At 47.8% G+C, this 107,990-nt stretch overlaps 4 protein-coding genes across 11 annotated transcripts in view; 3 read left to right on the top strand and 1 right to left on the bottom strand.

Moving 5' to 3' along the window:
* The first annotated feature begins 728 nt into the window (after positions 1–728).
* Positions 729–24,585, top strand: TMPRSS9 (transmembrane serine protease 9). The gene is given in 17 exon segments (XM_066636436.1): positions 729–876; positions 3,547–3,674; positions 4,517–4,584; positions 4,754–4,920; positions 7,896–8,009; positions 9,271–9,442; positions 11,275–11,549; positions 13,091–13,227; positions 13,946–14,261; positions 14,335–14,506; positions 15,031–15,302; positions 17,180–17,316; positions 18,017–18,346; positions 21,426–21,688; positions 22,252–22,517; positions 23,188–23,324; positions 24,424–24,585. Coding segments are annotated over 17 exon segments (3,264 nt in total).
* A 2,683-nt stretch (positions 24,586–27,268) lies between these two features.
* Positions 27,269–75,395, bottom strand: TIMM13 (translocase of inner mitochondrial membrane 13). 8 transcript variants are annotated; one of them, XR_010794785.1, is made up of 13 exons: positions 74,899–75,395; positions 61,488–61,548; positions 50,685–50,839; positions 49,521–49,581; positions 48,796–48,904; positions 47,230–47,357; positions 46,054–46,177; positions 44,287–44,370; positions 41,933–42,096; positions 41,254–41,509; positions 37,599–37,670; positions 35,306–36,979; positions 27,894–27,962 (listed from the first exon to the last, which is right to left on the bottom strand). XR_010794785.1 is itself a non-coding variant. In XM_066634879.1 (13 exons), exons 2-13 carry the CDS (start codon positions 61,544–61,546, stop codon positions 36,675–36,677), a joined length of 1,575 nt encoding a protein of 524 aa, XP_066490976.1. In that variant the 5' UTR covers positions 61,547–61,548; positions 74,899–74,982; the 3' UTR covers positions 35,156–36,674. The 8 variants fall into 8 exon arrangements, 7 of the variants coding, with proteins under 7 accessions (XP_066490983.1, XP_066490976.1, XP_066490977.1 ...); XM_066634879.1 differs by lacking the exon at positions 27,894–27,962 and adding an exon at positions 53,272–53,329 and having other exon boundaries at positions 35,156–36,979; positions 74,899–74,982; XM_066634880.1 differs by lacking the exon at positions 27,894–27,962 and having other exon boundaries at positions 35,156–36,979; positions 50,685–50,842; positions 74,899–74,920.
* A 14,937-nt stretch (positions 75,396–90,332) lies between these two features.
* Positions 90,333–95,657, top strand: LSM7 (LSM7 homolog, U6 small nuclear RNA and mRNA degradation associated). Its single transcript, XM_066636147.1, has 4 exons — positions 90,333–90,426; positions 91,685–91,775; positions 93,149–93,220; positions 94,873–95,657. The coding sequence occupies exons 1-4, from the start codon at positions 90,403–90,405 to the stop codon at positions 95,013–95,015; spliced, it is 330 nt and encodes a 109-aa protein (XP_066492244.1). The 5' UTR covers positions 90,333–90,402; the 3' UTR covers positions 95,016–95,657.
* An 11,605-nt stretch (positions 95,658–107,262) lies between these two features.
* GADD45B (growth arrest and DNA damage inducible beta) overlaps positions 107,263–107,990 on the top strand; it is a 2,669-nt gene continuing 1,941 nt past the window's right edge. Inside the window, exons 1-2 of the mRNA XM_066635506.1 lie at positions 107,263–107,502; positions 107,628–107,729. Coding sequence (XP_066491603.1) covers positions 107,459–107,502; positions 107,628–107,729 — 146 coding nt within the window. The 5' untranslated portion in view covers positions 107,263–107,458. The remainder of the gene's footprint in view (positions 107,503–107,627; positions 107,730–107,990) is intronic.

Below are 107,990 nucleotides of genomic sequence, written 5' to 3'. Positions count from 1 at the left end.
GAAAGGATCCATTGGCCTCTCCCCCCCAAAAACAGGGACTCCCAACAAGTTCCTCTGTTACCATCTCCACCAACACATTTGCTGATGGGCTTTCTATTGCTCCACTGCTGTCCCACCTCAGTGTGCATATTGGGGGACTTCAGGGTTTCGCCAGGTGCACCCTCAGGGGCTTGTGGGTCCTCAGCTCAGGGCACAATCCTAACCAGGTCTACTCAGAAGTAAGTCCTATTTTGTTCAATGGGGCTTGCTTTCAGGAAAGTGTGGTTAGGATTGCAGCCTCAGTGTCTGAAGTTCAAAGGCGAGCTCAGCCCCCGTCCTGGCTAATTTTTAAGTGGTGGCTGAGAGGTAGCATAATATGATACTTTTGAGGCAAGGCAACTCAAAGCTTGCCATGAAATCCTGGTGACTGATCAGTTGCTTGCTTGTGCCAGTGCCTGGGGCTAGAGTTACATAGTGGGGCAGACCTGGGCTGGAGGAGGGGACAGGTTTAACCCTACCTAGAACTGATTTCCACAACTGGATTGTGTTTATGCATGTGCATGCATGGGCGGTGGCATAGCTGGAGGGGGGGTGGAGCAGCCAGTGTGGCAGGGAGGCTCAGCACTGCGGGCAAGCAGCCCCTCCCTTTGGAGCCATTCCCAGCAGGGGGAGCAAAACGGAGCCCTACGTAGAATTTCAGTTCTAACCCTTTCCCTTCCTTTAGATCCATCACAAACTGCAGGGCAAGCATGGAACCAGCAGCCCTAGTGGTGAAGCCAGAACTGGATGAAGAGAAAGTGCACTCTGTGGCTGGTGGAGGTAGCATATCTTGCAGAGTGATCGTGGCCACCCTCCTCATGAGTGCTGTCACAGCTGTCTGTGGAGGGATCGTAATGGGTGAGTCTGCTCCGGAGGTGGTAGCATTGCGTTTTATTTTTCACCTGTTTATATCACCCTTCCTCCAAAGCAGTGATTTTTCTCATGGCACATTGATCTGTATGGTCTTATCTATTGCCTTTGCCTCTTGTGATGTCACTTCTGGCTTCCTGGAGACTCTTCCAGGTTCTATGACTCTCTTTCTAGGACAACTGTCTGTTGTAACAAATTGCCTGACCCTCTTCTTCCACTGGCTGTGTTCAACCACTGTGCTCCAAACTCACATGGCAGGCATGTGGACCTTTCATGGCACACCGATGTGCTGCAGCACACCAGTTGAAAAACTCTTCTCCAAAGTTTTCAGGACAGCGTACATGTATGTATCTGTTAGTGGAGACCCAGCAGGAGCCAGATCAAGGTCTTTTCCCTGCTGTGTAAAGGAGGGCAGAGAGACGTTCGCTTCTCGTGATCTACATAGGACACTTCCTGGATTTAGACATGGATGGATTTTGTCACCTGCTTTAGGTTACATTCCCAAGCAGCTGATTCCAAGAAGACCTGGTCCCGGCCCCCAGGGGCCTCACATCAGTCATGGATGGGGAGAGGGAAGGGAACTGCTCACCAGAGCTGGCTGACTCTTTCCTCCAGATTGATGAAACCAGGTACCAAGCAAGGAAAGTGTTGCATAGAGGAAAGTGATCTTAGAGAGTACTTGCCAAGAGGGATCTTCACTTATGTTAGGACAGTTAGAACAAACCACAGTTTCTTGAATACAGATGGAATGGACACTGTGGTTTATTCACAACCCAAAATGGAGACTTTCAATCTCTTCCTTTTGTGAATGAAGGAAGAGAGGGAAGCTGAAGCCTGTCATGGCTTGCTCCCTAGAATCTAAATCCTGGTCAGGCCATAGATACAACAATCAGAGTAAACGGTTATCTGAGGTTTTTTTTTATTACTGTGAACATTTACTCCAAACAAGACTAAGGAAGCAATCCAAACCTGCACTGGAGCATTTACCCTGGGGCATTTGGTGGGCCACTGTGAGATACATGAAACTGGACTAGATGGGCCTATGGCCTGATCCAGCAGGGCTGTTCTTATGTTCTTATGTTCTTGGCAGGCAAGCCAGGAGGCTTACGCTGCATCCAATGCAGGTTCGTTGGCTGCAGTGGCTCAGCCAGGGGCAAGGGGAAGCTCTTCCCCTGACCCCTGTGTAAGGGCTGCTCGCCCCAATGGGTCTCCTCGGACCTGCGCCACCTCCAGAGGTGGCGCAAGTCCGAGGAGAGCAGAGAGTCTGGAAGCTGCTCCATTCTCTCCAGGGACGGGGATTGGGATCCGGCATAACCACCAGGTCCCAGCCCCACCCCCAGCTCCCGTGCACGCGCCCCTGGGGCCACCTATCGCCTGCCCTCCCCCCACCCAGAAACGCCCCCTCCTGCCCCCTCCCCGCCCCCCCACGCCTACCTTCGCCACTTGTGCCAGTGTGAGTGCACCAACACAAGTGGCGGTGCAGGAGCTGCCGCGGAGGCTTCTGCCTGCCTCCACGCGTCCTGCCCACGGAGGCGTTAATTTGCCTTATAGCACATTTGTGATACTCCAGGGCTTCCTATGCCGGCATAACTGCCAGTTAGGATTGTGTCCTAAATCTATTCACAGAAAATGTTGGTCCTTTTGTGAGTCTATGATTATATATTTATCAGCCGATTAAGCAATTTAGTGAAATATTTGCTCTAAAATTGAAATCCCATCTGTTAATGTTTAGGACAGTGGTTTCCACCAGAAGGTCCCAACCCAATTTTTGGTGGGTTGTGAAACTGACAAGCTGATAGTTGACAATGAGAATGTATTGAGCCCTATGGCTCAGCGAAACGGAGCCATATATGTGTGTTTACTCATGAGTGGATGACTGTGCCTTGGCCACGAGAATGGTCCCAATCTGATTAACGTGGAGCTCAATAGACACTCCAGAAGGCGGTTCCCCCCATCGTAGCAAAAAGGATGAAAACAGGGCCTTGAGTGGCTGGTAAAGTTAAACTTTTTTTTAGTCTTGTAAAGTTAAGTGGGTCCCGATATAGTGTCATTTGAAAAAGTGGGTCCCAGTGCTAAAAGTTTGGGAACGACTGGTTTAGGATATGTAAAGTCAGGGCTTGGCCAAGACCTCCTGGAACTTGAGGAAATGTGCCAGAGGCTACCCTTACCCTTAGTGGGTGATATGCCAGCTTTAGAGGACTTCCAAACCGACATTATTTATTGGTTTTAATGTTATTTTAATATTTTTAGATAGTGCATTCATTATGTGTGCATGGATTTTATTCTCATCCATTTGGGAGGGGGGAAGGCTCTGATCTCTTGGTCTAAAAGTAAATTTTAATTTACTTAAAATTTAAAAAAAAAAAAAAGTAAAATTGAATGATGTAATTGCATGTCAGTTTGATGTTGTATACGGAGTGTAGAAAAGTCCCCAGTATGTCATAAGCTATGAGGTCCTGCCCTGGGTCATGCAGCATTGCTGAGGGCGCCAGGCTCTGCTTGTATGTTGCTTCCCTGAAATCCATAAGCCCTGCTGCTGCCTCCCAAATACAACTGTGTAGGTTGCTTGTGTGGTTTGGCAAATCCTCCTCTTTGGCTGCAGTTCTCAGGCTCTGCTCTGCTCCCGCCATGCAGGGACTGACTTGTCTTTCCCTGCAGCTTTCCTTTCCAAACAAGAATCGCTTTTTGAGCACCTGGTGGAGCTGCGAGGGATCCGATATGACAACAACCTGCAGTGTCCCAGCTCTGAGTATTACCACACATTGACCCCCATTTTGGAGAGGCTGGTGAGTCAGACCCTTGAGAGACAAACCCTTTTAGAGCACCTTCCAGAGGTGACTAGAAGTCACTGATGCAAACTGGAAGTGCTTTCCAGTCACAACTAGGAGGCCTTCTGAAGAGGCTGGGAAGCCATGTGTGACCATGAAGGGCCAGGTGCAGCCCCCAGGTCAGTCCCTGTGGTGCCACAACACTGCCCCCTGGCCTGCCACAGATTCAGTTATCCACAGAATTCAATATCCACGGGGAGGTCCTGGAACAGATCCACCTCAGATACCAAGCGCCCACTGTATGGCAAAATTGGAGATTGTCACTTCTCCTCCACGCTTCCTTTTCTGCTCCATTCTCCTCTTTCTATTCAAATCCAGTGGGGGGGGGGAATGAGGAGGAGTAGCAGAAGTGGCAGCTGATGTGCTGCCAGGTAAGGTTGGAAAGGCATTTGGTATACTGACATAGGTGCCAGGAGGTCTTGTGTCTGCCCTGCCTTCCTGAAATATTTGGGTATTGAAGCAGTTTCTGATTGTCTTCAAAGCTCCTCTTGGCAGAGGGGCAGTAGCGTACCAAGGGCAGTTCAGGGGGGTGGATTGCCCCGGTTGTCAAGTACACTGGAATGTCAGATGTGCAACTGAGTGGCTGCTCAAACGGTAGACCTGGTCTCCGCCTTGAGATCCCCTGGGAGAGGCTAGGTCTATCAGCCTCTCAAAACAAAGGGTGGACCTGGCCTCCACCGGGGATCTCAAGACAGAGTCCAGGTCTTTCCTTCACTTCAAGCGGCTCACCCCGGATGTCCAGTACCCTAGCTACTCCACTGACTAGGTTTTCACTCTGCATCCTCTTCTTGGTCTTGCAGTTCAAAAGCAGTTTTCAGAATTCACCCCTGGAAGGAAGCTGCATGCGATGCTCCGTCTTGCATTACAGGTAAAACCAGACCATGGTTCTTCCCACCCCCTGACATACATGCACACATACACTGCTGCAATCCAAGACTGGTGCTGCAGCGGAGGGATGTGGCACGAGAATGTAGACAGGTGTGTGACCCCACTCTCCTTCTGGGTGACCATAAGGACCTCTCCTTTCCTACTGGCAGGAGGGGCAATTCCAGTGTCATTGTCCATTTTCGCCTCTGGTTCTCCAAGCAGCTGTGCGACCCAGGCATAGAAGAGGAGGTACTCCAACAGGGATTGGCGGCCGTCCTAGACAAGCAGGGCATTCCACTGCCTGCTTATGGCATCATTGCTTCAGCCACCCTCATAGGTATCCTTTTTAGAACTCTCTTCCATCAAGGAGCTCAAGGAAGTGTCCAAACAGATCACCCCATTTCATCCTCACAACTAACCTGTGACTGATCGCAGATCATGCCACAGCAGGGTATTTGGATCCAGGCCTCGCCAGTGCTCCAGCCACTCTGCCACACTGTTTCTTAATGTAAATCAATTTGAGAGACAGCAGGGTTACATGGGAGGATTGCTGCTGAGTTGTTGAACACCTGATTTATGCACAGTACAGTACCTCTCAAATTCAATCCCTGGGAGCATCTCCAGTTAAATGGTTGCAAAATCCCCTTCTGTGTCTGAAACTCTGGATAGCCACTAAGGGACTGTGTCACCATCAAAACTGATCTCAATGGATGATGAAGCGTCCAAATCAGTAGAAAGCCGCTTTCTATGTTTGGATGGGGTGGCTTTGAATGGCTGCCTTTATAAATCAATGAGGGGAGGGGAATGAAATGTCCTTCTATACAGGAGTGCTGCCAGGGATCCCGAAGCACAGGTTATCTGCAGCAGGAAAATACTTTGATCCAGCTGTAGCTACTCTCTCCTCACTCCACCTCCCCCCCCTTCTCCTGCAGGGCCAAGAAGTGTCTCCCTCCCTGGAATGATCTTGAAATCAGGTAGGTGTCATTTTATTCCTTGGGGCTTGGGGCAAGTAGAACTGTGCGAAAACATAAAATACAGTCCAGATTCTTCCTTCAGACAATCTGAATTTGGCCATCTGAACATCTGCTGCATGCTGTGGTCCCTTTAAATACTGATAGTTTTACTGTGGCCAAAGGTTTCATGCACCTAGCATCAGTAGTCGCTCTTTAAGGTGCCTCAAGAATCTTTTGCTGCTGCCGTGGAAAAGAGGGACACGAGGGGGAGGGTGCAGACAAAGGGCAAAACAGGGGCAACAGCTAGCCATTGGCCAAAGCCCTCCTATCCCTTGTTCTTCCCCCTTCCCTTTCCTATCCCACAGACCGGTCTAGGGAAGTGTTTGCCAAACTATGCGCCGTAGCACCCCAGAGTACCACAGTGAATTCATAGGGGCACCAGCTCTCCTGGGCACTGCCATATTAGCCAAACCAAGATTGCATGAAATCACATGAGATCTCATGCGAAATCTCATGAGATTTCACACGTTCTTATGACCTTAGGCGAGTGGTGACAGCTGCCTGGTCCTCCCGCAGTGTGACGCCTCTGTGACAGGGCACCATGACAGAATTCCTGTGACAGCAAGGTTGCTGTGACCAGAGTAAGTTTGAGAAGTGTTGGTCTAGGGGCATTTGATAGGTCTCTCCTGCCACTACCAACATAGAGAAAGCCAGGCAGAGATTTCTAAAGGAGTTCTCAAAATCTGGGGAATTCCCACTTACACAAAAGCCAAAGCAAACAGTATTGACAATTGGGCAGTCTGGGAAATTGTGGCTAAGCCACGCTCTCCCTGATAAGTTGAAGCCAGACAGGTGATTACCAAAAATGAAAAGGAGCTTCTCAAAAGGACCAGCTAAGGCCAACAAAGAGAGGGGAGAGAAGATGCAAAGAATTAACAAAGCACAAGACACAGAGCAGTAGCAGAGCTGGCAGGGAAAGCAGGACTGTTCTAAAAGAGAAATTGGCAAGACGTTGGTACAGACCTCAAAAGAGTCAAGAACAACAAAATAAAATGAAAGCTAGATATTTTCCTATCTTTAACTAAACTACTCACTGTCCAAGAGAAGGGCAAGTTCCTGCTCAACTTTGAGGAGTGGATGAGCCTTACATTAAGGCATGGACCTGTGCATCAGGCTAGAACTGGACTAGAGACAACAACCGGAAGCATCTCTGTGCTTGACCTTAAAAACCTAAGTTTGATTATGTCATAGGGTCATCCAATTGGATGTTAGGACCACCTGACGTTTCCAGCCCACCCCTTTACTTAACCAGGTGAGCTTGGCTGCCCAGCTGGTGGGCACATGCTAATCTCAGCAGGAGGGTTGAGCAGAATCCTTTGGTTCTGGGGAATTCCAGACATGAAGAAAGCAAATCCACATTCTGACATGTGCTCTTTGGCAATAGTGCTAACTTCAAAAAGAGCAGACTTTTTGCTGGAAAATGCCCCTTTTGCTTTTAGGATTTTGAGCCATTGCTGAAACCATGGGGAGGGGGGATCAGAAATGTCCAAAAATTGGGGACATGAACAGAAAACGGGAAATCAGAGATTTTTTTAATCACAACAGCAGACTCTGGAACTCTGTTCTTTATGATTTGAAGACATAATGAAAATGAACGGAATTTGCATACATATTTGCACAAATATTGGCTCCCTCCTTTCATTCTGTCATGCACTGACTGAAGGCTCAGGGCTCTTCTCCGTTCCTTCTCCTTCTCCATTCATCTTCTCCTTCTCCATTCATCCCTGGCTCCTGAGATATCACTGGTTGTCAGCTGAAACTTGTCACGGTGACTGGTTGTCAACATGCGTTTATGTACACTGTCATCGTGGCTGAAAGTCTGACATTTAAAAAAGTGTTGAGATTGGCTGGATACTATCAGGGTTTTGCATCTGGCACCAGACCGTGTACTTTGATGGTGTGTGGGTGCCATCCCAACGCCAGTGTTTCCTGGATGAAACTGGTCATCCCTTTCAGTCCATCTTCATTCAGGATTTGAAACTGAAATGGCTTTGGTTAGCTTGGTGAGTAATCTACATTGGAAATTGGATGGGGTAGTGCACTCCTGTTGATCCTCATCAGCTGTTGACATCATTGGCCCTGGTGTCTTTCTGGATCACCTTGTCGCCTTTGCAGTCCCTCTGGTCTTTCCTGGCAGGTAGGTTGTAGAAGGTGGTATTGGAGGGCACTGCTGGCCTAAGATCATCTGTGCTGTGTTCTGTTGGCTGGATTGGGCTGCCCGTTTCCCTAGAGAAAGGGGAGGGATGTCAGAGGGAAGAGGGGCACTTTGGGATCAGTTCTGTTGTTGCTGTTTTTGTAGGCACTTGCCCTGTGAATGCCTTTACGTGCCGCACTGGCCAATGTGTCCCAATGGAGAATGTGGAGTGCGACGACCAGTTGGACTGTACCGATGGCTCTGATGAAGCTGACTGTGGTGTGTTCCCTTTTGCTGCCCTAATTAGCGGGTTTTGGGAGGGTACAGAATGGGGGGCAATTGTGGATCTAGGGGGCAACATCTCTGTTGTTTTGTGTCACATCTGAGTCCAGGATCTCACTGAGTGTTGGGACTGAACTGCTTGAGAGACACCATGTGTGGCTTGCAGGCCTTTCTGAGTGGTTTTGAAATAGATGTGTATCTTTCAGTTTTCAGCTGATTAATCACTTGAATGTGTTTTGATTGATTAAAATGGTGCCTCAATTAATTGGACAAAATATTTAAATTTATATATAATTGTTATACTTTTTTTAAAAAGCTGCAAATAGTGAGTACCATCTAAGAAGAGGCACTCCAGTACAGTGGGCCCTCAGTAGGTTTCCATGGGGAATGAGTTCCACGACCCCTAATGGATACCAAAATCTGTGGATGCGGAAATCTGGGAGGGGAAGCAGGTTCATGGTGCCACAGGTTGTGCCAACCTCCCAGCCTCTTCATATGGCCTCCTGGACACAATCGGAAGTTGCTGACACAAACCAGGCTTCTGGATCCTCAAATCCATGGATACCAAGCCTGTGGATAAAGGGGCCCACTGTATAAAAGAGAGACAGGGGAACACCTCTTCTAAGAAGGCACCAACCAACCACTGCTGCCATATTATGACACATGCATGTATGTCACATCATGTGCTGTTTTAGACGAGGCTTTCTTACTCACAGACCGGAAAGAATGCTTCTCAACGCTCTACTAAATGTAGGAGGGCTTTAAAAAGTGCCTCTTTGCCCAGTTAGCAAGGGTAAATCTGCCAATACGTGCAGATTTAATAAATTAATCTATTGAAATGTGTTCAATTAACCAAATAAAGTAAGATTTCTTCAGTCTGATGATAGCCCTAGTATTTAGGGAGCTGGGGAAGGAAGCAACATAAAAGTGTTCAGGTTGTTGCACATTTCAAAATGGATTGCAGAAATCCCCCCCTTCCCCCAATCTACGTTTGGAATAAAGTTTGTATGGTTTGGTGATGGCAACATTATTTTCTTTCTTTATTCATTTTTGCATGTGACAATTCTCCTAATGTGGCAAGAAGTTAATTCTCCTAATTCCTCTAATGTGGTGAGAAGCCACAAGACACTGAAAACTGCACATCAAAATTTGGTGGATTTTGACAAAATGTATAATCCTGGACCATTCCAAGGTCCATTCTTCCTTCCCTGCCCAGGCCATGTGATGCTTAGGGTTGGCCCTTCTGTCTTTTTTCCAGACTGTGGAAAGCGGCCGGCAATGCAAGTGGCCAACCGGATTGTGGGGGGGTCAGAGGCCTCCCGGGGCGAGTTCCCCTGGCAGGCCAGTCTGAGGGAGAACGACGAGCACTTCTGCGGAGCGACCATCCTGACAGCGAAGTGGCTGGTCTCTGCAGCTCATTGCTTCAATGAGTAAGCCCCAGGCAGCCCCCATTTCATGTTGTGCTCCAGCCTGCTGCAAGTGCATTAGATGGAATGAGGCTCTCCTTCATGCATGGGCCCACAACTTGCACCCACTACTACTATGACTGCTGTCCTTATAAACACCATCAATATGCATGGTGCTGTACAGAGCAACCATAAGAAGATGGGTTCCTGCCCCAAGGAACTTACAATCTTGTATTTGTCATAGGGGAGGGAGACAGAGGAAGCAAGGGCAAGAATTGACATTCTGATCCATTACACATAGGTTGTGGCGTGGTCTACTCTGCAGCAGAACAAGGTGGTAAAAATCCTGTGGTGTTATGATTGTACTGTTTCAGACTACAGGGTAGGGACAATTTTGAATGCTTCCCCATGTAAAAGCAGCTCCCAGCAAATAAAAATTGCACATAATGGAGAAGGGTTTTCACCTTTCTAATTCCCTGTTGTGCTTTTGTTCCACTTTTTGGGTGTCTTTCACTTCAAGGAGCACTGGAAAATCATAGTTCCTCCCACCTGCACTCTGAAGTGGTACAGTCCACTCTGCCACCTCATTCTGTTGCATGTGTAGACTCAGCCTCATCCCCAGAACAAGCAAGAAGCTATGATGGGAGAATTTGCTCACTTGGGATGTGTTCTGTGGTCGTTTTCCACATGCAAGTGCAATCACATGCTCTGAGAATGGAATTGTTCAGCTCCAGGGGAATCTCAGTCAAGTCCTGCTCCTGTCTGTGTCAATGATCTTGGGGTGGCATTCAGGTTTACTTCCAGACACGTACAAGGAACACATTACCATGTGCGTGATAATTGAATCAAGTGGAAAAGACTGAAATTGTGGGTTGGAGCCAGAGTGTGGCAGAAAAAGAAAAACATGGAAAAACATACCATGGGTGAAGATATCCACGTAAATTTACAATCTGAGAACCATAAAAACTATGCTTAAATAATGTTTGTTCTGGCTCTTAGGTACAGCAGAGTGTGGGGATTACTTGGGAATTTTACCCAGGATTGGCCCACCCATGAAACCAACTGATGCAGTCATCTCAGGCAGCAAGTTGGGGGGGGGCACCCATCTTTGTCCACCTGCTTGCCTCTACTGCTTCTCCTTCCACTCCCTGGATTTTAAAAGGAAGAGGGGGGCAGAGAGGTTGAGCAAATGTGGAGGGGAGGAGAGTGCTGAGCTTGAACACTGAAGTGTGGGAGGAGCAGAAGCTGGCTCATAATTGGGTAAAAGAGGCAGCATTGGACACTCCATCTCAGTTGGTTTTGGGCCAGCCCTGGTTGTACCAAAGGTTTCATAGAGAAAAGATGGGTTTTGAAGCTGGGAAGGAAGTGAGAGAGGGGTGGCAAGAGAGAGGGCCTAGCTCAGTGGCTTTGCATGCAGAAGTTCACAGGTTCAGGCCTTAGTATCTCCAGGAAGGTGGGGGAAAAAATCCCACCTGAAACTCCAGAGAGCTGTGGGCAGACTGTGCTGAACTGACTCAGCCTGAGAGAGCTTTGCATATCATGTGGTAGGGGGTTCCAGGAACAGAAGAATACCTATAGGGAAATTGTCCATAGCATTTGTCCACTTGTCCAGAGCCTGTGTATTGTATACCCCTCTCTCACCCACCTGATCTAATAAGGGTGGGTGAGATACTAGTCTGGATCAAAGTCTCACCTTTTCAACTTTGCAAAACACATGGTGATATTTTCATAGGGTGATGTTGAATGGCAGCTGGATGTTTTCTGAGACTCTCAGCTGGATTCCATGGCCCAGTAGCAGCACCAGGTGTGTTGGTAAACAGACACCACCACAGCGCACTGAAGCTTTCCTGTCACAGGTTTCAGGATCCCAGTACCTGGACGGCCCACGCAGGCAGCACCTGGCTAAGCGGCTCTGACAGTGGCACCACGAAGGCCAGCATAGGGCACATCCTCAAGCATCCGTCGTACAACACCGACACGGCAGACTATGACGTGGCCCTGCTGGAGCTCACCGAACCTCTCGTCTTCACGAAATACGTCCAACCTGTGTGTCTGCCGGCCACCAGCCATGTCTTTCCTCCTGGCAAGAAGTGCCTCATCTCAGGCTGGGGGTACCTGAAGGAGGACTTCTGTAAGCAAAATCCCGAGCAAGCCACTTTTTCCAAGTATTGGGAAAAGTGCTGGATTTGGATGTGGATGCTCTCAAGACTCAATCACTCAGCCTAGCATACTTCGCAGGGCTGCTGAGCTGAGCATTTGATGGATAATAAGAGAAGGGGCCTCGCTCCAAAACAGAGGCTGTGAAATGTAATTAGCTGCCTTGGCATATTTTTTAAAAAATTATTTAGGGCCTAGTCCCTATTTGCACCCCCACCACAGGATGGAATGCATGCCCCATTTGCACAAAAGCTTCAGCTGAATAGTTGAATAGGATTTGTATTTGGCCCTTAGGGCACAATTCAAACCGTGCCCTGGGCCGACACAAGTCCCTTGAGCCAGCCTGGGAGTCTCCCCAAAGTGCCGTCAAGCACTTTTGCACCACTGCGGGGGAAGAAAGGCCAGCACACAGATGCGCGCTGGCCTCCCTGTGCTGACATGATCTCTGGGTACAATGTGTTTGTGTCGGCTGAGTTCGGCCAGTGCAGGTGTCTGGGGGGGGGCATAGGGAGGGCAGGGAGAAGGCAAGAGGGAGGTGTTTCAGGGTGCAGGGAGGGTGGGTGGTGGGCGTTCCTGGGGGAAGACGGGCAGGGAGCAGGGCCAGCATCTGGCAGTTATGCCATATCCTAACCCCATTTCCAGGCAGTGCAGTGCAGTCCCAGGCTACTCGGGTTTGCTGCACCTCCTGATCCGATGCAGTGCAGATCCGAGTATCCCCATTGGGACTTCAGTGGCTCTCCCCGGGGTAAGGGGAAGAGTTTCCCCTTACCCCAGGTGAACTTTTGGCTGCCTGAGACTTGTGCTGGATACAGCACAGGCCTGCCAGCCTGCTTGTTCTGGCACAAGTTTGGACTGTTAGTCTCCCAAGCAAGCGCTATAAAGGCTGTATTCTCCTTCTTCTTATAAGGAGAAAAGGATAATCCTTATTTTCTAGATGGGAAAAAAATCTGAGATTGGCCCAGAGTTGTACAGCATGTTCATGAAGGAGGTGGAGCTTGAACTCAAACTTCAGCTCATCCTTCAAGGCGCTGGTCTATACTTCGTACAGTGTTAAAACACTTTGTACAGTACAGTGAAAAAAATGTTGTAGAAATATGAAAACAGTGTAGTGTCCCTCTCAGTACTAGGGTATTTGGGTTCTGGACGATTGTGTCCTGGTGAAATGCATTCTGGTCATTGGTGTACCTGTGTGTTTGGTTTTTCTTCTGTGCCCCGGTCATTTGCATTCCAGTATAACTGGGCAACCAACCCCATGTTATATATCCTAAACTTTTTATCCCAGCCCTAACCCTACCATTGTGTTTTAAAAATAAAATCGTACAAATAATATAAATATACATATATTGGGACACAAATGTCCGGTTCACAAAATAATAAACTTAAATGTCCAATACTGGGACACAGTTAACCAGGACACAATGGTCCTGACACTGCCCCTCTCTCCCTCCGGTGCTTGTGGTCACTCCATCACCTGTTCTGGTGGTCCTTTTTCACCAGTTTTTCCCTTCCCTTCAGTGGTGAAACCAGAACTCCTGCAGAAGGCGACGGTTGAATTGCTGGACCAGACATTATGCGCCAGTTTGTACAGCAATGCACTCACTGACAGGATGGTGTGTGCTGGTTACTTGGAAGGCAAAGTTGACTCTTGCCAGGTATGGACAAGAAAGCTCCGTGGAGAAGCTGTGTAGACCAGAGGTGTCAAACATAAGGCCGTAAGCTCTTTATTCCCCCCCCCCCAGTGATAATTGGGCTTTCCTAGACCTGTTCTTTCAGCAGTGCCACATCTGCTGAGGCTCTGGGAGGGAGATAAAAAGAGACCTCTGAAAGCAAGGAATGCAATGGGGGAAGGGTCAGACCAAGAGAAGTGAAAGGGGAGACACTGCCAAGCCACTGGGAGAGGCCAATTACCATGCAGACTGCCATTTCAGCAGTGCCATTTCTGCTGTGGTGTCACTTTGCAGATCACCTCTCACCTGCTAAGATGTGGAGACACTGCGACAGAAGTGGCGCTGCTGAAAGGGCGGCCCACGTAATAATTGGGCTTGAGAAAAAATTATCAAGATTTGCACGTTTTCTTTTATGTCATTTGCAGCTGAGTTGTATCTTATAACAAAGTGCTTATTTCTGACCATCTGTTGCTTAATGACATCACTTCCTACTTAATAAAGTCACTTCTGGCCCTCAGCAGGCACTGTGGAAGCTATTTGGCCCACTATATGAAATGAGTTTGACATCCTTGGGGTAGACTGTTCCTGCTGTCTGTCTGTCTGTCTGTCTGTCTGTCTGTCTGTCTGAGAGAGCTTTGGGATCTTCTCGGACATCTTTGCTGTGCTACAGAGGATTTCTTCTTGCCTGTTTTATTCCATGTAGGGGGATTCTGGTGGCCCATTGGTCTGTGAAGAGCCATCTGGCCGCTTCTTCCTAGCAGGCATCGTGAGCTGGGGAATAGGCTGTGCAGAAGCTAAGCGCCCAGGGGTTTATGCCCGAGTCACCAAGCTCCGGGACTGGATTATTGACACCATCTCCTCATTCACGCCTCCGTTGGTCCTCACCCTTCCAACAACTCCACGCAGCATCACCACGCTCAACAACGTGGCCTCAACTGACAGTATCAGCACACATGGCTCCAGCATTGCCCTGGCCTCCACAGCCACTAGTAGGCCAGCAACATTGTCCGGGCCTCAAGGTAGGGCATCTTGTTAGGGGGGCACTAGCCTTGCCTCCTCCCAGACTGACGGACAGTGTTTGACATTGTGCAGAATGCGGCCGGAGACCAGCCTTTTCCAAACCCATCAAGATTGTGGGTGGGCTGGATGCAGCCCGAGGAGAGGTGCCTTGGCAGGTCAGCCTGAAGGAGGGGCTCCGGCACTTCTGTGGTGCCACCATCATCGGGGACCACTGGCTGCTTTCAGCTGCACATTGCTTCAATCAGTAAGTAGGAAGTTGTCATTGGTTTCTAGTCCAGAATTGTCTCCTCTGGCTGGCAGCTCTCCAAGGGCTCAGACAGACAGACAGACAAAGGGCACAATCCTAACCAGGTTTACTCAGAAGTAAGTCCTATTTTGTTCAATGGGGCTTACTCTCAGGAAAGTGTGGTTAGGATTGCAGTCAAAGTTAGATACTTTCCCCAGCCCTGCTGAGTTTTTTAAAACAGAGACAGAGACTGGAACTTTCTGCAAGTAAAGTACATATATCTACCTATATCCACAAAAGCTTGTGTCACAACACACACGTTTGACTTCCAGGTGCCACAAGAGCTGTTTGTGTTCACTTTTGGAAGCTGTCACCCTGTTCTCAGAACTTTTGGATTAACAAGCCAAAATGAAAACGAGGAAAAGTCATCCAGACATAAGCCAGGAGCTACAGCGATTACAAATGGTGGGCGAGTTCTGTCCCCCGGGCCTTGTTTGCATTAATGGTGTCTGTGTGTGTCTTTTGTGTTCACATGCCGGTAGCACCAAGGTGGAGTATATCACGGCCTTTGCAGGCACCACTTCCCTGTCTGCTGCAGAGAGCACCTCCGTGAAGGTCAGCGTCAAACGGGTGGTGCCACACCCGTCCTACAACCCTCTCCTGCTGGACTTCGACGTGGCGGTGCTGGAACTGGCCCGGCCACTCCCCTTCGGCAGGTACATCCAGCCCGTCTGCCTCCCACTCGCCATCCACAAGTTCCCCGTGGGCAAGAAGTGTGTAATCTCCGGCTGGGGCAGCATCCGCGAAGGCAACAGTAGGTGGCGCCCGGTTGCAATCAGGGCCCCAAATGGAACCCATGATAGTGGTGGTGGTGTGTGACAAGAGTGTTGGCAATCCTTTGCTCACAGTCTCCAAGCCATTCCCTTGGGCCTTTTTCTGTTTCCCTTGCCTTTATTGTACTGCACTGATGTCTGTACTGAGTTATTCTTTCTACCACCTTTCCATCTGCCACCTTTGCCCTTCTAAATCCTCCCTTCCTGTCTGTCTTCCAGTTCTTGGTCTGCCCCCACTCAATTTTTTTGCTGTAGGACCTGTGCAAGTTTTAATCCCAGTTTAACTGACAACTGTCCTTTCCCATAAAAAAAACGGGACTTTGAACATTTTGCTCCTCTAGCTGTGTTCCCTGATGAGCTAGAATTCCCCAGGAATTGTTGTGGCCTTGCACCAACTTAGCCCATCATGCCTGAGGGAGGTTTCACTACCATAAGTGTAATACAATATTCTTTTCATTGCCCAGCTTTAAATCTTGCCTGGATGTAACTCTAACCACTTAGACACCAAGAATATTTTAATATGAATACATTTCCTTGAGGACCAAATTTAAATCTTGTTAAAGCACAACTTTTCAAGTGTCTAATTCCCAGAGAGATTACTGTATTACAGCCCAATCCTAACGTTGGCTCGAGCCGGTGCAGTAGCTACAGTGCTGGTAGTAGCCATCACAAACTTGCTGTAAAGCATGTTTGTGACAACTTGCAAGTAGGTAGCATTAGAACATAAGAACAGGCCCATTGGATCAGGCCATAGGCCCATCTAGTAAAGCTTCCTGTATCTCACAGCGGCCCACCAAATGCCCCAGGGAGCACACCAGATAACAAGAGACCTGCAGCCTGGTACCCTCCCTTGCATCTGGCATTCTGTCACGGCCCATTTCTAAAATCAGGAGGTTGCACATACGCATCATGGCTTGTAACCCGTAATGGATTTTTCCTCCAGAAACTTGTCCAATCCCCTTTCAAAGGCATCCAGGCCAGATGCCATCACCACATCCTGTGGCAAGGAGTTCCACAGACCAACTGAGTAATGAAAATTTGGTCCTCAAGGAGACCACACTTTTGAGTAAAGAAAATTTGGTCCTTAAGGAAATGTATTCATATTAAAATATTCTTGTTGTCCAAGTGGTTAGCGTCACATCCAGCCAAGATTTAAAGGTGGGCAATTGGCCAGAAGGCCTGTGCCATTCTGCTGGTGCTGTGTCCAGCCCGACACAGGGGCAGGTAAGTTCTATGCCAGATGGTGGAGAGGCAGGGGGAGGGTAGAACAGAGGTGGGCAGAAGGTGTTTCGAGATGGGGAGGGCAGGGAGGGGGAATCAGACCCAGGAGTGGGGTGGGAATGGCAGAGGAGGCTTCTGCCAGATCCTAACCCCCCTCCCAGGCCTGAAAGCCCTACATGGGGCCATGTGGATTTGCCCCAGCAATTTAGTTGTTGCAGATGCAAGTACCCAATTGGGCGGGCTGGGCCTTGGGATAATGTTCTCCTATTCCAAGGAGACCTCCAGTCTGCTCAGTTTCAGTGCAGGATATGGCATGGGCCCAGCACTGGATACAGCATGGGAGTCTTGTCGCTCCTGATTCCTAGAGAAACCTTGGTCAAAAATACCAAGCATTACACTCGCATCTCTTTGACAAAGATGGTCTGTTATGATCTGTGATGAGGGCTGAAGGATAGATTGGGCTTTCCAGAACTTGCAGAATTACATCATCGCCTCGCATCCACCTCAAAAGCTGGACTGAGGGGCTGTGTCTCTTGCTCCCTCTAAAGTCCATGCTCCTTCTAAAGTCCATGCACCTCATTTCTCTCTCTCTCTCTCTCTCTCTCTCTCTCTCTCTCTCTCTCTCTCTGGTTTACAGTCACCAAGCCTGAGAACCTCCAACGAGCTTCTGTTGACATCATTGACCAGAAAACCTGCAATGCCCTTTACAATTTCTCCCTCACAGACCAGATGATTTGTGCTGGGTTTCTGGAGGGGAAGGTGGACTCCTGTCAGGTAAGCAGACCCCCTTCTAGTCACCTTTTCTCCTGGGCTAAGAAGTCCCAAATCTTGTACCTATTCTTTGTATAGATGGGCTGCAGTCGCCCATCATCATTTTTGTGGCAACTATTAGGTAGGTTCTCCTGAAAAGTATAGCTGGCCAGCCCATGACTGATTGCCAGTGGTGTAGTTTAAGGCACCTGGCACCTAAGATCACAAAAATTTTTAACACCCCCTGAAACAAAAAACAAATTTTTGATGCCGCCAACCCTGGTTGCATCGGGGAGGTGTTCACTGAGGCACTGGAGCAACTGTTACCTTGCTCATGCCTGATCTCATCTGATCTCGGAAGCTAAGCAGGGTCAGGCCTGGTGAGGACTTGGATGGGAGACCGCCTGGGAGTACTGGGTGCTGTGGGCTTATACCATAGTCTTTCGAGACTGAAGGTTGCCAACCATTTGAGGCACAGGGAGGCTATGTACTGCCTCCCTGCACCTCAGAAGGCCTCCTGGAAGCCCTAGGAAAGCACGTCTGGTTTTTGCAAAAACTGGATGTGCCTTTAAGACCTTCAGAAGACCTTCTGAGGCTCCACCTTTGGATCTGCTATTGGGGATGCAGGTTGGCGCCCCCTCAAGGCAAGATACCAATGTGCCCCCCTTTCCTTCTTAGCTATGCCACTGCTCCTGGTGCTGATTCTTTGCTTCCTTTTCTCCAGGGAGATTCTGGGGGACCCCTGGCCTGTGAGGAGACGCCAGGTGTGTTCTACTTGGCAGGGCTGGTGAGCTGGGGGGTCGGCTGCGCACAGGTCAAGAAGCCAGGTGTGTATGCTCGCATCACCAAGTTCAAGGACTGGATCCTGGACACCATCTCACCCCACCTCAGCACCACACCTCTTTCTACCTCCACAACTAAGGCTATTATTATCAGCAACACCACCTCCAGCCTGCCCGTCACTAGCCAAAGGACCACCCAGCCAGAGCCAAGCACCAGCATTGGGGCCAGCACCAAGCCCAAGCTGACAACCAGCGCCTCAAAGGTTACCCAGGTCCCAGGTATCGGGGGATGATGGGCAAAAGCAAGGACTCTCAGCACTGTGTCTGTCATACTCAAGGGAGCACATGTGCATTTGGGGTGTGCACTTGCAACTGGAATCTCCATTTTCAGAGAAGGGTGGCGCTGTCCTCACCTCCTATTCTCAAGTAGATCCATATGGCCTATAATGCTTGCCACTCCCTGCCAGGTTAATTGACTCAGGCAAGCCAAACGCATCATGGCTTGTAACCCGTAATGGATTTTTCCTCCAGAAACTTGTCCAATCCCCTTTCAAAGGCATCCAGGCCAGATGCCATCACCACATCCTGTGGACCTCTGCAGACAGATTTCTTGTGCCAGAAGCTTGTAGACTCAAGTCCTCCTTCAGCAGACATATAAAGAGCTGAATGCACAAAGCTGTCTTCCATCAAGTCAGACCTTTGGTCCATGCAGTCCATTATTGGCTGACTGGCATTGGCTCATCAGGGCTTTTTCCAGCCCTGGTACCCCAGAATCTTTTTTACTGGCTCAAACTAGGGCTCTGCTGTACACAGCAAGTGCTCTCTCACTGTACTGGTACAAAAGGAGAATGGCAAAGATCTGGCCTTTTGCCAGTGAACTGAGAGAATGTCCTTATCCTGAACCAGAGCCTTGATCCATCTAGCTCAGTATTATCTCCTCTGACTGGCCACAACTCTCTGAGGTCTTGGCCAGAGGGAGGTTCTTTCCCGGTTCTGTTCCTTGAGATCCTATTTTAACTGGAGGCTTGAAATTGGGGCTTTCCATATGTAGAGCATTTGCTTTCCACTGCACCAAGGCCCTTCCCTAGTCCTCACCTGGCAGACCCCTTTCAAACATTGGGTATTCTTTAAGCTTCTGCCACAATAAATCTGCAAGTCTTTCATAAAGGTGTCACAGAACTCTTTTTTGCTTTTGCTTCTCCCCTCAAGTTATCAGCAGTGAAGATAGCTCTATTAAGCTGAGCTTTACCCCTGAAAAGGCAGCTATGGGAAAACCACTTGTTTCCCAGGTCTTCCCAAAAAAACACCTTGCTGGGTTCTACCCTACATCCTACCATATGGCTGATCCTGAGACCTCTAGTGATTTTTTCTTCTTATGGCACATACCTCTGTGGTCTTCTTTAGGATCTTTTCATCTTATAATGTTACTTCCAATTTCCAGGAGACTTTTTTGGGTTCTTCTGCTCTGTTTCTAGGGCAACTATCTGCATGTTTGGCAGAGCCAGCAGGGGCAGACAATTCATTACTACAGACAGTTGCCCTCTAAACAGAGCTGCAGAACCCAGAAGAGTTTCCCAGAGATTTTCAGCCACTGTGCTCCAAACCCCCATGGCACATCTGTTAAAAATGTCTAGGGGGGGGAACATCACCCCCTCAGTCATCAGAACCTTTTATGATCTGAAGAGGCTCATAAGCACCAGCTGTGCCAGGCATGTGAGGATCTCATTACTCACACACAGAGAAAGGAGGGGTGCCAGCCCCCACCCCCATATTTACTGTCTTGTGGTTGTTCTCCCAGTGGTGCCCTGCACACCGTCCACCTTCAAATGCTCCAGCAAAGTCTGCATTGGCAAGTCAAACCCAGAATGCGACGACATCGTGGACTGCAGCAATGGGCGGGATGAATGGAACTGCAGTAAGTAACACACTCACACCCCCCCAAATGTCCAGCCAAACCCACAGCCACATCTGCTCTGTATCCTTGACCCCAGAGCTAACCCTATAGCGATCAGCCTGACCAATGATCTGTGCCCAGCTTCAGTATTATTATTATTATTATTATTATTATTATTAACAGTATTTATATACCGCTTTTCAACTAAAGTTCACAAAGCGGTTTACAGAGAAAAATCAAATAACTAAATGGCTCCCTGTCCCAAAAGGGCTCACAATCTAAAAAGATGCAAATGAATACCAGCAGACAGCCACTACAACAGACAGTGCTGGGGTGAGGTGGGCCAGTTACTCTCCCCCTGCTAAAAAAAAAAGGAGCACCCACTTGAAAAAGTGCCTCGTATCCAATTAGCAGGGGTACCCTTCAGTATTCTTTCTTTTGCTAAGCCAACTGATACGCACAATACCCCCCCCCCCAAATATCTGTATTCCAGTGACAGGACCACTGCATCCTGGACAACTGTGACCTGTCCCAGTCATTGGCATCTCTGGACATTTGCATGCTCTTTTTTTGTGTCTTAGAATTGTGTGTCCCTATATATTTCAGACATTTTTATTCCAGCAAGCCTTTGATGCCTGATGGCTGCTTTTAAGTGTTTTTTACTGCTGATTTTATTGCTGCTGGTTGCTTTTTATCTATTTTATGGCCGTTTTAATGTATTTTAATGTATTTTATTATTTTTAAATGTTGTTAGCCGCCTTGGGTGCCCTTCGGGGAGAAAGGTGGATTACAAATCAAATAAATAAATAAATGTATATTTAGATTAGATTTTTTTTTTAATTTTTAAAATGCAAACGTAGGAATAGGGCAGGGATAAGAGGCATGTATAATACAGGGTTTGTTGCCCAGTTGTAGTAGGACAGAAATAACCAGGATGCAAAAAACCAGATGCGAATGTCCAGGGATGGCAATCCTCAGGATGCATTTGACTGCGACTCAATCATGCAGGACACAAATAGCCTAGTACTCTCTATCCTGGCTTAACTGGCTACTTGGACAACTTGATGGGAGAAAAGAGGTTTATCAATGGCTACAAGCAACCAGAAGCAGGGAGACTCAGTGCACAGAGAACTGTTGCCTTTGTGCCCTGCTTGGTGACTCCCTGGAAGCAAAATGCTGGATTATCTAATCTAATCTAATCTAATCTAATCTAATCTAATCTAATCTAATCTATCTATCTATCTATCTACATATTTCTACTCTGCTTTCTCTCCCTGTCGGGCCTTCAAAATGGTTTTAATAATTTTAAAAGTGTTGACTGAAATATAATCAAGATATCAGCACAAAATAAACTGCCCTTTTCCATGTCCTCAGTTCGTTTTTGATAGGCAGGAATGGATTTTGAGAACAGGGTGGCGTTGCCAAGCATGCCCAGCTGCATCTTATCAGAACTTAAGTGCATGGGATGTACCCCACCCCACTCAGCACCTGAGCATGGACAGAAGGCTTGACACTCAACCTCTTTCCCCATTTCTCTCTCCCTCATAGATTGTGGCTTGAGCCTGGCTATGGCATTCGGCAAGATTGTGGGGGGCAGTGGAGCGGTCCGTGGGGAGTGGCCGTGGCAGGCAAGCCTGTGGCTGAGGCGGAAAGAGCACAAGTGCGGTGCTGTCATGATAGCTGACCGATGGCTGCTCTCAGCTGCCCACTGCTTCGATATGTGAGTTGGCTCAGTTTCAGAACCCAACTTGGGCAAGGCAAACAAAAAATGACTTGCATATGGAGGGTTTGCAAGTATCTGCAGTAGGTCTTGGAACATACCCCCCGCGAATAAGCAGGGGGGCTACTGTGGCTTACAAGTAGTTTACACAGCAAAAGCCTCCCTCCCTTTCTTCCCCAAAGCATCTTTGGGGCTTGCCAACCTTTGCCCTCCTTCCCATTCAGCCTCTCCCAGACCCACCCTTTCCTCTTTACTTCCTGCTTAAGCCCCATTGACACCACCACCCCTTTCTCACTGCTTTCAACCTCTGCTACTCCATTGCCTTCGAAGCCACAAGTGTCACAAGCACATCCATGAGCCATCACCAGGCCTTACTTCAGGAGCTGAGACTGCTAATTCTTGCGATGGCCAGTGGGTTACTTGCTCTAAGGACCACCCTGACAAAATGACTGGAGAGGGTGAGGATGAGAACACCATTGGGAAAATGAGAGCAGCTATCCAAGCATGTTGCGTATTTATATTAGTCCAGTTCTTCCCCAGCTAAACCTATCACCCTTCTCCAGCTACAGTGATCCCAAGCTCTGGGTGGCCATTCTGGGGACACCCTTCCTGAGTGGCCTGGATGGACGAGTGGAGAAGATCTTCCAGATCCACAAGCACCCTTTCTACAACATCTACACCTTGGACTATGATGTGGCCCTTCTAGAGCTGGCCTCCCCTCTGCGCTACACCAGTGCCATCAAGCCCATCTGCCTCCCAGACAACTCCCATCTCTTCAGTGAGGGGGCGCGGTGCTTCATCACTGGCTGGGGCTCCACCAAGGAGGGAGGTACTGGCTCCCCCAACCTCCAGGTGGCAATTTGGAACTTGCCCTAACAGCTGCTCCAGGTTCCAAGTCCAGGTGCAAATCTACAAGCAGCTGGATGCAGCTGGGGCCTGGGGAGGTTGCACAACCCTACTCTATTCCACTCCCCATTCCCACGCTCAGGTAATACTGAAAGTGATTGCTCATATGCCGCTTTTACACAGTCCTTTCCCAAACGGATTCATTTGGACCTAGGCAAAACAGCCTTGGGACCACTGAAAGTCAGGCTTTTCCGGGAAAATCTGGAAACTGGAATGCTGAAGTTGTGTATTGCTTTACAGCATGTAAAAAGAGCTGGAAACGGTTTCTTCGGACGTTTGCAGCACTTTACGTATTGATGCTAGGCATCTGCAGATTTGCTTACCTATGGATGCTGAGCCCATGCCTGGATGGCCTCAGAGGACCTCCTGGACACAACCGGAAGTGCCTTCTGGTCATGCCAGGTGTTCTGAGGCATAGGAAGGGAAGTCCCTGTGGAGTTGTAATCCTGGCCCCCACTGATTCCATTATCTGCAGAATTCTGTATCAGCAAGGGGTCCTGGAACAGATCCCCGTGGAGAACGAGGGCACACTGTACTTGCCAGCAAACAGCTTCTATTCTGCTTACACACATCCACCCCTCTCCCCCACCCAGGCATGATGGCCAAGCAGCTCCAGAAAGCCACAGTGAACCTCATTGGAGAGCAGGACTGCAAGAAGTTTTACCCCATCCAGATCAGCGGCAGGATGGTCTGTGCTGGCTTCCCACAGGGCACTGTAGACAGCTGTTCTGTAAGTCACCAAACACCTTCTTTGCCCACTGCATGGCCTGGTCTGAAAAGCCAGCTGCTGTCCCCCCAAAAGAGCTCCCCTCTCAATCCCAGCTGAAAAAGCACCAAGCTTTTTGAGTGTTGGGAGAGTTAGTGGGAGAGTTATTTGGGAGAGTTAGTGTTGGGAGAGTGTTGGGAGAGTTAGAACAGACAAAAGAAAATATTTCTTTACTCAGCGTGTGATCAGTAAAGCGTGTGGTCGGTAAGGCGTGTGGTCGGTCTGTGGAAATCCTTGCCACAGGATGTGGTGATGGCTTCTAGCCTGGACGCCTTTAAAAGGGGATTGGACAAGTTTCTGGAGGAAAAATCCATTACGGGGTACAAGCCATGATGTGTATGCGCAACCTCCTGATTTTAGAAATGGGTTCTGTCAGAATGCCAGATGCAAGGGAGGGCACCAGGATGAGGTCTCTTGTTATCTGGTGTGCTCCCTGGGGCATTTGGTGGGCTGCTGTGAGATACAGGAAGCTGGACTAGATGGGCCTATGGCCTGATCCAGTGGGGCTGTTCTTATGTTCTTAAGCTGGAGTGGTACTCCACCGGTAGGGAAGGGCTGCAAGCGTGACCTTCACAGTGGTCTAGAGCTGGTTGATTTTAATGGTGCTTCTTTAGAGCCAGTTTGGGAATGGGGGGGATGACACATTGCTGAACTAAAGCAAATGTCTCGGATGCTTTAGAGCTGTATTGTGGGATATAAAACTTAACGTTTGTCCACTGATTTACCACTTTTCTTGGTCTAATTATCTTAAGTACCACCAGACGTAACTGGAGATGACATCACTGAGTTACTTCTGGGTTGGGAGGCCTTCTGTAGTTGTGATACTACAAACAGCAAAAAGAGGCTGAGGTGAACAGGTGGGCTTTATCCAGTGCATGAAAACCGCACGCTGGAGCTCTGCTCACTGATCTGAGCCTTCCACTGCTGTTTGTAGTGCACTTTGCAGTCTTGCTGCCAGGTGGCAGGTGTCCCCTAAGGAGCAGTGCCTATCACTGGTTGGAAAACGCTGATCTAAAATATTTCAAGTAACCCTATTCTCCATCTTCTTCTCTCCTCCTTATAGGGTGATGCAGGAGGCCCTCTAGCCTGCAAAGAGCCTTCAGGGAGGTGGTTCCTAGCAGGTATCACCAGCTGGGGCTATGGCTGTGCACGGCCTTACTTCCCCGGTGTCTATGCCAGAATCACAGCTGTGCGGGGCTGGATTGGGCAGAACCTCAAGGTGTGAACCCGCCACCCATTCAGGGAGAAGAGGCTTGGCAGAGACGAGGGGCTGGTGCAATGGGCTTGATGGGGCAAACTGCCCAGGCAGCGAGGCCTACACCCCTTCCTTCACACTGCCAGCCTGTGACTAACTGGGAGACGCAGCTGGAGCTCCCCCTGCATTTAATAAGGGAGCAAATAGAGAAAATGTGTTCGGCAAATCAAGAGGATCTCGTGTCACACTCCAGCCATCATGCAAGGCTGCAGGAATTGGAGGGTCAGAAAAGTTCTTCACTTCAGCTCCTATGATTTTTGCTTGTTTCTGCCTTCTATAAGGATAAAAGGACAGTAGACCTGCACCCCAATCAAATCAATCGTGGAAAGATTTGAAAAAGATTTTCTCTAAGTCAGAGTAGCTGGAGACCTGGGGCTTTATTTTGCTTTGTTGTATAGCTTGCCTCTTAGGTATGGGGGGTAGGTAAAGACTGGATTACATATGACCCTTCCACCCAGTAGCAAAATAAGGCGGCAAAGCTAAGGTGCAGAAAAATGAAAATGAAATCTATTTCAAACATCTTTCTAGGCCCAACGCATTTAATTGATTACTTCTTTACTGCGTCAGACCTTAACAACTCAGGGTGCAATCCTAACCCCATGTCAGTACTTTCCAGCACTGGCATAGCGGTGCCAATGGGACATGTGCTGCATCCTGCAGCTGGGTGTCACTCACAGAGGCCTCCTCAAAGTAAGGGAATGTTTGTTCCCTTACCTCAGAGCTGCATTGCCCTTACGTCAGTGCTGGAAAGCACTGACATAAGGGGTTAGGATTGCACCCTCAGGATAATTAACCACCAAACTCATTAAAAAAGTCAAATAAAATTGATCAAATGAGTAAAAATATATGACCTATTATTATTAGGTCTTATTTTTCTTCATCTGATCAATCTTTATTCGTTATATTTGTTTTGATTATTATTATTTATACTGAGTTGTTTAGATCTACTGCAGTGCTCCAGAAGAAAGTACTCCATGGTGGGTTAGAAACAAATAAAATAAAAATAAAATAAAGTTGCTGAAGTGAATTGGGCATAAGAGTCATTAATTTTTTTTTTCCTGTACCTTCTTAGAGCTTACCTCCTCCTTTTACTGCTGTATTGGATGCTTCCCTGCCCCCCACTTTCCTGTCTAGCTGTCCCCCAAACAACAAGAGAGCTGTGCAAACCTCAGAGGGGGAGAAAGGAAGCTGTTTCGTGCCCCTCCATGTCCTGCAATCTGAGAAACAGAAGCATTAAACCCTTTATGAAACAGGAAAGTGTGCAAGATTCTGTGCTAGTCTCTATGTGCATGAGTTATGGAACAAGCCAGTTAAACCTTGTGCTCATGTTGGTGGGACAGCTGTTGCTTAAGGTACACCACTTCTGCGAGCAGGTAGAAGCTTGGGGGGTGTGGGGGTTGAACACTGCTCCATCTTTAAAAGCCCCCTGCCCAGAGGGGACTGCCAGGAGTCCTGGCCAAGCCTTCATGCCAGTTTTCTGCACACTGGAAACTTTTTTTGTACAAAAGGCAGCCAGTCATGTGATGCTCACCCACCACCTGTACCACCTCCAAAGTGGTACATCCCAGAGCCAGACTGACCCCCTCAGCAAGCCATAGACCTCACCTGTTATGCAAAGCTAAGAAGCCAATTTAATTATACCAAACTGGCATCATTTTATCCCACTGGAGGCCCTGGGTCTGCAAAGCATCTGCTGTTGCTTATCACACAGCCTTCCTGTTACTGGAGCTTCCGGCAACACAGGTGTCTAGGCAGAGGAGAGAAGGCAGCTTCTGTTGGGAGTGCTCTGTAGCCAACCCCAAGATGGACAAGAACAAAGTCACCCCCCCACCCCGCAGGAGAAATGGAATATGGATCACACAAGGCAAGACAGAGGCACCTGTGGAAGTCCAAACTCTCTTGCCCCAAAGAGATTATCTGGTGCTTGTGCAATTCCACTCTTACCAGAGCAAAAGTCAAGCAGCACCCTACCATCCTAAGGAGGAACACTTTGACTTATTTGAAGAGTTAAGGATAATGTCTAGATTAGTGGTTCTCAAACTGGTGGGTCGCGACCCACCAGTTCATGTAACACTTCCCCCGTCCCTTTAAGGGACTTAAACTTCCGTTTTGCAGGAGGTGCTTTGCGCCCACTTCTTTTGCAGGTTCCAAGCATTAGGGAGCGCTGTGAAGGGCTGCCTGCACTTCCTGCAGCCCAGCATCATGCAAAATAAGGCACAAGCACCCCCTCCCCCCCTTCGCGACGCGATCCTGGGAATCGCGTTGCTGCCCTAGCCCCTCCCACACAAGAACATACTGAGGGAGTAAAGCTCCCTCAAAATTTGAGAAACCCTGGTCTAGATTATTTTGGAGTTGTCTATCATGGCTCAGAAGTTCTCCCAGGAAGGCTTAGGCCCAACAAAGGTGCATTTTGTTCTCTGGATCTCCGTCTCCTGTAAGCAGTGATCCTCCATTCACTGAAAACAAAACAAAAGAGTCCCACAGCAAGCGAACAAAGCCCTGCTGACAGCAGCCAGTGCTCCTCACAGTGAGTCTGGGATCTTCTGCAGGCAAAGCAGATGCTCTGCGACTGAACTACTGCCCCCCCTTGACCTCTTTCTGAATTGTGGGCTGCTCACTGCAGCACAAACAGAGAGAAAAGGAAGAGACGGCATCACAGTTGTCCTTTTAATTGCTACTGTGTAAGCAGCCCCCATAGCAAACCTGCCCAGTCCTGTGCACCTGCCAGCATTGGTCACCAGTTCATTTGGTTGCTTGAACGGATCCCCCTTCCCTGAGCCTAGAAACCCATGCCGTGATCAGTCCATGCTGGGGATCTGCAGCCCTCCCTGTGACCCCATCACATGTTAGCTCTCTCTCTCTGCAATCGGGAGTTGTAGGCCCGTGAGACGGTGTTCCAAGCATCCATGTACCGGTCCATGCACATTGCAATGCATTTCTGGGGGAAAAAAAGAAGAAAAAACTAAATCAGGAAACATAGAATCCTGGTCATTCAAGGTCATTTAGTCCAACCCAAAGTCTGTAGCAGGAAATCTTCCTAGAGCACCTCCAGCTCCTGCTGAGCCCCTGTTTGAAGATCTTCAGTGGCAGAACACCTGCTTTGCATACAGAAGATCCCAGATCCAATCTCTGGCAGCCTCTCTAGCTAAACAACTGGCTGAACACCTGGAGAGTCCCGCTGACGATCAGGGTAGACAATAGTAAGAGAAAATCTGAGATGCTGGCTTGACACATGGCAGCATCATAGATTCACACAGGTTCACCAAGGGGGAGCTCACCTGCTCAGAGTTATCAAGAGAACTTCCAGGTTTCCCAATGCACTTCCGGAAACACTTATCTGTCATTCTCTGCGAGGAGAAAAAAGGAAAGTTGGAGATGAGGGAGGGCCAGAATGGGAATGCAGAAAAATTCAGATGAAAACAGAAGTCAGAGCCACCCACTGACACCCCTCTGGGGCACAGGATGGCTGATTCTCAGAGCGACAACTCCTAACCCATTTCACCTACAAGGGCCCAGGGACAGAGGATAACTAGATGACAACAAAACGTCCCTTGGAACACCATCAATTTACCCATATTAAATTTTTGCCCGGCCCACAGGTGTACACATTTGGTCCCTGTTGCACATATGCAATGTTGGGCAATGGCTTAAAAAAAGGCTCTTTGTTTGTGCCCAGTCCAAATCAGTCCATTGGCCTGATCAAGGCAGCGCATTGTATGGATCAGTGGGAGAGCCCACCAGACTCTCATGACATGGCTCCCCAGTGACTTTCATTGGCTAGGACGTGCACAGTAGCTGGAACACAGCCCTACTGGAAAGGACATCATTGCAGTTCACATTCATTCATTTTGACTACTTATATAGCTCTATCAATGCACAGTTTGCACCTCTGCTCATGATCAAGTTGAGTTTCCCAGGTATCTTTAGGCCCACCCATTGGGAACAGGGGGGAGCTGTTCATTTCCTTTCTAGGTCACTGAGTTGAACAAAGTCAGAAATGGGTCCTCCTTCATGTGGGGTTCTTATTATTGCTCATGGATGCATAGCTCCAAAAGCCAGAAGCTGTTCATCATTCACCCTTCCTTGAAGGAAAAGGTTGGGGGATGAACCTTGACCCTTTCAGCAACCTGCACTAGAGAGGGGGCAAGAAAAGAGCTCCTCCTGCAGAATGGTCATATTCTGTCCATAATGGAGATACTTACCTGGGTTGCATCCCCTCTCCCTTTTAAATCTCTTTAGAGCACTGGCTTCCAGCCTGTGGTCTGTGGACCACAGGTGGTCCATAAGTCCCTGAGATGTGGTCCACCAGGTCTCAAGAAAAAAAATCACATCTGATCACTTCTAGTGTCTTGCTGAGCAAACAATCTCCCACGGACCACCTAAGAGGGTAGAGACCGCCCAAAGTTAAGTATCAGCTGCGGCTATGGGAGGTCCTTTCTCTGTCCTCTTTGAAAGTCTGTAGGAGAGCGCCTGGGAGACAGAACACCTGAGAGGGCAGAAGCCAGACCACCCACAGCCTCATGTGGTCCATGACGATTCCAATTTTTGCCTCAGTGGTTTGTGGGTTCTTAAAGGTTGAGAACCATTGCTTTGGAACTAAAGAAATTTCCATTAAGGGTTATAGCAATGGTTCCCAAACTGTGGGTTGGGAAGGACCCACTGGGGGGTGTCGACTTGATTTTTGTAGTGTCACCAAAGGGTGATGGAAAGATTGGATAATTGCCTCCAGACCTGAGGGTATTGAAAATCAGATACTGTAGCTGTCAATTACCCTGTAAAGAGCTGAGCTCCTGCAGTTTGCAAGATGGCTGCTAACTGCTCTGGAAGGAGCTGAGCTCCTAGCTACTAAGTGCCCTGCAGTTTGCAAGATAGCTGCTAATTGTCAAGGGATGTGCACAATCCCATTGAAGGGAGTTACTGGAGGAGTACTCCGGTGTTTAATACAGGAGACTTTTTCAAGATCCAGCCCCAGCAGAGGCAGTTAAAGCCTGTTGTGAAAAAACAAAGAAGGTGCTGAGTCACTCAGCAGCTGAGAAGTGATTGCATGCTGAGAGACTCTAGACCTCCCCTCACACACACACTCATTGGCCAACAGCATTACAAAAACAAAGTAGCCACTGCAGGTCAAACTGGGTTGTTGAATGGTTAGATGCAGAGCACTCCATCGCTGTGCTCCACATACTGTGGGAGTGGGTGGCTCTGGTTCCCTTCTTTGGAACCCACGCTTACTGCCTGTTCTGGAATACAATGTACCTGTACCTGTAAATACAAGTTTTGGTGAAGGAACCTGCTGTCTGTCCTATGTGTGTTTCCTTATCAAGGAAACTCCTTATCCTTGCAAGTTTTCAGCCACAGCTGCTACACACATACTCCCCAGGAACTGTGCCAGCCTGAGCAACCTTGGGCAGTGGGAGTATGCTCTTTCATTCATCTGATGCCAACACTAATTACTCTGAACATAAGAATAGCCCCACTGGATCAGGCCATAGGCCCATCTAGTCCAGCTTCCTGTAACTCAGTGGCCCACCAAATGCCCCAGAGAGCACAACAGATAACAAGAGACCTGCATCCCGGTGCCCTCCCTTGCATCAGGCATTCTGACATAGCCCATTTCTAAAATCAGGAGGTTGCACATACACATCTTGTCTTGTAACCCATAATGGATTTTTCCTCCAGAAATTTGTCCAATCCCCTTCTAAAGGCATCTAAGCCAGATGCCGTCACCACATCCTGTGGCAAGGGGTTCCATAGACCAACCACAAAGAGCTGCAAAGAGCTCAGTTACTGCAACTTGCAAGGTAGCTGCTGATTACCCTGCAAAGAGCTCAGTTCCTGCAAAGAGCTCAGTTCGGCTCCTGCAGTTTGCAAGATAGCAGCTAACTGCCCCGCAAGGAGCTGAGCTCTTGCAGTTTGCAAGATAGCTGCTAAATACCCCGCAAAGAGCTCAGCTCCGGCAATTTGCAAGGTAGCTGCTAACTGCCCTGTAAGGAGCCGAGCTCCTGCGGTTTGCAAGCATGCGTGAATATAGGAAGATAAATGTTTCTCTTTTCTGGTTATGATTACTTATAAATAGTTTTCAAAAATGTTATTTCTTTCTAGAACTCCTTTTCAAAAGTCTGGTAAACCTAGGTGGGTCCTGATAAGAGTGTTGTTTTAAAAAGTGGGTCTCGGTGCTAAAAAGTTTGGGAACCACTGGGTGCACGTAGAATATAAAAGTCTCCGCTGCAACTGTTCATCACCATAAGGATGAATGGAAGGCCAGGGCAGCCTTCCTCCAAGGGGAGAGGGGTCTTGGCAGGAAAAAGGACTATTGGGGCATGCCTGAGAGCCCCCCCCCCCCGGTTAACACTGGTGGTAAGACTGCTCCTGCCCAAGGAGGCTCCGCCACTAGGTCTCCCCTGCACCACGTGGCTCCTCCAGCCCCCCTCCCCACCTCACCTGGAGCAGCTCCTGGGCATTGGCCACAGCGATCTGCACTTTGACCTGCTCCATCAGCGCTCCCGGGTCCAGCCGCGACCCGGACCCGAAGTCCCCGACGCCTGCAGACATCCTGAGCCGGAGGACGGACAGAAGGACAACGGCGGTGGCGAGAGCTGCGCTGGCCCAAGGAGCGTGGGCGAGGAGGGACCACGGAAGGACTACAACTCCCAGGATTCTCAGCGCCGCCCGGAAGTCAGCCCATAGACTGACACACGCCACTTCCTTTCTAGTGAACTTCTGGTTGACGCTTCAGCGGCCATTTATCTTTTGGGGCGGAAGTGGGCAGAGCTGTTGCCCATAGAAGCTAATGGAGAATACGAGCTAATGGAAACTAATGGGAAAAGGTCTTCCCGGACTTGAGGGGGCGTTTCCTGGTTTGGGTCCTCCTGAGCTAGAGTGGAAATGTGCTGATTCACCCACCCACCTGTTGCTTGGAGGGAGCCTGCCCTCCTTTTCTTCTTTTCCACTTTGATCCTCACAACAGCCCTGTGAGGTGGGCCAGGTTGAGAGGGACTGGCTAGCTCAGGGTCAGCTTCATGGGCCAGTGGAGGTTTGAATGTGGAACTCTGCACCTGGGACCTGCGGTGGGTGGGGAGGCAGGTGAGGCAGAGCCTCCCCACTGGAGTCCTTCAAAAAGCACCACTGCTGTGTGAGGTGCAGGGTGGGAAGGCAAGTGAGGCAGAGCCTCCCCACTGGAGTCCTTCAAAAAAAAGCACCACCACTGTGTGAGGCGTAGGGTGGGGAGGCAAGTGAGTCTCCCCTCCAGGGTCCTTGGAAAAGCACTGCTTCATCTGCCTCCCCACCCACCTCACATCCCTGCTCTGCATATATTCCTTTCTTTATTTTTATGCTGAACTCCAAACAGAGCTCAGCAGAGCCAAGCCATGGTGCTCATTCCCAGTGACTTGCTGCATGTTAAGGGAAGGCTGAGGGTTGGGCACAGAGGGTGTGGGGAGGTTGCCAACTTTTTATTGGCCCTGTTACTATGCATTTAAGAGGAGCCTCACATGTAGCAATTTTGGTAGGGGAAGAAGTGGAGAACACTTAATTAGTGAGTCATAACTGTAGAGGAAAAGGCCCATGAAAGAAGTGACAACCCTATCTGCAAGAGGCCGAATTACCAGGTGCCACAACATGATCTCTGTTTCCTACACAAAACCAGCAAGGCACACACATTCCTGTTACTTCACAAGCACACAGCAGAGGGAGCCACAGGCTTCCAGTAGTTTTGAGGAGGAGACTGAGCATGTGTGCATGCCTAGGGATATGCATACAACCGTTTTTCTTTACAAAATACAGACAGTGCAGTGATGTTATTGGCACCTGGTTTTGTCAATTCAGTGCAAAAAGAACAATAGCCCCGAAAACATTCAGAATCAATGCTATTGATGCATATGAGGCTGTTTTGCACCAAGCCAGATCATTAGTCTGTCTCTTCCCATATTATCTTCTGTGGCACTGAAAGACCAAGGGAGAGTATGTGTGCAAGAATGCTGAGTTATAAACTAAAGGACATTGTAGGGCATGTTTACACCATAGGTTGTCCGTTGGAGCAGAAGTTAAGGCAGACACCTTAACATACCAGATTTCCATGCATTTTGGTGTAGGGGGGATTAAATAAAGATGTTGGGGATTGAATTAGGGATGTTATGCATGCAAAGCATATCATCCACTGAGCAGTGGACCCTCCCCATGAGGCAGTACAGGTGGGGCCTCGGTATTTGCAGGGGATCAGTTCTTGGACCCCTCTCAGATACCAAAAACCATGGAGAAGGAAATCCATGGTTTTCTGCCCTTTAAGGCCCCCAGGGGTTCCCGGGCCAGCCTAATGCCAAGTACATAAAGGTATATTTTACATACATAAAGACTTTTTAAAGGCATAAAAAGTCTCTTCTAGTTTTTGCTCAAAAACCAGAAGTAGCATTTTTTTGTGCTACAGAGCTATTCTGAAGCCCGCAGAGACCGTGGGCAGACGTGCGCGTCCTCTGTGGGCTTCTGAAAGCCCTCCAGTGGGGACTGGAGCATAGTTCTGGTCCCCTTTGGCAGGTTCAGGTAGAGCCAAGTCTGGCTCAATGCGAATCAGGGGGACCCACGTTGAACCAGATCTGAGGATGTAAAGTCCGTGGATAAACAGGCTCTACCTGTACATCTCTGTACACCTCTGTATAGTGCCACACATCAGAGAATGGTTTGGGGATTCCTATGTTATGACACTTGCAACTGTCAGCTTCTCTCCTCCCTCTCCCTGGATATTAAATGCACATTTTTTAAAGAAACAGATCCAAAATCGCAAGGCTGCAGCATCCAGCGTTTTCCCCTTCCTGTCCCCCACACTGATTTACTTTTGCTGTTGAAGAGGCTTCTGAGGCACTCAGCTTTTCGACAGCCTCATCAGAATAACAGCCAGAGAGGCCTTTAACAATTTAATCCCCTCTTCCAGGGGCATTTGTACTCTGCCAAAACAACAAACTTTTGGGACTCAGGTAGGGAATAGGGCCAACCTGGAGGACCTCTGCTTTCAAGACACACCTTGGCACAGGCTCACTCTCCCAGTTATAAAATGGGGATATGTCCTGGAGGTGTTGTGAAAGCAAATGCCACAATAATCACAATGCACCTTGAACACATGTAGCTGCCATGTAGCAAGTCAGTTCCCCATGAGTATGTTAAGATGCCATCTGTCACGTCACGGCATTGGTCCTGTGCTCCCAACATTGCCCACTCTGTCTAGTGGCAGCTCTTCAAACATCTCACATACAGAGAGGTCTTCTGTCGCCATTCTTTGATCTGGGATCTCTTGAAGTAGAGATGCTGGGACCGAGCCCCACATCTGCTGCATACAAAGCATGTGCTCTGCTCAGCTACATCCCTTCCTAATTGCCCTTAAAAGTGCTGCAAAATGGCCTCTGCTTGGCAGCTCCCCTCTGTTTTATTTGGAGTCAACTCACACTCGCACATGCCAGGTTGTGAAACCAGAGTGCGTTTGATGCATTTCAATGTTCACCTCTGATCAGAGGATGACATGATGCACCAGCTCCCTTTTTAAATGGAGCCAGATTTGGGGAGGTGGGTGAGTTGTCCAAACAGGGTATAAATTTTCACTTTAATTTGGATCTCCAGTTACACAATCCTCCTCATTTCCATTACGCTATACACAAGCATGCGTTTGTAAGCCACAATGATGATTATAGTTTTGGGAAGGTGACAGGAGGGCTGTTTAGCTCTTTCCTCACCTGCCACTTCTTAGCTTCATAATGACTCCCATTTCCCCCATGTGTTTTTACTTTCCCAAAAGATACATTTGGAATGCTTTGGGAGAGGAAAAATTGATTTTAGATGGCTTCGAAAGGGGATTAGGGCAATTCATGGAGGTTAAGTAGGTTCATTAGTATTATTTGCAATAGCCTTATGCAGTGGCTCCCAAACTTTTTCAATTGGCTGCTCCCTTAACCACTAGGTCACTGACTGCACACCCTCTGGCTACGCCACTGCCACCACCCCTTTTAACAGCCAGTCCTTCAGCCCAGGGGAAGCTGAAGTCCTAGGGGCTAACTCCCCAGGTCTTGCAAGCTTCAAGTTCCCCAAACTCAAGGATTCAAGCCTCAAGACTCTGGTTCAGTGGTTCTCACACATTTAGCACTGGGACCCACTTTTTAAAATGAGAATCTGTCAGGACCCACCAGAAGTGACATCAGGACCAGAAATTACATCATCAAGTAGGAAAATTTTAAACAGTCTTCAGCTGCAATCCTACTCACACTATCCAGGAGTAAGTCCCATTTGCTATCAATTGTTAAAAGAATATACATAGTAGCTAGTTAATAGTAGAGCTCTGTAACAGTTCTCCAAATGTAGTCACATACCATGGTAGCATCAAGTCTGATATATTAAAAAAAAAATATTGACATGAATGGGGACCTGCCTGAAATTGGCTCGCGACCCACCTAGTGGGTCCTGACCCACAGTTTAAGAAACACTGCTCTGGTTCATTCCAGTAGCAGACCAAGTGGCCTAGGCTGTACTTAGATGGATGCCAGTTACTTACACAGACACAAGCCTCTATGAATATAGTGTTTTATTTACAGAATAGAATTCAACTTACATGTTACTTTGAAAGGCATTTGGGTATTTCAGAGAATAAATACATGGCACACGTAATGCTAAAACAATAAAGCTAAGCTTCCAAAGGTTGCTTATTCCTAATGCTTACCGGGATCTTTCCAACTTCTGAGCATAAGCACAGGTAGCTCTTCTACCTGCTGTACCACAGCTATCCATGATGGAAAGGCAAAGAGGAGCTCTTCCATGCTCTACTGCAGGGTTTTTTATACTTTAAACTTAGCTCTTAGCCAACCAGAGATTTGGACCTGCAGACGTTTCTGAAAAATGATCTAATCACCTGAGGCTATTGACAGTCAAGGCCCAAAAACAGGACTCCAAGTGGCTCAGGGATTCACTCAACAGACTCTTCTGAAGCTGTTCCACAAGCAAATCTGTTGTCAGGATTTTGGATCACACACTTGTGTATGATATCTCACTTGCCCCTTGAAATAGTTGCCAAGGACAGAGGGTGGTTTGTGTTTTTTGTAAACCTTGATAAAATAGAGGTTTTCAGTTCATGGTGTGGAGAACATGGATAGCAATCGCTTTTTCCTTCCATCCCTGTTACGATCAGTCACCCAATGAGGTGGACTGGCAGGAGATTAAAGATAGGAGAGGAAGGACTTCGTCACACAGCTCATGTGTGTAAGTGCTGCCACAGGTCTGGACTGCTTTAAAAGAGGATTTAAAAATTCGGGAAGCAGGAGGAGGTCTGTCCGTTTGTCGTGATGGCTAAATAGAGCCTTCAAGAGGCAGTCTTTTTTTGGGGGGGGGTCTCTTTGAGGGAGAAGAGCAAACAGTAGGGGGCTGTTGCCTTCATTCTGCTGGAGAACTTCCCAGAGGCCTCTGTTGGAAAAAAAAATACCAGAAAAGAACAGAAGAGCCTTTATTGTGTGCCTATTAAAGGGGGAATTTGATGTATTCCTGAAGAAGGGAACAGTCTAATAGCCATTAGATACTCTAGAACCTCCATGATCAGAGGCAGTCTACCTCTGAATACCATTAGCAGGGAGCAAGAAGCAAATGGGGAAGGGCTGCTGCCTTCTTTCCTTGCTGATGAACTTTCCCTGGCTGGCCATGGTGGAAATCAGAGGTAGACCTAGATTAGCCCATCTGGGCCTGATCTAACAGGGTGCTTCTGACATCCTTCAGTCCTTTTATTTGGCCCTGAGCATTTTTCCCCACCTGAAGGACTTGACAATGGTGTATGTGTATGTGTGTGTGTGTGTGTGTGTGAGATGCAGGAGGCACACTCCAAAGTAGCAACAAAGTCTGGCCCCAAGACCAGCAGCTATGCCACTGTAGGCTTAGAGGCTGGTGAGGACCAAGCTTCAAATCTCCAGCCATTTGCACAGCACAGCCCTGAAAGGCACTGCCAGAATCCAGCTCCTTTTCATGCCCTCTCATTATCTCCACACTCTCCAAAAGTGGTGGACGTCCTGGTAGGTTCCCCCCACCCCAAAAGGGGGGAGAAGAATTCATCTCTGCAGGCAGTGCTTGGACACGTCCCGCAGCTGCAGGTCCTCCCGGGGCGACCAGGGCCGGGCGTAGCTCCCATGCTGCAGCAGGATGCGGTTGAAGGTGTGTTCATAATTGACATGTCGGCGGGCCATCAGGACGTACTCACGCCGCTCCATCAGCAGGGGGCAATCGCAGGTGTTGGAGACCCAGACAAACTCCCGGTGCACTATGGGAAAATGGTTCCGGTAGGTGTGTTTGACCTGAACATCATAGCGAGTCTCTTGACCAATATAGCGCTTTTCAAGGATTCTGGCGCGAAAAACTATGGAGAAGGCAAAACCAGGGTTAAAAGAGGAAACCGAGGGACGGGGGCTCTCAGAGGTCACCCCTGCTGTTTCTTCCACTATAGTTTCACACCCACTGCTATTTTTCAGTTACAGAATATTGATCATTCAAGGTGGGCACTGCACTGCATCTATCCTTGCAATGACTTTTCCTTGTTTCACAGAGCTGGAACTGAAACTAGAAGACATTGACTTCACTTGGGCCTCACTGCAAGTTCATGGTAGAGGCAGACGTTGAACCCATATCCAAGTCCAACCGTCTGTCAATAGACCAAACCAGCCGTGTTGGGAAGAACATATATGACTATACTCCACTGCCCTTTGACTGGTAGAAGAGTTAGAACAGACAAAAGGAAATATTTTAGCGTGTGATTAACCTGTGGAACTCCTTGCCACAGAATACTGTAGTGGCACCTAGCCTAGGTGTCTTTAAAAGGGGATTGGACAGATATATGGAGGAAACGTCCATCACAGGTTACAAGCCATGATGACTGCAGTACATGCAACCTCCAGGTTTTAGAAGCAGCCCAAAGGAAGACCCCTTTATTCACCCAGCACTCTCACCCCAAACAACCCCAGAGGAAGAGTGATACATACCAAAATCACTTTGACAGTAATGATGTATGCGCTGGGATTTGCCCTTTGGTGTGTTACACTTCCGACATCGACCTACATGCAAGTCAAAAAGGTGTTCAGTGAAGCACCAGGGGGAAGGTGACAGAAACCAGTCTCTCATTGGTTGCACATTGGTTAACCCCTGCTAACTGGTTTACCCCTGCTAACTGGTTAAGAGGCACTTTTTCAAGTGGGTGCTCCTCTTTTATTTAGCAGGGGGAGAGTAACTGGCCCACCTCACCCCAGCAGTGTCTTTTCTAGTGGCTGTCTGCTGGTGTTGCATCTTTTTAGATTGTGAGCCCTTTTGGGACAGGGAGCCATTAAGTATTTGATTTTCTCTGTAAACCGCTTTGTGAACTTTTTGCTGAAAAGCGGTATATAAATACTGTTGTTGTTGTTGTTGCACAGGTCCCCCATTGCACGCACTCACACAACCCAAACACACAATACGGCAAGCCTCATCATCTCTTTACCTCCATTCTTGCAGTTCACTTTGCCAGGTCTCTTCATTCTGCCTCTACCTCCCAGTCTCCCAGGATGAAACGGTCTCCCCGTTGGCTCCATCTAAACACTCCACCTTGATCTCCCTGCCAACTATTTGTTGCCTCTGCTACATCAAAGTATCACCCTTTCCCAGACAACTCAGGCTTCACTTATGGAACTTGTCACTACAAGATGTAGTGATGGCTGCAGGCTTAGGCTCAAAGCAGACAGTTGCAAGGAATGTACGATCTGCCCGAGTGGGATTTTTTGTTGTTTTCCAAATAGCACACTGGAGGTGACACACCACAAAATGGAGAGAAACCTGATGTGAGGGTACGGGGGAATTTAGCAGTTTTTCCCTAATGCAGTTTCAATCCCGATTGTGCCTTCCTTCCTATTTTAATGAGAGAAAAAAGCATCAATGGAAAGATCTGCTCCCTTGTTTATCACTTGAAAACTGGCATACAGAGACCTTTTCTGTGTTCCATGTAGCTATAATGGCTACAATAGAAGTCAATAGAAAGCAATGGAAGCTTGAAAACAAAACCAAAAAATGCACACGGTGTGCTACTTTGATAAAGGAAAAACCTGGACATGGTGTGCATTTTGCGTAATGCCTAGTTTGAACCCTGGGTGACTTTGACAGTGTTTAAGACAACTCCATGGGAGGGGCTTGCTCAACAGCCAGTAGCCCTGATAGCTGAGTTGTGCCTCTGTGTTCAGAGAAAGTCCATCTCTGGAGACCTTTTGCCGGGGGGCAGATGATGGAGAACTTTTGCCTTCACGCCTCTGCTGGTGAGCATCTGGTTAGCCACAGGTGATAACATGAACCTGGACTAGATGAGTCCAACTTGGACTGAGCCAGCAGGCTCTTCTGTGATGTTCATCAGCAGTGTCAACCTGTGACCCTCCTCACCCTCCTTCAATCACCACCCGCAGGGAGTGAAACTGAAACTGAACCAAAAATAATGGTTCCGAAGAAAAGTTGTTTTTTTTTTCCCCAGTGACTAAGAACTGAGCCTGATAGTGGTGTAGCTAGAGGGGGTGCACAGCACTAAGTTTTGCAGGGGGCCTCACAGCAGCATGCAAGGCATACGCCTGCCCAAGTTGCTAAGTGTTTTTCTTGACTTTTCTCCACATTTTTTCTGTGTATATGTGTGTGTTTGCGTGTGCTTGTGTGTGCTGTCTGCAGATCTGCTGTTTTCAGCATTTATTTATTTGCAAATTTATATACTGCTTTTCCCTAGATAGCAAAACCTGCTGCCCAATATCTTCCATTGATTTTTTTGTTGTTATTGGTTGTGTTTTGTTGTGATACGATTTGTATTTTGCTTTCAAATCTTTGTAAGCCAGCTTGGGACTAACTAAAGGCCTTTGGCCAATGGCCCCCTTCGCATTGGCCCCAGGTGATGCACAGTGCCAAAACCTGGAGGATGCTGTGACACCAAAGGCCGCCAAACAAAGCCGCTTCATGCTTTATGGGGCTCCACAGTGACTAAATGTACCAATTGCACTAATCAAGGCAGGAGTCGGTGAACTTCCTGTACTTGCCAGTGTCAGAAATCTTGTCTCGAATGATGGGCTGAAATTCTTCAGCCTGGAGGAGGCAGGATCTTCTAAAGCAGGGGTCTCCAAACGTTTTGGCCAGAGGGCCGCATCAAATATCTGGTACGGTTTTGAGGGCCGGAAAAAAAATTTAAATATAAAATTTAAATAAATAAATTAGAGATGGAACTTAGATGAGTGAATAAATGAATGAACAGGCTCATTCATTCAACCTCTCTGGCTCTCAAAACACTCTCCAGACACAATCAGAGCACAATTCTGGTCATGTTCGGTTGAGTGCGCCAGAGGCTTTCAGGGGACAAGAGGTTGGCCGCGGGCCAGATAGAGGCTTGCTGCAGGCTGTATCTGGCCCCCGGGCCTGGGTTTGGAGACCCCTGTTCTAAAGGATGTCTTGACAAGACCAGACAAAATAATATGTCTGCAGAATATGCTGGGTGGAACAGAATGCTAAAACTGATGTGAAAGCTCTGTGCATTTCTGCTCTATATTTATGTCAGCATGATTTGAGGGTGGCCACATCAACAGCAAGAGGCAGAATTTCTGATTTTGACGGGCATGATCATGATAGATGCCTTGAATTCCAGTCAATGCTGGCACCAGGTTGCTGAGGGCTCTGGGGCAAGCCCTGAACACTGATAGCATGCTGGCCACTACCACTTCCACTAGTAGGAGGATTCAGGGCAAGCCCATTAAGGCTAGCCCTATGATGGGAGTGAACCCTCAGGCACTGCCCAGCTCCATTGACCCTTGGCACCACCCCTGACTCCAGTTTCTCTTTCTGGACCAGTTCAAATGCTGATGAAACAGTCTGGAAGCTGACCTTGCAAGCCTGGAGATTTAAAACTTCAGTGCCTCAGAACCCAAAGGTACTTCCTAGTTGGAACATCTGCCCTACAGCCTCCTACCATTTAAGGCTTCTGGTTGGCAACCTTCAGTCTCGAAAGACTATGGTATAAACCTACAGCCCCTGGTATTCCCAGGCGGTCTCCCATCCAAGTACTAACCAGGCCTGACCCTGCTTAGCTTCTGAGATCAGACAAGATCAGGCATCTGCAGGGTAACCATTTTATTAATTTTAATGTAGACGGTACTCAATAAAATTCATTTCTAGCAAAAAAGAACTTTCATGCTAGATCAGACTAAGGTTCATCCTTCAGTTTCTAGTCCTGGGAAGTGCGCAAAGAGATGAGGGCATGAAGGAGAGGGCCTTTCCCTTTTGCTTATCCCTTAGCAACCGGTATTGAGAGGTAGACTACCTTTGAACCTGCAGGTTCCATTCACAGTCAAGACAAACAGCAACCCAGGGACTTGTCCTCTGTGTGCCTGTCTAATAATCACCTTTTAAGAAGGTCATAAAAAGTACCTCACTGGATCTGACCAAGGTGGTTCACCTTGTCCAGCCCCCTTTCCTACAGTGGTCAGGCAGATGCTCTAGGAAGCCAACAAACAGTGTATGAAAGAGATTGTCTTCTATGGTTGTCACCCCAACAACAGGTAGATTGCCTCTGTATATGGAGGCCCCATTTAGGTATCTTTGCCATCAAAGCCCACATATTTAAACCAGAACAACTATATTCCTAGAAGCTACCAGATTGTGCTGGTGTCCTTCCTGGAGCAGGTGTGAGCTCCGCCTGCAACCTATTTCTGGATGCATCCCTGGGGTTCTGGACATGGGGTGTTGCTGTGGCTTGTTGGAAATGTTGGAGTTCCCACAGTGGGTCTTCCACAACCTCCCTGGTTTGTGGCTGGCGCAGAGGACTGGCATCGTTCTGGATATGCTGGAACTGCTCTCTTGGAACCCAGAACTGATACTGAATGCCCGAGTTGTGCTCCTGGAAGAGAACCTGACACAAGAGGTAGGGATGAGCTATTGTAATATACAGTAATGCCCCCAAGTATGTAGGGGGTTATGTTCCTGGAACCCCACAAAGTCTCATACAGACCCTGGTGGGTGGAGAAGGAGATGGGTGAGAGCAACTCCCACCCTGGTTCTGAGGTCCCCTAGCAGGAGGATGAAGGACCAGGGATCCACAGGGGGGATCCCTGCGACAACAGCCTTGCCACCTGCCCTCCACACCTCTCCCACAATAATATTAACATGAATAAAATAATACATTTTGTATTAATAATAGAGAATGCTTTCTTCTTATGGAAGAGGAGACAAAATATTGTCAGGACACGTCACCCACTGGCTGCTCTCACAGAGACCGGACATTCAGGAGAGTTTGCAGTCCCTTTCCCTGCAGCAAGCCCACCTCCTTTCTCACCATGACTAACAAGTCCTCCAGGGTGGGTCCAGTAGTCTCCAAGGTCTCGTGCACGTCGGCCGTACGAGTGTAGCGCACTTTGGTCCCAGCCACTTCATAGACGCCTGGCCAGTCAATGGCCCAGTCCCCATTGATGACGTAGCGCTGGTTTGCATTCATAAGAGCTGTGGCAAGAAGGGGAAGAAGGGGCATAAAGAGTGACTGTGGCCTGGCAGAGATACCTTGGTGCAGAATACAGCAGCAAGGTCATTGTTTCATTTTTATCTTGTTTATTTTTCCATTTCTATTCCACCTTTCATCCAAAGGGTGTAGAGGCAGCTTACAAAATAAGATTAAATGCAACAGCATCAGTATAAAAATGCAATCACCTTCCCAAAATGGCTGTAAGAGATGGCAACCCCGACATTTAAAAAGGAGCAACCATTTCCAGCAACCCCAAATTCCAGATCAAATATTGTAAGTCTGGTGAAATGAGCATGGCCCTTTTGAACACTGGAAGGGAGGAACCCATGCAAACCGCCTTGGGAGGGAATTTTAGAGCCTGGGGGCCAGTGCAGAAAAGGCCCTGTTTTGTGCACACATCACCTGAGCCTCACGGTGCAATTCTAATCTTACTGTATGCTGACACAGCAGCCACTGTGCCAGCCTAGGGTGTTGCAAACATGCCATAAAGCATGGCAGCTCAGGCTTGAGAAGGGGGGGCATTAGTGGTGCTGGCCTATGCCGTATCCTACTCCCCCTCCTGGGTGGAAAGCCTGACACAGGGCTCCTCGGTCTTGTACATATCTGGGTAGCCTCATTGCACAGGCTGGGGCTCAACACAGGGTAAGGGAACTCTGTGGAGACCTCCAGCCCGCTCCTTCCCAGCGCTAGATACAGCATGAATCATGCGGTCCCGTTGCGCCGGCACTGGTTAGGACTGGGCTGCCCATCAGCAAGAGCAGAAGGAGCAGAACCTCTCCCCCACCCCCCAGACCCAGATCTCAACTGATGCGGGAATCATGCGGGAGAAGGCTGCCCTTGAGATATTTCTGTTCGCTGGACTAATACCCCCTCCAGCATTTCACAGATGAAGATAGTGACATGCTGAGCAAATCCTTATGATCATAACCAGCATTGCTATTTTGAGCCGCACTTCCATTATCACACATGGCTGAAGGCTCTACTCTGCCGCATTCACTCTGCAATTGCCTTTGTCCTCCACTGATTTAAAAGCCAATTTGGGGTGATGAAGGACTTTCTCTCGTCTATCCTGAATGACCTGCCAGTTAATGTCAGTGAGTGATTTCCCCCCCCACTCCCCACATTCTGGTATAATGAGACAGAAGCTTTTTTCTAGCCATTTTTTAATGCCGTTCATCATTTTATAAACCTCTGCCATGCCCCACCCCCAGCTTTTATTTTCGGACCTAAACAAAAAAAAACACCCCAAACACTCCAGCCTGTTTTTGTTTGGTATAGAAGCTGCTCCAGCCCCGTCATCATTTGGGTTGCTCTTTTCTACAGCTTTTCCAGATCTAAGATGGAACATCAAGAATTGCATACAGAGTTCCTCGTGCAGCTATCCTATTGACACTGTCCAGGTGTGTTTATGTCCTGGTCAAATATGTCCCAGTCACAGGTGTCCCTGGACAGGTGCATCAATTGGAGGGGGGGGGTCCTGGTTTTTGCATCCCACTAGGCAACAAACCCCATGTTATATATGCTAAGCCTCTAATCCCAGCCCTAACCCTACCTTTGCATTTTAAAAATTTAAAAAGTACATTTATTCTAAATATATTAGGACTAACTTCATTGTCAGGGACTGTGGTGCCCAGAGCAGCAATGACATGACATCACGTGATATCGTGATGTCACTTCCAGGTTCTCTCGGAGGAAGCTGCCTCCTCCTCTTTGTATTCGGCAAACATGAAGAGGAGGAGCCTGTCGAAAATTGCTGCTGCCATAAGTGTCGACGCGCTACAGTCACTTCCTGAGCATGTTAACTCACACTTCACAGTACCCCCTTACAGCCTGGCACCTGAGGAAGGCTGCCCCGCGCCCCCACTTGCTACACCACTCATTGGGACACAAATATCCAGGATGTAAAAAAAAAAAATGGGTACAAATGTCCAGGGACGCCAATGAACGGGACACATTTGCCCAAGATGCAATGGTCCTGTGACTCATTAACGCATAGACAGATGTCTATCCAGGTTGTGTGTTCGTACGTTCACAGTTTGGGAATGTAGGAAGGACACAACTTAGGGCCCAACCTCTTTAAGTAAAAAAGAAACTCAAGATCACTGTGCCACTGGGGTCTATGTACAATGAGGGGCAAGGGGGAGGACGGGCTGAGCAGAGCTACTGCCTACCTAGATAGTTGCGGCTGTGATCGGTCACCTTGATGTGTCTTGCTCCTGCTGGGATCCGGGTCACGTTTTTGTATCCAAAGAAACCTATCAAGGGATCAAAGGGAAGTGCATCAAGTGTAGAGGAAGATGGGCTGCTGGAGGGAGGAGACAGAGGTGGATCGGCTCCTTGTATCAGTGGCACAGGCTGAATTGAGGCAAGGAAGGGGGTGAAAGGGAACCAAGGAGGGGTGGCAGCATTGCAGGGAGGGGAGAGCTACCATGTTATACACAGGATTGAACAAAAGGCCTCCTCAGACATCGCACTTGCTGGTTCGAGCCTCAAGAACATTTCCCAAAATGCAACCTGCCCATCATAACACTTGACATTTGTATTCAGCTTTCCGAGTTTGCAAAGCGCTTCACACATATCATTTTCAGGGAATCCTTACAAGAACCCTGTAAGAAAAGTAAACATTATTTTCCTCAGCATGCAGATGGAAAGATTGAGGCTGGGAGGGAGTGGTTTGCCTAAGGCTACCTAATGAATTCCTGGCAGAGGTGAGATTCGAACAGGTAATTCCTTAATTTGTAGCTCAGGGTGCAATCTTATCCCTGCACAGCACCAGAGCAGGGGCTGGTGTGCTGGCACTAGCCATTGCATAAGTGCATGTTTGTGATGACTTGTGAGCAGGGAGCGCTGGCAAGAAGGCCAGTGTAATATTGCCAGCGCTAAATCCAGCCCAACAGTCACTGGTGCTGGTTAGTACAGCGCTAAGCAGTGTAGCGGTAAGCGGGATGGCAGAATGGAGGCAGGGGTGTTTTGGGGTGGAGGAGAGGATGTTTTAGGCCTGAGAGAGGTGGGATGGTGAAGGACACCTCTGCCATATCCTAGCCCTTCTCTGGCTTGGAAGCTCTACATTGGGCTTTCCAGAACTGCACTGCAATTTCACTGGTGCAGATCCAAGTAGCCCCATTGAGCAGACTGGGGCTTGCCGCCCCAGAACAGTGGTTTTCAACCAGTGGGCCATGACACATTGCTGTGCCATGAATGGTCTGCAAATGTGTGGCAGGAGTTTGGAACACAGCTGTTGAAAATAGCTGAAAAACTCTTCCAGGTTCTGTGGCTCTGTTTCTAGGGCAATTGTCTGTAGTAACAAATTGTCTATCCATCTTCCTCTGCTGTTACTACAGACAGTTGCCCTAGAAGCAGAGCTCCAAAATCCAAAAGAGTCACCTGGAAGCAAGAAGTGACATCACAAGAGGTGCAGACCATAGAGGTCAGTGTGCCACATGATGAAAAATGTGGAAAAATAGCTGCCCCAGGCTACCATCCTCAACCATCCTTTCGCAAACTGCAAGGGTGGTTAAAGAAGAGTGAGATTTCCAGAGTGAAGGATGGAGCAGGGATTCCAGTCTAGACTAGTAATTTTGACAGCCCAGTCCTAAGTATATTTACTTGGAAGTAAGAACCATTGCGATCAATGAGATTTTCCCCCATCCAAGTGTGTACAAGATAACAACTGAAGCATGGAGCAAGAGCGCAACTGCTCTTTTGGATCAATATGTCTGTAGTAAAAACAAACATGGGATTGCACATGTGTGTGCGTGTGCGTGTAGCATGCATATGCGTGCCTCCCAGACAAGGTCAGCTCTAAGCAGAGAAGGTTGGGAGGGGGCAGAGAGAAGAGGCAATTGGGAAGGCAACAACAGAGAGAGCAACAACAAGGGAAGCATCAAAGCCAAAAGCCAAAGCATTCACCCACGGAGAACGTCAGGGCATTCAATCACCAGAGGAGGGGAACGCCGCTCGGAACACTTGCTGGACGAAGATACATGACTCGTTCTTGCCATTGCAGATGCCACAAGCGTCGGCTTGAGCATCAGAACCCAGGATCCCATCACAACCCACTCTCTGGCAAGGAAGACAAAGAAGAGGAGGTCAGACCTGTGACATGATGGTGAAATTCCCTGATTTTCCCCTTTCCCCCCTATATCTAGACCTTTCTCACCCCCCAGAGGCTACTGTCCTGGGAAGCATCCTTGAAACCCATTTGAAATTGGTGCCATTATAGAAAGACCCATGACAGAAGGACCGCATGGCAGCACTGATAGGTCATTTTGTGGATTGCTTATCTTCATTATCTAGAGCAGGGGTGTCAAACATAAGGCCTGCAGAAGTTCTTTATCTGGCCTGTGTGATAGTTGGACTCTCACCCAGCAACACCATCAGCTGCTGGGTGCTGGGAGAACCCAATTATCACACAAGCTGCCCTTTTATCATGTGGCCTCTCTGAGGCTCAGAATGGCTCAGCCTTTCTCAGGTCAAGTCCAACAACAACAACAGTATTTATATACTGCTTTTCAACTAAAAGTTCACAAAGTGGTTTACAGAGAAAATCAAATATCTAATGGCTCCCTGTCCCAAAAGGGCTCACAATATAAAAAGATGCAAAAGAATACCAGCAGACAGCCACTAGAAAAGACACTGCTGGGGTGAGGTGGGCCAATTACTCTCCCCCTGCTAAATAAAAGAGGAGCACCCACTTGAAAAAGTGCCTCTTAACCAGTTAGCAGGGGTCCAGAGCTCTGGTGGGCTCTGAAAACTGCAGGTTTAGTTATATGTGGTTTTTGGGATCCATGGGTGATCCAGGAATGGAACACTCATCAATAATCAGGTTCCATCTGTATGATAACAAGATTTGATCTTTCCTCTTCTGTCATTTGCAGTGAGTGAGTTCCTAAGTGAGAAAAAAGTGCTTATTTCTAGTCATCACCTGCTTCATGATGTCACTTCCTGCTTAATGACATCACTTCCAGTCCTCAACAGGTACCATGAATTACTTTGGGCCCGATGAATGAAACAAGTTTGACACCCCTGGTCTAGAGGCCATTAGGCTCTTCTTCATTACAAAGGAGAGAGACAGGGTGTATTTTGTCCTCTCCATGACATTTCAGATGACTCACCAGACACTGACCACTGATGCAGAGATCCCGGGACTCTGGGCTGCAGCGGGTCCCATCTAACACCCTTCCAAAGGTGTAATAGAAATTATGTCCCACTGCCAGGCAATTAAGGTCACAGAGGTTAGGAGCTGGCAAGAGGGGAAGAAAAAAATTAGAGAAATTAGATGTAGAGTCAGGTGGGTGACACTTTAGGAGAGACTCATTAAGCTCACACATACAAAGGAATCTTGCTCAGTACCAAGAGATTTAATGGGATTTGACCCTTCATACACTAGAGCTCACTCCACAAGATGCATGGAGGGTTAGCATTAGATGGTGAATATTCAGCTATCTACACACACACCGGGGGGGGGGGGGGAGGGAGGAGATACAAGGAGTCCAGCTTCTGATGACTCTGTAGAAAGCTTAAAGCCATACAAGATCAGCACTGAGGCTGTTCACGGTTATTGGTGATAAGTAGAGGTGTTTGTTTCTGGTGAGTGAAATAGGATTACAGCCTAAGTCTTATTTAGCACAATGGGCTTCTGAGTAAAATAAATAACACCATTTTCAAAAACTATGTCAGAATGCCAGATGCAAGGGAGGGCACCAGGATGAGGTCTCTTGTTATCTGGTGTGCTCCCTGGGGCATTTGGTGGGCCGCTGTGAGATACTGGAAGCTGGACTAGATGGACCTGTGGCCTGATCCAGTGGGGCTCTTCTTATGTTCTTATGTTGTGGACTACTGAGGTCCATGGACTACAGGTTTTGACCCAGTGGTATAGTCACTATACTGTAGTGGTTCTCACACATTTAGCACCAGGACCCACTTTTAAGAATAAGACTCTGTCAGGACTCACTGGAAGTGATGTCATGACTGGAAGTAACATCATTTAGCAGGAACAGTCTTAACAATCCTAGGCTACAATTCTACCCACACTTAACCAGGAGTAAGTCCCATTTACTAACATTGTTAAAAGAATATACATTGTAGCTTGTTAAAAGTTCAGGTCTGTAACACTTCCCCAAATGCAGTCACGTACGGTGGTAGCACCAATTGGATTTTGGTGTTTTTTTTTCCTTGTTAGAAAGCATTTAAAAGTGGATCCCTGTATCAGTGGTGAGTCAAATCAGTGAATACTGAGAGCCCACCTGTACAGTAGTTTACACACACACACACACACACACACACAGAGAGAGAGAGAGAGAGAGAGAGAGAGAGAGAGAGAGAGAGAGAATGAATATGACCCTGGACAAGTTATATTATATTATATTATTATATGGATGGTGAACTGGGTCTGAAAGAAAGAAAGTTGTTGTGAACCCATCCGTGCTGGAGTTGGGAATGGAGGAGCCACACAGGAAAGCACATCATGCTCCTTGCTGCTCTTCCCAAGCCCCCCCCCCCCCCCCCCGTTGTTCAGCTCATGGGGTTGTGGGATTTCTTGTGGGATTTCTTATTCTTGCAAGCCTAGAAGCCAAGTCATGACTGCCTCCACAATCCCAAAACTTGGGACTCATCAAACAGGAAACAGAAAATAGAAGCAATGATGGGGCAAGAGAGGACCAGTGTTCTATCAGACTCACCTCCGTGGAATGGAACCCACTGGTACTGTGTCTGGCTCTCCATGATGGGCTTCCCATTGTAGAGGGAGCACTGAATGGTGCGGAAGGGGATGGAGCCAGCTGGGCAATCCTGTTGGGGGCCAAAAGAAGGGAGACCACTGAGTGACACTGAATGCAGCATGCCAGGAGAAAAACAGGTGCAGAACATTCAGCCTTGATTCTCTGACTTGATATACCTGATTGCTAATTAGATCCAGACCCTTAAATCTCCATGACATTGGGCTGAAAGAAAGAGGGCACTATCTTTTGACTAGGGACAGATTCTCTTTTCTGACTCCTCTCCCATGGGAATAACTGTCCCTATAATGTCCCAAATGTTGCTTTTCCTGACAGGCAGTAATCTCTGGAATGACAATGCATGGTAAGTGTGTCCTTAGTTTGAACTGTGAACTGTTGGAGGGTTTAGGATTCTACTCTGTTTCCACAATCCACCTTGGAGCCACAAATGCCCTGTGTATATCATGGGGGCTATGATCTTCATGTTCCTTTTCATTGGTGGTTGCTAGGCAACATGGGTCTACTCCCCTTGAAGCATCTCTGGGTGATGGTCCAAACTGAGAAACCTCAAAGCTTTCTGCAGTACACAATAAGCCTCCAATACCTGAAAGTCTTCCAGCACCTCAGCTAATAACCACAACCCTTCCACAAGCATCTGCACTCCACTTTTGGGGTGCCAGGGTACTCACGTCCAGTTCACACACTCGATACTGCCTGGGTTTTCCCTTGCATGGCTCTTCTTCAGGGAACCTGCATCCGAAGAGGAAATCTGGTTAGTGGGTAAACAAAGCATTTTTTCCATTCCTCGCTGGTGAGACTAATCAACACAAGCAGTGATTGTGTTGGAGCTTGGAGCTTTCACCTCCCGTTAACTGGAGTTTCCAAGAAGAAGGAAAGCCTGAGGGTGCTCAAGGGTGCCACACCTGAGCTAAGGGCTGAGACTGACTGTGGTAGGGAGGTGTAGTATATTCACAGGTGGACAGCCAGAAGCACAGCAGCAGTTGAGGATGGGCCAGGAGCAGGCACTGGGTTGCAGTCAAGAACTCAAGCTAGAAGGCACAGGCAGAACCAGGGTGGGGTTCAGTACCAAAGCAGTCAATCAAAACTCTGGGTGCCACTGCAGTGCGCAGTCCAGTAGGGACCAGTGATAGCCTTAAAGCGCATAGGATTTAAAGTTCTGGTTCTTTCCTTGCATACAGTAACCAACAGACTGATTTACTTCTCAAACGTCCCTGCCCTTCTAGTCCAAATTAAGTCCTGTGATGAACTTCTCTGTGATTATTTCATTCATTCATTCATTTCTTTATTACAGTATTTATATGCCACCTTTCTTGCAGACTTGAGTCTCACAGACTTAAGGCGGTTTGCATAGACTGACCACAACACCACCACCACCCCCTTTTTCAAGAGGGATTTTTGCAAGTGTCATTCTATAAGAGCAAGTCTTAGAACCCTCCATTTCTCTGGATGTTTCTCCCATAGTGTGATCATCATCCTGGCTGCATAGCTCTTGCACTTTCTAAGCTTCCACAGGCAGCTACAAAACACGCCTCAGGCTGATTCTCAGAATGTCACCCATTTTCTGCCAACCTCCTCCACACTACTCCACATTCCTTCATCTCTTGCCATCAGCACCCTTCCAAGGTGAGACTCGGGTTGATCTTGCTCAGTTTTTTCAAGCAAGGCAATAGCTCAGCCTAGACCACACACCTCCTGCCCATTAACTCAGGGCATTCTGAAATACTGGCCTGTATCAAGGAACAGGTTTGTCAAAACACCACAGATGACACTGAGGTCCCAGTGACATTGCATCGTGCTTTCCAGCTTGGCCACAGTTGTGCTCCCACACTCACCGAATGCACCTCCTGGTCCGGAAGGAGGCACCATCCCCACAGGAACTAGAGCAGGCACTCCAGCTGCCCCAGTGTGTCCATGCCCCATGCCCTAGCTGGCGCCTGTGGCGGGGCTGTGGAGCCAGGCCGAGTCCCAGCATCTTGCTGTCTGTCCCCTACTTAAAGGAAGATGACAAAGTCACCACTCTCAGAATGGCTGAGTCCCTTTCTGGCCTCATGGCACAGCCTCCATCTAGGGAAAGTATTTAGCACCCCAACTGTCATACCAAGGAACCCCTAGATAAGCCAAATTCCCCTCTGCTATTAGATACTGTTGAAGGCCCCATCCCTCCCCCACCCACACACTGCTGGACAGGATGCTGTCTTCATTTACTCTGCAACTGCTTGTCTTCCACCCACTGAAATGTCAGGACAGTGTTTGTTCCCTGCATTAAAGGTATAGTAAACAAGCAATACTTGTGATGAATGTCATATTTCCCCCTTTATTTTTGGCCTATTTTTCTGTAATTTTGGAAACTTTTAACTCATCAGGAGCTCCTGCTCAGGTTCAGCAATTCAGTTGCTGGAAGATCCTCCTACAGCAGGGGTTCCCAATCTCCTTCCATTGTTGACCCGCTGTGTTGTTCGCAGTAGATCTGGGAGCCACCAAGGCCAGGATGCTGCAGGGTAAAATGGCAGACAACCTGGAAGTCACTTCCAGGTCACACACACGGGCTACCCATATTGTTGGCCGTGTTGTGCCATCATTTCCAAAGTGTGTGGCGTGTCATGCTGGTATGACACACTTTAGGAAACACAGTGAAGCATGACACACACTTTGGGAATGCAATGCAACACAGCCAAGGACTCAAGGAGCATGTGCGTGTGACCCAGAAGCAACTTCCATGTTGTCCACCATTTTACCCTGCAGCATCCTGGCCTCAGCGGGCCTACAACCCACCAAAAATTGGATCGCGACCCGCAGTTAGGGAAATGTTATTTGGTAGCACTCTTGCTCCTTGTTTAGAATTCCATTTTTACACAGCCATGTGCTGGATGTGGATTCAGGCAGCTGTTCTGCTTGGCAACAGAGCTACCTTGGCCACTGGGTTGCGAACCTGTCTGTCTAAGCCCAAGGGATGGGATGGAGAAGCCAGATGGGCTCCACTCCTCCCATCCTGGTAACTGAAGACATCATCCAGGCAAGGTTATATGTTCCCCAACTTTGAGAAAGTTGTGTTGTTTCTCTGCTAGTTGCTGAGTGACACAAACATTGGGAGTTCAGTGATTGGCACCCACTTGCCCCCTCCAAGTGCAAGGATGGGGGTCCTTGAACTATGCAGTTAGCATAAGCCAGGGACCATCTAGCGAGGATTGCATTATGGGATTACCTTGTTTTCCTGGATTGCTAAATTACTCCAGCCAATTTGCAACTTTCCTGGTTTAATGTAGCCATGTGTTAGGGAGGCTGTGGGGGCTGAGATTTTTGAAGGCATCCCAACTCCATTTGTAAACCGCTTTGTGAACTTTTTGTTGAAAAGCGGTATATAAATACTGTTGTTGTTGTTGTTGTTGTTGTTGGGGCATTACTGGAATCTGCATCCTTTTGATTCAACTTTTTCATTGTGTTTTCCAGCCAAGTTCAGGCAGTGCCCATCAACCTGCTGGTACAGTTGTAAAACTGACCTCTCCCCATTAATTCCTTTTTTATTTAGACTTTTAATAAAAGTGGTCGTCTCAGGTGGCCAATTGGCCAAGGGTCGCCCACCTCTGTTCGCTCACTCATGTCTCTGCTCTAGCCCATCACACTCCTCTCCTCCACACTTCCTTTTCTGCTCTGCTCCCCTCCACCTTTTCCAATCCGGGGCATGGGAGGCACATAGGCTGGCGTATCACAGGAGGAAGAGAGGCTGGCACAGGTCTTGGGCCGACCCTGGTCCAGGGACTCAGGCAGAGAGAGAGAGAGAGAGAGAGAGAGAGAGAGAGAGAGAGAGAGAGAGAGAGACTCTTTCCCAGCCCTGCTACTCCTGAGATCCTTTGAATGGGATGCGGTTGACCCTGAGACCTTCTGTATGCCACACAAGTGCTCTGCCCACACTCTGAGTTACGAACCCTCCCCTAAAGCAGGATCTATCATTCATGAGTACTGTTTGGTTCACATCAGTTTTTGTATTTCCAAGCCAGACCATCTGAAGTGAAACCCACTTTCAATCCATGCGTGACACTCTATGCGTGATAATGTGTGTACCTTAGGCTGTACACTTTGCTAACTTGGGAATATCTCTAGCACACCAGAGAAAAAGGGGGGGATAGTCAAGGGATGCAACATCCAAGTCACAATGGATCAGGCTCAACTATCACACCCACCCCGTCCTCCTCTATGAAGTCATCACTGTCCAATTAAAAAAGAAACTCAAGGTTCTTACATCCCCCACTTCCTCCTGATCCCTCGCTTGTCTTAGTAATTATCTCTTTCTCTGGTTTCTGTCCCCCTGTGCTTCTCTTATTAAATTCTGGAGACTCCTTCCAGGGTCTGCTTAATCTCTTCCCAGACATTTGGAGTGGAATTTTATGTAATGGGGTTTCCCTGTCAAGTTCCTACACCAACCTGGAGCCAAAGACACGCATCTCCCTGCATCTTCAAAACACCTTCCAAGAGTCTCAAACTACAAATGAAGAAGAAATAGGAGGCAGTTGATAAAGAAGACCCTCTGAGCCAAAATGCCCAGATGCAAATTTGGGAGCGGGTGGAGGCAGGGAAAGGTTCATCCCCAGAAGCTGAGACCAAGAAGGATCCGTCTTTGTTTATGAAGGAAAAGGTCAAAAAAATTAAATATTTATCGCTGGACTAAGCAACAACTAACAAGAAGTGGGAAGAAAAACCTAGTGCTTGGATGTAGCAGCAGCAAAGCATGAGAAGAGGCCATCTCAGAAGCATGCGTGATGCGAGGGATGGGGGAAGCAGGCAGCAAGGCCAAGGAGATTATATTAAGGAGGGGTGGGTTGACCTCATCTTGCAAAGACAACCCTTTTTAAAACAAAAACAAGACCATCTCTGCGGTCTGCAGATGTGGAAAACAGTGCTCTCCCAGGAACTCTGAACATGGCTGGTCCAAGTTCCAGGATTCCTGAGCCAGCATTGCTCCCAAAGATCACTGCAGGCTGAATCAGATTCTCAGGGTGTATGGCAGGGATGGTCGCTGAGAGCAGATCCCCCCCCCCCGCAAAAAAATGTGGGGTCCCCAGCAAGAATGGCTAAAAATCTCTATACGCGACAAAAACATATGCAACATAGTCAGACCACGGGCCCCCTTCTGGAACTGCAGGGCTCCAGTAATTTGTACTCTCATTGAGCCTGATCATGGAAGACAGCCTTTTGCTAGTGAGGTTGTATCCAGTGGCGTAGCCAGAGGGGCTGCAAAGCACTAAGTTTTGCAGGGAGCCTCACTGCAGCGTGCAAGCGGCCCCTCCCCTTTGGAGCCATTTCGGGTGGGGGGAGCAAAACGGAGACTACGCCACTGGGTATATCATCTAGTGTGGGTCCGTGTTTATTTTGGGATGCAGCCCCCAGTTTCTCGATGGTGATTGTGGCCTGGGGGCATCATGTGCTAAAGAGCATTGGGCAGAAACAACACAGTCACAGTTGCACCTGGAAGTCTCCTGGTCATACAGGTACGGGTAAACAGCGGGCCCTCCTTATCCACAGGCGTGGCATCTGTGGATGCCAAGTGCACCACAGAGGGCCAGAGTCTTCCAGTCACATCTGGAGGTGTTCTGTACTTCCTCCAGGACTAGGAAGAAAATATTTCTACAGTAGGTATGATCTGACCGGGACAACCTGTTTTAACAATCAATTCCCAAATGGAATGATAAGGCCTGATCCGAAATTGACAGGACTTGGAATGGCTGTTCAGCACTGGAGGAGGAGGGGCCAGGAGGAGGAGGGGCCAGGCTTAGAGGCTGCAGAACTCCTGTTGGATTCTAGCCTCGTTGTTCATGCCGAGGTAGAAATGCACGTTTCAATCCCCTTCTGGTCTCTGGAGTATGTCTCCACAACTCTGCTGCAGCCGCTTAAATTCTTTCCGAGATGACATGCTGCTTTTGCTAACCTCTCCTTATCTCCGAAGCCATCATGCAGTTTCCAGGGAAAAGCAAGACCGTTCCAGAAGACTGGAAGTGGCGGATGCTGCGAGACGTATAGAACATTAGGGCCTGAAGGAGCCTGCCTCACGCTCTGCACTGGGGCTAGATCAAGCACTCTTGCCCTTTACAAAGTCCCAGGCCAGTGCCAGGGGGCTCAGATCTTCACTCCTGCTCTCATTCCATGAAATGACATCCCATATCCTGTTTATCAAACTAGGTTTATCACATGCCTTGTGAATTGCTTAACATAAGAACAGCCCCACTGGATCAGGCCATAGACCCATCTAGTCCAGCTTCCTGTATCTCACAGCAGACCACCAAATGCCCCAGGGAGCACACCAGATAACAAGAGACCTGCATCCTGGTGCCCTCCCTTGCATCTGGCATTCTGACATAACCCATTTCTAAAATCAGGAGGCTGCACATACACATCATGGCCTGTAACGCGTAATGGATTTTTCCTCCAGAAATTTGTCCAATCCCCTTTTAAAGGTGTCTAGGCCAGATGCCGTCACCACATCCTGTGGCAAGGAGTTCCACAGACCAACCAAGTAAATAAATATTTTCTTTTGTCTGTCCTAACTCTCCCAACACTCAATTTTAGTGGATGTCCCCTTGTTCTGGTGGTATGTGAGAGTGTAAAGAGCATCTCTCTATCCACTCTATCCTTCCCATGCATAATTTTGTATGTCTCAATCATGTCCCCCCTCAGGCGCCCTCAGGTTACGCTACACAAAACCCTTTAGCATTGCTGAGGAACTACTTTTGTGCAATCACCTTGAATTTATAGTGCTATTTTATCCAGCAAATGTCAATTTCCCCAACCAAAATGCTTCTATAATATTTCTTTGGAAGTAAGTAATAGTCAGTAACAGCTCCCTGCAAAATTAACATAAAAACATAAGAACAGCCCCACTGGATCAGGCCATAGGCCCATCTAGTCCAGCTTCCTGTATCTCACAGTGGCCCACCAAATGCCCCAGGGAGCACACCAGATAACAAGAGACCTCATCCTGGTGCCCTTCCTTGCATCTGGCCTTCTGACATAGCCCATTTCTAAAATCAGGAGGTTGCACATACACATCATGGCTTGTACCCCATAATGGATTTTTCCTCCAGAAACTTGTCCAATCCCCTTTTAAAGGCATCTAGGCCAGATACAGTCACCACATCCTGTGGCAAGGAGTTCCACAGACCGACCACACGCTGAGTAAAGAAATATTTTCTTTTGTCTGTCCTAACCCGCCCAACACTCAATTTTAGTGGATGTCCCCTGGTTCTGATATTATGTGCGAGTGTAAAGAGCATCTCCCTATCCACTCTGTCCATCCCCTGCATAATTTTGTATGTCTCAATCATGTCCCCCCTCAGGCATCTCTTTTCTAGGCTGAAGAGGCCCAAACGCTGTAGCCTTTCCTCATAAGGAAGGTGCCCCAGCCCCGTAATCATCTTAGTTGCTCTCTTTTGCACCTTTTCCATTTCCACTATGTCTTTTTTGAGATGCGGCGACCAGAACTGGACACAATACTCCAGGTGTGGCCTTACCATCGATTTGTACAACGGCATTATAATATTAGCCATTTTGTTCTCAATACCCTTCCTAATGATCCCAAGCATAGAATTGGCCTTCTTCACTGCCGCCGCACATTGGGTCGACACTTTCATCGACCTGTCCACCACTACCCCAAGATCTCTCTCCTGATCTGTCACAGACAGCTCAGAACCCATCAGCCTATATCTAAAGTTTTGATTTTTTGCCCCAATGTGCATGACTTTACACTTGCTGACATTGAAGCGCATCTGCCATTTTACTGCCCATTCTGCCAGTCTGGAGAGATCCTTCTGGAGCTCCTCACAATCACTTCTGGTCTTCACCACTTAGAAAAGTTTGGTGTTGTCTGCAAACTTAGCCACCTCACTGCTCACCCCTGTCTCCAGGTCATTTATGAAGAGGTTGAAAAGCACCGGTCCCAGGACAGATCTTTGGGGCACACCGCTTTTCACCTCTCTCCATTGTGAAAATTGCCCATTGACACCCACTCTCTGCTTCCTGGCCTCCAACCAGTTCTCAATCCATGAGAGGACCTGTCCTCTAATTCCCTGACTGTGGAGTTTTTTCAGTAACTTTTGGTGAGGGACCGTGTCAAACGCCTTCTGAAATTAATTAGAAGCTTCCTTCTGGCGGATTCTGATAGTTTTATTGCTTTCTGCTCAGTGTGGTTGGGGGATTTGTGATGATATAGTTGACAGTTTTCACCTACTATAGCTATGTATCTCACAGCCCAATCCTATACTTTGCACCACCATAGCAGGGAGTTGTACCAAAACAGTCTGCATTGCATGCTATGGTAGAGGGCCCCCCCCCAATTGGGAGGGTTAGCATAGGTAGGGGAAAGAGTTAATGCAGATTCAAGGAGACCCACTGGCAATCACAGGATTTATGAGACCCTCTGGCAATAGCGGGGCTTAAGTAAGCCACATACCTTTCAATGTCTGGAATGGCTCTGACAGTTAGGAGAAGGGGCAGCTTACAGGGTGCATTGAGTCACCCTGCAAAACGTAGTGCTCCCCCCCCCCAGGAATGCTACTGGCATTTAGTTCCCCTAAGGCAGGGGTCTCTAAACTTTTCCACCAAAGGGCCATGTTAAATATCTGGCACAGTGTTGAGGGCCGGAAAAAAAATCAAAGATACAATTTAAATAAATACATTAGAGATGGACCTTAGATGAATGACTGAAATGAATGATTGAATGGGCTCAAATGTCCAGGATTTCTCCAAGCACTAACACAGCCCAAGAAATAAAGCACACACTTAAATGGACCCCCATTCCCCCCACCCCACAAGTACAACTCTAGTTCTGTTTGGTCAACTGGGCCAGAGGCTCTCAGGGGATCAGAGGCTGAACGTGGGCCAGATAAAGGGTGTCCGTGGGCTGCATCTGGCCCCCAAGCCAGAGTTTGGAGACCCCTGCCCTAAGGGAACTAAATTGCTGGGAAAAGTCTGAGGAGTCCCGTATAGGGCTCTCAGGTCTGGGACAGGGGTTAGGAAATGGTAGAGACCTCCTCCACCATCCCTGCCCCCTCCAGGGCCTGAACCAAACCCTCCTCTTCCCCCCCCCCTAAAACACCCCCTTCCCTGTGCCACATGGAGCTGTTCTTACTTGCTCCAGTGGCCAAAGATTTGGATTCCATGCTGGCCGGACACTGCAGGCTTTCCAGCTAGTGCAGCTTTCTTTCAAGTCATCCTGAAGAGCATTACAGTGCTGTAGATGCTGCTACAGCACTAGGAAAGGGTAGGATTGGGTCATAAGTCGAAGCAGGACTAGACCTTGACAGTACCTGGAGGGGAGGTAATCCAAAGGAGCTGCTCTGACCTCCTTGGCAGGGAAACAAATACAGCTGATCGAGAAATAAAATTGAGGCTAAACCAAAGCAGATCACCTCACCGTAGCCAGGCTCCTCAACAGTTTAGTTAAAACTATACAGGAAGGAAAACAGAGGCTGATGTTAACATCAGTGATAACTGCTGCAGCTCACTGAATTGTGGGGCTGAAGTTGCAGTACAGTGCCCAGTGGGAATGGCTTCAGAATCAACAAACAAGTGTTGCAACCCTAAACGCAATTCTTAGGGAGTAAGTCCCATTCGACTTGGTGGGTGGGATTGACTTGGGATTAACTATGCTGAGGGGGTGTGTTGTAGAAGCTGAGCTGCTAATTCCCAGCCAGGAACTCAGTTCCTTAGAGGGTGGTTGATATAACAATTCAATTGGTTAATTCACCGTCAGTGAGATCATTTCTGCCAACATCCTTTTCTGCTTCTTGGTTTATGGGAAAGAAGCATCTGATGGGAAAAGGAAACTAAACTTCTCTTTGAGTTCAAAGCCAAAAACACAAAGCATGTCATGGTTCTTTTACAGAGGAAGAGCACAGGGTTCATCTGATGACTTTGGCTGCCAGGGACCGAGGTTGGTGAGGTGCTTGGGTCACTCTCTTTCAGATTTGCTAACCTTCTTGGAGATGGATCCAATCCTGTCTCCACGGAGGCAGGTTGGACTTGTAAGTTAAGAACATAATGAAAGCCCTGTCTTATGAGAATCCAAAGGTTTGCTTAGCCGCTGCATCCTGCTTCCTGTTGGGGCCAGCCAGATGCCCCAGTGGGAAGCTGACAAGCAGGGCATGAAGGCAACAACCTCACCTATTTTTTGGTCGCTTCCCCAGCAACTGGTGCTCAGAGGTAGACTGCCACTGAATGTGGAGGCTCAATTTTTTTTTTGGCTGCAGTACTATAAGAATTGCCATAATTGGCCATACCCAAAGCTGCATTTAACTTAGCATTGTGTTTCCAGCAGTGGCCAGCCAGATGCTTCCAGGCAGCCCACAAGCAAGGCATGAGGATCATAGTGATCGCTCTCTCTAACTGCCTCCAGCATCTGGCACTAACCACCTCTGAAAATCAAGACTCAACCCCCTCCCAAAAAACCCTGCTTTTGATACCAAAGCTAAGTTCTAGAACATGTGATGTAACAACCTTTAGGAATGTGCAGAGTGTTACAGATCTGGAATTAAGGATCTGGTCGGAAGAGTGAGGGCCCAATCCTAACCAGTTTTCCTGTGCCAGTGCAGCCATGCCAATGGGGCGCGTGCTGCACCTGTGTGGGGGAGGCAGTCATAGAGGCCTCCTCCAGCTGAGTAAGGGAACATTTGTCCCCTTAACTTCAGGCTGCATTGCAGCTCCACTGGTGCTGGAAGTTTGGCTAGGATTGGGCCCCATTTCCAGCCAGACTGGAGCTCCAGCATCCCTCTGCTTAGAAATGAAACAATGCCTAATTTGCTTCATGTGTGTGAAAAAACCACATTCCCAAACCCTCCCAGAAATTCACTGGAAAAGTCAGTGGAGGGCCAGAGTATCCCAAGGGGGGTGTGTGGTAGTGATGGCTGCTAACTGCTCCCAACACTTGCGGGGGTTTAATGAACTCAGGCTGAAGCAGAGAATAAACACTGGGATAAACAGGTCAGTGGCTGCAGGGTTGGGAGATGAGACACCAGAGTGTGATTCCCCATGCAGAGGGAAGACCGGCCAAGTCTTTTGAGCTGCAGGCTGGGTCCTCAGCTGGGGGTCTCCACTCCCTCTCTCCCATGGAGAGCCCAGCCACCCACAGAAGGGAGGGGGGACTAATCCACCAGATCAGAGGCAGAACAACATGCAGAAGTTGGGAAAGCAACTCTGAAGGAGACCGAAGGCCACAAAAGGCAGGTTTCCACATGGGGCAGGCGGTTCTCCCCTCCTCTGTGCACCCCTTCTGACATCCCACAGGTGAGCAGGGGCAGGCTTCTCAGACCCCTCTTCTCAGACGACAATATGCAGGCTGTTGGTGTGTGTGTGGCATCCACAGACTTGATAATCTGAGTGCTTCAGATGCAAGCTGGACTCTTGTTTGCAGCATTCAACTGGCTTTTGTACTCTCCTGTATATCACTCCCCCCCCCCCAAAAAAAAAACACCCCAGCCCTGCAATAGCTTAGTAAGTCTTCAAAACACACACAAGCAGTAGTGTATGAAACAGGCAGGCAACTGAACCCAGAGGCTTTCTGCATGCAATCCAGGGACTCCACCATAGTGCTACGTCCTCTGACACGGTTGGTCCAAGACCCATGCTAAATGCTACCCCCCTTACTGCTTCTGCTCCTTCCACTCCCCAGTGTTCTAGCCCAGCACTCTTCTCCACAGTTCCTCTTCCTGTATGGCCCCTCTTACTTTTCCAGTCCAGGGAGTGGAAGGAGAAAGAGGAGCAGTGGAGGCAAGTTGGCTGGTGGAGATGGGTGCTCTCCACCAATCAGGTGCCTGAGGCGACTGCTTCAGTTGGCCTCATGGATGGGCCAGCCCTGGAGATTAGGCTTGGAGAGGCACCATATCTTACTGGGGAATGTGGGGCTACTGAAAATCCTCATCGGTGGTGATTGGGAGGAGACAAAGGAATAGTTCAGTACCTGCCCAGAGCATACTTTTCTTCAACCTCCCCACTGGTAGTGAAAGGTGAGAGTGGAAAGTAATTAGCACCTGGGCACCATTATTTGGGTGAGGCAGGATGGATCCATGCTAGGAAGCTTCTATGGCTAATCTACAAGCCCAAACCCACAACACAGGTCAACACTGAATTTTATTGCCAATGATATCAGAATGATTTTCGGGTAACTTTGCATCACTGGTTCTGAACATGGCACCAGTTTTGCTTGATTGGCTCAAGTTTGGGGCATATGGTATAGAACATCTTATATACCGATTCAAGCAGCTTTCTTGTGAAAATGCCATGGTGTCGGCTTCCTCACGAGGAAGTTGCTTGAATCAGCATATAAAGTGGTTATGCCATACCCCCAAATCTAGAGCCAGTCTGCCAAAACCGATGCCGTTTTTGGATTCAGCACTCCAAATACCCTAAGCTTGTTCAAACATCCTTGGTAACGTAAAAAAAAGAAAGTTGATTTTTTTGGAGGCCTGTGAATCAATTTGAGAGCAAGCTATGAAGAAAGTAGGCCAGCAAAGTGTGTGTGTGTGTGTGTGTGTGTGTGTGTGTGTGTGTGTGTGTGTGTGTGTTAGAGACACATTCAAAACATGTTAACCACAACTGAGATTTCCGGGGAGGGGGGGTTGATAAATTCCCATGACCTCTTCTCTCAGACATACCTGAACAGCCCATGTGAAGGTGAGCCAAGCAAGGAGTAGGACCCTCCTGGGTGAGACATGCCTGTGAAAAACGAAATGCGAACACGCTGAAATGAAGGTTTCCAAAATCCTTTTGTGGGGTCTGCCAGCCCCAAAGGAAGCAGAGTCTTCATGCCACATGCTGACCGTTCCCATGACAAGGGAAAACACCATGGGGAGAGGACAGTACAATGGCAAAAGCGCAGGTTCTTGTGCAGAAAAACACTTCCGGCATTTCGGATACCTTACATAGCAGTCAGGAATCTGCAACAGTTAATCACTGTTTTAACTGTCACCGACACCCCCTCCAGCTAGGGTGGGAGAAGGTTTGAGCACAGGCAGCTGTCTTCTTCTGAGTCAGTCTATTGAGGCCTGAACTTACTGGCAGCAGCTCTGGGGGCTTTCACGCCGAAGGAGGATCTTCACAGTCCTTTACATGCAAAGGCTGCTAGGAACTGAACAGGAGACCTTTCGCATGCAAAGTGGAGACACTGTGCTCTCCTGTATCACTCTAGCATGGGGTGGGGGGAGCATGTTCAGTGGGCCCTCCTTATCCACAGGCTCAGCATCTGCAGATTTGAGAATCTGGGCACGGCCCCCAGGTTAGTTGTTGCAGCACCTCACCAGGTCCCTCCATGGATTCAATTATCTGTAGAATTCGGTAACCGTGGGGTTTCTGTAACGGATCCCCCACGAACACCAAAAACCCACTGTACAGAATATCCTTCCCACACACGGCTGGTCCACAACATCCTGACACTTGAGAAATGTTGCCCCCTCATCTGATGATGTGCCAACCTCTGCTCTTCCCACCCTCCAACTCCCACCCTCCACCCTTCTAGCTTAGCACTCTCTTCCCCTCCACATTTCCACTATCTTTCTGCCCTCTTTCCCCCTTCAGGTGTAGAAGGAGGTGCAATTGAGGGAAATAGGTGGACAGAGATGGGTGCCCCTCACCCATCAGCTGCCCAAGGTGACTGCTTCAGTTGGCTTCATGAATTGGTTGGCCTTGCTCCCATGCCACCAAATCACCACCGGCAAGGGGATTCCACCAACAGTCACTGTTTTCAATCCTCAACTGGATGGAGCAATGACTCACTAGAAGTCAGCTTCCTCTATGCTGTGCTGTGCCCATTGAGTGGTCTTTTTTTTGCAATCCCACAGCTATCCATGGAGAACCTCCTTCATTCACGGCAACCACTCCACACTGAAATACAGGCAGGCAGGAGAAAGGATTGTCAGTTTCCAGGTGAACTGCATTGACACAAGTGACAAGCCTTTCCACCAATACCTCTGCGCACAAGAGGGGTTGAAATTTTTAAAAGAAGTGCCATTCCCATTGCAGATCAGACAAGTTAGAAGCTACTAAATGCATGTTTATGACAATCTGAAATAGACTGAGATGGAATTAAAAGCACAAAGACCAAATGCAATCAGTTGTCTGGAAAGCTGTAAACAACAAGGAGATTATTTTTTTTCCTGGCTGTTCTGTTTGGTTTTAAATAAAACTTTTAAAAAGAAAAAAAGTACAACTAAAGTTCACCTGGCAGAACTCAGGACAGGGCATGACGCTGAAGTTGGTTTCTAATTCTTAGTTTATCACAGAGACAAAAAGTGGCACAAGCAGCCTAAATAAGGAAGTATGATTTCATTGCTTTGCACTGCACAGTCAGTCACTGAAATGAGTGGCTGTCAATGTGCCCTCCTAGCTGCGGGCATTTACCCTCCATGGATGGCAGGGCCAGCCTTAGGAACTGCGAGACCCCATTGGAAATACTTTTTGCAGGACCCCAGGTCCACAGCCAACGTCTGTAAAATCTTAGATATATAAACAAAATTTATTTACAATTTGGAGGGGAGTTGTAAACACCCCCCAATGGCAGACACTTTCGGGCGCCTGCTCCTCACCGCCCAGTTGAGTGGTGGCAATCAAAGTGCCGCAGGCAGTCTGGAACCAATGGCTGTAGCATGATCACCTGGGCAAAGTGGGCACTTTCTGCCTTGCCCAGGAGATTATGCCCACTCTAGATCACCCAGGAGGTGTTGAAGCACTGTACGGAAGCACCGGTAAAGTAAGTGAACAAGGACACACACAGCAACTTGGATACAAAAATGGTTTCGAGTCCTGAGTCGAGTCCCAAGTCATTGCTTCTCAGTCCCAAGCTGAGTCCAAGTTGGTGATTGACAGGACTTCAGTCTGACTTGGGAATGAGTCATGGAACTCCGATCTACATCACTGCAAGTGAGTGTATTTGAAAAAACTAGAATAGATTACCCCTAGTGTGGGGACCCCCTTAGAAGCAATTGGTTCAATGGGCTCAAAGCCATCCCTGATGGATGGTATAGTACCTACCGACAAGATGCCCTCAGCTGATCTCAACAATTCTTGGCAGTACAAAGGAGAGGAGGCAGGCTTCCTGAGGGCACCACAGACAGGCCCAAACTTCTTACAAACACATGCCATGTCTTTTCTTTTTCTTGTGCAACTGGACAGCTTGTGCCTTTACAGAACAAATAGCTTTATTGTCATCTGGAGGGCTGAAGAGGCGTGGGGGAGAGGCAGCTCTCTGAAACTCACCCAGGGTGCTGAAAAATGCCTTTCAACACCAGCTGGGCAGTTTAAAAACCAGGCCAAAGGCAGCCTCTATGTTTTGTGTTGGATTCGTATTTTTAAAGCGCTGACATTTCAAAGAATTAATGGACGCTAAGCAACCACTATTGGTTCCCCCATCCACAGCTCAGGAGACAGCTAGGAACTGGAGTTTTCCGGAGAGCTACCACTGATCCCCCCCCCTAAGAAAAGGATCCTTTTTATCAAGGGGGTTGTTCAGGGTCTTCTGAGTTTGCCAGCGTTGTGACAGCCCCTCAAACAAATGTGGGGAGGCTGAAGGTGCAGCCGGAGAAGGGTGTACGGAGAAGTCTGGAAGGGGCTTGTGCAGTTTGGGGCTCCTGATTCTTTCCAGCTCACCCCACTGCACCTCTGAACCCATCATCTCCCCGCAGGCCTCAAATGTTCCCTTTTCAGCACAAGATCCTGCAGCCAATATGCCCAAGGGGGACTCATCATACAACGATCAGCCAAGCAAAGAGTAAGACCCTCCTAGGGAAGAGAGATCGGTGAAAAACTGACCATGCAGACACTGAGATTAAGTTTTAACTTCTTAATTTAAAATTATTTCTTAATTATTTTAAAGTTAAATAAGGCAGCTTGCTGAGTCACAGAAGGCCATCATTGTTTTACACGCACTCTCTATTACTCTTTGATAATGGATGAGCTCCCTGATGGATTTTTAGCTGTCCCCCTCTTTGATTTTTAGCTGCCTCTATGCCTTATACTCCTCTCTGGTTCATTAAGCGGACCCTCTCCTGGTGTCTCCCTGCTTACCTGCCTCCTAGCACTTTCCTTAAACTTTCTATAGCAGCGATTTTTTAATCTCACAATGCACTGAGAAGGTGCTAAACTTGTCACGGCACACCATCAGTTTTTTGACAACCGGCAAGGCACACTGCACTGCCGGCAGAGAGCTCACATGCTGCAATGGCCCAACTAATAAATGGCCCTCCCCCAAACTCATGCAGCACACCTAGAGAACATTTGCAGCACATCAATGTGCTGTGGCACAGTGGCTGAAAATAGCTGTTCTACAGTATTTATTTTGAAGATGTTCACATCTTTCCATCAAATTATCCTCCAGACAGCTTACACAAGATTGCAATAATACAACGCGCCCCCCCACACACACACATAGCCCCTATCCCCCCCCCAGTAACCTTTGTCCCTCTGGCCAATAGCACTGAGTATCCTTCTTTCCCTTCCATTCTGCAGTCCTCTCTAGCACAACCTGCAACTGGAGCAATGTCTGAGAGCACCAAGCCTTCTCCCAAAAGACAGTCCTGAGGCCCTTTTAAAGATTAAGGGCACAATCCTAACCCGCGCTGGAACAGTCCAGGTCAACTAAGGGTGATATATCTCCCCTTATCCCATGTAGAACCCCAGTCACTCTATGGGGCTGCTCAGATCTGCGCCAGCGATTTTGTTGGCGCAAATCCAAGCAGCCCATGTAGGGCTTGGAGGCCCAAGCACAAGGTTAGGATTCAGCATACTTCCACAGCCAATCCCACCCCCCTCCCAGACCCGATTACCCTCCAGTTCCACCCTCCCCGTCCTAAAACGACCCCTCCCCGCCTCTGTTCTGCCCTCCTGCCATCCTCTCCCACCGGGTGGGGCCACTATCCCACCCTCTTCCACCAAGCTGGCACAATCATACCCTTTCTGGGGCTGGATCCAGCCTTCGCAAGCTGGTGCGGACCTCCACGCTGGCCCAGTAGACTCCCAAGTAGCATGAACGTGCTTTATGCACATTTGCGACTCTCGGAAGCTGGAGCAGGGGGCTCAAATCCCCATTTGGATTGCTATGCCCAAGGTGGCAGAAGCTTTGGCGGGCCAGAGTCTCCTCTGTCTGATGCAGGAAGAGTTTACACAGAGATACACACACAGGGCAAAAAAATTGTGCACAGTAGAACCCAAAGGCCCTGAAATCTGAGAGGTCCAGGCTCTGAGATTTTCCATGCAAAGCTCAAATGTCTGCAAAATAATTAAGCACCTGACAATTCACAACAGCGGTACATTGCAGGGAAGGGATGTCTCTCAGGGATAGAGCATGTGTTTTGTGTCTGTAAGTTCCTGGAGTTGTTCCTTGGCAGGATCTTTAGGTAGGACTGGAAGAGATCCCTGCCCTGAAACCTTGGAGAGCTGCTGCCTGTCATTGTGCAGCAGAAACTGAAATAGATGAACCAGGGGCCCGGCTCAGTAAAAGGCTGCTTCATATGTTTCTAAAATGTTTTGCTGAGCTAATCCAGTGCTGGTTGTGTATTTGTTTAGGGCTCAAGCAGGACCAGTTCCCAGATAGCGACAGCAATTGTGCTAGAGGAAATAGGATCATTAACTCCCCCCCCAACCCACCCCCACCCTGCAAAAAGTATCATCCCAAGAGCCACCTCATAGCAAAGGCCAGCCCTGGTTAAAAATGGCAGTTTAACTGAAAGGGTGTGTGTCTGTGCGTCAGAAGGTTGTTGTTGTGCTCTCTGCCCTGGGACAGAATGCAGACTGCAAGAGTCAGGACAAACAGACAAGACAGAGCTGTCTCAGGCGCTGTGGGGAGCAGGAACAAGTCAACAAAGCAGGGCCAAGGAGAACAAACTGCATCTCCAGAACCAGTGCATGGCGCCTCAGCTCACAAGGTTTAAACGGGCAGCCTTCTGGATCGTTTCAAAGTTTCCGTAACACATCAACATCCTCCTGATCTGAAGCTCAGTTCCCAGATTCATGTTTCAGAGGCTCCATCTGGGCATACAAACCACCAAAATTGAGGCCAGGGCACCTCTGGGCATGTGCAAAGGACTTTGCTCACTTAATTCCCAGAACTGCCCCTCTCCAAACAGGGAAGAAGGATTTGGAAACTGTGTTTCTGGCTAGGATTAAACTCTGGCTGCACCTCTGATCCTGCTCCTTGGCAAATCCTGTGCCAAATTTATTTCTGACATGTTGATCCGAGGGTGGGCAGAGGCTAAGAACAGCCGAGATAAGATTCCACATACTGGAAAAATAAGATAAAAGCCAGAGGTTATGCTCACGAGGGCCTGCATGTTGCCTCGCCCTTGTTTCAGCAGCATTAAGTGCAATTAAAAACAGAGCCCACTGGGCAGAGCAGACTCCAGAGAGGAAGAATCATGGACACGTGCTAAAGTGCCCAGTGATTTTTTTCGCGCAGTGACTCACCCAGAACTGCACTGTGTAAAGCTGATGGAATCTCGTCTCTCATCACTCAAAGTAGCACGGCTGTTTAAAACAGTGCTTGAAGGATGAATCACCACCAGACAGGGCAATGTACCCATTGGAACACAATAGGTTCCAGAGCCTGCCCACAAACTCCCATGCCGGTCTCTAAGAACATAAGAAGATCCCTACTGGATCAGGCCAAAGGACCATCTAGGGCTTCTGCATTATGGCAATACTCCCTCAGACTATTTCTGAAGCAAGAGCAAGCTCCAGTTGGAATCATTTGGAAAGTCCCAGGATTCCCACAAATGAACTTTTGGATTCCTATGGAGAATGAAATAGACTCTAGAACTGTGGGGTGGAGGTCCATGGATGGATTAAAAAAACAGAAGTAGAACCTTGCTGGATCAGACCAAGGATCAATCCTGTTTCCAACATAACAGATGCCCTGCTGAGAGGCCCCCCCAAGGCAGAGCATGAAGGCAACAGCTTTCTCCACTGTTTGTCCCCTAGCATCTGGTATTCAGACTGCCTTTGAATATGTAGATTTTATTGAGATGGCCCAGCTAATTCTGGATAGACCCAGCTTCCATGAATTTATGTAACCCTTTATAAGAATGTAAGAGCCTCGAACAACCTAGTAGCCCATTTATGGCCCAGCCCTATGGGCCATTTATCTCACAATCCAGTGGATTGTGGATCTCACAATCCAGTATGTCAATGACCCAATGATTCTGCAAGTGTCACCCTGTCATTGAGTGCAATGGAGCTGCCAACAGAAATGGCCAGAGGCTCCACATGTGCACCAGAACTGCCTGATGCTCTGCTGGACCAGCGAAGATGGTAGAGGGGGCAGATCATGGGTGGTTCCGGGCAGGGAGTGAGCCGAAGAGGGGGGCAGTTTGAGGGAGGGAGGGAGGGTGAAAATCTTGTGTGCAGTAACGCACACTGGATCCTATCCCCTTTCCTGACCCAGACCTGCCACCTTCCTCTCCTCAGAGTTACCCAAACCAAATAACTAGTATGGGTCTGGGAGACCCACTGGTGATCAGGCAACCTACCAGGAAGTAAGTAAAAGATACATTTATTTACCTCTCACTGGCTGTCTGATCACTGCTGCCTCCACCATAGCATGCGCTCTGTTGGTGTGGCTGCATGCTATGGACTAGAGGACGATAGGATTGGGCCATTAGTCCAGCATCTTATTTCCCATAGTGGCCAATAAGATGTCTCCCTGGAGCCCACAAGTAGGGCATGCAGGGAACAGTTCTCTTTATTTGTCCACCGGTACCTAGTGTTCAGAGGTATACTGCCTCTGTACTTGGAGGCTTAATTGAAATAGCATGGCTAATATAATAGCCATTGCTAGACTCTCCTCCAAGTGTACAGTATATGCAAGTACTTATAAGAACATAAGCGGAGCCTGCTGGATCAGACCAATGGTTCATCCAGTCTAGCATCCTTGTCCTACAGGTATCTCTGGTAAGATCACAAGCAGGACTTCAAGGTAACAGCCCTTCCTTGTTTCTTATCCCCCAGTGGCTGTCCAGAAGTGGCTTATCCATAAGCAGGCTGTCACTCCTTGGGGAGGCTCCACTTAGCAATCATGAATCATTACCTACTCTCCCTTTGTTTTTCTAATCTTAAAACTGTTTTCTTCCATCAGACAAATAGCACTGGGGATAGGGTTCATACCTAGAAAAATGGCATGGGTGAAAAAGTGTTAACTCCCCCCTTCAAGCTCTGTGGCACCAAACTGAATTGGCCTGCTGTGGCCTGCTGCATTTACAATGTATGTGGTTGACTCTGAAGTTTTACACTTGATTATTGCAAGCTGTCAAGGGGTGGCGGAGGGGGGGAAGAGTCCCTTCTTTGACCAACATGTTTTAATAATTACATAAAATAAAATTCTAAAAGGCTCTGGATGCTCCGATCACGGGTAGCCAGTTGCCACGTGTAGAATTTGATTCAGATCCTAAGCAACTGGCCATTTCTGCATCTTGTGGCAGTGAGTTCCGTAATTAAACCATATACTGTTTGAAGAAGTAGAACTTTCTTCTGTCTGTCCTGAAGGGTCTAGAACTGCCAGCCAACTGGCATCTGGAGAAGGGATTTGGAGAGTGGGGAAAAACACAATCTTTCCTCATTAAATGGAGTTTGGAACATGAATGCCACTCATAACCTCTGGGGTGACATAATTCAATGTTCAAGCCCATTGTTCACATATCCAAGAAGAATTCACCATATTCTTTCTCATCATGCAACAAAGGATGCGGGAATCCACCACCTATCTTTTTTAATTGCCCAGGACAATTAATGGGGAATGGAAGGGGTGACCAATTCCCATTAGTTGAACTGAGAAAGGCACCTCTCTGAAGTGCGGTGAAGCTTAGTTGGTTACAAAGAGAGACATGACCTTCCCAGCTAGCTTTTGTAGCATGTCTGGCTTGGCCTTTGAGATAAAGGTTCTTCCAACCTCCTAGAACTGTTTTCTTATATAATACCCATTATACAGATGGGGAAAATTGAGGCCCCTGCATGGGACTGAACTGGAACCAGGGAATATGGCTGAGTCTTGTTCCTGATGGAATACTATATCTTGTAGCCATTGCTTGGAGTGCAGGGTGGTTTAAGAGAGGGATTTTTTTCCCTTTCTCCATACCAAGCACAGAGAATACAGTAATCAGTCAGTGTGTGGCATAGCAACTTGGCCTTCTGCAAGCCTGCACGTCAACTGGAGACCAGCTGAGAGATCAAAAAGGAATGTGAGGAACGGAAACAGCCAATTCCTAGAATTGCAATGCTACCGAGCAATGTGCGTGTTGAGCCACGTTGGCATTCTATGTGGTTCAACTGGCAGGGCGTCTGGAGTGCTACAATTCCACCAGTTGGCTAGCTCAGATCATTATAGACCTTTGATCCCACTGCTGGTCTCCAGTTGGCATGGAGGCACTTACTGCTGAGTGGCAGGCTGGAGGCAAAGGCAGCGGGCATTGCCACCTGCTGCCCTCCTCCTGATGCTTCCTACGTGCTGCAGGCTTTGTACCTTGTGATATACTGAAGGTGCCACTGACTCAGTGGCATCACTAGGGGGTGCGGTCCGCACCAGGTGACGCGCACGGGGGTGACACACTAAAATTGAGGTGGTTAGGGGTAACCCCATCATATTATATACCATTGGATGCAGAATTTTGAGTGGAATGCAATGCAAAAGCCCAGAGTGAAATATCTCCTTTCTATCAAAAGTTATGGCCAAAAAACCGGAGAACAAAAATGCATGGATCTCTATGGAAAGTGAGCCGAATAGCGCGTTTACTCGTGAGTAGGTGAACTTGCCTTAGTCCATCGGAAAGGGCAGGCTGAGAGGAATTCAACAACACCAGAATGGTCCTGATCCAATGAATGCAGCCCCCCTAAAACACCTGAGAAGGAAGTCCCTCCCTCCAAGCAGATGAATGTACTGAACCCTATGGAAAGCAAAACTAAGTCTCATGGTTGCGTTTACTGGCGAGTAAGCAAACCCTGTGCCTTGGCTGGTGGTCAGGCCAGGCAAAGGGGAATGTGAGGCCACCAGAATGGTCCTGATCAGATGGGACTGGAGCTCAACAAATGCTCCAGAAGCCTCCGCCCCACTAAAAAGGATCAAAACAGAGGCTTCAGCTGATAAGGTGAACTTTTTTGAGACTTGCAAAGCCAGGTGGATCCTGACAGTGATCCGATTTAAACAGAAATTCTTAAATTGAACTGGGCACTGGGTAGGGCTGAAAACCTTACTAATTTTGGAGGGGGTGTGTGTACAGGCTACAGAAGAAATTCACTTGGTGGACCAGGTCTGGCTTCTACTTATTTATTTGTTTTACTTTATTTATACTTATTTATTTTAATTTGCCTGATGATGTTACTTCCACCATGACTTCACTTCTGGTGGCTCTTGGCTCTTTCTAAAAAGTGAATCCTAGTGCTAAAAGTTTGAGAACTGCTGCAATAAGGTGTTAGTAAGTTGACACCCGGGTGTGTGCGTGTGTGTGTGACACCACTAGTGACCAAAATCACTAAAATCATAGTTTGGAGGAATAATACCATCATGTTATATATCAATCAATGCGTCATTTCATGCAGAATGTGTTCTATCTTTGTTCTATCAAAAGGTACAGCCAAAAAACCAGTGGGGGCAGACTGATGTTACATCATCACGCCCACCACCTGGGGCATTGTCCCACCCACTGCATGGGGGGTGACGCGCTGGCATCCCGCACCGGGTGACGCAAACCCTCGTGACGCCACTGCCACTGAGTTGTGTTACTTCTCTGAATGTGATCATGGAGCCGATTTGGGGATGCTACTCTCTCTCTTCCAAGATTCCCCTAGAGCACCCCAGGGTGTGGGGTGGAGGGTGCAGCAGCCGAGGGTTGCAGGCGTTCCCTTCCCACACACCTGGCGACGCCAGAACACACGGAACTCTGCATGCCATTTGCATGTCTCAAACATGCCAGGGGCACGAAATGGGGAGTCATGGGGGTGGGGGTGGAAGAGGCTTGAAAAACATCATAAAGATTCTTCAGATAAATCTGAAAAGAGACCTGAGGTTATGGAACATAGAAAAAAACCCACCAAGATTCACTCCTCGTTCTGCCTCTAGAGTCTTGGAGCTTTGTTGGAACCAGAAGGGCTAAGTGTGGGAGAAAAGGTGGCCTCTGAGCATGAACAGACTGTTTTCTTCAGCAGTGAAGAACTACCACCCCACCATTCTGGAATCAGGGTTCCCCAGGTCACTGGGGCAAGTGACACCCCGATAGGTCCTTTTAAATGTATTTAAACATTTATTCTGTCCCAATACCAGCAACATTATGGGGTGGGGAGCCAAAATACATGGATGGAGGGGAGACAAGGTTCAACATGTCAGTGTGAAAGTGCAACCACTTACATAGGTCTTATATGTTAAAAGTTATTTTAATCTATTGTAGTAATCTAAATTCAGAAAATCAACCTTGGCACCAGCACCTTTTGCTATAGAAATTATGGCCTGAAAGTTCTTTGGAGTCTGCACAGTCTCATCTAGGATAAGGCATTTGTTTCCCCAATCCACTCCTTTCCAAGGGCAAGAAGGAAGTAGCATTTAGTAGTTAGAGCTAGTTTGGGATGATTTATGAATCTGAAACTCCTGAATGATCTTATGTACCAAGGATGCTCAGTCTGCTCATGTGCCTTTTTGGATCCACTGTTTCTCAAGCAGACTATAGCGTTTGCGGACCGAAAGGGGGATATTCCGGAATTCATAATCCACAAGGGTGGCTATGCTTCTCTTTGACCCTGGTGATTTAAGTTTGGCTTTGCCCACCAACTCCCAATTGGAACACCTGACAGTACATTCAGGAGGGGTGCTCAGGTGCAGATTTTAATGGATTCCCTGTGGGAAAGGAAGGAGGAATGGAAGGTGGGTACTGGAATGGGACCACAGTTCCTGGCTTCTTATACCCCAAGCTCAGATAGAGGAGCACAGGAGGGTGTCCACCCGTCCTTTAGCACAGGTGTGCCTAAGCCCCGGCCCTGGGACCACTTGCGGCCCTCAAGGCCTCTCAATGAGGCCCTCAGGGAGCCCCCAGTCTCCAATGAGCTCTCTGGAGATTTGTTGGAGCCCACACTGGCCCAATACAACTGCTCTCAGCATGAGGGCAACTGACCTCTCATGTGAGCTGAGGGATGAGGGCTTCCTCCACTACTTGCTGTTTCATATCTGTTGATGCAGTAGTAGCAGCAAAGGAATGACAAGCCTTGCTTTGTGCAAGGCCTTTTATAGGCCTTGAGCTATTGCAAGAACTTCATTCATTCATATAAGCTCATCTTTAATATATTCATTTATGTAAACTTATGTAAATTTATTCAAATTTTAAATGTAAATTTAATTATTTTCCCCAGCCCCCCCCCAACACAGTGTCAGAGAGATGATGTGGCCCTCCTGCCAAAAACTTTGAACACCCCTGCTTTAGCACATGCCCCAAGTGTCAGGGCTGCTGAGAGCTCACATTGGGCCTGTTTGCCTCCCCCCCAACGCATTGGGGCAAGATTTTGGCAAGAGGGCCACATCATCTCTCTGACACTGTGTCGGGGCCTGGGGGAAAAAAAGAATTAATTTACATTTAAAATTTGAATAAATTTACATAAATTTATTAGAGATGGAACTTATATGAATGAATGAAGGTCTTGCAGTAGCTCAAGGCCTATAAAAGGCCTTGCACAAAGCAAGGCCAGCCTTTCCTTCGTTGGCACTGCTGCATCACAGATGTGAAACAGCAAGTAGCGGAGGGAGCCCTCATCCAACAGCTCAGGTGAAAGCTTGAACAGTCGTCCTCATGCTGAAAGCAGTTGTATCAGGCCAGCAAGTTCTCCAGCAAGTCTCTGGAGGGCCAGAGGCTCATTGAAGACTGGGGGCTCCCCACAGGCCTGATTGGGAGCCTCTGAGGGCTGCAAGTGGCCCCCAGGCCAGGGTTTGGGCACCCCTGCATAGGGGTAACGGCAAGTGAATTAAAGTGGAAACAACCCTAGAAAGTCTGCAATTTTATAATAAATTTGTTTTGTACTGTACAGTTTGTTTTGCCATGTCCTAGGCCCCCTGGAAGCCTGCACCCTGGGGATTTTACCCCCTACTTCGCCCCCCTCTCCTCAGGCCTGCCAAGAACCTGGAAATCCCTAGTTCACTTCCCTCCCTCTCAGCCTTTTTCCATTTCGCATATCAAGGGAACAGCTGTTCATCTCTAGGAGTTGCTTAAACAGATGAGCCATTCTGCTAAATAGAGCCTCCATGTTGGAGACAGTCTACCTCTGAATGCCAGTTTCTAAGGAATAGAAACACTCCCACCCATAGGAGTGGGCTGTTACTAGGATTCTCATTGGGTTATCTGGCTGGCCACTGTTGAGAACAGATTGCTAGCTGGACTGACCCAAGCAGAGTTCTCCATCCGCTCTCAGGAGCAGGTTCTCTGTTTCAATCCATTCTTCCAGATTGTTTCACAGAGAAGTTTATAGTAGGTGTTAGAGCCACACTGGCTAGGATGCCTGGGTCCTGGTTTCAGGGTGTGTGTGTGTGTGTGTGTGTGTGTGTGTGTGTGTGTAACAGAGAGAGAGAGAGAGAGAGAGAGAGAGAGAGATGTTTTTGCAACTGCCCATTGAAGGGTGGGGGCAGTAACTTAGCTAGAGGGGTTTCAAAGCACTAAGTTTTACAGGGAGCCTCGCTGCGTTGCACAAGCAACCCCTGGAGCCATTCCAGGTCACCAGAGCCAAATGAAGGTGAACGCTTGCATGGCGCGGTGAGGCTCCTTGCAAAATTTAGTGCTTTGCCCCCCTCTAGCTATGCTACCAGGTGGCAGCCAGAGGTTAATGGAAGGGAAACATGTGAGAACAGATGTGTCCCTTGCAGTTCTGAGACAAGAGCAGAGCGCAATTGGAACTGGGGGGGGGGGGCAACACAGACCCTGCCTTTTGCTAAGCCACTCCAGTGGCTGAGCCTCAGTTTCCCCATCTGTTCCCCTTTGCAAACCTGTGGAAGAGGCAGAAGGTGGAAGAAGAAGAAGAGGAAGAGGAGAAGGAGGAAGAAGAAGAAGGGGGAAAGTGACTCACCAGATGCTCCGGGTGTCAGAGCAGAGGGGGTCCCACTCCAGACCTCGCCTGCCCCATGGACCTCTCCTCCAGCGCCCTGCACCTGAGGGCCACTTCGAGGACCCCTCCTCTTGCAGCCCCCGCATCTCTGCAGTGGGGAGCCGGGCTGTCCCCAAAGGGCTTGAGTGGGGCCGGCCAGACCCCACCAGCGCCCTCCTTCCTCCCAGAGGCGTCTGCAGGCGGATCGCCACTAGGGAGACTCCCGCATGCTCGTTCCTCGCCTGCCGCTGCGGAGCCTGTCCCGAGCTGGACGGCGTCCCACTGGTGGGGGGTGGAATCCCCCGCGCTCGCCTCTCCTCCTCCTCCTCCCTGGCGTCCCTGACAAGGTCCCATCCCAGCCCTGCAGCGACTGGTGGGGTCGTCCCGACTCTTGCTGCGGGAAGGTGCGGGAGCGCCTTAACCCTTTCCACGCCACGCGCCGCCCTCGCAGGGGATCTCTTGGGTCCCGCCACTCCAAAGAGCGGCCCCAGGACCAGTGGCGTAGCTAGAGGGGGGCAAAAGCTTGTCTCTATCACAGCAGTGTGTTGACCCAGGGACCTGCCATTAGGGCAACTGTGCCAGCCAGCAGTGGCGTAGCTGAGGGGGGCCAAAGCACTAAGTTTGGCAGGGAGCCTCACCACAGCCTCGGAGCCATTCCAGGCGGGGGGGGGGGCTCCAAAGAGAGGGGACGGTCCCCTTGCATGCTGTGGTGAGGCTCCCTGCAAAACTTAATGCTTTGCACCCCCCTCTAGCTACGCCACCCCCTCCAGCTGTAGTGAGGCTCCCTGCAAAACTTAGTGCTTTGCCCCCTCTAACTACATCAGCCCCTCTCCAGCTGAGTCTCCCTGCAAAACTTAGTGCTTTGCACCCCCTCTAGTTACGCCACTGCGCTGGACAGTTGGGGCGTCTGAATTTCACTCCTGGTAGAGAAATGCGAGAGGGGGGAGAGAAGGGAGTAACATTAACCCCTCGATCCCCAGCATCATTTTCCAGGCCTTCTGCCAAATGCGTGCATGGAAGGATATGCTAAAAATAAATGCCCATGGAAAAGGAGGGGGGAAAGATGTCGCCAGGAGAGGGGAGCCTGGGCAGCAAAACATGTGCCCAGAGGGCCAGGCAGGACCCCAGGAAAGTGTCCTGAGAGGAGGGGTCCTAGCGCAGCCTGAGAATGTGGTTTGCATTCAGCAGGTCCCCAGTTCAGTCCCTAGCCACATCTCCACTTTGGGCTAGGAAATATACCAGTGTCTCTGTGCTCGTGGGCAACCATGAGTCAACATCAACCATCCCCACTGAGCTTAGAGCAGTGCTTCCCAAACTTTTTAGCAGCGGGACCCACTTTTTTAAGCGGCACTTTGTCGGGGCCCACCCAGATTTATGAGACTAAAACAAAAAGTTTCACTTTACCAGCTGAAGCCTCTGTTTTTATCCTTTTTACTGTGGGGGAAAGGGGGGAGACCCCTTTCTGGAGCCTATGTTGAGCTCTTCATCTGGCCAATAGCACTTATAGCACTCTTCATCTGATTGGGACCATTCTGGTGGCCTTGCCTTCCCCTTCTCCTGGCCATAGCTTAGAGCCAAGTCAGGGTTGCCTACTCATAAGTAAAAGTGAATGTATCGCTCAGTTTTGCTTTCCATAGGGCTCAATACATTTTCTTTGTCAGCTTGGGGGGGGGGGGTCTTCCTTCTCAAGAGTTTGTTGGGGCCTGCATTCATTGGACTGGGACCATTCTGGTGGCATGGCATTCTCCCCTCTCCCTGCCTTTCAGATTGGACTGAGGCATGGTTGCCTACTGACAAGTAAACATGCACATGCAGCTCCATTTTGGTTTCTGTAGGGCTCAATATATTTTTCTTACTACCAGCTTGTCAGTTTCACCACCCACCAAAAATCAGGTCGTGACCCACTGGTGGGTCATGACCTACAATTTGGGAACCACTGGCTTAGAGCAGGGGTGCCCAAACCCCGGCCCTGGGGCCAAATGCGGCCCTTGAGGCCTCTCAATGCAGCCCTCAGGGAGCCCCCAGTCTCCAATGAGCCTCTGGCCCTCTGGAGATTTGTTGGAGCCCGCACTGGCCCGACACAACTGCTCTCAGCATGAGGGCAACTGTTTGACATCTTTCGTGAGCTGTGGAATGATGGCTTCCTCCACTGCTTGCTGTTTCACGTCTGTGATGCAGTAGCAGCAGCAAAGGAAAGGCCATTCTTGCTTTGTGCAAGGCCTTTTATAGGCCTTGAGCTATTTCAAGACCATTCATTCATTCATGTAAGTTCATCTTTAATATATTCATTTATGTAAACTTATGTAAATTTATTCAAATTTTAAATGTAAATTAATTCTTTTTTCCTCTGGCCCCCGACACAGTGTCAGAGAGATGATGTGGCCCTCCTGCCAAAAACTTTGGACACCCCTGGCTTAGAGGGACCAGTGAAGCCAAATGGTTTGTCTTGGTATAGGACACTATATCAAATATAACTAGTATGCTTTTGAGGATTTATAGTGGGGCGGGGGAATTTGAAATTTATAGGTATCAAGCACAGACACAGCACATCACCATGAAAACGGGGAAAAGCTCACGAAAGTTGGTTTTGTTCCAAGTCTTCATGTTTTTCCTCTCAAAGCCTGATCCAAATTAAGAAGAGAAACAACATTAGATCATGCTTCCTGACAAAATACTTCAGTATTTAAAAAGAGAAATGTCCTTACCTTTGATTGGGGTCTGCTTTAGACGGGGATTTGGGGATGAAGGAGTGGTGCGGTTTCCTCAAAGGATAAAAAAGAGACAGGTGAGCTGATGCCAAAGGGCACTTCCAGATGTCCTCGTTGCAACACATGCCTGCCCTTGCTTTTCTGCTAGTAGCCGCATCTAGAAGTGCAACATTCCTTCCACGCCAGTAAAAAACAGTATGTTCTGAGGACACAGTAGACTTTTTTTGCTTTTCCTGTTTCTGTTGTATTTGAGCCTGCACCTCTCAAAAACAGACAGAATAGCTGCGTTCAAAACAGTTCACATGTGTGAGCATGGCACTGCTGTTCCCAAAAGTTTGATTTTCTGCATGGTAAAAGATTATTTAAGCTTGAGGCAGTAGCATATGAAGAAGGTGGCTGGGGGGGTCCCTTGCCCCGGATGCCAGACTGCAGGGGGTGTCCGAATTTAAACTTTTTTCAAAAAGAAAACTTATTTCTTTTCAACTTATATTTCAGTTGTGTATTGGTATGATAATATAAACAAATTTACAAAGTTATATATAGATATACACATATAAATTTACAAATTTACAAAGTTTGTGTATGTCAAAGTCAAAGTTAAAAACCTTTATTGGCATAAACAATAAAACTAGGGTGTTAAACAGAAAAGTGTCTATATACATTAATTAGTCTCAACTTCTTGAGACAATTCTTGTATAAATATAATAAAGGTACTTTGCCATGTTGGTTGTTAAAAATCTCATTCCTGCCAATTAGTAACTGTGTACACACACACACAAAGTTCAATGAAAGAAAATAGTTCACTGTCTGTGTTTCTTCTCTGGTCATTATTATTTTTTATTTCATGTCATGACTATAACTGAAAATAATTTTGCCATGGGGAGGTGCCAAAAATGTATGGGCCCCGGGTGCCAAATGACCTTGGTATGCCACTGGCATGAGGACAATACAGGTGGACAATGTGATCTCCCATTAAGAGTGAGTGAGTGCAGTGTGATCATCCATGATTAAAAGCTCCATCTGAAAGTTCCCAAAGATGATGATGGAGAATGAGACAAGCCTCCATGGGGAAAATTGACCACAAGGGTAACTTGGTTCCTAAGACTGGTACCTTATTCCCTTGACACTGTGCTTCTCATAACTTCATGCTGGGAAGAAACCCAGATGGAGTGGTTCTCCCAATCACCATCTCTCCATGTTGGGAAATTTAACCATGCTGAATTTTTGCCGATGTTAACAGCCATTTCTGCCCAACGTTGCATATATGCAACAGGGACCAAATGTGTACACCAGTGAGCTGGGTAAAAACGGGTTAATGGCATATAACCTCCATTTTTAGAACAACAACACAACAACAAAAATGTGGTAAATTGATGGCTGCCACTTTTTTCTAGTTCTGCTCTTGTGCCTTTAATTTTAGCAGCCTGATGCATGGAGAGAAACCCCGGCGCCCCAATGTGGAGACAGAGTGATTGGGAAAGCTTCCCAGACTTTATGTCTGAATTAAAGATTGACTCCAAAGGAGCATTTCTCTATAATGGTGTAGGCAGTTTTTCACCTTTACATGACATGCAAGTGTATCTTTTCCAAATCACATATGCAAGAGCACCCAGGAGCAAAGGATGGTGGTGCTTTTGGTTCACACACAATATTCTGTTGTTTTGATTGCACTGTTTTTGTTCTGATGTTGTGACCCACCTCGAGTCCCCCTGGCTGGAAAAAGAAAGACGGCATATAAATACTTCTAATAAACAAGGTTACATTGGACTTGTCACATCCTCCAGAATGTCCAGTTTACTGAGAAGTAGTTACATTAGCAAATGCATGCAGTGGAGCAGGTGGTGTAGCTCTGGTTTAAGAATAATCCTTCAGAGCAACAAACGTGAATACTTGATGATATAAAGTAGGCACATCATCATCACCCAGGATCTTCTAGGTTTTGCTTCCAAGATCTATGGAGAATGCAGCTTCTTCCCCACATTTGACCTAGTTTGAAACCAAGACTGCCTCACTCTCCAGCTTTCTTTGATTTGTTACGGCAAAAGAGAATTAGTTGCCTGCAGATCCAAGTTCCTATTTTTACCCCAGGCACTGGACAGTCTCTGTTTTCCAGAGAAATCTTGGACGTTCTCTGTTCCCATGTAGCGGGCCAGGGTGCAGGGAAACGGATGAATTTGTTGCGGTTGGGGATGGGGAGAGAGAGATGGATCCTAGACCCAGGTGAGGACCCCAGGGTGAACATGAGGCAGAAGCAGAAAATGAAACTGAGAAAATTAACAGGCATGTGCTTGGACAGATCCAAACATGTTACATGAAGCACTTTCAAGCTTCTTTCTGCATTCTTGTGTGTGTGTGTGTGTGTAATGTGATGCCCCTGCAAGGAGGTAAATCACATTTGAGCCTTTCTGCATTATTTGTAAACAGATTGATTCTGTTGTGTTTTTCTTTTTTTAAAACCATCCATTTTCTCCCATAATGTTGCACACATTTGACAATGGGGTTTTTCTACTTTTTTCACTTTTCTTCCTGGTACAGAAGTGTAGGTGTGGGAAACCTTGTCAGTTTCACTGGCAAAGGGATAATTCAGACAATGAAATCAAAGGTATTAGGACTGTGTTTCAAGTCCTGCTCAGCCTCCTCTTATTTTTCATCCTCACCTTTCTCATAGGTTTATTGTAAAGCAAAAAGTGTGTGTGGGGGGAGCCACCAGTATTGTTATATAAAAGTGGCATTTTCCATCCCTCCTTTGTCTTGCAATGATGATGAACTTTACAGGAGCTGAACCACTAAATCAAACTAATGACATATCTCACTGCTCTCTGAAGGATTATATATAATTCTAATTATATATTTAACTAATTATAGTTCAGTTAGGGTCAACTTGGCAAGAGTTGTGCTGAAGAAGCCCACTAACAGCATCCCTGTCCACACAGAAGTAAATCCAAGTTATTTCACAAGGACTTCCTCCCAGGTAAACGTGCATAGGGTTGCCGCCTAGCTCATTTAGTTATTTAAGGTATTTTCAGGCTGCTTGAGGTGAAAGAGGAGCAAAAGGGCCAAACAGATGTAGTGAGTGGCAATTAGCAAGACCTCCTGCCCCTGCTCTTGCCCCTTCTCTCTTTCACTGGTAGGTCTTGGGGTATTTGAGGATTTGGTAGGTCACCATTGCCATCACTAAGGTCAGGAAACTCAAATAGAAAAAGGCCATCTGGAAAATCACGCTGACAGGGAGGATGGTATACAGATAGTGGTGCTGGACTTAGACCTGGAAGATTCAGATTAAAATCTCAGCCAGGAAGCTTCCTGGGTGACATTGGGCCAGTTGCCATCTCTCAGCCTCACCTACCTCACAGGGTTGTTCTGAGAACAAAAGGAGGGGAAGAACCATGGACAGCACTCTGATCTCCTTGGAGGAAGGAAGGTATAAAAATATGAAAATAAGTACAGGTAATACCTCTCTCCCTGGAAAGACAGGGGTTCTTACAAGCCACAGAATTTCCCCTTAAACAAAAGTCAAAACAAATGGCAACAAGGCTGGGAAACTTAACAACCTGCTCTCTCCCTGGTCAATTGAGGCCAGGCAGTCAGTCAGTAAAAAAAAAAAAAAAAAAAGAGGAGCTTTTTAAAGAACTGAATATACAGAACAAATAAAAAGGGGAGGGAATGCAGAGACACACATCAAACACAAAACAGGACTGACCAAGACAGGTGGTTGGCAAAGGGGACAGAGCTTAAAAGACTATCAGAAAAATCAAATAAAGCCCCTAAACACAATAGCTGGATACTTTCCCCTACTTGGAACTGCTCGTATTTTTCCAGGACGAGGGGAAGGAACAGGTGAAATTCCTGCACTCTGACATGGAATGGGTACGCTCTTGGTTAATGCAGAGATAGCACATGAGCAACAAACCAGACTCAACAACTTCAAGACAGCGGATGGTGTAATGGTTTGGGAGTTGGACTTCCAGATCTAAGATCCAGGTTCAAATCCCCACTCATGAAGCTTCCTGGGTGACCTCTCGGGCCCAGTCACTCTTTCTCAGCCTCATCTACATCACAGGCTTGCTGTGAGGACAAAAGAAGGGGAGGAAAGATACACCACCCTGAGCTCCTGGGAGGAAGGGAAGTATAAAAATGTGAATAAATAAATTAGCTATAAGCATTAAGTTAAAAGAAAGACCTAGCATCAAGGATGTCACAAGCTTGGGTGGTTTATGACCACCGGTCAAGAAAACCGAGGTGATGAACTACTACCACTGGTAGTTCATCACAGTAGTGATGAGCTACTGGTGGATCACATGTGCTAATGTGCATGCAAAATTTAAAATGGGGTGGGGGGGAGTGAGCGCACCTGAGTCATCAAAAACTCAGGTGGAAGGTCCACTGAGGCCTCTCATTAAATTTGCCATAGTAAATTAAAACAACTGTTTCTAAGAAACCAGGGAGAGTAAAATGGTTTTGCCTGGCACCTGAAGGTCAATAATGCCTGGTGAGAAAATTCCACAAGTGGGCACCACAACCAAAAAGGCCCTGTCCTCATTCACCAACTGCCTTACCTCTGAAGATGGAAGTAGTCCTCCGGAGATGATGTCAGTGTACAGGTAGGAACATGGATTAGCAGTAGGCTTCCTTCAGGTACCTGGGTCCCAAACTAGGACAGGAGGCACCAGTTCCTTGCAAGTGCTTGGCTTCAGTGCCTCATTAAGATAAACAATGTGTAGAACCTAAGCACCTAGCTTGAACCAAAGCCAACTAAACAGATACAGTCCCTAATGAACACAGCATAAATATGTCCAGTTGTGAGTCAGTTAAGGTTAAAACTTACTGAGCAGAATGGGAGCAGAGGAGATTTTACTATTTTAAGATTTGGCACCGGGTGATAAAAGCACTTTTGACTTTTAAACACATTTAGAAATGGGATATGGATTTAAAATATTTGCATTAGATTTATTGACTTTATTTTGGGCAGGGATGGGGGGGAGACATCTGGGTTAAAGGGGAGGAGCCTGCAAGTGCTTCTTATGAATCCCCTAACACAGGCCTTCACAGGACCCTGGTTCTGACTCAGATCCCATAGTCTCTGAGTATCCTTCTCTCTTTTCCCTCCAATGTAGGGGCATGTGTTGAAGACAGAAAAACAAACGGGGGTGGGGGAGGAATGGAGGTGGGAGTGTCCTGTTTTAATTTCAGTCCCTTGTGAAAAAGTCCAGGAACTTGACAGAACAACTGCCAGATAAGATAGCATACACTTTGCTGGAGATAAGAGGGATGAAAGGGAGAAGGGAGCTGGTGACCTTCTGATGTGTGCTGGGAAATGGGACAGGATGCACCTGTAGGCCTCATGATGTACCCGTGGACAGTCTCCTTGGGATTTAGCAATGGGAAGCACTGAGAAAGCAGAGGTGTGCGGCAATTCCCTACAATCTGGAAGAAGAAAAGGAAGCAAAAGAAAAGAGAAGCCCAAAGGAGGAGATTTGGGATTTGTGGCTGCCAAGCAGATCTGGGCAAATTGCGTCCTGCCTGGGGCAGCCCAATTCCACCAGCCCCCCATGCTTTCTGCATGCATGCTGCCATGTGCATGCTCCCTCATTGCCAGTGCCACCAAAGCCCACTCCTTACCTCCTCTCCCACTGGCGTGTTTCAAAATTGGCCAGCACATGGGAAAGATCCCCCATGCGTCAGCCTCTTCTGATCAAGTGCTGGCAGGAGAGGAGGGGAGAAGAGGGCAATATCCTTTCTGGTGGCATCAGGATAGCAACAACCTCAGCCTTCTCTTCCGTCTCCACAGCCACTCCATCTGCTTTCTCCCTTACCTTGGTAAGAAGAATGGGGCAGTGATTGAGTGGTGCAGCCCAGGCAGGGGCAAGAGCCAGGCAAGTGTGGGTCTCCTCTGCCAGTCTGCTTTCTTTCACTGCCTGCTGTTTCAGTTGAGCACTTAAATCAGCCTCTTGACTGGGACATTCCTATTGCCAAGTCAAAGTATTCAGAGGAAAATCCTATGCATGTCTACTCAGAAGTAAATCCCATTGTATTGAATGGGGCTTACTCCCAGGAAAGTGCGCATAGGATTGCAACCTCAGTCACTTCCAGTGATAACAGATGGCCATTCTGTGTACAAAACCAGAGCTTTACCACTGAGTGATGCCACCCCTCCCATTGTGGTCTCCTTGCCATGTTCACCAAGTAGAGAGAACCCTCCTTTTTAGTTGGATACACTCCCATCTAGGTCCTGCCCCAGTGCAGAGTCAGTAATGATTGACTTGTGCCCATTTTTACAAGGTGCTAGACTGCAGCACCCTCAAGTCACATTGCGTATACTTTGATATGGTGAAGTCCCAAGGCTCTCTGCAACATTCCAAGAATGTCATCCTTCATTTTGAAAGGAGAAAAGTGGCTAGTCCTCAAGGTTGGGAAGAAATACCTGAAAATTTGCCAGGTAATTTCCATTAGGGTTGGTCTTCAGTGGGAGGTCACCTAGGAAGCATGTGTTTCCTCAGTCGAGAGACTGAGTTTGTGATATGTTTGTGATATGGGCAACTACCAGATTTTATCATCTAAAGGACCCACTATGCTGTTGCTGAGCCAGTACAAATGGCAACTTTTTTTTCTTTCCCTGCTCCCCATAAAGTTTAAACAAGAGAAATCCATATTCTATAGAAAAAGCGTGTATGGCAGAAGGAACACCAAAGCAAAATACAAAAGCCACACAGCCAAAACAACCCATGCAAATTTAAATCAATTCCTATAACTTAATTCAGCTGTGTGTTCTTCTGCCTTAGGACTTCCTTAATGCATCATGGTGTTCTTGGGTGACTGGTTTTTTAAAATGATTTTACTCTGCATTTTTGTTTGCTACAGGTGCTCTGGACTGGTGACGAGAAAGACCAGATACAAATTTTTGTGAAAGAAAGAAAGAAAGAAAAATAGATGGAAATAATTTGCTAGAGTGGTATGTTGGATCAGGAAGAAGCACAGAGCATGTGAGTAGGTGCAGGATCCGAGGACCTCAGATGGGAGGGTGGGAGGACACCCCCCCCTTTCTGCATTTTCTGTCCAGTGGCAGTGAACTGTCCCTTGCTGAATGGTCTGTGTCAGAGCAGCATGGCTGTCACACTCCTCTCATGCATTCCCCATGGGTGAGGGGAAGGTTAGGTACTTAGGCTGTCTGCCATACTTCTCTCTCCATCAACACATGGTGGGCTGCAGCAACCTCACCAGATTGTCACACCCTCCAACATTTCACAAATGAAAATAGGAATGCCCTGGAAACACCCCTCTTCTCCTGCCAAGGAGCTCCATCCCACCTCCTGCCTGCTGTGTTCAACTTTACACACCTTGCAAGAGTCTTCCTCCTCCAGTGATGTACAAACTCAAGACAAGTTTTGGCACACAGCAAAGATCACTGTCCTCAAATCTGTTACCAAGGGTTCAAAGAAATACCTCTCCAACTGCAGGGTGTGAAACCACCATTCACTCTCATCCTTTAAGAGGATATCCTTGGCAACTTCCCAAAAGGCAAACTAAAGGACAAAATCAGAACAGTGATTAACTGGGCATAATGGCCAGAAAATACTTAGGGACTTTTTCTGGTCAATGACGACAATGTCTGAAATGTACACAGACATAGTCCCTTTTGAAAACCAGGCTCCTATTCTTACTACTTTGGGGAAATTATGGGGAAAGAAATGTCCTACGGAGAGAAAGAACCTGCTTGTTTTCTCTCAACCAAGGAACATCTGGGATGGATATGAATGGGAAGCCAGACTGTCCTCAAGGGAGCCTATGTTGTCCAGACAGAGAAAAGTCTAACATTTCAGCATGTACTTGGCATCCAACAGAAGTGTTTCCCCCCCTTTTTTCTTTTTTTGGGTGGGTGGGGTGCAGGGAAAGTTTTGGATTAAACAACAACAACAATCAAATCCCAAATCATAAAGGACAGCAAGTCTAACAAGTGAGGGAATCCTTCTTCACAAACAGCATTGGTACTCCCAGTCTTTGGATCAAAGGAAAGGCATTCATTTCTGAGGAATCTGGCTTCCCAACACTCCAGCCCTTCTTTACATTTTCTTTTCTGCTATGCCTCCAAGGAGCTCAAAGAATTACCCTGCCCCCCACCACACTGTATCTCACATAGTGGTGTAGCTAGGGCATTTGGCACCCAGGGAGGGACCTTATAGCACCCTCCATATACCCACTGGATCTCAGAAAGCCTCCAGGAAGCCTTCTGAGGCTAAAGGAGGATGCACACGGCCTCCCTGGGCCTCTGAAAAGTACCCCCTTGATATCCCCTCAAGGTGTGGTACCCAGGGCAATGGACCCCTGCCCCCCTTAACTATGCCACTGTCCTCGCATTACAACTTTGTGGGCTGGTGAGCAATCTTTTGATGGCACTCAGGAAGTCTCAACGGCCATGAAGGTCTCCAAGAAGGAATTGAGGTTACTCAGTAGAAAAAGGCTAATGGAAGCAGCATTTTAGCCTCTCAGATGCAGCTGAAGCAAAGGCTCTTCCACATGAGATCCATTCCAGCACCCCCTGCGGATACCAAATTCCATGAATAATGAAATACTTAGAGGACCTCCCGGACACAACCAGAAGTGGAGATCCTATGAGGCCATCCAGCTGTGGGCTCAGCATCCGCGGATACAGAAATCTGTAGATGACAAGCTCATGGATAAGGAGGGCCCACTATATCATTTCTACATTCAGGAACCAACATCAGCATCATTGATTTGGGGGGGGGGGGGAGAGAGACTGTTGAAAGTCTAGTAAAGTTCATGCCCCAAATATTGGTGATGGCTTTATCTCTAGGTACTGTAATTAGTTTCAGTCTCTTTTCCTATTCTCAACCCCCAGTGCTAGGCCCACATTTAAAACCCTTGTTCCACAAAACTTCGAGGGTCAGATATCTGCTACTATGCCTTCTTTGTAAGAGAGCCACCATGGGCAGACAGAGGCTGCTGGAATGGGAGCAATGAGGTTATGCACTTGATCCAGCCTGGCCTCAGCTGAGCTGTGAATTCATTGACAATTCGTGCTCAGCATGAGCTCCAGTCTAGGCAGCCCCGCAAGTCACCAATCCTGGTTTACCATCTACAAAGATAATGTCTGTGACTTTGGAATCATCAATTAAGGGGTCATCAATTAAGCAGTCTACCAGTGCCCCCTAATGGTGGGAGCAGGCATCTGTTGCTAACTTCTATGTTTTGTAGTGTAGGATTTATGAGGGAGGGGTAGCACCAGGAACTCCCAGGTGCTACTTTTGAAACATTTTTCAAAGCACCTTAGCAACAGGTTCAGCAGGAGGCAGAGTGAGAAATTTGGCTGAGGCATATCATCTCTAGGCCATTACCTTTCCCAAGGCCCAGCTGAGAGACAGTATGTCGCTCATGTTACATTAACAGGACAATCTTGTATGTGTCTACTCAGAAGACAATCCCACTGTGCTGAATGGGGCTCACTCTCAGGAAAGTGGGCATAAGATTGCTACCTAAATCCTATCCAACCTTCCAGCCCTGGTGTAGCCATGCCAATGGAGTGTGCACTGCATCCTGTAGTGGGAGGATACTTATGGAAGCCTCACAAGATAAGGGAACATTTGTTCCCTTGCTTCGGGGCTGCATTGCTGTTGCACCAGTGCTGGAAAGTTGGATAGGTTTGGGCCCTAAAGCTACAATCAAATGCAAATTTACCTAGGAGTAAGTCCTGCACCTCAAAATTTACCACCGCACCACTACTCTTTGAAGTCATGATGTTACATGTGTGTGCCACAGCAGGTGCCATCTCAGAAGAGGTGTTCGCCATTCTCTCAAGACAAGATGTGGTAGGCCACACAGGAGAGGCGCTCCTGATTGTAGAGACGATCCTTTAGGTACTTTGGGCTCAAGCCAAAGGACTTTAAGGCTGCAATCCTAACCACACTTTCCTGAGGGTAAGCCCCACTGAACAAAATAGGACTTACTTCTGAGTAGACCCAGTTAGGCTTGTGCCCTAAAGGTGAACCAGCACCTTGAACTGAGTTCTGAAATGTATTGATAGCTCGAGCAGTGTAATGTAGTCCAATGAACCAGCTCCACTCCACACCCTTGCTACTGAGTTCTGAACTAGCTACTTCCATACTTCTGGATGCTTTCAAGGGCAGCCCAACATAGGGCACATTACAGTAGTCCATTACATGAGGTGTGTGTCATTATGACTACATCTGCTGCCTCAAGGAGCAAAGACACCCCTTGACACAATTGCCATCTGAGTAGTCAGGTGCAATGCCATGTCAAGGAGCATTCCCAAGCTGTGGATCTGAGTTTTCAGAAGGAGCCCAACCCCATCCAACACAGGTTGAAATCCAATTCCCTGAGTGGGATTCCTACTAATCAGGAGCACCTCAGTCTTGTCTGGAATAAGCTTCGGTTTATTAGCCCACACCCAGATATTTACTGCCTTCAGGCACCATTTTGGAACTTCCACAGCTTTTCTGTGACAAGGTGCAAAAGACATCTAGAGTTGAAAGTCTCCCATATATCGAGGAAAAGTCCATCCCAGGTTACAAGCCATAATGACTATATGGCATATACAATCTCCAAGTTTTAGAGGTAGCCTATCTCTGAATGCCAGATGCAAGGGAGTGGCAATAGGGTACAGGTAACTTGTTATGTGCTCCCAAAGGCATCTGGTGAGCCACTTTGAGACAAAGGAACCTGGGCTAGATGGGCTCTTGGTCTGATCTAGCAAGCCTCTTATGTTCAGTCTTGAGCAACACCAATGCAACTGCACAGAGATGTGGAATTGCTATAATACAATGTCCTCAAGCTTCATGCCAGAGACACTTCAAAATGACACCGTGGTTGATAGGTAGGCTGTCTCCAAACTTGCAGGTACTATTGTCAAGATATACCAACTCCAAACTTGCAGGTTCTATTTCTCCATCATGGTTAATAGCACTGGCTAACAGACCAATCCTATGCATGTGTACTCAGAAGTCCCATTAGAGTCAATGGGGCTTACACCCAGGAAAGTGTGGATAGGATTGCAGCTTGAGAGCCCAACCCTATGCCTGTCTCCTTAGAAGTAAGCCCCATTGGCGCTTAGTTCCAGGAAAGTGTGGATAGAATTGCAGCCTGAGAGTCCAATCCTAGGCCTGTCTACTCAGAAGTAAGCCCCATTAGAGTCAATGGAGCTTACTCCCAGGAAAGTGTGGATAGGATTGGGCTGTCATAACAACGTAAGAAGAGCCCTGCTGGATCAGGCGATAGGCCCATCTAGTCCAGCTTCCTGTATCTCACAGCCCACCAAATGCCCCAGGGAGCACACCAGATAACAAGAGACCTGCATCCTAGTGCCCTCCCTTGCATCTGGCATTCTGACATAGCCCATTTCTAAAATCAGGAGCTTGCACATACACATCATGGCTTATAACCCATAATGGATTTTTCCTCCAGAAACTTGTCCAATCCCCCTTTAAAGGCATCCAGGCCAGATACAGTCACCACATCCTGTGGCAAGGAGTTCCACAGACCAACCACACACTGAGTAAAGAAATATTTTCTTTTGTCTGTCCTAACTCTCCCAACACTCAACTTTAGTGGATGTCCCCTGGTTCTGGTGTTATGTGAGAGTGTAAAGAGCATCTCTCTATCCACTTTATCCTTCCCATGCATAATTTTGTATGTCTCAATCATGTCACCACTAGGCTGAAGAGGCCCAAATGCCGTAGCCTTTCCTCATAAGGAAGGTGCCCCAGCCCAGCAATCATCTTAGTCGCTCTCTTTTGCACCTTTTCCATTTCCACTATGTCTTTTTTGAGATGTGGCAACCAGAACTGGATGCAATACCCCAGGTGTGGCCTCACCATTGATTTGTACAATGGCATTATAATAGTAGCCATTTTGTTCTCAATACCTTTTCTAATTATCCCAAGCAAAGAATTGGCCTTCTTTACTGCCGCCGCAGACTGGGTCGACACTTTCATCGACCTGTCCACCACCACCCCAAGATCTCTCTCCTGATCTGTCACAGACAGCTCAGAACCCATCAGTCTATATGTGAAATTTTGATATTTTTGCCCCAGTGTGCATGACTTTACACTAACTGACATGGAAGTGCATCTGCCATTTTGCTGCCCATTCTGCCAGTCTGGAGAGATCCTTCTGGAGCTCCTCAAAATCACTTCTGGTCTTCACCACTCAGAAAAGTCTGGTGTTGTCTGCAAACTTAGCCACCTCACTGCTCAACCCTGTCTCCAGGTCATTTATGAAGAGGTTGAAAAGCACCGGTCCCAGGACAGATCCTTGGGGCACACCGCTTTTCACCTCTCTCCATTGTGAAAACTGCCCATTGACACCCACTCTCTGCTTCCTGGTCTTCAACCAGGTCTCAGTCCAGCAGAGGACCTGCCCTCTAATTCCCTGACTGTGGAGTTTTGGGAATTAGAGGGCAGGGAAGCCAAGTCTCCCCCTCTCCCTCCCATTGCAGTGGGGAGAGCAAAGGAAGCAGGCTGCCTGTCTGTTTGAGGTACAGCAGAAAGACACACACACACAGAGGCCTACTTCTGGTTCAGCCCAGATGCTGAAGGCCTGTTGCCGAGCAACCCAAGCCAGAAGCCGGTCCCTCCCTCCCTGGGTTGTTACCATAGAGAAGGCAGGGCTAGAGCGGCTTCTAAAAACCGGAAGTCTGCACTCTACACGCGGTATTCAGGCGAGGGGCGGGGCTAGCGGCACCATCCCAAGCCTGTGATTGAAGAAGAAGAAGAAGCGCTGAAGGGGGAGGAGGGAGCCAGAGAGCGGGATGCCTGATGAGAGCAAGATGGCGGTGAGTGGAGCGAGTGTGAGGCCGGGGTGGAGGTCTCAGTGAAGCCTCCTCTGGGCGCCTGCTCGTGTATGGCGATGGGTGGGGGCAGCCCCTGGAGTGCCACCCCTGTGAGTGCAGAGGGTGCCTGTTCTGTGCCTCTCCCTAGGCAGACCTCTGTAGGTGGCCATTTCAGTGGGATGGGCAGCCAAAGGAGGAGGGAAGCCTCCGGGGGTGGTGGTTTAAGAGTCATGGGGGGAAGAGGGGGCAGCTCCCCCCAAGCTTCCCCCCTCACTTCCCCCATTCCTCTCTTTGCAGGGTGACCAAGCAGGCCAGGGAGGTGTGGTGGAGGGCGAGGCAGAGCCTCCCCACTGGAGGCAGGCGAGGCAGAGCCTCCCCTCTGGAGTCCTTTGAAAAGCACTGCCACCGTGTGAGGCACCCACACGCTTTGCGCATGGGTTGTGGGCGCTTGGGTGCCTCACGCGATGGTGCTTTCGATGGAGTCTGGAGGGGAGGCTCTGCCTCCCCACCCTGTGTCTCACACAGCGGTGATGCTTTTCGGACTCTGGAGGGGAGGCTGTGCCTCACCTACCTCCCCACCTGCACCTCACATGGTGGTGGCACTTTCCAAAGGTCTCTAGAGGGGAGGCTCTGCCTCACCTCCTTCCCCACCCTGTGTCTCACAGCGGTGATGCTTTTCGGACTCCGGAGGGGAGGCTCTGCCTCACCTGCTGCCCCACCCATTGTACATCCCTCTCCAGGACATGTCCTCCCTTTTTTTTTTTTAATCTCTTGTCCTGGAAAAGAACTTAAATGTCCTCCTTTTCCCTGCAGGCTGTGCATAGCTTTCTTGTTGCATGTAGTTGTTTGTTTGTTTTTTCTCTGTAAACTGCTTTGTGAACTTTCCATTGAAAAGCAGTATATAAATACTGTTAATAATAATAATATGATACAGTTTTACATTTAATAATAAGTAATATAATGTTTAAATTAATCGCCTGAAATCCATGTACAAGTGTTTTTAGCTTTTATTTTGTCAGGTTCTGCATTTTTTGGGATGTCCTACATTTTGGGGTACCTGGTCCTCTTTTGTGGTTATGAAATTTGGTCACTCTGCCTCTTTGGCACCTCTGTTCCAGTCATAAGGGCCCTGCTGTTGTTGATGATTGAGGAATGGGGAGAGAGAGAGTTAGTAAACCTTTTTTGGTTAACTGAACTTGCAGTAAAGCAAGCTGCAGATTGTGCTTATGTGATTGTATGCTTGCTTTCTGCTCTGTTTTAGGACAAAGAGAAGAAGAAGAAAGAGAGTATCTTGGATCTCTCCAAGTACATTGACAAAACTATTCGCGTGAAGTTCCAGGGTGGCCGTGAAGGTAAGCTTCTGCCTCAGCAACTCTTCCTTCATGCTTCCTTTAGTGCAGGGCTGCTTGTACCCAACCCCTGGGGCCTGATCCAGGGTTTGGGCAAATCCATCTGCCTGGTGAACGAACCTTTCTGTTCTACTCAGGCAGTGTGTGAAGTCCTCCTCGTTTGGGGTACAGGGATACTCTGGCAGTTGCATCTGCCTGGACAACCTGTCACACAGTCTTCTGGAATGCCAGGCAGCTGACACGACTGCCCAGAGCAAATGAGGAGGAATGGTTGGATGTGGTCCAGACAGGGACTGCATCACGAGTGCACAGTGGTCACAAGTCTGGGCGCCGCTGCTTTAACGGTATTGTTACCCTTTTGTCTTGGAATTGGTTCATGGGAACATTGGAAGAGGCCTGCTGGCAACTGGTATACAGGGACGGACTGCATCTGATCCTGGAGGTTCCCACGTAACCCTTATGACTAAAATAACAAGTGATTGATTTGTCTAATCTCCTTTTAATAAGAGGAGATTCTGTTACAACTGTCAATCATCCAAGCCTTTTCAAAGGTGAGATTCCATAAAGTCACTGAATACAACAATATTTTAACTCAGGGGTGCCCAAACCCTGGCCCTGGGGCCACTTGCGGCCCTTGAGGCCTTTCAATGTGGCCTCAGGGAGCCACCAGTCTCCAATGAGCCTCTGGCCCTCTGGAGATTTGTTGGAGCCTGCACTGGCCCAACACAACTGCTCTCAGCATGAGGGCAACTGTTTGACATCTTGCGTGAGCTGTGGGATGATGGCTTCCTCCACTGCTTGCTGTTTCACGTCTGTGATGCAGTAGCGGCAGCAAAGGAAAGGCCATCCTTGCTTTGTGCAAGGCCTTTTATAGGCCTTGAGCTATTTCAAGACCATTCATTCATTCATGTAAGTTCATCTTTAATATATTCATTTATGTAAACTTATGTAAATTTATTCAAATTTTAAATGTAAATTAATTCTTTTTTTCCCTGACCCCCAACACAGTGTCAGAGAGGTGATGTGGCCCTCCTGCCAAAAACTTTGGACACCCTGTTAACTGTTAAGATTTCCTCCAGGGAATTGACATTTTGCAAGGGTGCTATGAACTATTTCTACTATCTGGATCCTCTGTGGATCATAAGTGTGGGATTTCTTCTCCAGCAACGTGGGGGAGGCAGTAAATTACATCCTGGGTGCTGCTCTTCATTCCCTTCCCTCTGGCATAATTCTTTGTGTTGTGATTGTTGGGACAGTTTGGGAATTGCCAAGCTAATGTCAGAATGTAATTTGACACGCCTAGTTACTGCATTCAACCTTGGGATAGTTACTGAGGGTTATTTAGTCTTTGCTCACTCTATTCTCTCTCCCTCTAGCCAGTGGAGTATTGAAAGGATTTGACCCCCTTCTAAACCTTGTACTGGATGGTACAATTGAGTATATGAGAGGTAGGTAAAATCACATTGAGCGTGGAATTGGGGGTGGGCATCTCATTATTCTGTCTTCAAAGGTTCTATTTACATCAGTGCTTCCTAAACTTTTTAGCACTGGGACACTCTTTTTAAAATGAGTCGATTGTGACCCACTAAAAAAAGATAGAGAAAATTTTTTTTATTATATTATTAATAATAATCAGGGTCCTATGCTCCCAAGGCTACTAAAGACCTTACATATAGTATGTGTGTGTAGACCAGTGATTTTCAACCTTTTTCATCTCATGGCACACTGATAAGGCACTAAAATTGTCAAGGCACACCACCAGGTTTTTGACAATTGACAAGGCAAACCATGCTGGCAGTGGGGCTCACATCTCCCATTGGTCCTATTAATAAATGACCTTCCCCAAATTCCTGTGGCACACCTGTGGACCACTCGCGGCGCACCAGTGTGCCGTGGCACAGTGGTTGAAAATGGCTGATGTAGTCATTTGGTAGACTCTCTCTAGAAATGGAGTTCAAGGACTTTTTTCCTCAAATCTTTACAGTAATCTCCAGTTACTCTGGAGAGCAAGATGTGCAGTTAGCCTTCCAAGCCAGACAGAAGGCTGACACTGGGTTCTCACGTGATCTATGGCATGCCAATTACTAGAAAAAATTGGAAAATGTCACATTTTAATTTGGGGATATGAAGATTACCACAGATTAGCATTCCAGCTAACAGTTTTCTTCTGCAAACTAGGCAAAAGTGCTTGCAAAGGTTTTTTAAAATATATTTCAAAAACTTTTCACAACCCACCCAAAATTGGCTTGCAACCCACTGGTGGGTCCCGACCCACAATTTGGGAAATGTTGATTTAGGTACATTGCTTTAAGGTTTTTATCCTGCCTTTCAACTTACAGATCCACATTATGGCTTTTAAGAAAAAATCAAAGATTACAGTGGACCCTCCATATCCACAGGGGATCCATTCTGGACCTGCTTTGGCAAACAATAGACTTACCTTGTTTCATTCAAGATAATGAAGAAGGTGTCTGGTGAATTTATATGGGGTGTGGGTTTGGTAGTTGGAATGCCAACACTGAAAAGACCCCATCTGTTGTTGCCACCTGTAGAAAGTAGTGGTTCCCAAAACAGGGCCTAAGCAGAAGATCTTAACAGTGGAGCAAGTTCATATGAAAGCAAGCAGTCCTTCTATAGGGCCTACTAGCCATGGCTGGATCCATCCAGGTACATGTCACTTCAATCTACTCCTGCTGGAGTCAACCTGTTGCTGACCCAGCTGCTGGTAGGTACATGGATTTGGTGGTAGGTACATCCTCTGCCTTACATGAATTTGCCGCATTGCTGCTTCTAGCCCAGTGTTATCTACACTGACTGGCAGTGTGTTTCAGGGTTTCCAGACATAGTATTCTCTAGACATGCTTTCCAGAAAAGTATTTCTCCTCCCTACCTAAAGATGCTGCCAGAGATTAAATCTTGGACTTCCTTTATGTAAAGCAGGTGCTCTGTCACTCAGCTACAAACCAATCCCAAATGAGAGAAATGATCCACTGAAATTTTCAGCTGTGAGAACCTCATTTTGGTTTCTTTCAGTTCTGAAGATGAAGAACATTTAGACAGGACCCAGTTTTTCTAACTTTTTCTCGACTTTTCCTTTCAGATCCAGATGACCAATACAAGCTCACAGAAGACACCCGTCAGTTGGGACTAGTGGTTTGCAGAGGGACCTCTGTGGTCCTAATTTGTCCCCAGGATGGCATGGAAGCAATTCCAAACCCCTTTATTCAGCAACAAGATGGGTAGCCCCTCCTTGGACCTACTGCAACTGCTGCAGACTGAAGAGAACTTGAAAGGTGACTGGTTCCCCCCTGAGAAGAAGCTTCTCTGCAGGAAGAAATTATTTTTTATACTTGTTTTATGCAGGAGTTGGACCTTGTGACTGAGGATTTTTTTTTACTACTTTGTGGTGTGACAGTTCCAGACTTGAGATAATGAGCCCCAAGAGCCAGTGAGCTAGCACAAGAAGATTCAGTGAGTATATTACACAAAAAGAATTGTTCTTGCTCTGTCCAGGCAAAGAACATGGCTTCTTCCAAACCCTTCTGCTGTTATGCCGTCATCGTTTTGGAGGGGCCTGTCATTCTTTCTGTTCAGTGTCCAAGTTTTTCTCCATGAGAGAATTTGGGCTGGGAGGAAAAAAACAGAGGTCTCATCTGCCTCCTTCATGCTCTAAACAAGTGTTAGGAATGTGTCTGCATTCTGTGTACAAACAAACAGTGGTGAATTCTTTTTTGTTGTTGATGTTCTGCGAGGAGAGTTCTTGAATCCTGTAAATAAAATTTGTCCCCAAATTAATTCTCTGCTCATGAAAGTTGTGCTGCTTTGAAATTTGAAAGCTTTTTCAAATAGCTTTTTCCCTGAAATAAAGAACTAGGAACAATCTTATTTGGGATTATCTTTGATTTGTTTTCTTTCCTTCACTGCCCATTGTGTGAACTGTCAAATCTTCCAGATTTTTTTGCACAAAGAATAAGTTAGATTCCTGTGGTGAAGCTGCAGTTTAGAATTGGCATTGATTTTTGTTTAAAAGCCTCTTCATTCAAGGGCCGTTCTGTACCTGCTATCGTTACTTGTCCTTTCATATTGTGAACAATCATGTTAAAAAGCATACCATCATTCAGGACTAAAGGCCCTTTCAGCCCCACATTCTCTTTCCCACAGTGGCCACTCATAGCTTCTAGGTTGTTCACAAGTTGGGCATGATGAAAACAGCCCTCTACAGTTCTTTATCCCACTTCCCAACAATTGTTATTCAGAGACAGACTTTCCCTAAACCATGAGGTTCCTTTTAAGTACCATGGCCAAGACTACAGGTACTTCTACATAAGAACATACAAAGAGCTCTATGGATCAGATCCAGCCCAGCATCCTATTTTGCATAGTGTCTGACTAAAGGCCTTTGAGAAGCCTACAGGCAGTGGAGGTGCCAGGTTGCTTGGAGCTCTGAGATGAAGCCCTGTATTGGAGCCCCACTGCCTACTCCCTGATGGCACACTGGTTGCCACCACTGTCGCCAGTATTGAAGGTTTAGGGGTTGGTCCATTCGGGTGAGCCCTTTGGTGTGTGTGGGCCTCTGTTTGTCCTATTTCCTGATTATGCCCCTGCCCATAAGCAAGACTCTTTGTTGTTCCCAGCACCCGGTACTCAGGTCAGCTCTGAATAAGGAGGATTCCTGGTTAGTAGCTGGCAACAGTCCTTTCCTCTGTAGGTTGGTCTCAAGCAAATGTTCATCTCTGTATGCAGTCTGTGAAGTAGGATAAATTTACCGCAACACAACTTTAATTTGGGTGGATTCCCAGAATTTAATATTTCTTTGTAAAATTATGAACATCATATGATTCTCTGCTTTCCAGTTCCAAGGGCCTTTTTTCCCCTGTCATTTTTTGTGTCAAGTAAAACAAAAACTCATTTTTTTCCAGTCAAGAAGCCTGTTCTTAGGACACTTTTTACATTTTACAAAGCATTCAACATTTGCCACCAGGTATACATATCACAGGGGAGCCACAGTCAGTCCTCATTCTCTCATACACCTACCTGAATGACAGGCATGTTTTCAAACCTCTGAAGCTTATTTCCATGCCTAAGCATGGGAATAATTATTATAAGCATGTATAAGATTGCAGCTGCAATGTAACTAAAAATGCAATGCTATAGGATGCAATATGCCAGGGCTTGCAAGTTAGACACGGAGAAGCCCCCTGTATCTTTTAAAAGATGCCTAGAAGGGAGAATTTCCCCTGATGCAATTTTTCCCTCATAGTGCCCCAGTGAGGGGAAAAAACCAAACCTGGTAGAATTGTCTTTTCTATGCAATTCTTTGAGGGAAGGACTTCTTTGTGGGTCTTGGCATGGTGCTATTTCCTTACAAACAATGGTGGTTCTGTGAAAGGGCTTGGGATTGCTAACCACAAATTCTCAGTCGCCTAATACATTGATTAGCTGCACTCCAGGGGTGGTGAGGAGTGTGGTGATGGGAAGGGAACACAAGAACTGAAGATTATTATTATTAACATTATTAAAAGTATTTATATACCGCTTTTCAACTAAAAGTTCACAAAGCGGTTTACAGAGAAAAATCAAATAACTAAATGGCTCCCTGTCCCAAAAGGGCTCACAATCTAAAAAGATGCAAATGAATACCAGCAGACAGCCACTAGAACAGACACTGCTAGGGGGAGGTGGGCCAGTTACTCTCCCCCTGCTAAAAAAAGGAGCACCCACTTGAAAAAGTGCCTCTTACCCAATTAGCAGGGGTATGGATGTGGAGGTCCAGTTCTGGCAGATGTAAATGTAGTCTAATATCAAAGAAGAAAGAGAGGGTGAGAGTGATCAACTGTGTGTATTGCTTTCCCCACTTCCAAATCCTCTAATATTTCATTGATGGCAGTAGGGATTGATGACTTTTTGTAGCTGTGCTCTTAAGACACAGTGATCCTTCACTTGTCATCAACAGCTCAAACTGCAGCTGCAAACTTCCTGGTACCTCTGTGTTCACATGTGTATTTTATGTGTGTGCGCTAGTGAGAACATGCATTAGATGTGTAGGTTCCCCCTTGGAAGTTTTAACATAGAGAGAGGATGGAGAACCATGGAACAATAGAATTAGCCGCCCAACTTGAAAACAAGGCATCTCACCAAAGCCAAAAACCAGTGATTTACAAGGCTGTCTCCCATCAGTAGGGACTGTGGGTGTACAGTGTATGCATTTCTACTGCAATGATGGTTTTTGGGTTCTTCCCCATAGAAAGACTTGTAAGGCTTCTGGAGTTCAGTAGCAAGATCTGCTTTCTGTGGTGTTCAGGGAAATCTGGAGAAATTCGGACAACCCAGGAGCAAGGAAACTCTGAACCAGTAAGGAGAAGGAGGTGTCTGTTGCTATAGCAATTGGCATCCTCAATAGTCCCTCTTTCGTTGGTTGTCATAGCAACTAGAGGGGAAAGGCCATCCTGATAAATCACACTTGTTCACAAGGACAAATCCCCAGTCAGAGCAAAACTAAAACATTTACCCAGCAAAAATTAATTGCAGTAAAAGATTTGTGGCACATCTTGGCTTTTTAATTGATTGATGTCCTCCAAAGATTTGGTAGAGCAGCATGTAGATTGATAACGAAGAGGGCTTTAATATTTATTGGGTTTATGGGGATGGGAGAATTTCAAAGGGTTACAGCAGTGATTTTCAACATTTTTCTCACAGCTCACTGACTGTTATGGTCTTCGTCCCTTGTGATATCACTTCTGGCTACCAGGAGACTCTTTTTGAGTTCTGTGGCTCTGATTCTGGGACAACTGTAGTAATGGATTGTCTGTCTGTCTGTCTTCCTCTGCTCTGCCAGCAAAGGGAGAGGGACAGACAATTTGTTACTACAGACAGTTGTCCCAGAAACAGAGCCGCAGAACCTGGAGGAGTTTTTCAGCAATTTTCAGCCGCTGTGCTCCAAGCTCCTGCAGCACACCGGTCGAAAATCGCAGGGTTACAGAGTGTAGAAATCCACTGTGAACTGGAGTTGCTTTGGAGAGAAATAGGTCAATCCAAAAATGGTCCACTTTATCTTAAGAAGTTGTATTTTGCTTCCATGTCTGATTGGCCAGGAATCAAACACCAATGAAAACCTGAGACGTGCATTTTTAAAATTGCCACTTATTCATTTTTCACATTTTTATACTGCCCTTTCTCGAAGGAGCTCAGGGTGGTGTACATAGTTCCCCCATTCCTTTTGTCCTCCGAACAATTCTGTGAGGTAGGTGAGGCTGAGAGATAATGATTGGATAAGTCACCTAAGAAGCCTCATGGCAGAATAGGGATTTGAACCTGGATCTTCCAGAAACCACCACCCTGCCTCAGAAGAAGAGCCCAACGGGATCAGACTGAGGGTCCATTGAGTCTAGCTTCCTGTTTACAGTAGTGGTGAGCCAGAAACCTTAAGGGCAAACCCACTGTTTTCTATTCCCCAGGAACTGGTATTTGCAGGTAGTTGGCCTCTGAATATTTAGCTGTTATGGGTGGCAGCTTAATATACTTAACTCAGAATTTCTTTCACCCCCCTTTTTAAGCCATCCAAGCAACAGCCACCACCATATCCTATGGCAGTGCATTTACAGTGTAAAGAACTACTTTGTCTCACCCAGCACAGGCTCTCACGCTGATCCCTGCATCAGCAATTGGCCACAACACAGGTCAGCTCTCAGTATCCGCGGAACCCCCATTGCCAGAATCCCTGCAGATGCCAAAACCTGTGAATAACAAAATGCACCTGTGGGGTCCTCACCTGACCTCCAGACATGACCAGTAGGCACTTCCAGTCACTTTTGGGAGGTCCTCTGTGGGTCCTCCAACTTTGGATTTGAAAACCACAGTGGGTCAAATCCGCAGGTTCTGAACCCACAGATAAAGAGGACCCACGGTATGTACTGAAATACATGAGCAGCTATGTATTTTAATATTTATATACAGCCTTTCTTTAAGGAGGTTTACATAAGTCAGGCTAGTTTTTCAGTGGGGTTTTTACAAACATTGTTCCATTAGAGACTCATAAAACTCTCCATTTCTCCAGATGTTTCCCTTCATAGTGCAGTCATCATTCCGATAAGCTCCCCCCCATGTGCACCCCAATTCAATATACAATATACCCATGTGCACCCCAATTCACATGCTCATTTCCAGGGAGCTCTCCACAGGTAGATCCAGAGATCTCTGTACTGAACCACACACCACCACACATGCCCCCCCCCCTTTAAAGTCTGCTCCTTCAGCAGTGTTGAGCCACAGTGCTGCTTGCTGAGGCCATGTGCTCCTGAAAGGCATCACAGACCCAGGAGATCAACAGAAGTCACGGCAACAGCCAGCGGCAGAGAAATCCAGCACAAGGGAGCAGGACGGGATCTGTGTGCCAACGTAGCGAGTCCAGCACATGCCTGACCAAGGTAGGTGCAGCACAGTCAAGTGCGCAGTAAATGATTACCAGGCAGCTGGAGCATTGAAAGAAGGTGGGACAATCCAGGTATGGCTTACCCAGCACCAATCCTGCTTCCTCCCTTTGCAACCACTGGATCCCCAATGCGTCATTGTTTAAAGCTGTAGTCCTCTGAACCCTTACCTGGGAGTAAGCCCTGGCTTCTGTGAAAGCATGCGTGCACCCGCCTGGACACAAATGTTGAGACCAAGCAGTTCGCTCTGTTCAACCCTCAGCTCAATAGCAGGACAGCTATTGGAGCGAGGCCAGAAGATGCTGAAATGCAAGAGGTTTTGCCTGGCTCATTATTCTGCAAATCTCAAATATGATAAGCAGACTGACAGTTTCCTACAGTGGTGATTGGTTTATAATGCTGACTTTCTAAAAATACCCATAGCATCTTCATTTAGAGCAGATGCTCCATGTATTGTTCAGTGGTGCCTCGCATAACGAAATTAATCCGTTCCGCGAATCCTTTCGCTATGCGAAATTTTCGTTGCGCGAATCACGTTTTCCCATAGGAATGCATTGAAATCTAATTAATGCGTTCCTATGGGCAAAAAAGGTCAAAACGAAGTCAAATTTGGTTTACAAAGTGTTTATTACGTGCTCTTTAAAGGCATACATAATGTACAGAGGATTTCTAAAATTTGAAGCATACACGAAATTTTTAATTTTTAAAAAATTTGTTATGCGAAGCACGGACCTAAAAGATTTTTCGTTATGCGAAGCAAGGCCAGAAATTTTCGTTATGCAAGTTACCAAACTCAATCGAAAAACTCTTTCGTTATGCGAGTTTTTCGCTGCGCGGGGCATTCGTTAGGCGAGGCACCACTGTATTAGCATCGCAAAGCTAGCACACTGGTCTTGTTGCCAGCATTCTTCTCAAACGTATTTGAGCTTTGCATGGAAAAGTCACAAGTGGGACTTTCTGCATTTCTTTGCTCTACTTTTGACAATTTTTTGCTTTCTCATTACCCATGTATGTGCACATGGATGTATCTGTCAAGTGAGAATAACACTTCACACATTAGACAAAATGAGCAAAACACGAAAGCTTCTCCCACAAGTGCGGTATTCTTTCAGATGCCACAGGACCTTTTATTATCTTGGCTGCACCACCAGATTTAACATCTGTACCCCACAGGAATGTGTGGTATTCTTGTAAGACCAAATGTGGACAGCAGGTGGCAGCAGCCAGCTACATTATCAGCACATAAGAAGAGCCCAGCCAACCCAAGGTCCATCTAGACCAGGATTTAGGTCAGGAGCCCACAAGCAGGGGTTGAAGACAATTCCTCCCTCTGCTTGGCTTCCCTGTGCCCCTGAACCTGGAGGTAGCATCTAACCATCACAACTAGCAGCCAGTGATTGTTTTAACATGACCTCCACAGATTACTCTAATCCACTTCTAAAGCCGTCTGAAGTATTGGCCGACACCTCATTTCATAGCCCCAAATTTCACAGATTAATAATGTGCTACATGAAGGACTTCCTTCTGCTGCTTTTCAAATGATCTGTGAATTATCTCAAATAATTGGCAAATTCCAGTTGCTCCCGGAGGTGTTCAGAGCACCTCCAGACCCAACTGGAAGTCACCGGTGAAACCGGAAGGGCCTTTCAGTCATGTCTGGGAGATTCTCAGATGCTTGAGCCTATAGATAAAGCACAGCCCACTGTAGTCTTTCATCATAAGGAGGATGCTTCAGCCCAGCTATTAAGTTTGCCATTTTGCCAACTATTAAAACTGGAGACAGAAGCAATCTACCCAACCCCAATCCGAAAGGAGGGGAAAAATGTGCTAAGGAGCTAATAACTATACGGGTTGGCTCAACGATCTCCGACACTCTTTCTCTCGATACCGAGCTAAACAAGCGCATCGGTAAAGCAGCTACCACGTTTTCCAGACTCACAAAGAGAGTCTGGTCCAACAAGAAGCTGACGGAACATACCAAGATCCAGGTCTACAGAGCTTTCGTCCTGAGTACACTTCTGTACTGCAGCGAGTCATGGACTCTTCGCTCACAACAGGAGAGGAAACTGAGCGCTTTCCACATGCGCTGCCTCCGACGCATCCTCAGCATCACCTGGCAGGACAAAGTTCCAAACAACACAGTCCTGGAACGTGCTGGAATCCCTAGCATGTATTCACTGCTGAAACAGAGACGCCTGCGTTGGCTTGGTCATGTCGTGAGAATGGATGATGGCCGGATCCCAAAGGATCTCCTCTATGGAGAACTCGTGCAAGGAAAGCGCCCTACAGGTAGACCACAGCTGCGATACAAGGACATCTGCAAGAGGGATCTGAAGGCCTTAGGAGTAGACCTCAACAAGTGGGAAACCCTAGCCTCTGAGCGGCCCGCTTGGAGGCAGGCTGTGCAGCATGGCCTTTCCCAGTTTGAAGAGACACTTTGCCAACAGTCTGAGGCTAAGAGGCAAAGAAGAAAGGCCCATAGCCAGGGAGACAGACCAGGGATAGACTGCACTTGCTCCCGGTGTGGAAGGGATTGTCACTCCCGGATTGGCCTTTTCAGCCACACTAGACGCTGTGCCAGAACCACCTTTCAGAGCGCGATACCATAGTCTTTCGAGACTGAAGGTTGCCAATACAATACAAAATCAATCACATTGTATTATATTAATTAGAAAAGTAAACCTCACCCTGGTTTACACTTTCACAATATATGTGAAAGTGTGACACTACACTACACAATATATGATAATACACAATAGATGAGTGCAGGAGATAAAACACTGAACTACAAATACAATATAGCACCTGATCAGATTCATCCTCTAGCATCCCACATGAGTGTAAGATTAGTCCATCAGCAGAGCATCAAAGTCTATCAAGGGCTGTGAGCCATAATACATGGAACCTCCATGTTCAGGTACAGTCTGTACACAGTTACTGCAGGGGGGGGGGCTGTTTCAGTCATTCCACGGCCATGAAGCATATGGTTTGCCACTGTGGATGCTGGACTAGGGCTGCAACCCTATGCTCCTGGGAACAAACCCCCTTATGGGATTACTTCTGAGTAAACATGCAAAGGATGGCTCTGTAAATGGTCCGACCCAGCAAGGCAATTCTTATGTTCATAATGCAATATTTCTAGTGAACAAGTCTTTTTGCAGAAATTCATTAGTCTGGGCCATTATCCATTCTGGATTATCCTTAATTCCTGAGAATTATCTCAATCCTGCCAGAATAAATGGAATAACATTTCTCAAGAAGCAAAGGAAAAGGGACATATAACTCCCTTCTAAACCAAGAGAGCAGGATAGTCAGCTTCTACTTTCAGCCAGCAGAGGGCAGGCTTGTTCTTCAAGAACTAACTTCACAGTGCTCCTCTCCAAAGCTGGAGCACTTAACTGCTTTCAGACATACACTCCATCCAGGTCCTGCAGGGGGTGCACAAATAGAACATTCACTTGGCCCCAACATGTGCCCAGAGGTCTTTGGTTGAGGCACCAAGTTCCCCACTCTTTATTCTCCCCTTCCATATTCCTCTATAAACTAAATAGGTTTATTCCTTCAACTGCACATCCATCAAGGACTACATACTCATAAATGTAAATGAAGGGATTATACATTATTTTATTTAGTTGATATGCACACTCTCTGGCCTCATCAAAATCATTTCAAGGCAGCTTTGAGATCCAAGAATACCATAAGAAACAAATGCATAATTTGATTAAACACCTTGCATCATCAAGGTGTCTAAAATCATGTGTGGTGTGGAAAAAAACACCATGAGAGAGCAAGGATGGTGTAGTGGTTGTGGAGTTGGATTTAGACCCAGAAGATCCTGATTAAAATCTCCACTCAGACATGAAGCTTCCTGGGTAACCTTGGGCCAGTCACTGTATCTCATCCTCACCTACCTCACAGGGTTGTTGTGAGGATAAAAGGCAGGGAGGAACCAGGTACACCACCCCGGGTTCCTTGGAGGTATAAAAACATGAAAAAATAAATGAAAAACAGGTCATCCAATGAAAGTGGATTGACAGGAGAGGCAGGACAGACTAAAGGAAGTATACTCTTCACACAACACCAAAATTAACTTTTGGAACTCACTGCCACAGGATATGGTGATATGCACTAATTTTTAAAAAGAGGGTTAGACAAATGCATGGAGCAGAGGAGCCCAGCAAGAGCTAGTAGTCCTGAAGGCTAAATGGAACCTCCAAGTTAAGACATAATTAGGAAGGGCAAACAAAAGTGGGGAGGATTTTTGCCTTCCTACCCTGCTTGCTAACTTCCAGCCCAGACATATAGTGGGAAAGGGGTACTGGCCTGGCCTAGGTGGATCTTGTATCTGATCCAGCAGGGCTCTAGCTCTGTGCTCCCAAACTTTTTAGCACTGGGACCCACTTTTCAAAAATGACACTGTATCAGGACCCACCTAGCTTTATGAGACTAAAACAAAGTTCCACACTGCCAGCTGCTCAAGTTCTGCTTTTATTCTTTTTACTAGTGTGTGTGGGGGGGGGGACCCACCTCCTGGAGCATTGTTGAGCCCTACATTCATCAGATCTGGACCATTCTGGTGACCTTGTGTTCCCTTTTACAATGAACCAAGGCCATGTCACCCACTCATGAGTAAATGTGCATGTGCTGCTCCTTTTGGTTTCCACGGGGCTCAATGCATTATCCTTATCAGCGGTCAGCTTGTCAAGTTTCATGACCCACCAAAAAACCAGTTGCGACCCACTGGTGGATCCCCAACCCACAGTTTGGGAAACACTGCTCTAGATGATTACATGGAGGAGCGGTCTCTAGCCAGCAATTCCCCAGGTATAGCTAATCATATGGAACCTCCACGCTCAGTGGCAGTCTACCTCTTTCTACCCCTTGCTGAGAGCCAGACAACACGTGGCGGGCTGTTGCCTTCCTAGGGGGCTTCCCTTTGGGCTGCCTGGCTGGCTACTGTTGGAAAGAGGATGCTGGGCTGGGACTGACTGGCCATCTCCAGGGCTGGGCGCTGCTGTTGCATCGTTTGCGATGCGTGTCCAGGGCCCATCATGGCGCGAGCAGCAACCACCGCACTGGCGATCGATCAGTCACCCTCGTTCTGGGTAGTTGTGCAGCCGGATCGGGCTTGCAGCGCAGCGTCGCCCAGCGGGTGTGCAATCAGGGTCACCAGTGCCAGGCACCAACATGACCTCTCCGCCGCTTTGGCTGGAAAACTCAGACATGCACCCTCCAGGGGCTCAAAGTCCCCTCCAGTGATATAGCTGGGGGGGGGGGCAAAGCACTAAGTTTTGCAGTGAGCCTCCCCTGCGGACTCTTTCGCCTCAGTTTTGCTCCCCCCGCCCGGAATGGCTCCTGCACGCTCCGGGGAGGCTCCCTGTAAAACTTAGTGCTTTGCCCCCCCTCTAGCTACGCCACTGGTCCCCTCGCCCGTCCTCCTGCCCTGATCAACAGTCAGAGGCTATTTGGCACATGGAATACAGATCTCGTGTGCTTTATTCCCTCTCTCATGCCTCACGCAAAGCCTCCAGGCACACTTACTCGAGAGTAAATCTCACTGAATCCCTTGGGGTTTACTAGCAAGTAAGCATGCACAGGATCAAGCCGGCTGGTGGCCTCTGCACATTCTCAGGAGTGTGCTCCGCGTAACTCGGAAGGGCTGTCTTAGAGCCCAATCTTATGCATGTCTACTCAGAAGTAAGTCCCATTATAGGCAATGGAGCTTACTCCCGAGAAAGTGTGGATCGGATTGCAACCTCAGATCCTAATCCTATGCATGTCTACTCAGAAGTAAGTCCCATTATAGGCAATGGAGCTTACTCCCGGGAAAGTGTGGATCGGATTGCAGCCTCAGAACCTAATCCTATGCATGTCTACTCAGAAGTAAGTCCCATCACAGTCAATGGGACTTACTCCCAGGAAAGTGTGGATAGGATTGCAGCCTTACTTCCGAGTAAACGTTGATATGCTTGCTAATAGATGCTTGCAACTTCCCTTCTGCAAAAGTTGAGGGGTATTCCACGCGTGGACGGGGGACTAGAGAAGGCGCTTTTGCAGAAAGGAGATGAAGATGGGGTGGGGAGTCGAGAGCTGGGCTGGAATTTTTTGGAAACCACGCGTGACTTTTATTACTATGTTTTTATTTTTTTTGCAGGTTGCGTGCGAGGCTTCTTCTCAATCTGCATGGGTGGATATTTTTGCGAACTGCACAGAGAGAGAGAAACCTCGCGAGGAGGCTGTCACAATGTCTGGCTGCAGCCCCAAACCTTCTGATTCACGATGTGATCATCATCATCATCATCACGCCCTCCCACGCGGGGAGAGAGCCCACACCACGCACTCTGCAGCCCTTTGCCATGTCGCCCTGTGCAAAAAGGGAGGGCCAAACAAACAAATAAATAAATAAAGCAAGCAAGCAAAGGAAGGACCCCACACCCACTTATGCACACTTGAACCCTCCCCCCTTTTCTTGTCTGCATCTGATCTCGTGGAAACTCATTTTTTAAAAAATTGCAAATAATAAAATGCATGCACCGGCTTTTGTGCATCAGCAAAGGCCGTGGAGGGATTTCTGTGCAAGCCTTCAAAATCTCCACCTTCCCAGATCTCATTTTGGGATTCCAAAAATAACCACACATTTTCTTTCCCCACTCACCACTGATGCGCCTGTCGGCTTATTCCACCCCCCCCCTTTAACTCAAACTTGGCTTTGCCCAAAACTCAGAGACAGCCCAGCCCTCTTTTCTGTGGAAATCCCTTGCAAGCTACAGGAACCTCCACTGCTGGGAAAAATCAACCGAAACTCTGCTCCTATCTCTCTCTCTCTCTCTCTCTCTCCATTTTTTTTTAATTCTTGAAAAAAATACACTTCCACCACCCTGGTTGCAAAATTCCCCCTCCCCCACGTGGTGGCTTCTCTCTTGCAACCAATCCAGGGCTCCCTGAGTCTCCCTTTGTGGCTGGCAGACCAATCAGGACAGAGAGTGCAGGGCTCTGAGCCACGCCCCCTCTTGGGAGGTCATAAAAGGAACTGTCAGCTGTTCCTGGGCATCAGAAAGCCAGTTGCAGCTTGGAAGTTGTGGTGTGGATTTGGTCGTCTGCGGGCATCTCTGGTCCCCTCCGCTTGTGGATTATTTTTGCACGGATTGCTAGCTTCTTGGGTTGCTTCCCGGCTCTGATCGCCTGCCTGTTGGAAAACCTTGTGGTGGATCCCTGGATTTTCCAAAGAGCTCTTGCGCCACTGTGGATTACAATTGCAACATGACTCTGGAAGAGCTGGTGACTTGTGACAACACCGAAAAGAAGTAAGTGTCCACCTTCTTCCCCATTGTCATAGCTGCCAGCAGAGCGTTGGAGAGACCCTGAGAGCCACAGGGGTTTGTCTTGGCCCTTGTCTCATTTGTGCTTCTTTCTCTTTTCTCTTCCAAAGGATGAAATCGGTCAGTGAGTCGGTGGAGCACCTCCTGGTTGCTGCCCAGCGCCAGGGCTGCTTGACAGTTGGCGTTTACGAATCTGCCAAGCTCATGAATGTGTGAGTATTTCTTGTTCTCCTTGGGTGCCCTGTTGGCAATTTCATATGGGATGGATTTGTTGGCAAAGTGGAGCTCACCTCTTGGGTTAGGGGAAAGGTGCTTGCTGATTGGGGGGGGCAGCGATGCAGACTATAAAGCCGTTTCTGCCCAATGCTGCATATATGCGACAGGGACTCAATGCGTACACCTGCAGTAGGCTGGGCAAAAATGGGTTACTCTGCTTAATAAACCAGATCCCTAACAGGCTGTTTTATTTTTTC

Source organism: Tiliqua scincoides, chromosome 8 (genome assembly GCF_035046505.1).
Source record: "Tiliqua scincoides isolate rTilSci1 chromosome 8, rTilSci1.hap2, whole genome shotgun sequence".
Taxonomy (NCBI): domain Eukaryota; kingdom Metazoa; phylum Chordata; class Lepidosauria; order Squamata; family Scincidae; genus Tiliqua; species Tiliqua scincoides.
The sequence above is the reverse complement of the archived record's forward strand: the minus strand, read 5'-3'. Positions and strand labels throughout refer to the sequence as shown.

What these genes read in the sequence shown, in the direction of transcription:
- TIMM13 (XM_066634879.1), bottom strand. Translation starts at nt 61,546, where the DNA reads ATGTCTCACCCAGGAGGGTCCTACTCCTTGCTTGGCTCACCTTCACAT. An exon ending in ATGCGTGTCTTTGGCTCCAG is followed by an intron (nt 50,840 to 53,271) that starts GTTGGTGTAGGA and finishes TCCTTTAAGTAG; the next exon opens with GGGACAGACAGCAAGATGCT. An exon ending in TGGAGGACTTGTTAGTCATG is followed by an intron (nt 41,510 to 41,932) that starts GTGAGAAAGGAG and finishes CTCTTGTGTCAG; the next exon opens with GTTCTCTTCCAGGAGCACAA.
- LSM7 (XM_066636147.1), top strand. Translation starts at nt 90,403, where the DNA reads ATGCCTGATGAGAGCAAGATGGCG. An exon ending in CTGATGAGAGCAAGATGGCG is followed by an intron (nt 90,427 to 91,684) that starts GTGAGTGGAGCG and finishes GCTCTGTTTTAG; the next exon opens with GACAAAGAGAAGAAGAAGAA. An exon ending in GTTCCAGGGTGGCCGTGAAG is followed by an intron (nt 91,776 to 93,148) that starts GTAAGCTTCTGC and finishes CTCTCCCTCTAG; the next exon opens with CCAGTGGAGTATTGAAAGGA.